This window comes from Phocoena sinus, chromosome 4, assembly GCF_008692025.1.
Source record: "Phocoena sinus isolate mPhoSin1 chromosome 4, mPhoSin1.pri, whole genome shotgun sequence".
In the NCBI taxonomy this organism is placed as follows: domain Eukaryota; kingdom Metazoa; phylum Chordata; class Mammalia; order Artiodactyla; family Phocoenidae; genus Phocoena; species Phocoena sinus.
The window spans coordinates 143,884,202-144,012,034 of NC_045766.1; the positions used below are offsets into that span (position 1 = coordinate 143,884,202).

The window sequence follows — 127,833 nt, forward strand, 5'->3', positions numbered from 1 at the left end:
AATGCATGTTTGCCAGGCCATAAGACGGGCTGCTCTAGTTCACATAAAGTACAGGCCAAGTCCTGTATAAGCCAGGATGGCTTCCCCATACCCCAATCAGTCTGCAGACTTGAGTGCCTATCCGGAGTGCCCTGGTCAAGTAGCACTTCTAAGCAAGGTGTGGGGGGCAAGGTCTCTGTGTCAAGTGGGGTCTCCAGGCAGAACACAGAGCAGGGTTAGGGTGCAAGGGGCTTGGGTGGGGCCACTGTAACATCTGTGAAAGATAAAGGGGGGCAGGACTGGGCGGGGGAAGCCTCAGACCTCCATGCAGCTGACTGAGGTTCAGAGCAAACATTGCCTGGTAGGGGCATCGGGCCACAGGCAGACATGCCCCAGTGCCCCAGCCACTGACTGGTTGGGGCCTGGGGAGCCCCGATCTGCCCCTTGGCCTGCCCTCTGGCCCAGCTGTCCTTCCTCTGGCGCCTTGATTCTCCCATGGGACTCTACAAGGGTATTGATGACCATCCACACAGCTAACAGCTCAGCAGGCCCTGTGCTCAGGTTACAGGGCCTCGGTCCCCAGGACAGGATGACCATACACAGAAGCCTCTGTCATCCCCACTTGGCCGAGCAGCTAGTACAATGTGCAACCAGATTTGAACCCAGGGCTTCACCCCTGCATGCACAGCTTCCCTGTGTGCTGGAGGTTTGCCGGAGATCTCTCCTGGGCCGGGCACTGGCTTCACCGCTCTTGTGACCTTGACTTTGACCTGCAGGCTGGTCAGGCCAGGCATCTCCCCAGAGCCCCCTCTGCATTATATTCTCCACTGACACTCGGATGTCTGATGGGTGTCGACATTCTTGTCTGACTCCGCACCTCTAGGCCCAACTCAGTTTCTCGACAGTCACCTGGAGGGTGGGGCTTGGTGTGTCCTGGGGCTTCTAGTCTCTCTGCTGAGAAAAACCCTCGTGTAATTTTTGCCCTTGAAGAAGCCTATGTTTAAAATTTTAGGGACTTCCCTGGTGGCGCAGTGGTTAAGAATCCACCTGCCGATGCAGGGGACACAGTTTCGATCCCCGGGCTGGGAAGATCCCACATGCCGCGGAGCAACTGAGCCGGCGAGCCACAACTACTGAGTCCACATGCCACAACTACTGAAGCCCGTGCGCCTAGAGCCCGTGCTCCGCAACAAGAGAAGCCACCGCAATGAGAAGCCCCCGAGCCACAAGGAAGAGCAGCCCCCTCTCCCCGCGACTAGAGAAAGCCCGCGCTCAGCAACAAAGACCCAACGCAGCCAAAAATAAATAAATAGAAATAAAAAATTATATATATATACACACACACAATTTATTTATGTAAAATAATTTGTCTCCTGAAAACTTTGCATTTATCAACGTTTTCCTATTATGTATTAAAAACCTGTACCATCTACCCATTTCAGATTAGTATTAACGTGCTGGAGTTAATACATTTCCAGCAAAGTTATTATCTTTGATGTTGGTTAATTTTTGCATCTTGAGTAAATATAAAGTTTTGTCTTAGACTTTTAAAAATGCCTGAATTAGCCCCAGGGCCTGTGGCTCTCCTGGCACACCCTTGGAATCACAGAAGTCCTGGTGGGAATCTCCTCGCTTTACAGAAAAGGAAACTAAGACTCCAAAGGGCAATGTCCTTGTCCAAAATCACAGTCCAAGGCTGGCTCCAAGCCTCAGCTCTCAGTTCCCCGGGAGGATGTCCAGCTGCTCCAGGAGCCCTCCGCCAGCCAGTCTGGCCGCTCCCCAGACCCGCCTGGACCCCTCACTTTTGCTCCAGGCACCTGAGCTGGTCTTGTCAGGAAAGTTCCCAATGAGAGTGTTTCAGAGCTGGAAAGACTCCTTCTGGGCTTGGGGTGGGCAGCAGTCTGCTGTTTGATTTGGGACCACCTCTCAGTCTCTGGTTTACTTATCTGTGAAATGGGATGCCAGCAAGTTCGTTCTGAGAATTAGAACAAACAATGAACAGAGAAGTCCCTCTCCCAGGGCTTAGCTCACACCTATTTTTGGTACTCAGATCCTACTTTTCTTTGGCTCATTCACGGCAGAAATGCCCTCTGTCTACATACCTGTGCCAAATAATATTCCTTTCCCCATTTTAATTCAGCAGGCTAGGGGCCAGAGTTTCTCTCTTAGCAAGACAGCATCCTTACTGGGGTCATGAGAAGCTCCATCCTTGTGGCCGAGTCAGGGCCTGGAGCCAGGCTGCTGGCTCTGCCGCCAGCCGTATACCGGTGGAACAGATGTGGAGCTTTGCTGGGCCTCAGTTTCCACAACTGTAAAATGGGATGCTAGCAGTCTCTACCTCACGGCCTTGCTCTGATGAGTAGGTGAAATAATAGCTTTCAGTAAATCCTAGCGATGGCCACATCTCCTGTCAACATGAACACGCGCACTGCACACGGCCTAGTCAGGAGCTAAGGGCTGCTTGGCTGACTTCCAAGTTCCCTTCATATGTTTACTTTGTTCATATGTTCAGGGGAGATTTTCCAGAGGCAAATTCCTGCTCAGCTGAGGTCTGAGCGATCATAGATTCACAATGACTATAGGTTAGATTGCTCACAATTTATAATGTCGAGACAAACACGGTCTTACTGAGCTGATCTCAAAGCTCAAAGTAACTATTAAGGGGCCATCGAATGCCTAAATGATGAGATGCCTTTTAATTAGTTTTTTTAAAAAAGTAATTATAAAATGTGTGGGTATGATGCATTTAAACTTTACCACTTAGCATACAATAAAGTCTCCTCACCCCAGCCCAGCCAATGACACTCTCATGTTCATCCTTCCAGAAGTTTTCTGGACGTGTATATTGCTTTTTGATACAGAAAAGGGATCATTGGATAGAAGATGCTCTGTATCTTCTCTTTATTTTTTAATTTTAACTTAATCTTAGAGATTATGTACCATCAGCATGTATAGAATTACTACAATCTTTGTTTTAAAATAAAAAAATATTAGGGGCTTCCCTGGTGGCGCAGTGGTTAAGAATCCGCCTGCCGATGCAGGGGACGTGGGTTCGTGCCCCGGTCTGGGAAGATCCCACATGCCGCGGAGCGGCTGGGCCCGTGAGCCACAACTACTGAGCCTGCACGTCTGGAGCCTGTGCTTCGCAACGGGAGAGGCCGCAACAGTGAGAGGCCCGCATACCGCGATGAAGAGTGGCTCTTGCTCGCCTCAACTGGAGAAAGCCTTCGCACTGAAACGAAGACCCAACACAGCCAAAAATAAATATAATAAATAAATAATTATTAAATGAATATTCCAGAGTTTATTTAACAAGGTGTCTTGTTGTTTTTCTGTTTCTGTTTTTGTTTTTTCCCGTAAATATATGCTGTGTCAGAACCTCCTGTATAGATATCTACAGATGCCTGTGGGGATTTATCTACAGGATCCATGACTGAAGTAGCAGTGCCGGGCCCAAGGCTTTACAATATTACATTTACATGAGCATTGCCAACCATGCTTTCTTTTTCAAGGATAAGGGGATTGTGAGTAGAACAGGTGCAGGTATGTTTATTTTAGTCAGGGTGTTTTCTGAAATAAGTCGAGGTGGCTTAAAATAAGGCACAGCAGACGGCAACAGCACCTGGTATTGTAAATAGTTTTCGAAGGAAGCTCCTCCAAGCTCAGGAGGCCCACCTGGGACCTGAGGACCCGAGCAGCGGGCAGGCCACACGGAGGTACGGAGTACAGACTGGAGGTGACCCTCCATCCTTGTGTACAGCCCAGCGCCAGACAGCCCCGCCTGGACGCTCCCTCAGGCCCGGGGCCTGGCAGGGGACACAGGCAGCCCTTACTTCCAGGAGAGGACATTGTCAGGGACCGCGGGCGACGGGTGGGGCTAGCGAGGCCGGTTCAGGGCGACCGCCTCCCACCACCCCAATTCGGGGAGGCTTCCTCCAGGGTCAAATACGGATACAACGTTGCCAGCCGAGGGCCAACTGTAAAGAAGTCAAAGGGCGCTTTACTTGGGTCTGAAACACGACCTCGCGCGGACCAGCGGCTCCCAGGACGTTCCCCACGGCGACCCCCGCGACCCCCCTCCCCGCCCCACGGAGGTAACCGTGGCCTGGGGGGAGTCTCATGCCTGGAAACACCCCTAGTGCGCGCAGTGGGGCCCCTGGGGAGATGGGGGCAGTCCAGGAGGTCCGCACTGTCCGTGGTGCTGCCTGCCGCCCCCCGCCCGCCCCCCCACCCCGCCTCCACCGCCACGTATGCCGGCCCACCATGCAGTTCCCCCAGCCCTGGGTCCAGCCTCCAGGCGGTCTGTGCCCCCGACGGATCCCCTCCCTCCACCCCCAATCCAGCCCTCCACCGACCTCGCTGTCCCGCCCCCAAAGTGTCCCGCCGGCCCCAAGCCCTCCGGGTGCTCCAGCCGCGTGCGTCACTGGATACGGGCCGTCCCTTCGCAGCTGGCGCCCCGCCAGGCCGCCCACCCCGCTGTCCCCCTGTCTCCCCACGTGTCTCATGTTTCCCCCGCTGTCCCCCTGTACCTCCCTGTCCCCTTGGCTTATCCCCCCTTGTGTCCCCCCCTTGTGTCCCCCCCGACCCGTATTCCCTCCCCACTGTTCCCCGGTACTCCCGCGTCCCCGGCATGTCTCCCCGCTGTGTCCCCCCCGCACGTCCCGTGTCCCCTCCCCGCGTGTCCCCGCCGCCCCGCGCGCCGGCGGAACTGTGGGATCGCCGCGCACAGGAAGTGGCGGGGCGGCGCGGCCGAGGGCGGAGGGCGGCGGGCCGGGCGGGGCGGGATGGGGGCCGGGGGCGGCGGGCGCCGCACTCGCTGAGGCCCGACGCAGGGCCGGGCGCGCCCAGGGCCGGAGCGCAGCGGCCGGAACGGCCCGGAGGCGACGCCGGGGCCGAGCGCGCGACGAGCAGGTGGCGGCGGCTGCAGGTGAGCGGCGCTGCCCCCAGGTCGGCCCCCCGCCCGGCCCGCCGCCCGAGGTCGGGGCTGCCTCCACCGCCGTCCCAGGTCGCCCCCGACCCGGGCCCCGCGCCGCAGCGGGCCGGCTGCGCTCCGCCCGGCGCGGGGCCTGCGGGAGGACCGGGACCGGGGCCCGCGGGCCCCGGGTCCCCTCCCGGCCTCCCCGGGGCCTCGTCCGGCCAGGCCCAGGCCCCGTCCCCTCCCCGTCCCCGCAGGCCCGCCTGCGGCGCTGCAGCCGGGCGCGCCGGTCCGGGCTGGCGCGCGGTCAGGGCCGGGGCACCCCAGGAGGGGCGGGCGACCCGGCTGGGCGAGGGCACGACACCCCCGCCCCTCTCCCCGCGGGGTTTCTCTGGCCCCTCTGCTCCCCGCGGACGCGACGTGCCCCCCCCGCCCCGGTTTCTGGGCGCTGGGGACCCGGGCCCCGAGCGCTCCCCCGACCCTGCGCTCTATCTACGGCCAGGGGTTAGTTTCACTTTTTGCTCGGCCGGGAGGGAGGGCTGCAGGTGGGAATGCGCAGCAGTGGTGGGTGCTGAGTGTTCACATTTGACTTTGGCGCTTGGACCAAAGGCCGTCTGTGAATTTCCACGGTTCCAGTCAGGTGAGGGGGTCGGTCAGTAATCCAAGAGCCATTTGGGAAGAAAACCACCGCCAGCCCAGGGCTGCCCAGAGCACCCGGGTTGGTTGACCCTGCCCGAGGGTCTCAGGAAGGGAGGCTGTGACTAGTAGCTGAAGCTACATCGAAAGCATTGTGCTGGCTCCTCTCTTTCTTTCTTCCAACTTTTTTTTTTTTTGGCTGTGTTGGGTCTTCGTCGCGGTGCACGGCCTTCTCACTGCGGTGGCTTCTCGTTGCAGAGCACTGGCTCTAGGTGCGGGCTTCAGTAGTTGTGACATGCGGGCTCAGTAGTTGTGGCTCACGGGCTCTAGAGTGCAGGCTCAGTGGTTGTGGCGCTCAGGCTTGGTTGCTCTGTGGCATGTGGGATCTTCCCGGACCAGGGCTCGAACCCACGTCCCCTGCATTGGCAGGGGGATTCTTAACCACTGTGCCACCAGGGAAACCCCACACCCCAGACTTTTTTTTAAAGCACACTATATACAGTCTCCTCTAAGAGAATACTAGAGCAGTTAGGTTCCTTTTCATAGGAAATATGATCTCATGAGAAGGAAAAATGAGGTGGGCCGTTGGCCGTGAGATAGACTGGAATGAGAACTGCCACCCATATTAAGGGTGGAAACCACCCAGAGATCCCAAACCCCGAGTGGTGTGTGGTGGCCTGGCGATGGCTGTGTTTTGAGGGGCCCAGTGATGCTGGACTAAGCCGGGGGGGATCCCCTATGTGTTCTAAATTACAGTTTTGCCGGCTGACTGTACTCATTTAGGGACTGCTAATCAACGTTTTCTCTGTTTAAAAGCTTCATAAGGGATCTCAGTGAGATTCTGAACATTCTCTAATTTGATCATTTCCTTACTGCTTTCCCTCCCCCTTCTTTGGATCATCTTAACTCCACCCTCGTCTCCTTCAAAGTTGCGGGGTTGGCCTGTTACAACTCACTTCCGTATCCCTTTCTCAGCCGCTCTGCGGGAATCTTCTTGATTACATTGTTTAAAAACAGGTGCTCCATGCGATTGGCATTCAGAACGCCCGCACACGTGGCTGAGGGTCAGCATACACAGGGCCTCCTCTGGGCCTTGGAAGGCGCAGGCCTTGATGTTCCGAACCACGCTTCACGGGCACACAGACTGGCTGTGTTGGCCAGAGCACGCTGTTCACCCCACCTGCGTGGGGCCTGCGGGGGCATGTCTGCCAAGAGGGCTGAGGCCGAGCAGTAGCCTGGAGAAGGTGCGGGAGCAGAGGGTTAAAGTCCCTGTCGTAGGAGGTGAAGGGAGGTGCAGGAAGGACACTTGCATTGCCGGGGTGTGGACTCCAGAAGCCGCCTCCTGGGAGGCAGGGCCGGCAGGCTGATGTTCCATGTGCCTGTCCCACGTCTAGGTGCCAGGGCCAGGGAAGCACACTGAAAGCAGTTGTTTATTTTGGAAGTTAGAAAAAGTGCCTCCACCGAAGTGATCTGGGCTGTCCGTTTTTACTCCAGCGTCCCACGTTAACTAGCGTGGGTCCTGATACACAGGGTTAGCCCTTTACATGTGACAGCTCTGATGGCACTTCCACCTTGGAAAAGAATGGTCAGAGAAAACCCAGAGGTTGGGTTACCCCCCGAAGGTTGGGTCGCAAATCGGCGTGGCCAGAATTTAAACTAAGATCCATGGACTCCCACCTTCGCAGCCCCATCTGTCTGCTAAAAGTCTGGAAACATTTTTATCTCTGGTCAAATCAGAGGTAGGAGGGAAATGTTGAAATCAACATAAACAAGGAAAATGAGAAACAGAAATTGTGTTTGAGAAGAGCCAATTTACTGGGTTTTCCGGGGCAGGGTGGAGGGGAGGGTGTGGTCAACGCTTCCAATCGCATTGGACCCCCAAAACACACATCTTCCCCTGGCTTTCAGCCTGACCTAGCGTGGGAGACACGAGAGGGGGCTTCAGTGGAGATCAGTGGCGGCCCCTTGCTGTTAGCAGTTAGCCCCCCCATCAAAGTCCACCTGGGGCAGAAGCAGTGGCTTCTGCTTCCATCTTTTTCTTCCCTCTCTTGGGCCTCATCAGAAACTCTAATATTTTACTGTTACAAGTTGTGGCGGATTGATATTTATAGAGCAAAGCATTGGATACAATTGGCTACATTTGCCTGTTCCTTTCTTAATGATTTGACCGTATGACATAAGATCTTTAGTTACTCAGTCTTCTCATTGAGAAATGTATGTTACAGTCAGATTGGACTGAATTTCGTAAAACAATTGCTTGGAAATTTCATGGATTTTACTTTTGGTTAACCAAGGAATGCTTGAGGTTTTAAATGAGTTGATTCACATTGTAAAGCGAAATGACTCTGACTTAATCTGTTGTTTCTAAAACCACTTCATAATAATCTTAAACTAATCCTAAATTACTGATTTCAAAATGCTGGATTTTAGGCAAACACATGACTGGTCCAGCCTGGAACAGCCTCTCATTTAGTTATTGAGAAGAATTCACCATGTCCTGTTTATCTTTGTGGAGCAAAGTGCTAGAAACCGAAACACGGATCATCTGGGGGCGGCATCTGTGTTTCTCTTTGGAGGCAGAGGAGCAGATGCCCGGGGAAAGTTGGCCCAAGTTCCCGCTGCAGGGCTGGAGCCTTTGGCCCTGGACGCTGTGCTTTAATTCGCCATGTCTTTCCGCAAGTGCAGCCAGAAGGTCGCAGATAGGATACATTTTAAATATTAGTGTTGAAAGAAACTATCCTTCAGTATGTGACAGGCAGACGTCTTCTTCCAGGCAGGAGTGCTTCGCATCACGCAGGACTAAAAACCGAAGCTGAAGCTGGGCGCTCCTGGTGGGAGCTGCCTGCCAGCAGCCGAGAGGCCTGTCCTCAGGTGGCCCCAGGAGGCCGTGCATCATTGATGTGGCTCTTCTCAGTTCCCTCTGAAAGTGGGTGGGGAATGAAAGCAAGCGATAAGAAGGGTGGTAGTGAGTCCTACCCTGAGCAGCGTTGAGGAGCTGCAGTGAGGAACACCTTTACCCGATCTGCTCTCACGGGGCCTGTGAGCCCCGCTGGCTACATCCCCGGGGGCGGGCGTGGGGTGGGGGGCTGAATTCCAGAGCTCCAGCAACGGGGGTTCTTTTTCTCTTCATCACTCGGTTTGCTGACCTGAAAACTTTATAAGTGTATGCTGACGTTCAGTGTGTCCCTGCTTTGCGTCTAGTCTGATGACAACAGCTCCAGTTATTGCATCTCCATGAGGCATCTTATGGGCTCATTATGTTGTTTCTGTGAGGACAGGGTATTGCCCCATTACACAGCTGGAGGAACTGGGTGGGAGAGCTTGGCCACAGTCCCTTGGCTGGCAAGCGATGCATCTAGATTTCCAACAAGGTCTCATTGAATCCAAACCAACGCGGTGCTCAGAAAACTCAGTCTATGAAAATCTGCATTTTTGAAGCAGAAGCTCAGTGACTGGCTTCACAGAAGTGTTCATTTAAAAAAACGTGTTCGCTTGTAGGAGGCGAGACTTGGCGGACTGGGGCCCGGAAACCCCCATTGAAGAGGATAGAAACAGGTACGCGCTAGAAATGATGTTGCCTGGGGAAGAAAGACATTCCACTTACGCAGATTCATCTGTGCTCAGCTTTTCATTTTCTGCTCAGTAGCGGTGAAGTGAAGAGCTGCCTGTTGACTCTCACCAGAAAGGATGTGCTGGTGATCGGTTATGCTTTTCATACATTGACTTCTAATTAGACCGTTGCCCCAGGCTAGTTGGAGTGACTGATTGAATGAATGAATGAGGATACACGTCATCCTTATGTTCAGAGAGAAATTAATCAATTGGTATACCTTCCAAAATATCGCTTGCTAGGAGTGATTTTTGCCAAAATTAAGACAAGTCAGATTGTTAGATGAAGCCGTCACCTGTTTGGGTTCCGCGTGAGGAGGACGCCAAGGTGGGACGTGCAGGAGGTTCGGGGGGGCGGGGGGACGCTGTGGGGGCTGAAGGGAGGGGCTGGAGGGGGTGATCCGACCCCTGAGTGAGGGGACAGGGAGCGGGGAGGCCTGGGAGGATGTGGCTCTGAGAAAGTCAGCCTGGGGTCCTCGGGCCCCGCCCTTCGGGCAGTCGGGTCCGGCAGGCACCCCCCAACCCCCGGAGGCAGGTTCTCTCCTGAGGGGAGTCTGAGTGTCAAAGCACCCTGACAGCCTCCACGTTTAGTGACTTGGAGTCCACAAAAGTAGAAATAAATAATCGCAACAGTAAAAGTAATCCCAAACCGTGAATAGTCCCTTGGCCCCTGGCAGTGTTTTGGTTTAGTTTTAGGAAAAGCCCTGCAGTCTGGCAGGTCCCCTTGAGCCGTTATTTGGGCTCCTTTGCTGTAACTAGTGGTGAGCTGGTACACAAAAGTGAGTGTCCAGCGATGAAAGGAAGCAGAGTGCTTCCAGACGGGGGACAGAGGTCAGAGCACACGCGTGTTAGCGCACGACAGCTATTTTCAGCTTCCTAAATCGAGGTGCTAACTACCGTAACTTCAGTTCTAGAACATTTGTTAGAAAACGCTTTGGTGGCCTGCGGTCCAGTTCTAGCTCCAAGCCAGCAGGGTGTTTTCCTGGGGTCCCAACTGCTTTGTACCTGGCATTTCTTTAAATTTTAATGAGTTATTGGGTATAAATGTTTCTACTGCTTTGGTAAACAAAGCTATATGTGAAAGCTGTACACACAGGTCTAACAAGTGCCAGGTAGGGGTGGCCGTGCCGATGAGTGATGACGGTACATCTCTTCTCTCGGATGTGCCTTGCCTGACCCCCGGCCTCTGACCCCTCTGACCCCCGGCCTCTGACCCCTAGCAGACATGCCAGGCAGGTACGGGACCAAAGTCACTAGCTCTTCGATCTGCTGAGACAAGACAGAAATCTAGATCTTTCTATGCAATTATTTATTTTTAACAAGCTGCAGGCAAACGAAAAAATGTTCCTGCCTGAATTTATCCTCTGGGCCACTATTTTTACAACCTCTGGTCTACACTATTTGTTTAATTTTCAAAATAAAGTGAGCCAATTAAATGAGGACTAAATGAGCACTTTCAAAATGCATGCAAGAGAAGCAAAACAAGAATAACAGAAACCCAAGACTTTATGTACAGATGAAAACCAAAAGAATTGTCTTTCTTATCTCAACCATGGCTGCTGGAAACAGGATGGGTTAAGTGATGCTTTGTAGAGGCAAAGAGAAGATGGTACCCAGAGAGGTGTCAGTCTGGGAACAGAGGAACTCCGTGTGTCTCCGAGTGCGTGCAGGAGGCCCTCCTGAGGTCCATGTGAAGACGAAGTAATGTTTACAAAATGCATCCAGACTTTTACCAGAAGGCACTCCTCATCCTGCTCTGTTTTGATGGCATGTTCTGTGTCCACGCCTCTTGTTACACGTGTAGAATGGGACCACTGGGCGGGGAAGTCCAGGCAGGTTAAAATTTACACAGTGATAGTTACACTGGGCTGTTTCCCAGAGTGATGGGAAAGATGGGTGTGAGTGGACCCACATACTCCATAGCACGTGGTATTGTCATTAAGTTTTGCGAATAGATTGGATGCAAAATGCTCCTGTCTGATTGTGGCCTGATGTGTGTTTCCTGGTAGATGGAGTTGACACTCTCCTTATATTTACTGGTAGACGTGTTTCCTCCCCTGTGAATTTCTTCACCCATTTTCCTGTTAGGTGATGACCTTCTCGTGCGTATTCCTTACATATAATTCTATATGATGTGTGTCCTTATGTATTCAGGATAGTGGCCCTTCGTTGTCATGTGTTCATTAGGTACCTTTCCTAGCCGTGTCTTGTCTTTTTACTTTATTTTGATGAATAGAAATTCTTAATTCAATGTGGAGTTTATCCATCTTTTCTTTTGTGGCCTTCCGAGTGTCGCTGAGAAGTCTTTCCCAGCCCTGGGGTCACTCGTGTGTTCTCCTGCGTTTTCTCGTAGAAGTTGTAACGTTTGCTTTCCACGCTGAAGCCCTTGGTCCCTCGGGAGTGGACTCTGTGGTGACGAGTAGGGAGCTCTGTCCCCATGTGGAGAACAGTTGTCCTGACACCAGCCTCGGCCGGTCGGTCCTCTTTCCCTGCTGACCTGTTGTGCCACGGCGGCCGTGTGTGCAGTCCCCTCGGTTGGCTTCTCTGTCCTGCCGGTCCGTGTGTCTGCGTGAGTGGCACCTGCCCCTGTAGCTGTCTGGACATCCTCCCCTCTACGCCCCCTGCCCCCTGGGTTCTCCAGAGCGCCTGGTTATTCATGTTCTTTGTTTCTCTGTGTTAAAATCAGCTTGTCAAGTTTCGTGAAAAACTTGGTCAGGATTTAGATAGAAATTGCACCAATTCCATAGATCAGTTGAGGGGAATTTCTGTTTTATGGTATTAAGACTACCTGCTGTAAACGTGGTGTGTCTCAACTAATGTAGATCTTCTTAAACGGCTTTTAATAAGGCCCTGTATATACTATAAGTGTACTGTCTTAGACTCTGTGGTTAAATGTATTCCCAGGTGTCCTTATTATTTTTTGTTACTTTCATAAGTGGTATTTTTAAATTTTTTTTTTATTAAAAAAAAATGTCTAACCCTTGTCGGTGTTGAACAGAAATGCAGTTGATCTTGGATATTGATTTTATATCCAGTCACCTTGCCAATCTCTATTTCTTATAATTTTTTTTTTTTTTTTTTTTAGCGGTATGCGGGCCTCTCACTGTTGTGGCCTCTCCCGTTGCGGAGCACAGGCTCCGGACGCTCAGGCTCAGCGGCCATGGCTCACGGGCCCAGCCGCTCCGCGGCATGTGGGATCTTCCCAGACTGGGGCATGAACCCCCGTCCCCTGCATCGGCAGGCGGACTCTCAACCACTGTGCCACCAGGGAAGCCCTATTTCTTATAATTTACCTGTAGATTTCGGGGATTTTCTGCGTAGACAGGGAACGGTGATGGCTTCGTTTCTTCCTTATGGCTTAATACTTTTCCATCCTGTTTCACTGCCTGGGCCAGCGCCGTCAGGACTGTATCGAACGGAGGTGCGATGGGGCGTTTCTGTCCTATTTCCTGATTTTCAGGAAATGCTGCTCAGTTTTCCCGTTTGGTGTTGGTACAAACACGGAGACTGCTTAGTTCAGAATCTTCCTATGGCTCCTCCTGGGAACAAAGGAGCAAACAGACGGAAGGAAATAAGAGGAGAAGAGATTCAAGACTTACCTTCACGGGTCATCAGGGAGACGCAAAAATAAAAGCACAGTGAGAAGCCGGCCTGCCGCACCCGGGGAGCCAGAACGTAGAGAGTGCCTGGGCCGGTGTGGTCACAGACGTGAGTCAACGGAGCACAGGTGTGGGTGTGGACTGGTGGGCCGTGTCTGCACAGGGGGCGTTCACCTCTAGGCGTACCTGGCACGTGGTCCCCGGCACGTCTGGGCGCCCCCAGTTTGGGCAAGGTGTCCCCAGCGGCACTGCTTACTAACGGCCTCGGGGACACTGCTGGGGGAGAGGCAGGGGTTAGGGCTAAGTGTAAGGCATGGGGGGGCGGTAAGAACGCCTTTTCAAATTTCTTGTATTGAAGTGACGATGTATTGGGAGGAGACTCAAGACTTCATGTAAGGGATGGGAAGGTGCAGCGGGGAGGGGCCATGGTGTGTTACTTGTCTCCTTGGATTATGTTTACCTGTTTACAATAATGAAATTATAAAAAAAGACAGAGAGAGAGAGAATGCTTATCTTTCTTTAGATGCCCCCTTTCCGGTTAAGACAGTTGTCTTGTTTATACAAATATTTGACTGAAAATGCTTCATCACAGACTTTTTCTGCACGTATTAAGCTGCTTGTATAAGATGTTCTCCTTTGAGAGGTTGATTTGGTGAAGTACATGAGTAGATTTTCTGGAAATGTCCCATCTCGGCCATGATACATTATTCTGGATTGCATTACCACGTTTGGTTTGTTAGTATTTTGTTTAGAATTTGTTGCACCTTTGTTTAGAAGTGCGCATGGCTGTAGTTGTCCTTTGTTATACTGTCCCCGTCTTGTCTGGGTTTGGTGCTGGCTTATACTGGTTTCGTCATATGAGTGGACAGTATTGCCTCCTTTTCTGTGGTATAAAAGAGCTTCTGTGAGACTGAGGTTATGCGTTTCTTACATAATTTCTTGGTCTGGGCCTGGCTCTCGCGCAGACAGGTTTTTCCATCCTGGTCGATTACTTTAATAGTACAGATCTGTTCAGCTTTTCCAGCCTTTTAAAAATAAGGTTGGGTATTATTTTCTAGGGAGGGATCTGCATTAGTTATCTGTTGCTATGTAACAAATGACCCCAACACTTACTGGCTGTCAACAGCACTTACCATCTCACCGTTTCTGTGGTCCAGGAATCCAGGCTCAGCTTAGCTGGGTCCTCAGGCCCGGGGTCCCTCACAGGCGGTGAACGAGGTGCCGCCTGGGGCTGCAGTCTTATCTGATGGCGCCACGGGGCAAGGATCCCTCTTCAAGTTCATTCATGTTTCTGTCAGGATCCAGGTCCTTGCCAGTTGTTCTGAGGGCTCCCCAACCTGGCAACTTGTCCGTCAGAGTGAGAGTGAGAGGGGGAGAGGGAGGGGGAGACACCAGCTAGACGCAGTCTCAGTGTTGTAAACCACATCTCGGATGCCACCTTCCCCTACTTTTCTCGTCCACTTTTTGTTGGAAGCCAGTCAGTAGGTCCAGCCCGCCCTCAAGGGTGCGGGTTACACAAGGGTGTGAACCATGGGGGTCATCTTAGACCTGTCTACCCCAGTATCCGTGTCAGTTACGTTGTCAGTTTCTTGGTACAAAAGTAGTAATACTTTCTTAATTTTTAAATCTCTACGTGTCTGACATTAAGCTCCCCCTTTCACTCCTAAAATGTTCTTGCTTTTCTTTGTTCTTCATTCATCTTCGCAGAGGCTTCTCTGTTTCATTGCCATTCGCAAAGAGCTGACTTTCAGTTTCATAGATCTTGTCCAACACATCTTTGGTTCCCGTGTCATTAATTTATCCTTTCGTTGTACACTCCCTGGGTTGTGTTTTTTTTTTTTCTTTCCTGGTGTTCCCTTTACAGGTTATTTAGTTGAAAGCTTAACTTCTTTTTTAAATTTTTTCTAAGCATAGTTTCTTAATTTTCAGACTTTATTTCCATCGTAAGCATTTAAGGCTATAACCGTCCTTCCTGGTTCTGCTGTCCTGTGTCCTGTATATTTTGGTGTGCAGTAATGTCATTGCTCAGTATTTGAGATTTTGAGCATTTAAAAATCCTTTATTCTTCTTCTGTGACCCATGAGCGATACAGAGGTACTTTTATTTTCTAAGTGCACTGGGATTTTAGGTTATATATTTACTGTTGACTTCACCTCAGAAGCCTCGTGGGCAGAGGACATGGTCTGTGTGGCACTGACTGGCATTCTCTGAGACGTGGATTACACCCTGTCACCTCCTCCTGGCTCAGGGACCCGCTGTCAGTTCCGCTGTCCTTCCTGCATCAGTAATGTTTCCTCTCTGCTGTGTTTGTGGTCCCTTTTACATCCAGTATTCTTCAATTTTTTTTTTTTTTTTTTTTTGGCGGTACACGGGCCTCTCACTGTTGTGGCCTCTCCCGTTGCAGAGCACAGGCTCTGGACACGCAGGCTCAGCGGCCATGGCTCACAGGCCCAGCTGCTCCACGGCACGTGGGATCCTCCCAGACCGGGGCACGAACCTGCGTCCCCTGCATCGGCAGGCGGACTCTCAACCACTGCGCCACCAGGGAAGCCCCAGTATTCTTCAATTTCATGGTGGCATCTCTGGAGTGGATTTCTTCTTATTTTCCTGCTTTGGAGTCAATGTGCTTCCTGAGGATAAAGTTTTGTGTCTCTCAGTAATTCTGGAAAACTTTCAGCCATTCTTTTGTTGAGTTTTGTTTCTACATTATGCTTGACTTTCACACACCATCTTCCAAGCCTCTTCAACTCTTGTTCATGTCTGTCTTTTAGTCTTTTTTTTTTTTTTTTTGCCACATTCTGGGTGATTTCCTCAGCTTTCCTTTCCAGTTTTCCAGCTCCATCTTCATCTCTGTCTAACCTGCTGCTTAACCCGCTCATTTCGGTGATTATAGTTTTCATCCTTGAACGTTCTCTGTGGTTCTTTCCAAACCATGCCTCTTCTCTTGCATGGTGTTCTTTTCTTTGCACATATTTCAATTTCCTGTTTTATCTCTAAGCATATTATTCTATATGCTCAAAGAATAATGCCAAAGTAATAATAGCGCCCCAAATAATGCCGAAGTCTAAATGTCTTGGGGGTTGCATTCCGCCGTTTGTTATGCTGCCTCTCACTCCCTGAAGCTAGTTTCTCGTGTGCCTGGTAGCTTGGACTGTGCTCTCGTATTCCGGAGGACTTTGTCTGCAGGTTCCCTGGAGCACATCTCCCTGGACAGGTTCTGCCTTCAGGAGTTCTGCCTGCTTCTGCCAGGAGCCCAGGAGGGGGACTGATCTGGAACCATTATAGGTTAATTTTCTGGACTCATAAAAGGGAACTTCTGAAGACATCATTGACAAAGAAGGAAAATGATCCCAAAACAAAACTCTGAGCTTGAAGAGATTGCTAAGGTGAATTGATACAAATGCTGATGAATAAACAATAATGCAAGTTAAGGAATGCCGTAGGTTCGAGTGTACCTAAGTGACCGAGCTAACTTGGGGTAAATTTTATCCTGGCCTACAACTGCCTGGTGGAAGACAGTTGTGGTGTCCGGGGAGCTTAAAGCCGGGGGGCCCCTCCCTCCCAGTGCACACCTTTATCAAGCGCTTTAACCAGTTTGGGACACAACTGCAAAACCTGTGTCAGATTTTGTCTTCAATGAACTTAACTTCCCGTCAACTTCTCTGTCATCCGTACAACTGAGGTGGTGTCTGCTTTTTTAGAACTGGAGACTAAGCCACCATCCAAACGGTTTTCTTCAAATGACATTTTTGGTAGCTGGAAAACTACCATACATGTGCGGTGTGCAGTATATGCCAGTAACAGTGAAAGCGCGTGTCTTTAAGATGGTTCATACGTTTTAGCACGTCCGATTTCAAAACTGGAAGATAAATGTCGGGACTTCCCTGGTGCTCCAGTGGGTAAAACTGCGCTCCCAGTGCAGGGGGCCTGGGTTCGATCCCTGCTTGGGGAACTGATCCCCGCATGGAGGCCGCAACCAAGGAGTCTGCACGCAGCAACTAAAGATCCCGTGTGCTGCAATGAAGATCCCGCGTGCGACAACTAAGACCCGGTGCAGCCAAAATAAATAAATAAGTAAATAAATATTTTTAAAAAGGAAACTAAATGTGAAGGGAAGGACCATTAAGCATCTGGAATGGTGTTATCTGGGGGGCTCTGCCTGAGATCGTGTCTGCCAGGGGCCTCCCGTCGTTCCTTGTTATTTTAATTACCTGCGAGGCCGTGACCCCAGCTTGCTGTCCTCTCAGCTCCGAGCCCTAAACCCCAGGCCCACAGTTTCCCCCCCGCAGGCTGTGTGTCCTCAGCCCAGGCGCCCAATCTCAGCAGGCCTCCCCTGTCCACCCACAGCTGTGAAACACCCCTACCCTCTCCCCATCTCCTGCGGTGAGGTCACCGCGCTGGCGTCCAAGCCGGGCCCCTGCCCCGCCGTGACCCCTTCCTCCGTGTCTCCCCCCTAAACCCCCACTGTCCCTCGTGGAGCCTCACTGATTCCCCCCGAGACAGGCCACACACGGGCTGCTCCAGTGCCCCCAAAGGTCCCCAGGTCTCCAGTTCCACTCCCACCAGATTCCTTCCCTAGGGCGCATTGAGGTTCTGTTTCGGTAGCCCCAGTACTATCCCTGTCACTCCCGGGCTCCAGCCCCGTGGTGATGCCCCACTGACACTTCCTCCTCTTCCTGGTCCCGGCTTCTCCCCCGAGGCGTGCTGCACCTTGGACCTCTCATTTCACCAGGAGGCCTTCCCCATCCTGAGTCTGCGTCAGAATGCACACGCACGCTCACCTGTGTTCACACGGGCACACACATACGCTCACATGTACCCACACGTGGACCACGTCGTACAGGCTGTCTTTGTGGCCCACTTTCCTTGGTTCACGTCACACCGCTGACCTTTGCCATCTGCCCCTGTCCCTGGGTAAAGACCGCGAGGGCCGTGCTCGACTCCGTTGTGTGGACAGCGACGCCTGCTGCTGGCGGCACCAAAGCTGTTTCTGTTTCCCTGTCGGAAGTCCGGCGGGCACCCTGCACGGCTCTTCCCTGGTCGGCTTCCTGAGGGCAAGTCCTCCGGGGATTGCCGAGCCAGGGTCCTCACGGCCAGACTTCCGACCCCTGTGGCCGACTTACCCCCAAAGAGACCATGCCTGTTTCCGCTCACACCAGTAATACTTGAAAGAATAACACCATTCTAGGTGCCTAATAGTTTTCTCATTTCCACTTTATTTTCCAGTTTTGAAATCCAACCTGCTAAGGCTCTGTCCCTGCGTTTCACCGTGCACTGCAGCAGTAGGCAGTAACATAACCGACGCTGTCCCCTGTTTGTTAAGGCCCGCAGTGCAAATACATGGCAGGTGACTGGCCTTCCCCCGTGGGAGCTGCGGGACGGGCCCCGGGCTCGAGTGGCTCCCAGGAGGTGACTTCATGCCTCTCGGTGGTGGCCCTCTGCTCCTCATGGCGCCCCCAGGGGCTGGTGAGGATTAGAAAACATCACGTGTGAAGGTACTTTATAGAGTGGTGGCACACACGAGGCGCCGCACGTGTGTTGGAGCAGTGACGTGGCGCCTGGGGGTGAGTGGCGAGTCCCGGCAGGGCTGCCCGGGGACAGCAGCACGTGGACAAGCGACCCGAGGCCATGAGCGCCTCAGGGAGGGCAGAGATGGACATGGCTGAGCTCTGCACAGGCTCGTTCCCAAAACGGCCACCGTGTCCTTAGGCAGCTGACAAGGGTCCCGGCTGCCTCTCGTCTGGTGCCCCTCAGGTGCAGAGCAAGAGAATGGTGGGTTTTGTCCGTCCGCGTTGCTCTCCGTTTTTGCAGAAGCATGTGGCAGAGGCCTTAGGCTGCGTCCTGCCGTGTCTGGCGCGTTTCTGGAACACGGGAGAGGCCGCCGTCCACCAGCCCGCGCCCAGACCGAGGGCTTGTCTAACATCACAGAAGTGCTGGCTTTCTGTGCCAACTTGACATGTCCCTCGGTGCTGAATCATCTCATGGCTCAGCACATCTGAGCGGAGCTTCTTTTCCCTCTAAAGCGTCCCTGAGGGTAGCAGGGATGCTGGCCGCCGAGCCTCAGGGGCCACCTGCCCTCTGTGTGGCGGGAGCGGGCAGGGCACCTCGTCCGTCTGTCCCTGTGTGGCTCTGAGGTTGCTCCTCGGGGGTGCGAGGCTGTGTTTGTGAATCACTGGGAGAAAATCAAGCCGGGACTTTGCATGGAGTCTTGATTGTTTAATGCTGCGAGCTCAGTTTCAGGCTTTTGGTGGAGTGGGCCTAAATGAGCCTTCCCCGCTTTGTCATCAGGGACTCTGATGGGCTCAGAGTGGATACGCTCCCTTTCTCAGCAGTTTTCTTGCCATTTGTGTGTGTGTGGGGCTGTGTGTGTCACATACACACCTGTGGCCCTTTGAAAATAAATGTCGAAATGTGCAATCACATGTATGGTAGCACAGTTGTATTTAAAGCAATGACTCTTGCCAGTTATTCTTTTTATTCGCACTCACATACATCCACCAAAACCCGGAATAAGCACATAGGTAGAGGGCGGAACCCGACCCCGGTGCGCTGACATGCAGGGAGCAGGCAGTGGTGGCCTGGACGTTGCAGGTGAGCTGTATCAGGCGTCGTGTCTAACTTGGCACGTGGGACAAGTAGCAGTATGTTAGCTGTGCTCAACGAGAGAGATTTGTTCCAGGCTTGGGGCTGTGTTTACAGGGTTGACCCTTCCAAACTGGGTGATGGGGGGACGGGGAGAGAGACACAGAGACAGGGCAGAGGCAAAGAGAGACAAGGAAGGGGAGAGGGAGAGAGAACATGATGAATAAGAGAGAGGCTTCTTGTAAATAAGACTTTTTTAGGAAGAAAAGAAAAGTGAAGAGGAAGTGAATCGCTAGGTGTTCGTGCTTTGTCAGGTATAGTGTATTTATTTCCAGAGAGGGATTGGTTTCTTCTTCTCCATCCAAATTTTATAGAAGGAAAAGAAAACTGGAAATATTTAATAATTTTCTCATAATTGTTATTTGTAACTTGTTGGTTATATTGTACTTCCAGGAATGGGTTAGCTTCTTTTTTTCAAATTAAGAAATGCTTTAGTATATGAAACACATAGAATACTGAAGCCCCTGTACCTACCGTCCAGTGGAGGAATTAACCATTGCAGACACGTGGGAAGCCAAAGAGTTGGTGGAACTGAAAATTTCTAAAATTCTTAACATGTAAGCAGAAAAGGGAATGAGAGGCAAATAACAGCAAGTATGTTGTGTCTGAACCTGTGAGGCCATGAGGCCATGGGCCACAGAGCCACACAACCAGAGACGTGGCTGGTCTGGATTGAGATGTGCTGTTAGGGACGAATGCACACTAGGTTCACAGACTTAGTGTGACAAAAAAGTAGAATATCTCACTGATTCTTTTAGATTGAATAGACGTCAAAATGATAATATTTTGGATATATTGGGTTAAATAAATGTATTATTAAATTATTCTTGCCTATTTCTCTTTTTTATTGAAGTCTAGTTGATTTACGATATTGTGTTAGTTTCAGGTGTACAGCAAAGTGATTCCATGTTTTATGTGTATGTATACACACACACACACACACACACACACACAAACACACACACACATACTTTTTCTCAGATTCTTTTCCATTATAGGTAATTACAAGATATTGAGTATAGTCCCCTGTGCTGTACAGTAGGTCCTTGTTGCTTATCTATTTTATATATATATATATGTGTACCTGTTAATCCCAAACTCCTAATTTATCTCTCCCCCTCTTTCCCCTTGGTAACCATAAGTTTGTTTTCTATGTCTGTGGGTCTATTTTTTTTTTTTTAAGAGGTACACGGGCCTCTCACTGTTGTGGCCTCTCCCGTTGTGGAGCACAGGCTCCGGACGCGCAGGCTCAGCAGCCATGGCTCACGGGCCCAGCCGCTCCGCGGCATGTGGGATCCTCCCGGACCTGGGCACGAACCCGTGTCCCCTGCATCGGCAGGCGGACTCTCAACCACTGCACCACGAGGGGAGCCCCTGTGGGTCTATTTCTGTTTTGTATATGAGTTCATTTGTATCACATTTTAGAGTCCACATATAAGTGATATCATATGGTATTTGTCTTTCTCTGACTTACTTCACTTAGTATGATAATCTCTAGGTCCATCCATGTTGCTGCAAATGGCATTATTTCATTCTTTTTTATGGCTGAGTAATATTCCATTGTCTGTGTGTGTGTATGCATGTATATTTCAATATATACATATATATATCAATACTATACATATATTCTTAAACCAATGGTCTGTTGGACACTTGGGTTGTTTCCATGTCTCGTTGGCCTCTTTCTTTTTCCTTTTTATTGCGGCCCCTAGGAGATTTAAGATTGCATTTTGGCCCCTGTCGGCTTTCCCCTGGATGTGCTAGTTGTGGTTCTGAGTGGCCTCATGAGGGTGGAGCTGTATGACCTGGGCGGGTCCTTCATCTTTGGGCCCCATGCCCCAGGAGTCACGGGAGGTTTGTCTAGTGTGTAAGTCTCTACCCTGCGGGACCCCGTGCCTCTGGCCAAGTGCCCTTAATACACGTGAAATGCTCAGAACAGAGTCTGGCAAATACTAACCACCAAGTGTGTCTCATATTATTATTAATAGAATATTTGGTAAGATCTTCTTTGCTGTATAGACATGGATTTCATAGATCGTCCACACCCAGAATTTCAAAAGGATGAGTGTTCCAATCCGGAAATGCCTGGGCGGGTCAGAACCCCGGCCCTGGTGGCTGTCGCGTGGTAGGGGGACAGGCAGAGGACGCCCCCAGGCGTGTCTCCCGGGGAGGTGGTTGCTTTCCTGGACTGGTCAGCATGTGCAACAACCAGGTCGTGGTGTTTGCTCCAAGTGGGGTCGGGCCGTGAACTCTGAGGGCGGGAGTTCGGGGAGACCCGCCCCCCAAAACCAGCAACAGGCACCGACCCCGGTAATGCAATCGCTGCGCAGCGAGCGGGAAGGTCCGGGGGACCCGCCGGCCTGAGAGCCCCTCGGCGTGGCCCAGCCCCACCCTCGTCTGTCCTCGGGGCCCTGGGGCTGGAGCCCGGCCTCGCTCTGTCCTTGCTGTGCGGCCCACGAGGGCCCCGCGGAGGCCGTAGAGCCGGAGGGGCAGCGCCTGCCTCTGTCGCGGGAGATTGTGCGGGGACGCTCCGGAGGAGAGGCTGGGACGCACGGGGCTCCTCGTCCGCTCCTGGCGGGGATTCTGGGCAGCGCCGGTGCTCAGGGCCCCCAGGGTCTCTGGGAGGGACGCGCCCGGAGCGCGGTGGCCGTGGCTCTGGGCTCCTCAGGCCGCTGCGGCCCCGCTGGGAAGGCCAAGGCCATCAGCCCCGGAGCAGCTGCCCCTGCCGCTCAGCCGCCGGCCCTTGAGGGTCTGCCGTGGTCCTGCGCGCAGCCTCTGAGGGACCCGGGGCCCTGGGGACCTTCTGCTCTCTGCCGTGGGCGTGGTGTCTGTCTGCTGAGACACCCTTGACCCAGCTGGGCTCCGCTGTCACCAGGCATGTGCTACGCTGTCCCTGACAGCCCAGAATAGTCCCCGGGCTGGGGGCCCCTCCCCCTTCCCTCTTCTCCCACCCCACTCGTCCCCTCCCCCCTCCGCCCGTCTGTGTCATGAAGCCTTTGACGGTGAGCCGGCGATGGGGGTAGTACCTTTCTCAGCACCTAAGCTTTCGTGGCCAGCTCATCGCCGGAAACATGTCGAACGTGAACCTCGTGTTTGTGTACCTGCTACTCATTCTTCCGTATGTTCTGCGGCTTCTCGGTGGAGAGCGACCCGCAGCCCGTCCCGCCCCTCGCTGGCCTGCGTGTGCCGTGCGGGCACCTTGCGCCTGGACGGGGCGCGCGGGCGGGCATGGCCGGGGCTGCGCTCTGGGGCAGCCGAGGGTTGACCCGGAGCGCGGGCCTGGCCTGGGTTGGCATCGGCCGCTCGTTGTACACTTTGACTCTGTCTCTGCGCTCCCTTCTCCCCCGTTACCCTTGATAATCAGCTAACAGTGATGCTCTGTGTTTGCTTCAGAAGCATGACCTTCACCCCCAGAGACCTTGTTGGAATGGAGGCACTCGTCTTACTGAAGAGCAGGGGTTTGCTCCAGCCAGGGAGCGGGCGTGGCAGTGGGACTGGGGTCTGGACAGTGTCCCCTGGCCCCGCAGGTGGCGTGGGGCTCGGGCCCGAAGGGGAGCCCCGGGCGTCCGGACACCCTGTTCGTGTGCACAGCTTGCTCTCAGCCTCCACCGCGGCGAGATTAGATCTCCAAGCTCACACTTGGTTCTTGAATAACCAACTTTCAGTTAAATGTCTTCTCCGCTCGTGATGGCAGGTTTCTTACACAAGCCGATTTGAAGGAGACGTTGTCATCCTGTCCTGTGGGTCTGAGGGCCCAGGCTCCAGCCGGGCAGGCTCAGGGGTGCCAGGCGTCTGCGAGGGTGGTGGTCCCCAGGTGAGGGGCGCAGGCAAGGGCCTTGGTTTCCAGGGTCCTGGGGGCGGCTTGTCACTTCTGCTCCAGGTTTCTAAAGTTGGCCTGTGCTTTGGGTTTTCTGTATCTTTTTGGTCAGTTGCTCTCCTAGGAGTTTGTCCCGTTAGCTCTGTTTTCAAGTTGATTGCTCCAAAGCTGCTCATAATTCCCTCTTAAAAATGTCCGCAGCGTTTGCTTATACCTCCTCCTCCCTGCTCCTGATGCGGTCCATGCCATCTCTCTCTTTATCTTGATTCTCTTGCCAGAGCTCTGCCACTTGTACTGATCCGTTCAAAAAACCACCTTTGTGGTTTTCTGTATGCTTTTTATTCCATTAATTTCTACTTTCTAAGTTATTTCCTTCCTCCCTCCTGATTTACTTTCTGTTTTTCTAACTTACGTTTTAGGTCATCTGTTTTCAGCCTTCTGAAATTTTCTACCACACACTTAAGTATAACCTTTGATCCCTTTAAGAACTTTTAGCGGCAGCCTATAAGTTGTGATGTGACACATTTTTGTTACTCTTCCATCCAATAGATTTTCCAGTATCTAATTGATTTATTTTTTGATTGTTGATAACTGTTTTGAATTTCTAAGCATAATGGAATTTTCCCAAATATCTTTTTGTTGCCTTTTTTTTTGCATCGGTACATTTTGGTCAAAGAATATACTCTGATACTGATGCCTGTCTTCTGAAATTTGTTAAGACTTGTTTTATGGCCCAGCATACGGTCAGATTTTGGAAATGCTCCGTGCGTCTTTGAACAGACTGTATTCTGCAGTCGGTGAGATTAGTTTTGGTAGGTTCGTTATCATGCTGTTTAAACTGTCTATGTTAGGCCTCGGCAAACTGTAGCGCATGGGCCGAATCTGGCTCGCCACTTGCTTCTAGAAACAAATGCTTATGAGATCACATCCACACCCATTGGTTTATGTATTGTCTATGACTGTTTTGCACTGTGACTTGGTTGAGTAGTTTCAGTAGAGACCGTTTGGCCGGAAAAATCTAAAATATTTACTGTTTGGCCCCTTCCAGAAAATGTTTGCCAGCTCTTGTATCCTCGTTGACTTCTTGTATCTATCTGTTTTATCAAATACAGAGAGAGGTCAGTTAGACTCTCTAGTTATCACTGTGTGTTTGCCTATTAATTCTTGCATTTCTATCAATTTTTAAATTAAATTTTTTAAAGTTAATTAATTTTCGGCTGCATTGGGTCTTCACTGCGGTGCACGGGCTTCTCATTGTGGTGGCTTCTCTTTGTTGCGGAGCACGGGCTCCAGGCACACGGACTCAGTAGTTGTGGCTCGTGGGCTCTAGAGCGCAGGCTCAGTAGTTGTGGCGCACGCGCTTAGTTGCTCCACGGCATGTGGAATCCCAGACCAGGGATCGAACCCATGTCTCCTGCGTTGGCAGGCGGATTCTTAACTACTGCACTGCCAAGGAAGTCCATCATTTCTATTAATTTTTGCTTTATATGTTTGGGGCTGTGTTATACTAATGACACCAGTTTTAAAATTGTGGCATCTTTTTTATGAATGAAGTGTCTGTCATATGAAGTGATTGGCCATCTCTTCTAGTGTTTTTTGCCTGTACGTCTGCTTTGTCTGAAATTCATGTAGCTGAACCTTTGGGTAGTACTTGCCTTGTATACTCTTTCTATTCTTTTATTTTTAACCCTTTTGTATTTTTATGTCTTAGATGTACCTCATAAACAGCATATAATTGAAATGGTTTATTTAACTGAAGTTTGATAATCTCTTTAAAATATTCTGACAATTAAAATTTTTTTAAACTGGAGTCTTCATTTGGTTTACTTTAAAGTTAATGACATAGATTTGAGTTTAAATCTACCATCTTATATTTTACTGACTGTTTTATCTGTCCTATGTTTTTTTTTTCTTTCCTTCTCCTTTCTTGCTTTTTATTGAATTGATGATGGATCCTTTCTTTTTTCTTTGTTTCTTCCTTTTTTTTTTTCTTGACCACTACCACTAGGAAGTTATAGACTCTTTCTGTTCCTTTGATGGTTTTCCCAGAAATTACAACATTCTTACTTATCAAACGTCTAAAATTAACTAGTACTTTACCTTTCAGGGGGGATCCAAGGACTGAGATCACCCCTAACTTTCCCTTCCACCTCATGTGTTGCTGTGTATTTGATGTTTTTAACCTCACAAGCCTTTGTTGCTAGATCCTTAGTATTACTTCTGTTTTTGATTTGTAGATATATCTGCCACTTTCTTTGCTCTTTATTCTTTTCTCATCTTTGACTTTCCATCTGAGATCACTTGAAGTGTACGTGCATTAGAAATTCCTTTAGTTAGATTCTGATGGTGGCAAGCCTTCCCCACTTCTGTTTAGTTTTCCCTGCTCCTTCAGAGACGCATTTGCTGGTTGTAGAATCTGGGTTGCCAGTCGGGTCCTTTTGTCACATTGATGACAGCCTGTGCTGGCCATTGACATCCTTCGTATGCGAACAAATCATTGTCAGGCTGTCTCCCCTTTGCAGGTAATCCACCTTTTTTCTCTGGCTTCTGAGATCAAAATTAAAAGCCTTTGTGCTTCAAGAAAGTGAAAAGACAACCCACAGGATGGGAGAAAATGTTTGCAAATCACACATCTGACAAGGGGCTGGTACCAGAATGTAGAAAGAGTTCTGACAAGGCTGAGCGGTCGGTGCCTGGGTGCCAGTATGGAACGTCTCAGGAAGGGGCAACAATGGGGAAGGCCCTGCCACCTGCCGCTGGTTCTGAGCTGCGCCCTCCTGCCTCGTGCTGTCGCCCCCGCCCGGACCCCCCTCCATCCACCCGCGTGCAGGAGAGTCGCTGGTCATCTTTCCAGACGTCGCAGCCATCTCCATTCTGTGCAGCCGCAGCCTCTGCCTCTGACGTGCTGACCAGCGCTTAAAGCTGAGGTGCGGCGGTCACGTCCGCTAGCGCTGCCCACTGTGGATGAGTGAGAAATGGAGTGAAAATGCAAGATCCCGACATCCACATCTAGCCACGATGGGATGAAAGGGACCAGACCGCACATCCCACCTTAAACAAAGGAAAACAAACAGAAGTGTGTGAGGCTACCGACTTCGCACGTGCACAGCAGGGGCACCAGACGGTGACCCCACGAGAGGGTGTGAGTGGGGCACCCCCTCCCAGCTTATCGCCTGCAGCGGCCAGCTAAGCACAGGGAGGGCAGGTGGAGACGGAGGCTGGCGTTCAGGGACTCCGTGAAGGCTGGAATTTGTGGGAATACTGGAGAGGATAGGACTGCGTGACTCAGGAGTTCTAGAGAGCTGAGAACGGTACCCCCCGACTCGTTCTTAGACTGTGGTGATCTGCGCACGTGTGTGGGACGCCACCAAGGTCGGGGGAGCCTGGAAGGGGGTAGATGGAACCGTTCCCTCAGTTCACACGGACTGTGAATGACGTTGTGTTCTCACCAGCCAGGTGGAAAGACCTCACAGCTCAGAGGATGTCGGGTAGGCACCTCAGAGGCCATCGCCTCCCCCGCAGTTGCAAGCCTGCTCAGGACCCACAGAAACAAAGCTTGGGAAGGTCAAACAACTCTGAGAAAGTTAATGACACTCCCAAACAAAGCCTGACTATACTTGAGGGACCACAACAAGCTCATCCCCCGACACGCCATGTTCACAGAGTCCAGGAGCCAAGCAAAAATTACTTGTCATGCAAACAGGTGGGAAAACATAACCCAGAAGTCGAGAAAAATCAACTAGAAACAGATCCAGGTGGATCCACAACTATCCATATGGCAGAATTAGCAGAGAAGGATGCTAAAAATGTCTGTTATAAATGTGTTCCATGTGTCCAATGACACAGAGAAAATATGCACAGAATGAGGAGAAAATAGAAGATATAAAAAAGACCCAAATCTTCTAGAGAGGAAAATGCACTGGGCGGGGTTCATAGTGGGTCAGACACTCAGACCCAATATGTATCTTCAGTGTTCTTGAAGACATATCACTAGAAACTTTGTAAAATGAAACACAGGAAAAGGGCAGGGATAAAAAAACAACAGCATCAGTGGAACCATATAAAGAGGGATAACAAACATGAAATTGAATTCCAGAAAAGAGATGTGTGTGATGGAAAATATTTGAAAAAAATAATGGCTAAAATTTTGCAAATTTGATGAAAACTGACTTTCAAGAAGATCAATAAATCCCAGGCAGAAGAAACATGAAGAGAACTACACCCATGTACATCAGAATCAAATTTCTGGGAATCTTAAAGGCAGAAGATCTTAAAAGCAGCCAGAGGCAAAAACCTACACTGTACAGAGGAAACAGAGGTGAAGTCACAGTGGACTTCCTGTCAGAAGTGGTACAATTCAGAAGAGGATGGAAGGGCATCTTCAAGATACAGAAGGAAAAACAGCTTCAGCCTACAATTCTGTAGCTAACAGAGTCTCTTTCCAAAGTGAAAGCCAAATAAAGACTTTTTTAGACATTTAAAAGCTGAAAAAAGTTTATCACCAGCTGACTTGAACTCCAGAAAATATAGAGGAAGTCCTCTGGGGACAAGGAAGGTGACACTAGACAGGAATTTGGATCTGAAGGAATAAAGAGCAGCAGAAATGCAGGAAAATGTAAAAGACCTTTGTCCTCTCATTTTAAAAAGTCCTTTAGGGCTTCCCTGGTGGCGCAGTGGTTGAGAGTCCGCCTGCCGATGCAGGGGACATGGTTTCGTTCCCCCGGTCCGGGAAGATCCCATGTGCCGCGGAGCAGCTGGGCCCGTGAGCCGTGGCCGCTGAGCCTGCGCGTCCGGAGCCTGTGCTCCGCAACGGGAGAGGCCACAGCAGTGAGAGGCCCGCATACCACACACACACACACACACACACACACACACACACACACACACACACACAAAGTCCTTTAAAAGATAATTTACTGTTTAAAATAAAAGTACTAACAATATTTTATAGAGTTTATAAGTAGAAGTAAGAGGTATGGCAGTAGAAGTGGGGAAATGGAAACTAGTAAAATTTTTAAAATACATAAAATATTGTAATATTATTGGAAAGTAGACAGTGATATACTAAAGATACACATTGTAAATTCTAGGGCAACCATTAAAAAACAACAAAGAGGTATAACTAAGAAACTAATAATGGAAATAAAATGGAATCTTAAAAAAATCCCTAATCCAGAAGAAGACAGAAAAAAGGAGAAAATGAAACAAACAAATCCAGATAGGACAGACAGAACGATAATAGATTTAATCCCAACCATATCAATAATCACATCAAATATGGCCGGCCTGAAAACTCCAAATAAAAGGCATCTTGTCAGAGTGTCCAAGCAGATAGAAAAGATTAGGTAAAAGTGCTTTCCACATTAAATATAAAGACAGAGATAGGGTAAAAGTAAAGGGTTGGAGAGATAGATACCATGCCAACATGAATCACAAGATAGCCCAAGTGGATATATTAAAATCAGACACGTTATATTTCAGGACAAGAAATATTGCCAGGGAAGAGAATGTCTCATAGTGATAAAAGGGGTCGGGTCATCAAGAGAACGTAATATATGGAATATATGTGCGCTTAACGAGAGCTTCAAAATACATACTACAAAAACTGATAGAACTGGAAGGAGAATTAGACAAACCCACAATTACAGTGGGAGACTTCAACACTCCTCTTTCAACAACTGACAGAACAAATGGAAAATCAGTAAAGATAGAGAAGACTCGAACAACACCATCAATCAGCTTGACTTGACTGGTGTTGATAGAACACCCATCCAGCAACAGCAGGGCACATCTTCTTTGCAAGTACACACGGAGCTTTCACCAAGGTAGACCAAATTCTGGCCCATGAAAATAACCTCAGTAATTGAAACCATACAAAGTATTTTCTGTGATCGACAGAGAATTAAACTAGAAGTCAGTAATTGAAAGATATCTGGAAAAATCCTCAAATATTTGAAAACTCAATAAAGACACTTTTAAATAGTCCATGGTCAAAGGAAAAGTCACAAGGGAAGTTTGATAACATTATGAACTGAGTGAAAGTTAAAACATAAGGTATCAGAATTTGTGGAATGCAGGGAAAACAGTGCTTAGGCATCTGTAGCATTAAATGATCGTATTAGAACATAAAGCAGTCCTCAAATCAATGATTTAAGCTTCAACCTTAAGAAAAAGTAAACAAAGGAAAGAAATAACAAAGAGCAAAAATCAATGAGACAGAAAACAAACAGTAGAAAAATATCAATGAAACCGAAAGTCGGTTCTTTGAAAGAATCATTAAAATTGGTAAACCTCTAGTTAGACTGATCAGAAAAAAAAAAGAGAGAAGAAAAACTACCAAAATCAGAGCTGAGAGGGGAAGAGTCACTAGAGGTCCTAAGGGAATATTCTGCAATGCTGCATGCCAGGAGATGTGACAACACAGATGAGAGGGACATATTCCTGGAGCAAAAGGAATCACTAAAACGTATTCAAGTCAAAATAGACCCAAATAACCCTGAATCTATCAAAAAACGCAATTTGTATATCAAAACCTTCTAACAAGGGAAACTCTTGGCCCAGATGACATCGTTGATGAATTCTTTCAAACATTTAAGGAAGAAATAGTACCAGTTCTACACAAAGTCCTCCAGTAATTAGAGGAGGGAACACTTCTTAGCTCATTTTATGAGGCCAGCATTGCCCTGGTACCAAAACCACACAGGTATGGACCGATATCCACCATGAACAAAATCCTGCCTGAATTAGAAATTTTTAGCAAACCAAACCCACCAATATGTAAACAGTCTAGTGCACCATAACCAAGTGAGATTTATCCCAGGAATGCAAAGTTGGTTTGACATTCGAAATCAGTCATTATAATTCACTTTATTAACAGACAAAAAAGAAAACCATATGACTATCTCAGTGGTGCAAAAAAAAAAAAAAGGCATTTAATACTCATTTGTGGTTAAAAAATAAAATCTCTCAGCAAACTAGAAGTAGATGGCCTCAGTCTAATAAAGGGCATCTATGAAAAACCTACAGCTAACATCCTACATAATGGTGAAAGACTGAAGCTTTCCTTCTATATCGGGAGCAAGGCAAGGACATCTGCTCTTATTCACCACTCTTATTCAACATTATACTAGAAGAATAAGGCAAGAAAAAGAAAGAAAAGACATACAGAAGGGGAAGAAAGAAGTAAAAATATCTTTACTCACAGATGGCATGATGGCCTATGTGGAAAATCCTAAGAAATGCACAAAGTTACTAGAACCAGTAGGTGAGTTCGGTGAATTTACAGGACTCAAGGTCATTATAACAAAATGAATTTTATTTCTACATACTAGCACCGAATAGTTAAAAGCTGTAACAAAACACCATTTACAGTAGCATCAAAAATATGCAATTCTTAGGGATAAATGTAACAAAATAGTGCCGAGAGAGATTAAAGCAGACCTAAATAAATGGGGAGCTATACCATGTTAATGGACCACAGGACCCAATGTTACTAAAATGTCAATTGTACAAAAACTGTTAAATAGATTCAGTGCAATGACAATCAAAATCCTGGCGGGGGGCCGCCCTGGTGGCGCAGTGGTCGGGAGTCCGCCTGCCGATGCGGGGGACGCGGGTTCGTGCCCCGGTCCGGGAAGATCCCACATGCCGCGGAGCGGCTGCGCCCGTGAGCCATGGCCGCTGAGCCTGCGTGTCCGGAGCCTGTGCTCCGCAACGGGAGAGGCCACACAACAGTGAGAGGCCCGCGTACCACAAAAAAAAAAAAAAAAAAAATCCTGGCAAGGCTTTTTGTAGAAACTTACAAGCTTATTCTAAAATTTACATTGGAAATCTAAGGACCTAGGAGAGCTCCAGTAATTTTGAAGAGGCAAAGAAAAGAGTGCCTGGCTTTAAGACTTCCTCTACTTCTATGGTAATCTAGACGTCGTGGAACGGCACAAAGGTATACATGCAGATCATTGGAACGGAGTAGATTCCAGAAACTCGCCCACACATTTATAGTAAATTGATTTCCAACAAAAGTTTCAACATAATTCAATGGGGAAGTGATAGTATTTTCAACAGCTGGTGCCAGGACTATTGGACAGCTATGTGCAAAAACAGTGAACCTTCGCCCAACTTCATCCCATATTAAAAAATTAACTCCGAATGGTCTGGTCGCCCAGACCTAAATATGAAAGCTAAAGCTATAAGGTTTATAGAAGAAAACAAATGTTGTATTTGCATGCAGTGTAATATCATTCAGCCTTAAAAGCAAAGTTATGACACATGCTACGACATGAATGAACCTTGAGGACATTATGTTCAGTGAAATAAGCCAGACATAAAAGGACAAATACTGTGTGATCCACTTACATGAGGTCCCTGGAGGAGCCAGATTCGCAGGACAACAGTGGGGGCCCGGGCCCGGGGAGGGGATGGGAGGGAGTGTTTCATGCGGACAGAGTTTCAGTTTGGGAAGATGGAAAGTTCTGTGGATGGACCGTGGTGATGGCTCCCCAACAGTGTGAATGGACTTAACCCCACTGAGCTGGACACTGTAAAATGGTTTAGATGGGGATTTGTATGTGTATTTTACCACAGTTAAAAACAAACAAAAACAAGGACTAAAATTAGCCAGCCGGCCTGGGTTTGACTTTATCAATGGCAGACTGGGCTGGCCTGGCGGGAGCCCCTCCTGCAGGCTTAGTGGGTTTGGGAGGGAGGAAAGTGCAGGCGAGGTCGGCACAGTTGCTGTCCCGGGAACGGGAGCCTCAGCGCCCAGAGGGGCCGGGAGGCCTGGAGGCTGTTCTGCGTCTTGTCCATCCACCCAGGAGGTGGCCTACCTTCCGCTGTTCCTGCGAGCCTGCAGGCGAGGTTGAAATTGCTTCGCGGTCCGTCCTGGGGTGTGGTCTCTGCATCTCTGCGGCTTGTTCATTTATGGGCCATCTGTTGGGCCTCCTTATCAGGCGGGGGGAAGTAACAGCACTTGGAAAGGCCTGATAGGCTGTGTCCCTGGTGTTTGCTTAAGTTAGTGGACCATTCAGGTCATCGGGACCTGAAACGAGTTCATTCATAAGTGTCTGCTTCCCTGATGTGCAGGCTTTTTGATTTTAAAGTAACTGCGTGTAGTTTATTCACTGAGTATTTTTCCAGTCCTGCCTAAGTACCTTTGTGTTTGTCTTTAACTCTCAGGCCTTCAAGTTGGAAACCTCTGAGGACCCACTGACCCTGCTGACCCTGGGCCACGGTGAGTCAGGAGAGGGAGGCACCCGATGCTTGAGCCGCGTGCGTGTGTGCGTGCATGTGTGTGTATGTGCGTGCGTGCTCCCTGGAGCAGCCCTGGAGTGGGTCCTGCCCCAGTGGTCTGGACCTGACTCTGTCGGCAGACACAGAAGTCTATCGCCTTGAGAGCCGGGCTTGCTGATCCAGCTTCAGTGACATTAAAGGGACCGAGCAGGGCACAGCTGGACCATAACACATTGTTGGATTTTCTTAAAGGGGTATACACTTTAAAGTTTTCTTACAGCCAAAGGATATTTATTATAATCAGCATACACATGAAAACGTCCCGGTAAGGCGGTTCCCCTTCTGTTTGTTCCTGGAGGGATGAGTGAAGGGGCCAAGCTAAAACTGCTGCTGGGTGGAGGGCATCTCGGGAAGTGAAGAATGGGCGTCCCCCTAGCAGAGCTGGACCCAGCTTTCGTTAGCAGACCTGGAAGTCCGTGAGTCTTTTGGAGATGGACGTAGCTGTCCAGCCGAGTCGTCCAGGGCTGGACTGTGACCCGGAGGTCAGGGAGCATGTTTGCCATCAGGATGTTCTGCTCCTGTAGGTAGCTCCCCCGGGAAGCCCAGTGGTAATGGGCAGCTGTGGCAGAGAGCCCTGGTCAGGTGGCCTTGGTTCCTCCGGGGCTGAGGACAGAACCTGGCCGCAGGGTGACCGCCAGTGACCCGGCCCTCTCCCGTGCTCCCGTGTCCTGGCTTCGGGCCGTCCAGGACCTGCCTTTCAGGCTCCAAGCTGACCTCACCTTCTGCACGCAGACGCGTTCTCGGGGATCTGCCGCGTTAGGTGACTGAGTGACAGGTTCCTTTTGTATTAATCCAGCCTTGACCAGAAGGCCTCCCCCTGCCATTTCTTCTTTGGACCCAGGAGACATCTGTCACTTCAAGTGCTTTCTGCAGAGAGCGAATCCAGCCATTAGGTTTGGAAGTTTACAAGTTTCACTGCAGGATCCCAGCTCTCGGTGGGCACAGGCAGCTTCCCCTCATGTGTAATAGTTACACGGTGTTCTGATAGCGACTAGCCTAGCCGGTTAAGAACAAGCTCTGGGGATGTGAATAGGATGAATGCAAGCCGGTGTCAGTCGCATACTTTTTATATTTATAGTCATGACTTATCGAAAATAATGTTGCTTACATATATGACTGGAGCACTGCAGTTAAAATTACTTTGTTTAGTGTCTCTTCATAATTATTTTATTATGAGTGCTTATTGGATAACTGGATATATAAATATGACTACATGGCAGCTCTCAGCTACCTGTTCTCTGAGCACCTCATCTCCCAACATTCTGAATCAACAAAAGTTTATTTGCTTTTTTTGCTCATTATTGATTGAGTACACAGCTTGTGGTTTTAGCTGTTAAATTGTTGCAAGCTTCTGTTCTGTGGAAAAGAATATCAAACTACATTGTGTCCTTAAGTTGAGCTCTCCATGTATTCCTTTCCTTTTATCATCTGGCTGTGGGTGAACTATACTTGGGGCTAAAAGGATTCTCTCCCTCATAACTGCCACTGCCCAGGATGTGGCCTGCGATGGCCGCGGGGACTGTGGGTGGCACCAAGAGCCTTTGGATGTGTGAAGCATGTCGCGTCGTACATGGTAGGAATGTGTGGTCAGCACTGGTTTGTTTCTGGCGGAGAGTGACCGGGGGCCCTGGTCATCAACCAGACCTCTCCCAGAAAGACGGGATTGGGGGAGGTTGGAGATGGAAATCAGTTTGCTTTCCCTCTTTTGTGGGGACGGGACCTCAAAGTTCTTTAGCAGTTGAGGGCTGGGAAAAGGGATGGGGAGAAGAGTGGCAAGTTGGAGATGTGCTTTTCAGCTCCGGGGCAGTCAGATTTATAACCAAGCATCCAGCAAGATTAACTCAACATTTACAAAAATAAATGACTTTTCAGTTACGCATGTACGACTTACCATTTTTTAGAGGCAGGAAAGATATAACCCCTCCGCCCAAGCTAGTAATCATCAGTATTGAAATTTAAAGCAAATCATTCGTTTGTGACTTGAACTGGCACCTCTCAAAAGATGTCCAAATGTCTAATAAACATCTGAAAAGATGTGCAGCTTAATTAGTCGTCAGAGAAATGGAAGTTACAGACCACAATGTGGTTTGATGAGTGGAAGGATGAGGTGAGTGGACCAGAGTGGGGGGCAGCGGGGCTCATCCATCACTCTTTTTTTTTTTTTTAACTTTATTTTATTTTTTAAAATTTATTTATTTTACTTTTGGCTGCTTTGGGTCTTCATTGCTGCGCGCGGGCTTTCTTTGGTTGCGGCGAGCAGGGGCTACTCTTCGTTGCGGTGTGTGGGCTTCTCATTGTGGTGGCTTCTCTTGTTGGGAGCGCAGGCTCTAGGTGCACGGGCTTCAGTAGTTGTGGTGCACGGGCTCCGTAGTTGTGGCTCGTGGGCTCTAGAGTGCAGGCTCAGTAGTTATGGCTTGCGGGCTTACTTGTTCCGCAGCATGTGGGATCTTCCTGGACCAGGACTCTAACCCGTGTCTCCTGCACTGGCAGGTGGATTCTTAACCACTGCGCCACCAGGGAAGCCCCTCATCCATCAGTCTTATCATTGCTATTATGCATGTCGGCTCTGAGCTGAGCGCTTAAAAATCCCTCACTGTTCAGTTCTCTTTCTATAGTGCGGAGTGAATGTTACCTGTGTTTTTCTGATGAGGACGCAGGCTCAGGATGAGTCCTTTGCCTGTGCTCACGAGTGGTCCCCTGGGGTTCAGAGCTCTGCTGTGCCCCGAGGGCAGGTGTGTGTGGTCCTGTCCCTGCCGGCCCCTGGCACCCTGGTGGACACTTGTGCTGGTTGTCAGGTCCTGTGCCAGCCCTGCAGGATGTGCGGTTGCTGCCCAGGAGGGAGAGGCTGGGGGAGAAGCCGGGAGAGTGCTAGGGCTTGGGCTGCGCGGACCCTTGGGCTCTGGGACCTGAGAACGCCCGCCTCCAACGTGGCCTTAAGGCAGCATGCTTAGTGGCTGGCTCTGTGGCCCCCTCACTGATGAATGGTAGAACAAGCAAAACATCTCTCCTATATAGCTTATTGCAATTTGAGCTCCCACAAGTTTTCCATTAACTTTTCTTACAAGTTTAAGATGACTGGAAGGTTTTCCTTAGTCTTTCTTAGGTACTGATGCTGAAACAGTGCCTTTCCCTCCCCCGCTGTGGCCCACGTGGACTGCAGACTCAGAACTCAGTCCAGGGAGTGGGGGAAGGGGGACAGGGGGAGGGGCTGCGAGGGCGGTCGAGGTGGGAGGCCCCCGTGTGCAGCCCCCTGCATGGCCGTGTTTGAGGACGGGTTCTCTTTGCTCTAAAGGTGACACGAGGGGCTGAGCGAAGGGCTCAGACTTTGACGGGCCAAGTTGTGTCTGGAGGAGCCTGGTATCCTGCAGGGTAAGCTTTTTCCCTTAAGAAACAGTCTTAACGGTGTTCAGCGTAATTGTTTAGACTTCGTAACCACTGGAGAGACAGAAGGTTGGAGCTTTACAAGCCAGCAGGTAATTTTTTGTTAATATTTAAATTTTAATTTAAGAAGTGATATGTACTTACAAAAATTAAACACAGAACCAAATCTAATAAGTAATCAAAATTCCATTCTTTACTCCATCCCAAATCCCACCCTTTTCCCTGGAGGGAACCACTAAAAATGGTTTGTGGTTTATCCTTTCAGAGCTTGTCAAAATACACTTAAGAACACACGGGCACAGTTTCTAAAAATGTGTTTATGTGTCATGATATCCATCTGTGCAAATTAATTTTAACTTGCTTGAGGGTCTTTTACTACACATAGAGCTACCTCATTTAAAAAGACTTAGCTTCCTCTTTTATGCGTGTTCTAAAGAGCATGGCTGTATATGCGTATATGTACCCACACGCGCACACGCTTTATAAGAAGTCTGGGTGATAGTGTCAGAGCACAGTTACCTGGTTATCAGTTTCTTAGAGCCAGAGTGTGCTTTCAAGACTTGAGATGTGTTTGTGTGTCTCAGAAAGTGTCATAACTGGCACACTCCTTCTTGTATTGAGGGGCTGGGGGGAGGGGTTGGGTGAGTGCAGTGGGGACAGTCCTCTGGGAGGGTGATAGTGGGCCTCCAGGCTCTGAAGTGTCTGAGCGGCCCTGCCCAGCCCAGATGCCTGACCTGCTGGAAGGTGGACTTTGCCCCCTGCCCGTGTGGAGTCTCTGGCTGGTGCTGTTTGTAAGTTGGAGGGGTGGGCATGGGTAGGCTCTACAGGGACAGTGGCCTGGGCCGGATTCCGTTTCCACCGAGGAGTGTCTGTTTTCTGGAACATTCCAGGCCGCGTTCCTGTCGTTGGTAGACATATAAAGGGTTGTGTGCACACGTGGTTACATGCGCTTTATCGCCTGGTCACCAGTGTTCGGTAGCAAAGCCGGGTCCTTCAAGTGTCTAAAGTGCAAGCACAGCAGAAGCAGAAACGGGCCGGGGCCTCCGTCTGGCTCTGCTTGGCCACGAGGCCACCATGTCCCACAGATGCCATCTGCCTGGCTGTTCCTTGTCTCTCGGTGAATAGAACTGAAAGTGGGAGAATACTCCTGAGCCAGGCGCCGTGCCTGAGCCCCAGGACGCTTGCCGCCGGCTGGCCAGCTCTGCTCCACGGGGCCGGAGCAAGACGAGCGGGGACGGGCGTCCGGGGAAGCGCCTTCTGGAACCGCGAGTTCCCGCTGCCGGCTGGCGCACTTGGCTCTGGCCTTGCCTGAGGTTGTTTCACACTGGCTTGTGTGTGAATTGAATTTAGGAAGCGTGTCCATGGAAACATGGAAACCCCAGGACCGAGGCAGGCGAGGGACAGTCCAGCTTGCACAGCCCAGCGCAGGTGCTGGAGAGAGGGCTGGCCCATGAGCGCCTGTCGGGTCGCGCACGTGTGGCCCCTTCTCGGGTCTAGGGCTGCTGTGCTGTCTTCCTGGTTCCCCCAGCGACGTGAGCTTCTCTCAGGGGAGCTGCTGGCTGGGAGCAGACCCGGGAGGAGGGAGGCCCTGCCCGGCTGCCCACCTGCCGGAACCCTCGCTGCCCCCTTGCTATCGCCAATAACCTGCCTCAAGAACTTCCTGGATTTTCTGTGTAGACAGTCATATCACCTACAAGTGACGAAAGCTGGTTTCCTTCTTTTTAACCCTGATTTCTCTTCTTTCTTTTTTTTTTTTTTTTTTTGCGGTACGCGAGCCTCTCACTGTTGCGGCCTCTCCCGTTGCGGAGCACAGGCTCTGGGCGTGCAGGCTCAGCGGCCATGGCTCACGGGCCCAGCTGCTCTGCGCATGTGGGATCCTCCCGGACGGGGGCATAAACCCGAGTACCCTGCATCGGCAGGTGGACTCTCAACCACTGCGCCACCAGGGAGGCCCTCTCTTATTTCTTTCCTTGTCTTATCACCGTGGCTGCAGTGAGCTTTCTGGGGAGTAGGGGCCTTGAGGCCGGACGTCCTTAAACAGTTGTGGGAGGTGCTGAGCACCTTCAGCTGCTTTTCCTGAATCTCATGAAATAATCGTGTTGTCTTTCTTCTTTTGTCTCTGTTGACAATCACTAGACTAATTGATTTTCTATGGTAGACCATTCCTGCGTCCTGGCATAAACCAGATTTGGTCATGATGTTTTGTTTTTAACTATGTGACCGGAATCGGTTTGCTAAGGTATATTTATTGAGAATGTCCGGTCTGTGTTCACGCATCTGACTGGCCTGTTAAGTAACAGGCGTCTTGTCTTTCTTCTGATGTTTGCTGGATGCCTCTCGTGTTTCTCCGTTAAGTAGATGCTGATTTGGAGTCTTAGGTGTTATCACCTCACGGAGAAGTATATGGTGAGCGTGTCATCTTAGGGGGAAGCATATAATGTGTGTATGTAATAATTTTAAATTGCTCCTACATTATTGAGTGTTCTCATCAGGGAGTGAGGTTAGATTTTGTTAACTTACCTGCCCAGAATTCTTTTTAAAGAAACATAATGGATTTTATTAATAGATTTCCTACTGTCAAACCATCCTTGCATTCGTGGAGCAGACCCCACTTGGTCATGATGCATTACCTTTCTAATGTGCTGGTAGATTCTGTTTGCTAATTTTAAAGGAATTTTTGTATTTATATCCATAAGTAGAGCAGTGGGTCTGAAAATTTTGGTTTCTTTACACTCTTAAAAAATTATTGAGGACCCTATGAAGCTTTTGTTTTTGTGAGTTACATCTACTGTGGTTCTCAGCTGGGGTGATCCTTCCCCCACCCAAGGGGACATTTGGCAACACCAGGAGATGCTTTTGGTTGACACAACTGGTGTGCTGGGGTGTCTCTACTGGCATCCAGTGGGTGGAAGTTAGGGATGCTGCCGAATATCCTACAATGCACAGGACAGTCCCCTGACAGAAGAGTGTCTGGTCCCAAATGTCAATAGTGCCTCAGCTGAGGAACCCTGCTCTTGATAGGTGATCGTTTAGAAATCAACACAGAACACTAAAAATTTTTATTTAATAATTCATTTAAAAGAGCAGCAATAGGACTTCCCTGGTGGCACAGGGGTTGGGAGTCCGCCTGCCGATGCGGGGGACACGGGTTCGTGCCCCGGTCCGGGAGGATCCCACATGCCGCGGAGCGGCTGGGCCCGTGAGCCATGGCCGCTGAGCCTGCGCGTCCGGAGCCTGTGCTCCGCAACGGGAGAGGCCACAGCAGTGAGAGGCCCGTGTACTGCAAAAAAAAAAAAAAAAAAAAAAAAAATAGAGCAGCAAGAAACCCATTACATGTTAACATAAATAGCATGTTTAATGGAGAAGAACTATATTTTCCAAAACTGAAAAAAAATGTAATGAGGAGAGGGCCATTATTTTATATTGCTACAATGTAATTAATCTCTCAGGCATCTGACCTAATAGGAGACCCCTGAAATACCTGCTTCTGCGTTCAGCCTGTTTTACTGTGTTGTTTGGTGGAGCTATGTGAGGAAAACTCTGCTTCACCAAGTATGTGCTTGGAAAACAGATGACTCTCAGACTCCCCCCACCCCACCCCAGGGTCCTCATATCACACTTGAGAACTGTTGATTTAGACAAGTCCCCCTCTTTCTGCTTTCACTCTCACATTGTGGATTCAGCATCACGCTTCCTTCATAAAAAGGCATTTGGAAATTTCCTTCCTTCTCTGTGTTCTGGAGAATGTTAAGTTGTGTCAAGATAATCTGTTCTTATAGGACTGGTAGATTTCTCCTCTGAGTCATCTGGGTTTGGTATCTTTTCTTAGAGGTAACTGACAGACAACTCTTTTAATTCTATAAAACTAGGTCTGTTTAGACTTTCTATCTTTTCTGTGGTCACTGTTTCTGTAAATTTTTTTCTGTTAGAAAATTATCCACATCATCCAAGTTTTCAGCTTTATTTGCATAGAGATGTACAGTTATTTCCGTGATTTTTTAAAAACTTTATTTTTTGATGGTTTTTCTCTTTTCTTATTTTATGTATTTTTATTGCCCTAGGGGGTGTATGTTTTATTAATTTTTTTGAAAACGCGTTTTTAACGATTTAACTATTATATGCTTTTTTTTCTAACGCATTTTTTGTTTTTACCTTATTAATTCTTTCAGTTACTTTTGTAATTCTAACTTTCTCAGTTGGAGGCTTAACTCTCTTATTTTCATGCTCTCATTTCTAAATATTTAAAGTATTTAATGTGATAAATTTTCCTCCAAGCACTGCTTTAGTTTTCGTTATGTTTTCTAGAAATTCTGCAGTTTGGGTTTCTACTTCCCCTGGAGAGGAGCGTCTAAGAGGAAAATATTCATGTTTGGGGCAGACGGTGGGGTGGGAAAGGCCTTTTCTGTCTCCTGATTTCTAGGCAATATTGTCTGTTTTTTTTTTTTAACATCTTTATTGGGGTATAATTGCTTTACAATGGTGTGTTAGTTTCTGCTTTATAACAAAGTGAATCAGTTATACATATATATATGTTCCCATATGTCTTCCCTCTTGCGTCTCCCTCCCTCCCACCCTCCCTATCCCACCCCTCCAGGCTGTCACAAAGCACCGAGCTGATCTCCCTGTGCTATGCGGCTGCTTCCCCCTAGCTATCTACCTTACTACGTTTGTTAGTGTGTATATGTCCATGACTCTCTCTCTCGCCCTGTCACAGCTCACCCTTCCCCCTCCCCATAACCTCAAGTCCGTTCTCCAGTAGGTCTGCGTCTTCATTCCTGTCTTACCCCTAGGTTCTTCATGACATTTTTTTTTTCTTAAATTCCATATATATGTGTTATTAGCATACGGTATTTGTCTTTTTCTTTCTGACTTACTTCATTCTGTATGACAGACTCTAGGTCTATCCACCTCATTACAAATAGCATCATTAATCATTAGAGAAATGCAAATCAAAACTACAATGAGATATCATCTCACACCAGTCAGAATGGCCATCATCAAAAAATCTAGAAACAATAAATGTTGGAGAGGGTGTGGAGAGAAGGGAACGCTCTTGCACTGCTGGTGGGAATGTGAATTGGTTCAGCCACTGTGGAGAACAGTATGGAGGTTCCTTAAAAAACTACAAATAGAACTACCATATGACCCAGCAATCCCACTACTGGGCATATACCCTGAGAAAACCAAAATGTACCAAAATGTTCATTGCAGCTCTATTTACAATAGCCCGGAGATGGAAACAACCTAAGTGCCCATCATCGGATGAATGGATAAAGAAGATGTGGCACATATATACAATGTCTGTGTTTTAATTACTGTTTGGGATTTGTTGAAAATTTCTTCATTACTTAATTTATGGGCACTGTTCATGAATGTTTCTATGAGCAATTGAGAGAAAGTGTGCCTTCCCTTATCAAGTGCAGGATTGGCTACCTGTCCTGAAGATCCACTTCATATGTCTTGCTGCTGCATCGTCTGTGGTCTCTCTTAGTTCCTGACCACTGTTCTTTCTTGGATTAAAAGAGATGTGCTAACACCTATTATTAGCATGCTTTGATTTGTTTCTATGGCATCCCTGTAATTTCTGCTTTATGAAAATTAAAGCTGCATTATTTGGTACATAGATATTAAACTTATATCTTCCTTGAGAATTTTCGTTTCTAGAATGATCAGTAGTCCTGCTTTGTCTCATTAATTTCCCGTGCCTGATACTTTATTCTCTGATATCAAGACCTTGAACCCTGTTTTTTGGGCATTTCCCAGTATGTATTTATTCATCCTTTTCGACCCTGATGAACTGTTTTGGTTGAGGTATTCTGTTACACCTAGCAGAGCTGAATTTTTTTTCACAAGCCAGTTTGAAAATAGTTCCCTTTTGGTAGCTGAACTTAGCCCATTTGTATTGACTGATATGATCCATGTGTTTGGATTAGCGCTGTCCCTATTTTGTGTATTTCAAGGGTAAATACAGGTAGAACGGTGCCCGTACATAAACACACTCACTGGTTCTGTACGTGGCGTCTGTTCTCAGCCTTTCTGGTGTTTTGTTTTGTGTTTGGCAGTGCTGACCCGATCGAGGGGAAAGTATGTTTGGCCTTAGTGGTCACCTGATACGAGGAGCTTTATGTCAGATCCTGGGTCCCCTCCTTCTGGATAATGTCTGTTGTTTCTCTACTAGGAGTGACAGTAAGATGCCCTGACACCTCCCCTCCCCGCGGCGTTCCCCTGCCTGGCACCTGCTCCCGACACCCCTGCACGTGGGCTCCCCGTCGGTGTACCTGCTTCTGCCCGCCCCCCTCCCTCCCCCGCCTGCCCTGCTTGGTTGCCATCCTGTCGGGTCCGCCGTCTCCACCTGGTCTTCTCTCTCCCCTGGAACACGCCAGAGCTCCTTCCGGTGGCCAGGGTGTGTCCTCCCGCCGCGTGGTGGGCACCGGTTTAGAACCGCTTGTCCCCACGTGCCAGCCCCCTTCATGGCTTGGGGCCTCTCCGCTTCGAGTCTGCTTCTCCCTCTTGCTGTGCCACACCAGCGTTCTTTCCGTGGGTGTTTGTCTGCACGTCTTTCCTTTGCCTTCGGTTTCTGTCTTTCTGTGACACCGCGTCTTAGCTTTGTGTGTCTCCTGTAAGTCTAGCAGACAGCTGGAGTTTCAGACTGCTCTCTATACGTGTCGTGGTCAAGTGATATACTTGTTCATCACTGGTAATGAAGGGCTTTCTACGTCACTGTCATCACGTCATCATTATTCACCATCCTTTTCCTTTGCTTTCCTGCCTGTTCTTGAATTTAGCCTGTTAAATCTGTTCATCTGTTCCTCTCCATGGAGTGGTACCCTTCTGACACTAGGATGCCTGGAGACCGAGATAAAGGGCATCCGTGTCTCTATTTTCTTCCCAAATAGCGTGAAGACCTGAGAACCAGGATTTGGGCTCACGATGTTTTCACAGCCTCATTTCAGGGCACGTACAGCACCGTGCCGGGCGTTTGCACCTCTGCTCTCTCAGAGTCCCTGCCATGGCCGGACAGGCTCTGGGCATCGTCTGCAGACGAGGGACCGAGGGACCGGGAGCTCGGGGAATTGATGCTGGAGCAGACGGCAGGACACATGGGCCCCGACTGTGTCACTCCCTGCCCACTTCTCCTTTCCACCCCTGCCCTCCCCAGATGCTCGCCCTGCCTTTTTTTTTTTTTTGCAGTATGCGGGCCTCTCACTGTTGTGGCCTCTCCCGTTGCGGAGCACAGGCTCCGGACGCGCAGGCTCAGCGGCCGTGGCTCACGGGCCCAGCCGCTCCGCGGCATGTGGGATCTTCCCGGACCGGGGCACGAACCCGCGTCCCCTGCATCGGCAGGCGGACTCTCAACCACTGCGCCACCAGGGAAGCCCCGGGCCTGCCTTTTTATCCTGTTCGTTCTCTATCCCACATGCCCACACAGTTCTGATTGCAGCAGCCCAGCAGGTGCTGACGTCCACGACCAACCGTGACCACCACGTTCACCCTCGCCTGCACCCCCGAGCGTGGGGACCCTTCCCAGGGCAGCTTCCCCCACCGGCTCATTCTTCTGTGGGCGTGTGTGTGTCCCCCTGTGGGAGGGTGGGGCTCAGGGTTGCCCGTCCCATCCTGGCTCTGTGATGCCAGGAACTTGGCTTTATCAGGGACCTCGGAGCAGCTCCGCTGTTTGGCTGCCAGCCCGCAGCTTGTTTTCAGTTGACGGTTGTTCTTCTGTTAATCAGTAACCAGCCCCCGGCTGTTGGTTCTCTGAGGAGAGTCTCCAGGGGTCGTGCTTGCGACCCCTGACCTCTGGAGTCTGGGGATGGGCCGGTGGGTGTCTGGGGAGGTAGGCGTGTCCACAGCCACTCCGCAGGACGGGTGTGGTAGAGAGCATTCCAGGAGCACAGGGGGACGTCGTCGCGGGAGACCAGCGGTAGGTGCAAATGTCAGGAGAGTCCTTTATGATTTCTCTGTATCTTGATGCTGTTTTTGTGAAGGTTTAACAGACAATTCATAGATTGTTGTGAGGATGCAGGCTTCTTTATTTGGGGTAAATGCTGTCTAGTGAAAACGATTTCCCCTTTAGTAAAAGAAAATCCTCACACCCGGGATCTGGGTGTGGGGAGCGAAAACTTGAGGAAGGAGGGAGTTCTGGTGGCTGGTGCCGGCAGGACGTGGGGGACATGGGACATCCAGTTGGGTGTTTTTTCTCTGCTCTAGGTACCTCGTGTTGGACGTGCTAGAAAAATACCTCAACCAGCAAGCAACACGTGTTGTCTTTCTCAGAAGCCGTGTTGCTCATAAAGGACCTGCGGTTTAATGCTTTGCAGTAAAGACAGACTCTGATCTGGGGTTTCCGGGGCCGCTGGGAGGGTCTGCTGCTCTTTGGGTTTGGAGCCTTGGTGTCCACTGTGGTTTGTCCGTGAGGAGAGGACCCGGTCACCATGACCGTGCACCTGCCCAGGCCCCTAGGCGGGCCGCCCCTGCAGGAGGTCAGGTGCCCAGGTGGGGGAGGGAGGCGCAGCGCCAAGCCTGCGGCGCGTCCATCACAGATCGCGTCCAGCAATCGCTAACTGTAGTGGAGGCCACACGCCACGTGCCGCTTGGGGTCGGGGTGGGCGAACACCTGCAGGCCTCGCTGCTTGTGGAGGCCACGGGCCCCGGGGAGGCAGCACGGATCGACGTGATATGCGCGCGAAGCCCCACCTTCGGGCCATCTGTTCCTTGTCGATTTGTAGGGCCCTTCTCAGTTCCCAGGGCGACGTTCCACTGGGCGGTGGCGCCGACGTGACGGTGCAGACAGACAGACACCAAAATGCCGGGTGACAGGTGCTGCAAGGAGCCTAGCTGGGGGTGTGGCAGAGTGACGGTGGGGTGGACGCTGCGGGGGAACAGACAGCCCCTCCCGGGGGGCTGGGGGGGCAGGAGGTAAAGGGCCCTAGCAGGAGCGCGCTGGAGCGGGGACAGACGGGCTGAGGGACGGCAGGACGGACACAGCATAGCTGGTGGGGGGGGCAGGGAAGTACGGACAGCGGGCCCAGCAGCCAGGCCGGGGGGTTGCTCTCGGTTCAGTGGGGCCCCCGGCAGAGGCCCGGCACCCTCATGGTCTCACCGGACGGCGGGGGGGCGTGCGTGAAGGTCGGGAGAGGGGCAGAGAGCAGCCCGGCTTGCGGGGTGGGGTGCGTGCGTGGTGCACGCGTGGGCGGGAGGGGCACCTTAGCCGAGGGCGGGGCGGGGGGCAGGTGTGTGGAGTGTCGCCCCCCCCCCCCCCACCGTGCGGTGTGGCCACGCCGGGACGGAGCCACGTGCCGCTGGGAGACGCTGCTTCTGCCGGTGCTCCGCGCCAGGCCCGCCTGGCAGGACGTCTGTCCAGTGTCTTCCGCCACTTCGCAGGGTAGCCATTTTCCAGGAGCTGCGCGTACCCTTGACCTTTGGGCTGAATTAGGTGGAAAGCGGGCGGCCTTTCCCCGTTTCTCTGTCCCCCCTCCTCACTGCTCTCCATGCCTTGGCGGCTCTACACTGCTGACCTGTACTTCTTCTTTCAGTGTGGGGGGCTGGTCAGGCCCCAGCTTTCAGTCTCCAAAAGGAAGAAGGAGGAGACGCCAGCCACGGTCTCTTCCCAGATGGCCCCCTGCCTCCTCGGGGGCGGGTCCAGCGGCCGTGGGCAGCAGCTCCCTCTGCCCTGGGCCCTGCAGCGGCTGCCCCAGGCCGCGCTCCTGGCCGCTCCTGCTTTCCTGGCTCGTAGGGCACAGAGTTTGGGTCACTGGTGAAAAGTGCCCCTCCCTGGACCCAGGCAGGAAGCAGGATCCTCCCTCCCGGCCTCCTTGCAGCTCCTTCCTGGCCAACTGGGCGGGGCTGAGGGCAGGATAAAAGCCACCTCCTAGGACTCCGGTGCATACCCTGCTCCCGAGGCACGGTCCTGCAGGCCGGCGCCCGGAGCCCACAGGTGAGGGCGGGGCTGGTGAGCCGCTCCCCAGCAGAGCCTTCCTCCTTCCCGCTTGTGGGGAGAGAGGATGGGAGTTCAGGGCCGCGCATCTCAGGCCCACGGTCTCCAAGTCTGCACCCTCTGCGGGCTCCCCTCTTCCTAGGCTCCGGCTGCAGAAGAGTGAGGTGGGGTTAGTTGTTTATCCAGGGACCCCTCCCCACCTTGGCTGGCCTCGAATTTTGAAAATTTGCTCCTTTTTAACACATGGAAGGTCCCGCAGTTTGTCTGTCCTAAGCCTGAGCTTCAGGAGACGGGCAAGGACCGGGGACATTAGAGTTCTTGTTTTGATACGTCCTGTGCGCGACTGCAGTGCCTCACGGCGACGCTGGAATCCGTCAGGCTGTCACAGCAGATTAATTTCTGGGTCTGTAGTGCCTCCCCGGTCAGGGCGGTCGAGAGCTTTCTTCTGCCACAAGTGTCATGTGAGTAACAGGAACGGCAGAGCCTGACGGTCCAACGTGGCATCCCGCGGCCCACACGCGGATGCTGAGCCCTTGAGAGGCGAGGGGCCGCGAGAATTAAAAACATACGCGGACTTCAGAGACCCAGACAAAGGGGTGATATGCAACATCTCATTATTGCCTTTTTAATGTTGACTGCATGTTAAAACGATGGTATCTTGGCTATACTGGGTTAAATAAAATACATCATTAAAGTGAATTTCACCTTTCACTTTTTAAACGTGGAAGTAGAACATGTAAATTACACGTGGGGCTCACGGTGTCTCCCTGGGCCAGCCCGCTTTGCCTGCGCCGGACTCTGAGTCTGCTGAGAGGGAAGGGGGGCCGATCGGCTGTCACTCCTGCTTCCGCCGGCTGAATGGCCCTTTCTCCGGCCATGAATGCATCCCTACGCTGAAATACTCTGCAGCTGATTTTACAAGAATGAAATCGGTGGTGCTGATGCTAACACTCCTGGGCCCTGGACCTGTCCCTCATCCAAGTACTTTGCACAGTTCGCTCATTTCATCTTGTCTTCCCCACTGTACAGATGAGGAAATGGAGGCTCAGAGAGGTGCGTAACTTTCTCAGGGTCACACAACTCGTTGGTGGCAAGGCCGGGGTTCGAACCCAGGTAGTGCTCTCTGTGGTCTCCACTACCTTTGCAGAAGAGGAGAGGTTTGTACTGACCCGAAAGACTCTCCTGCTATAGCGCTTAGTCCATTCAGGCTGCTATGACAGACTCCCATAGACTGGGGGCTGATGAGAACAGACCTTTATTCTCACAGTTCTAGAGGCTGGAAGTTCAAGATCAAGGTACTGGGACTTCCCTGGCGGCGCAGTGGTTAAGAATCCGCCTGCTAATGCAGGGGGACACGGGTTCGATCCCTGGTCCGGGAAGATCCCACATGCCACAGCTACTGAGCCTGCGCTCTAGAGCCCGCGAGCCACAACTGCTGAGCTCACAAGCCACAACTACTGAAGCCCACGCGCCTACAGCCCGTGCTTCGCAACAAGAGAAACCACCGCAATGAGAAGCCCGCGCACCGCAACGAAGAGTAGCCTCCGCTCGCCGCAACTAGAGAAAGCCCGCGCGCAGCAACGAAGACCCAATGCAGCCATAAATAAATAAATAAAAATTTTAAATAAATAAATAAATATAAAGACATAATTTAAAAAAATAGGAAGATCAGGGTGCTGGCAGATTCGGTGTCTGGTGAGAACCCACTTCCTAGTTCACAGCCGACCATCTTGGCACTGGGTCCTCACATGGTAGAAGGGGCAGGGAGCTCTCTGGGGTCACTTTTATAAGGGGCTCCACCCTCATGACCTAATCACCTCCCAAAGACCCCACCTCAAATGCCACCCCACTGGAAATGACTGGGATTTCAACGATGAATCTGGGGGGAGACGAGACCAATCAGTCCATAGCACAGAGCATGGAGGGAGAAAGACAAGTTACAGAGTCCACAGTATCACAAAGTGTGATTGTTTGAAATCACCACATTTGAAAACTACAAGCGTCAGAAGAAGAGACACCAGACTCCACAGCCATCGGCCTGGGGGTGGGACGGGGCCGCGGCAGACACTTCCCTTCTTACTGTGCACTTCTGCATGGTTTCACATTTTTACAGCCAAAAATTTATTACTCCCTACTCATTTACAGAATCTTGTTAATTTGCAAAATCTTTTAAAAAACAGAGTTCAGAAGTTGGGGTGTTGTCTACTGGGAACATTTTGCTGAAGCTGGAGAACTGGGCGGGCAGTTCTCCCCCAGGCTGAGAGGTGCAGCCTTGCGTGTCCTGCTGAGTGGAGGGTCCAAGGAGTTCCCCCGCCCCTCAGGCCTGGTTTTAGGAGTCAGTGAAACAAAGCTACTTCTCTAATCTTCTACTCCACCATCTTCTCTGCTCCCCGCAGAGACTAGCAGGTTTCTTTGCAGCTGTGAGGCTCAAATGTTCTCAGATCCAGGGGAAATCTGCCTTTCAGTGGATGTGGGAAAAAGAGGCATTTCCCGAACGTTTTGGTTGGTTTTTGCTCCTTGCTGTTTAAGACGCGATTCCTACTTCTGGTTTTGCAGTTAGCTGGCCTGGCTCCGACTCCTGACTCTGCTGCGTGTTCGCTGTGTGACTCTGGGCAAGTTGCCTAACCTCTCTGAACCTCAGTTCCCTCATCTGTAAATGAAGCTCCTAGGAGTGCCCGCGTCCCGAGAGAGCTGTGAAGAGTGAGTGAGCAGACTCGCAGAGGCGCCAGGACGCCCAGGGACAGTGACCTGCGTGCAGGGCGCTAGTTACAGACGGCGGTCACGGTCACCAGGCAGGACCGTGAACTCCAGCTGGTGTTAGGGCTGTGGCCTGAAATTCTACAGCTCAGGTTCCCCCTCCAGTGAGCTGGGAGGGTGGGGGGGGGCCCACGCTGGCCTGCTGCTTGCGGCAGAGGCGGGCGGGTCTGCCAGTGCGTCCAGCTGCCGTCCACTGGCCGGGCCGCTGAGCCACCTGTGGATGCGGCGGGCTTGCGTGATAGCCACCCAGCCAGTGGGGGCAGCTGCCCCCGAGGGAGGAATGAAGCCTGTCTGCAGGTGAGGGGGTGCTTCGTGGTTCCATCCTTTCAACTCAGCAGCCTCGAAGGGCCTTCTCTTTGCCACTTCCTGGAGCTCAGAGCAAGTTGGTGGCTGTGTGTCCCATTTCTGGGAGCAATGCGGGGACGGGGACGGGCACAGGGGAGGGGGAGTTCCTCCCCACTGTTGGGGATGTGGGAGGTTGGGGTCCAGCCCAGCTCCCTCCTCCTCTTCCTGTGAGAGGCTGCCCAGCCCCCCACCCAGGGCAGGCATTCTGCCACCAAGAGCAGTACACTGTGTGCGGTGCTGTCGTGTGCTCGCTCTTATTCTCACTGAATACATCCAGGGTTGGATAAACCCTTCCCAGGCTGCTTCAGGGTTTCTGTCTACACGTCATTTGAATGGATGCAAAGCATTAAGGCACTTGGGCACATCCTCGTTGTAGACACCTGGCTCGTTTGTGTGCTCCGACATCTGTAAGCATTGCGGGAAGAGCCTTGATGCTTGGGGCATTATGACATTTACAGCTTCTCGTGCTTGTTTTCTTGCACTGGGATAACTTTCACCAGGAGGTTGTGAAGACCTGAGTGAGGGTTATGGACACCCCTGCCTGGGAACGGGGACCCACAGGCTGCGGTGTGTGTATGCCGGTCACTTAGCTGCAGGTTCGATAGAAATTTTAATAGTGATTTTTAGTTGAAATGGTTAGGAACAAGGCAAGCTGATTCATATGAATTTTAAGAATCACGATAATTGTTCAAAGAGATTTCATGACTGAAAGGACATTTTGTTTAAAAATTGCTTTCCCTGTAGGAGTTTTCTTTCTGGGATGAGTTTCAAACGGGTGGTACTAGTTCCTGGAAGCTGTGAGATTCACTGAGAAGGGTGTACACGTGTGTGTGAACTCCACGCAGAATGCTGGGCTGTGCGGTGTTACCTCGTAATGAACTGAAATCGTCCACACGCCAGTTCTCTTGCTTACCGTGCTGTCATTTTGCTTCTTGAAGGGCCACCAGGTAGTTCTTGCAGGCGCGTCCATGCTCTGTGCACGTCTTCCTCACCGTCACCTACCACTGAACTGTAAGTGCCTTTGGAAGGCCTACCAACCAGTCCCGACAAAAATAGGTGTGTCCCCGTCACCTGAACGCCCGAGGTGGCCGAGGGCCAGAGAGCCTGGTCCTTAGAAGGCTTTGCAGGCGGACCCCCTGACTCAGAGGGAGTTGCTCATCTAGCCCCACCTCCCCACGGAGCAGAGTTTTCCCAGGACACCTACTGTGGTTGCCCCCTCTGCCCCAGTTCACCCGACCGGCCCGCACAGATGCTGCAGAGTCACTGCCGCTGCGCGGACGGCGCTGGGGGAGTTCTGAGCTGCCCCGCAGCACTGGAGACCTGGCCTGGCTTTCCTGGGCTCACGCCTCAGGCTGTTTACCCGTGTTTGGTTTGCATAGTAACCTGTGTTCTCCGAGGTCCCAGTTTGGTTTGGAAGGGTGTTGTATCAGTGGGTCCCTGAGAGCCCCGGCGGCCTCCTTCCTGGGACCTCTGCCACCACCGGCTTGTTTACCCCAGAGCTTTTCACGCGTGGGGTTTATCTTTGTTATTTACGTGTTTATTCGTGTATTTAAAGCTGTGGGAGGGCAGATCGGGTTGAGTGAAATATAAAACCTCCAGGAGAGAGGGCAGGAGGTCGCCTCCCCCAGGTGCCACTGTGTGTGTGTGTCCCAGACCGGTTCCCAGCAGAACGCGTGGACGGGCCCTCCTCCAGGACGCGTGGATGGGCGTGGGTCGGAGCGTCTTCTCTGGGAAGTGCCTGGGTTGCAGACGCCGCAGCTGCCTGCTTCCTCTGGGACCAGTGGAGAAAAACCGAGAAACTCACGCCCTTTCCAGTTTCTAGCTGCCTGCAGACACCAGAAGCTCAGTGTCCAAGCGTCAGCGGGAGGGATGCCCTGGGCGTGGGAACGAGGGGCGGGGAGGGGGGAGGGTGGTGTCCTTGGTGGGAGGGAGCCCAGCAAGGCCTTCAGGGGCCCGGAAGCCACGAGTGAGTGCTTTTGGCAACGCGTCTCCCCCAGGTCTGGTGCCCAGCTAACTGGATAAGCAAGCCCTGAGCCGGCCCTCGCAGCGGGCTGGCGGCATCTCGGCAGCAGACTCCGGGCAGCGGGCTGGCGGCATCTCGGCGGCAGACTCCGGGAGCGAGAGGCCCGCCACCTGGGACAGAGCAGAGGGGAATCCGAGCCCTCTCCTCCCCAGACCCGGGCCTCGTCGCTGCCCTTCTGCGTGTGCGTCCGTCCCATCGTCCTGAGCCAGGGTGCCGGGATTGACACAGTGTCTTTGGGGAAACTGGGCCAGAGGGTGATTGACTGCCATTTAACAAGCGTCTGAGGCGTGGAGACGTGGGGACCAACTCCGGGTCATCCCGGCCCCTGGGGACTGCAGGAGACAGGATAAGCCCAGCCCGCTCGTTCCTGGGGCGTCTCGGGTTGGACCGGCCAGCAGGGGACAGCGATGTGCTCAGAGCCCACCTTGACCAAACAGGTTTCAAATGCTGGTGACCTTGGGCAGGACGCTTTGGAGTGGGCAGCAGTACGGTGATCGTTCTGTGAGTAATCCTGGTACAGTACCCGTCAGTTAACGTGACCTTGGTGTGGCCCCCGTGGCCTCCCACCCACGTGTCTCGGCATGGTCTACTTTCCACTTAACTCTTGGCTCCTTGTTTCTGGGTCAGGAGCTTGTGGGCCTGCGGATACCAGGGAAGGGGTTTGCCTCTTGTTAGGGCTCTACCTCGCCTGCTGCCTTGCGGGCCCTGCCAGCTGGCCTGTGGTCCTTGGTGTCCGCCACCGTGGGCAGGCAGTGTGGGGTACCCTGCTGGATGAGGGGGGTCAGCGGGGATGACAAAGAGGGCTGTTTGAAGCTACACAATAATAACTGCATATTCTTCACATGTGCCCGTGTGTGAAGGGCGTAATGATTACTAATAGTTAAGCAGGAATAGTTAGTTACACCTTGAGTTCTGCTGAGCTGCGTAAGAAAGGGAACGTGGAAATGTCATGAGAAGAGTCATCTAGTCAGAAGAAAGGTTTCACCAAGTTTGTTTTTTGGGTTTTTTTTTGTTTTTTTGCGGTACGCGGGCCTCTCACTGCTGTGGCCTCTCCCGTTGCGGAGCACAGGCTCCGGACGCACAGGCTCAGCGGCCATGGCTCACGGGCCCAGCTGCTCTGCGGCATGTGGGATCTTCCCAGACCGGGGCACGAACCCGTGTCCCCCGCATCAGCAGGCAGATTCTCAACCACTGCGCCACCAGGGAAGCCCTTCACCAAGTTTTTAAAGCATTCCTTTTATGTTGCTGCTGTACAGAAACCACCAGGAAATTCTAGCAACATTCTCCCTGGTCTTTGAATACTTTGTATAAATCAATAATTTTCAGGTCCAGGGAAATAGAGCCATTATATTTCTGTGCCATTTTCTTGTGTAGTATTTGTTCTCCTTAACTTTAAAGAAGAGACGTGGAGAACCAAACCCGAGTAGTTATAGCAAGTGATGCTGGCCTGTGGGCCGCTCTCAGCAGAGGACGGAGAGGACGCTTCCCTCCATGGGTCCCAGCCACGCACAGCCATGCAAGCGCAGACGGGCCCCCCACGGCGAGTCTCCACTCAGCAGAAACGCTGCTTATAGGAGGAGGGTTTTGGCAAAATTCCTATGCCAACCTTTAATTCAAAATAAATAAAACCGGGCTTCCCTGGTGGCACAGTGGCTGGGAGTCCGCTTGCCGATGCAGGGGACACGGGTTCGTGCCCCAGTCCGGGAAGATCCCACATGCCGTGGAGCGGCTGGGCCCGTGAGCCATGGCCGCTGAGCCTGCGCGTCCGGAGCCTGTGCTCCGCGACGGGAGAAGCCACAACAGTGAGAGGCCCGCATACCGCAAAAAAAAAATAAATAAATATAAATAAATAAATAAAACCAAGTTACTAGGTAACTTGGTACTAGGTAACCAACGTTCTAGGTTTGGTGTGTTTTACACAAATCACGTAAAGGGCATCATAAAAACCTGCTGCAGTCCCCATGTCCCACGTGGTCAGCGCAGCCAAAACCAGGGTTGAGGTTTTGCTTCCCCCCTGCTTCTAGCCTGGAGAGACACCTCGGGTGTTTCTTTAATCTCTGCTGATCTGTTGCCTCCAAAGGAAACGATTTGGGCACAGTGACGATGTCATCATAAGAGCTATAACCGCCTTTGGCATTTGCCGCGTCAGGAATTTCTCCATGGGGACCTTGACATAGTAAAGTGGTCACTCCCACGTTACAGTGGAGGAAACTGAGGCTCAGCCGGGAAGCGGGGGCGGGGTGCAGGGATCGGAGCCCAGTGACAGCATGTGTGTGCTGTGCACCTCTCCCTGGGGGCTCTTTCTAGGATGCGCTGAAGACCCCAAAGGTCCATAGCCCAAAGGAGGGCAAGGGCCCGGGCCGCATCTGCCAGTGAGCCGCCTTCCCCAAGCTGGGACTTGGCAGGCATGGGACCAGTGGGCTCAGCCTGACTGTTCTGTTCTGTCCCCGACACGTGGCTGGGAGTCTGGGCCCAAGGGACCATGTAAGGCCCGGGGCCGAGGGCAGGCCCGTCACTGCTCCCCAGGGTCCAGAGTCCAGCGCAGAACAGAGGAGAAGCAGATACGGCACAGCCCCTGGAGGAGCCCCTGGGGATGTGGTCTGAGGACACGGGCTCAGAGGAGACTGCGTGGGGTGTGCAGGGACCCCACCCCACACCGGTCACCCACCCGCCTGCCCCCCGAGCTTGGCTCCAGCCCTGAGAATGCAGCAGGAGGCTGGGGACAGGACAGGACTTGGGAGCATCCCCAAGGCCTGGAATCGAAGGTGACCGTTGGGATGCTGGCAGTGGCAGCAGGGCGGGCCATGGCCTGATTTCGCTTCAGACGAGCAGTTAGTTCTGGCTGCTCATGGAGAAGGCCTGGAGAAGAAGGCCAGGAGCAGGGCAGAGCCAAGTGGGGCTCAGGAAGTCCTCACAAATAGCCTTTTCTTTTTTAAAATTTATTTATTTATTTTTGGCTGTGTTGGGTCTTCGTTGCTGCACGCGGGCTTTCTCTAGTTGCTGTGAGCAGAGGCCACTCTTCATTGCGGTGCATGGGCCTCTCACTGCGGTGGCTTCTCTTGTTGCAGAGCACGGGCTGTAGGTGCACAGGCTTCAGTAGTTGTGGCTCGCAGGCCCCAGAGCACAGCCTCAGTAGTTGTGGCGCACAGGCTCAGTAGTTGTGGCTCGCGGGCTCTAGAGCACAGGCTCAGTATTTGTGGCACCCGGGCTCAGTAGTTGTGGCTCGCGGGCTCTAGAGTACAGGCTCAGTAGTTGTGGCACCCAGGCTCAGTAGTTGTGGCTCATGGACTCTAGAGCACAGGCTCAGTAGTTGTGGCACACAGGTTCAGTAGTTGTGGCTCACGGGCTCTAGAGCACAGGCTCAGTAGTTGTGGCGCATGGGCTTAGTTGCTCCGGGACATGTGGGATCTTCCCGGACCAGGGCTCGAACCTGTGACCCCTGCATTGGCAGGCGGATTCTTAACCACTGCACCACCAGGGAAGCCCCCCAAATAGCTTTTCAGATGGTAACTGGCCTCAGGGGAAAGGTTGAGTCCAGGTGCTGCCGGTCAAGGATCAGGTCAAGAGTGCCTGCCGCCTTCCCTGGAGACCCGGGAGAGCCCTCCGCTCAGTGACAGGTCACGACCTCACGGGCAGCATCCTTGCCGTCCCACAAGCAGACGCACCCAGGACTCCAGGGTCTCAAGGCTGCGTCTGCCCGACTTTGGGGGCTTGTTCTGCGGACGTAGATCACTGGGCAGCTCTGGGGGAGGAGGGCTGTGTCATGACTCATTGGGAAGGCAGAGGTGCGTCCTCTCCTGGGGCTCCGCGCGTCTTCCGAGGAGCTGGCCTCCCAGCTCAGCAGCTCCTCCACTGCTGTAGGGATTAAGGGCTGAAAAGCCTTAGCCAGTGGGACTGTGCTGGGCAGTGCTTGGAGCCCCGCCCATGGGCTCAGTGGACGATGACTGCCTCCTCCCCTGGTAGCTTCTTAGGCCGGGAGCCAGAGGCTGGAATGGCAGGACTACGCGTCTAGAAGGAGCCTTACAGAGCCTGTCCAGAGGCCCCAGGTCAGCTGCCTCAGGCCACTCGGGGATGTTCACACCCCGCAGACTCACTGTGGAGCTCGGGGCCCGAGCAGGCTTCTCCAGCTGTGGGTGCCCCCACCATGCAGGGCGCAGGGCTGCGAGGGGGCCAGGCAGGCAGCAGCGGGGTAGCTGCCAGTTTGGAAGACGGTGTTTTGTGCCGAGTGCCACAAAGGTGGACGGCATAACGACTGCCGTTCCATCCCAGTACAGCGTGAAGAGCCCTCAGAAAGCCTTTCGCCACTCCTCGCACATCTGTGCCCTGAGAACGGGTTTCGCGGGGGACACCTCTGCCCCTGGGTCACCTCATGTCACCTCGGCCCCTCGTTGCAGGTTCAGACATCGCAGGCTGGGGAGGCATCAGAGGACAGCAGCCCCCAGTTTGCTTGTTCCCTCATCCAGTTCATTCCACACCCTTCCCAAGAGTAAGAGGGGCAACTCCTCCCCACGGTTCTTTGCAGAGATGGTGCCGGAGCGGCTGTGCACCCAGCGCCCGGACTTGGAACTGGGTGGCACGTGTGGCCTGGCGTCCGGGTAGGGGGCTGGGGAGCCCGTGAGCCTGGACCCAGCCCCGCATAGAGGACCTATGCCTGTCACCTTTCCAGCCCGGGGGCCGAGCCAGGCCCGCCCGTCTAGCTCACCACGTGACCTGCCCCAGGCCGGGCGGGGTTGGGGGCGTCGTGCTGTCCGGGTTCCCGCATGTGCCCTCCATCCGCAGTCAGGTCGGGGGCTGGGGGGGCCCCGCTGACCTGTCTCCTGGCCGAACCCCGTGACGCCACCTGCTTACGACGGCTCCAGGCTGCAAGCCGCTTACTGGATTAGTGTGTGCCCGCAGAGACCCCGCCGTGGCCGAGGAGAGGCCCGCATTTTCTGTGTGGCTCCAGAGTTCCGTTTGCATCTGCGCTGGCCGCTGAGACCCGCAGGCCGCTGCTGGGAAGGCGGGACCCAGAAGTGGTGTCCCCTCTTTGCGGGGTAGATGATCTGGGTGGCTGAGGCCCAGGCAGTGTGGACCTGGCCGTAACCCCACTTCTCATCCTCGGCTGGAGGCTGACCCACCCCCGCTGCCAGTCTCCTCTCACCGACTTTCAGAAGGATCCGAAGATGCTGGCCAGCTACTCGGCCTGCCTGTTCTGGGGGGTCTGCGCCGCCCTGCTGGCCGTGGCTCTGGCCTATTATTTCTACTGGTGAGCATGGCCGGCGCCCGGGCCGGGCTGTCCCGGGGGCAGGGGGCGGGCAGGGGAGAACGTGCTTCTGCTTTTGCTGCGGCTCTGCCCCCTCTGCTCTCCACACTGACAAACAGCCCCTTCCGTCGGTGGGGGCCTGGCAGCAAACAAGGCAAGCAGGTCACCAGAGCCGGCTGCGTCTCCGCGAGGCGAGGCTGCCGCGGCTGCTAATATACACGGTGGTCTGTAAATTAAGTGGAAAACGGGTAGTTTCCATTAAAGGGATACCGCTCGTTGTAGCTGTAAATGACGAGCCGGCTTATGGCAAATCACTCGGACCCTGTGCGCAGTCGCGAGGGGAGTGCCCACCAGTTCTTGCCGTGAACGCAGGGAGGTGGCGAGTCGGAGACCACACCCGCCTGGGCTCCCGACGCCCCTTTCCAGCCTGGCCCCTCACGAGGCTGGGATCGTAAACGGGGCCTGTGAGCTCCAGGACCCCAGTTTCCGTCTGGAGAGCGAGACGCCGATGTCCTGTCTCTGCAGGTGACAACCTCGAGCAGGGGGCCGATGGTGATGCCACGGAGTTCAGGGAGCCACCCACACAGGGCGGCGCCCACCTGATAGTGGCAGCTGGCAGGGCGGCCGTGCGGAAACCCAGACCCCAGGTCTGGGGCTGACTTGATTTGCTAGAGCTGGAGAACGGGGTAGCTTCCTGTGAGGAGACATCTGCTCTTTTGAAGGTTCTGTCCCGGGATTATTTTTGTTTCCTCCCTTTTTGTACTTGGCTGATTGGGAATTCAGTTCTCTGATCTGGAAGCTTTCTGTCCCATAGATCTGATTAATGCTGGTTCTGTTTCTGATGACGAGGAGGGGCCAGGCCGGTAGGCAGGGGGTGGGGGGGCCCCCCCAGGCAGGCTTGTCCTTGGCCCCAGGCTCTGCAGCACCGCCCCCATCGTTAATACAATTTACAAGTGAGGATTACACAGAACCAAAAGATAAACACATGAGTGTGGGGAGGAGTTAGCCCTAATTCCTAACTAGACTTGTGTCCCTTGCTAAAGGGGTTTCTGGCCTCTTTTGAGGGTGAGTAGCAGCTGTGTTGGCCAGGAGTGGCCCCCATAGGAGGAGTGACCAGTAACGTTACCACAGACTCTGAGACACTCCTGAGGGTGAAGGACCACGGCACAGGTGTGCAGTACCACTGCCCACAGGTAGCCTCCGCGGGGGGCCGGCTCCGGGCCCCTGGGGTGGGTGGCGGGTGTGTCTGTTGCCCCGTCTTCATGTCATGGTGAGTCCAGGCAGGGAGGGGGCAGTCTGTGCACTTCTGCTGGGCGTGGGGCAGGGGAGGGGCGGCTGGTTTCTAGTCTGGTCCGTCCTCCCGCGTTCCCTCCACCGACACTCGTCCCAGCCACTCAGTGGTCGCTTGATCCACAAACGGGTAGAGACCCAGTTCAAGGAACATTCTTGAAGCAGCCATGATCCGACCAGAGAGTCTGGCAGCCCCTGTCGGGTTCCCGAGGCTGAGAACTGAGAGGGGGTGTCAAGGTTGTCATTCTCTGGGTCTACAGAACTGTCCTCCCCAGCCAGTGCTGGACTCCGGCGCTGCCTTTTCCGTGGCCATTGTCCCCAGTGACCCCGCACCCTGCTCCGGGCGGGCACTGGCTCAGCGCTGGCGGAAGGCCCCCTGCAGAGGGGCGACTGGGGGCTCGCAGCTCACTGCACAGATGCAGCCCAGCTCCTGGTCGGAGGGTGCGGGGAGGAGCGTCCTGCTCCGCGAGAGGCCGGCGCACCTTCGTGGACGCACCTTTGTGGACGTGCGCACACTTCAAGGACAGGGTGGTGGCCTCCGTGCTGCAGATCATGTAAATCTCGGCTCCCCCTACTGGGAGCAGCACGGGAAGTCCAGCGGGAGGGACCTTCCCCTGGCGGGCACCGGGTGGCTATAGTCACAGCTGCCCGGGACGTCCCAGCACCCAGGACAGAGGCCTCACCTCCTCTGGTTCTCTCCGTGGGCAGAGAACCTGGACAGAGGCCTCACCTCCTCTGGTTCTCTCCGTGGCCAGAGCGGGCTCCATCTGCTGCTGGGTGTGAACCCGTCACTCACAGGGGCGCTGGACGCGTCCAGCATGGTCTGGGGGAGAAGTCGCCCTGCCCCATGAAGGGGGCCCCTTTTGAGGCTTTATGTGGGAGAGTCTGGTCTGGCAGCCCTGCGGGGTCACAGAAGGTGCCACGCGGACCCTCTGACCGGGGAGTGAGGTGGGGGAGAGTCGCCTCGTCTGGGCTCCGGGGCCAGGATGGAGCCCTGCTTTTCTCAGGAAGCCTGGTTAAGTTTGATAAGTTTCCCTCCCTGTTGAAGTGTGTTTATCGCTCTGGGGTTTTGGGGTGTTTGTGGGGGGGAGAAAAAAAAACCTAGCGCTGAAAACCTTGTTTGAAATTATAACGGTAGCTGTTTTTCATGTTAGTTATTTATAACCATGTCCAATAATCAGATTTCAACCACGCCCTTCGAAATGAAATGTGTAGAGAATAATTAAAACCTCATTAATGTAGAGCGAGGAGGGAAAGTGAGTCTGAATTAGTGAAACTGGCGAACAAGAGACACTAAGAGCTTCACTGAGCTCACAGTTTGGGAAGTAACTGGTCAGCCCATCTCTTCGCTGCCGACCGTCTCAGAGTGTGTATCTGTTATCTTCAGCATGGAGTGGGGCACCCAGGATTCCCCAAACTAATGTGGCAACAAGACCCTCTTGTGCAAGCCGTTTCTTGGGGTTAGCAGCTGAATTATGCGGTTTTACAGACGCTCAAAATGATTCAGATATCTATAATTTGTAGGGAGAATAGCACCTTTGTTTGCTGACCTGGGAACTTGAATGCCCTTTAAAACTTGGCTTACAAAGGCTGTTTCAGACCTCAGCTGTTTATAAAGAAAGGAGGGAGGGAGGCTTCTTAACCCTTAGAGCCAGCCTGTGCCACTGCGCGTAAAGGCTGCCTCATCGCCATCTTCAAACAGATACAGAAATTCAAAAGGATCATGTCACCTGCTGAGGCCACAGACACGGGACAAGAATGCAGTCCTAAGCCCCAGTGTCAACACACTCCTCCTTTTTGGTGGAGAAAACCGTGGCGGGCGGGCGGGACCCTGGGCACTGAGGGTGGACGCTGACACGTTGACAGAATTCATCTTCAGAGTCGCCACTGAGAATGAGTCCTCGGGCTCGTTCCACAGAGTTTGCATGTGCCTCTCTCTCCTGACTTAAACTTTATCCAGTTCCCCAACAGATCTTTACTGAGTATCCACCATGCCCCAGGCACTGTTCTAGATTTTTGGTGATCAGTGTGTAAGATGGACCAAACCCCCATCGTCATCAGCAGTACCTGTCCACTCCTCACGCTGAGTGACTTAGTCAAATTACGTGCCTCCCACCTTCTCTCCAATGCCGCCACTAAGTTTTGTTACTTATATACTATTGTTTTTAGTTATTTTACCGTTCCCTTAAAACTGTAATGTACTCAAATTTCCACTTTTTGTTGAATCAACTTAGACAACAATCTCTAGACCCCCATTATGTAAAATAATTGGGGTTTATGATGTTCATATTCTGTTGTGTAATTATAATTAAATTCTCCATGCTTCTTTCGTAGGTTGATTGTAGATATTAAAAGTCCAGAAACAGCACATTCACAATAAAATTCTTAAAAATTTGTTGCTGCAGATGCTAAAAAGGAAGAACTAGAAATCTAAGTGCTTAAGTCTTTGCTGCTCGAAGGAGGAAGTTTTAAGCACTTCGTTAAACCCCCCTGTTAATTTGATTTACATTTGGGTCACAATTTCTTTGCATAGCATTTTTATTACTTGAAAAATCTTAATTGGTTTGTTATTTTTTATTTTTATTATTATTATTTATTTATTTATTTGCGGTACGCGGGCCTCTCACTGTTGTGGCCTCTCCCGTTGCGGAGCACAGGCTCCAGATGCGCAGGCTCAGTGGCCGTGGCTCACGGGCCCAGCCGCTCCGCGGCATGTGGGATCTTCCCAGACCGGGGCACGAACCCGTGTCCCCTGCATCGGCAGGCGGACTGTGAACCACTGCGCCACCAGGGAAGCCCGTGTTTTTTTATTTTTGAGAAAAGAAACATATTCCTTCTTCAATACCAAAAACTTCCAGCTCCCTAGTTATATTCTTTGTTGAACAAATTCTATTTTCTTCTTGAAAGATTTCCTGTTTTAATTTGGGCCAGTTTCTTTCCAGGCCATCTATAAAGTTGTTATCCTGGCGTTTCTTTTCATTGCAGAACTGCCTTCTTAAATTCCATGTCTTCCTCTTCGTTAGATTCCTTCTTGTTTTGCTGGGCTACATCCTCAAATAATCTTTTCACAAAGGATGAGTGGAAGTTAAATTTTCTGAAACCTCGCCTATCATGAGGTTGCCATAATTTTTGTCTTCTTCTTTGTGTGGGTCAGCGTCCTGATAGAAAACAAATGTGTGAAGGGAGGATTAGTAAAGGGGCTGTTTACAAAGGTGTAGGCAGAGATTAAGAAAGCAAGAAGAAGGTAAAAAAGAACTTGAGTGAGCAAGTTCTTGCAGATAGTGTGACTTATTTCAGCACACTTTTTGTGGGGAAGGAGAGTCCAGGGGAAAGTAGGAGGAGAATCATGGAATTAAATTTTACTGTTCTTGGTCCCAGGGTCCAAATTCTGTGAAATTTGTAAAGTGACCACATTTCGGATTGTTCACGTGTCAAATCCTCGAGGGAAAACCTGCCGTGTTCCACTGCTATTGACCTAAATAAAGGTTTCAACCTGAAAGCACTTAGGAAGCGGACGCTGCTGATAGTGAGATAACCATTTCGATACATTTAATGTGACAATAAAGCATTTGTACTACGACTGTATTATTATTTCTTGGTTCAGTCAATAGACCCGTCACTGCTCTGTATGTTACAGTTTAGAAAAATCCATAGAATGGGGGTGAGTGAGCTGTGCAGGAGAGAAGAAAGAGCCTCTCAGAGAGGGCGATCGTTCCCGGTGCTTCTTCCAAAGGGAACTGGACAGAGTGCGTGGCCGTTCATGCAGGGGCAGGGGTCGGGGCGGGGCGCGCTCCAGCCGTGTTGGGACCTTCCGTCAGCAGCGCCAAATGTAGAGGACTTGGAGTTTCTATGCTGACTGGAAGGGATTAAAACTTCTTAAGCAATTTAACACTTTAAATGTTGCAAAATCATTGCCACCATAACGGGGTATCATTTAGCAGATTAAATTAATCCTAGTGAGTCTTTGCCGTTTCGTGAATTGAGTTTTCTTTTCTTCCGCTCAGTGCATTATTCTATCTTGATACCCGGTCTTTCTGTCAAGTAGAGCATTGCATCCTGAACTTAGGTGGTGGTCTGTACCATTATCTCTTAGGATGCAGAAACAGTGACTGCCCACAGCAGGTGCTTCGTGAGTATTTACTGATGAAGGAGAAAAGCCCAGCGCTAGAAAGAGCTAGACAGGTCGTCACCTGTCTTCTTGCTCAGGCTTCAGTATTAACTCTCTGTCACAGCTGGACACATCTGTAAAGGTCACCAGATTCCCTGGTAACTCTTTCCATGGCTATATTAACATTAAACTCAGAAAATGTTTTATCTATTGTGCCTTTTAAATATTAACACATTTGGTTATAACTCATATCTTTGGAAGTAGACGTGTTACCTTACATAATGGGGCTATCAGTGGGAGATGTGTGGCTGGTACGTTCACCTACAGGATTCGTCATCAGTTCCTGTGCTGTTTCTATCGAGTGCTGGGTGCTGGGTGAGATCGGGGCAGAACGGCAGCCAGCCTGCTTGCTGCAGGTTGGCCCCGACTTTTAGGGAAGGACACTGTGGGACTAGGTCTGCCCTAGAGGCAGCCGTCGTCCCTCAGCTGCTGGCCTGTCCTCCCCGAGCAGGATCATCTGAAAGTGATCACAGCAAGAGGTTGGTTCCCCCCCCAAAGAGCAGAAAGCAAGGCCTGTTCCTCAGATACAGCCGTGCTCTCTCTAGGGTGCCCTGCAGGCCTCTGATTGTGTCGCGTCCAGTGGTCTCAGGTCTCCTCCCCCACCCCACCCCCGGATGCGCCCACGTTGCCCGCGACCCAGCCGTCCTCAGATGCTGCTGTCGGTCTTGCCTGCTATGGAGAGGCATCCTTAGGGTAAACTTGAGAACAAAGGGCTCTGGTGTAAACTTTTGGGGATTGGGGGAAAAGCAGAAGAAAGACAAAGCCTGGGAAAGGGATGAATTCATGTTCAAGGAAATGAAGTGAGGAAGAATTTAGGATTTACCTGTTCATAGATCACCTCTTACCTTCACAAAAGGGTGTGAGGGAGCCAGTGGAACTGCCCGTAAAATCTCATCAGACTCCACTAGCGTTTCCCATTTGTACTGGAAAAACTGATTTCAGGGTGAGAAGCTCCGTTGTGGGGATGCAGCAAGGAGGGGGCGGCCATCGGTTCCTGGCACCTGCCCCCCAGGAACGGGAGAGGTCTCCCCAGCGTCCAGTGCCCCCTGCCCCGCCCGGGACTTGTAACCTGAGCGTCCAGGTGGGGCAAAGTGGGGATGGAGCAGCTCTGGGGGCAGGAGTGGTCTGCTGCCCTGTGGCCTTGAAGGCTGCTTGTCCAGCCCCACCACAGAGGTTTTCCACTTTCCGGTCCGGCTACTGGTAGGAAAGGGAGGGGGAACTCAGGGCTTGGCTCCCAGGGTCCCGGGGTCCCGGGGTCCCGGGGCGACGCCTCTGCTCTGCGTCAGGCCGTGTGCGGCAAGTGGGTGCGTGGTGTTCGTGACAGTCTTCGTTTGACTTTCTACCTAATACCTGATTAACGTTCTCGGAAACCATCCTCTACTTCACACCGCGCGTGTCTGAGGTGCTCTGAGGTTGGGCTCCGGCCAGAAGCTCAGATGAGAGGCAGGCTGCTGACTGACAGGCGACCCTCGTTCTCCGGCTTGGGGTGAGCCTGACCTCTTCCGAACGCCTCTGGGTCGGGGCTGCTCTGGGACCCGCGAAGCGGGCTTTTCCTCCCCTCTGGACAGAGACCGAGGTGGACATTTGAAACCCGTCGTGTTTACTCCATTTTGAATCCTACGTGTTTTTTTTTTTTTTGAATTTTATTTTTTATATAGCAGGTTCTTACTAGTTATCTATTTTATACATATTAGTGTATATATGTCACTCCCAATGTCCCAGTCCTACCTTTCTAAAACTCTTATCCTTTTAAGTGTGTGAAACGTGATTCCTCTTGAATGGCAAATGTGACAACATTTTTTATCTTTGTAAGTGGCCTTGTTCATCCTTTGAGATTTGTGTTCTGCTTACTTAAAAAGCACTGTCAATTACCTATAGACTCTAGAGTTTGTGTAGGAGAAGCTTTTCCCAGACTCTCTCAGGCATGCTGGTTGGGAGTCATGGAGAAGAAGCCTGCGGGAGGGGAGACTCCCTCCGCACTGGCAGCTCTGGGACCCCTCACGCCCTCCCCAGCTGCGTGGCCTCCTGTGACCAGCTCCTCCTGGGTCTGTCCCCGGGAACCCCGGGGCTCAGTTCCGCCCCCTGCAGGCGCCCACCTTACCCCACATTTTTTGTTAATTGCTTGTCCTGTGACCTCACGTCTCTGATGGGGTCAAGAAAAGTCATGAACTTGCAGTCTGTCTGGCTTTATCTTGTTGCAGGCTGGGAGTGACAAGCCCTCTGCATTCCTAAGGGAACACCGGGACTCGATGTAACTTTTTTTTTTTTTTTTTTTTGCGGTACACGGGCCTCTCACTCTTGTGGCCTCTCCCGTTGCGGAGCACAGGCTCCGGACGCGCAGGCTCAGCGGCCATGGCTCAGGGGCCCAGCCACTCCGCGGCATGTGGGATCTTCCCGGATCGGGGCACGAACCCGTGTCCCCTGCATCGGCAGGCGGACTCTCAACCACTGCGCCACCAGGGAAGCCCTCGATGTAACTTTTTAAATTGTGAAATATATTGTACATGTAGAAAAGTGCATTAACAACCAACTTACTGAATAATTATAAAGCAAACTCCCATCTGTTTCTCTAAGAGTAAAATGTCTGTATTATAAAGGGCAGATCATTGTCACAAAGTTACATCCAAGGCACGTTAGCTGTGCCTGTTTTATGTGTGCACGTGTACATGTGTGCGTACAGGCCAGGCAGCCACCTTGGTGTGAGGGGTGCCCGCTGTGTCCTCAGGCCTAGAGCTTGTCACAGGCCTACTGTGCAGTCATCAGGCCTGGGAGCTCTTCACGTCCCTCCCACCCTGCACCGCAAACCTCACCACTGCTCGGGCCAGTAAAACCATCAGAACAACCTCAGAAAGACGGAGGATTCTGGAGCTCTGGTAGGTGGGGTAGGTGGGGCCCGGAGGTCCCTCTCATGCCTTCTCACCTCACCGTGGCCCGTGGCCGTCTGTCCCTGAGCTTCTGCCCCAGCCCCCCTCCTCGCCCAGCCGCCCCTCTCTTCTTGCCTGGGGCACCGTTTCCACAGTGGAAAGTCCCCCGGGGACATGACAGCACTTCCCCACCCTTGTCCTTAGTCTGTAGTTCCCAGGCCCTTCTCCTAGCCTGGCGGGGAGCTTCGGCCTCCTTTGGAGGGGGCTGGGGGCCTGGGGACCCTTTGATCCATCAGGCTCCTCCAGCAGCCCGCGGTCAGGACAGTGCTGGCTGCGCGTGGCCCCTGCCCTTCAGCCTGGGCAGCCAGTTATCTGTCCGGCCTTCGCTAGCTGCAGCAATGCCCCAGGTGTCTCCGACGGGACCCGGAAATATGGGCGGTTTCCTTTGTCCTGAGTCGGGAGCCCTCCCCCGCCAGCCTGCACAGCCCCTCTGCAGCCAACGGCACTGGCCTGTCCGGAGTTTGACAGGGTTTTCAGAGTCTTAGATGAGACTGTCAGGTAACATGCTACATTGGCTCTCCTGTAACGTTGGTCTTTCAGGAAACTTGTCGTTGAGGCAGCTCGTAATGACACGTGAAAGGCAAGAGCTTCAGGAGTCACACTGCTGGTGTCGCACGTGAACGCGGTAAACACGCGGCATCCCTTTAGCCAGCTTTGCCGGAGCATCGTGTGTTACGTGCGAGACCTGCGTGCGTGACAGTGCCAGCAACGGTGAGGGTGCGCGGGCGGGGGTCTGGGCCGCAGGTAACAGAAGTGGTGGTTGAAATACCCGAGACTCGTGTCCCCTCTGCCCCTTGCTGTGGCAGCTGCCGGCTGCTCGCCAAGGCCGCCGCCCACAGCGTGGGTCCTTTCTCCCCTTGCTTGTCCCTTCGTGCTCCTGACGTGGCTACCATGGATGCCCCTTACTCACTCAAGGAGGGCCAGGAGCAGAGGGGCAGCACGGTGGGCGGGGCCTGTCTCTGGTCCAGGAAAGCAGACGCCTTCCTGGGAGCCCCTGAAGGCCCCACTGCCTGGAACTGGGCCATCCCTGGGGCAGCCGCTCCAACTGGGGACAGGGTTACCTTTATGGCTTAGATCTGGGGCTGGGGGTCCCCTCCCAGGGCCCAAGGATGAGCGCTGCTGCCATGGCCGAGCTCTCTCATGAGGGGCGGTTGTCACGGAGGCCTGGAGGGGCCGTTTGGTACATCCTTTCATGATGCCTTCCTTACCCCTTGGTTGAGAGATGCGGAATGCCAAAAGAGTTTCATGAACCCAGTGATGGTTTTAAGTTAATTGTATCCTATTTGTTTTTAAGATTTTTTTTGATGTGGACCATTTTTAACATCTTTATTGAATTTGTTACAATATTGCTTCTGTTTTATGTTTTGTTTTGTTTTGCTTTTTTTTGGCCGCGCGGCATGTGGGATCTTAGCTCGACCAAACCCGCACCCGCTGCGTTGGAAGGTGCAGTCTTAACCGCTGGGCTGCCAGGGAAGTCCCAACGGTATCCTATGTATCGCGCATACAGTAGAAATACAAGCCTGCCTAAAGGCAAGTGCGAAGGAAAGCCAGGCACGTGGGACGTGTCCTGTGCCGTCTGCTCAGCCTGCAGCAACGCTCAGGCCACACGGCTTCCAAGTCTCCCCCCAGCGGCTGCAGGCTTACCGCTCTAGGTGCCCAGGGACTCCAGGAGGCCAGGTCCACACTCTTAATAGCAGAGGCTTCGTTGTATGTGATCGTATCTTGCAGGCTGTTCCCTGGTTCTTTTTCATGGTTGTCTTGGTTTTCTTTCCTGTTTGTTTCTCCATGTGGACTGCAGAATCAGCATTTCTAGCTCCAGGGCTGAGGGATGGGGGACCTGTTGGTATTTTAATTAGGATTCAGTTACATTTATAAATGAACTTAGAAAGAATGGTTTGTGTATTATTTATGTATTGCTATCTGAAAAACCACCTCAAAAGGTTGTGATTGAAAACAACCACTGTTTTCTTAGCTCACAGCTGTGGGTCGGCACTTTGGGCTGGGCTCAGCAGGGCGGCTTTCTGCTCGTCTCACCTGGGGTCATTTGCAAGGCTGCGGTCAGCCGGCAGCCTGCCTGGGGCCGTGGGTCCATTTCTGCTCCATGTGGGCCCACCTTCCAGCTGGCTGGCCCGAGTTTCCTCCTCTGGCGCCTGGAGGGTGTGCTGGAAGCTGCAAGGGCTCTGGAGGCCCAGGCTCAGGAGTCAGTCGTGTGATGCAAGGCCCGCCCCAGTCTATTTAGGGCTGAGCCCTGTCGCCAGCCTGCGTTGCGGGGCCGGAAGACGACCCCACGTCTCGATGGGCAGAACAGTGCTGCTTTACCAGGGCGTGACCACAGGGGGCAGTGTCGCCCCTGCCGCACAGTGTTTTCCCATTTGTTTAGTTCTGCTTTTGTCTCTTTCTGGATATTCCAAGGTTTACCCATATAAACCTGTTTATTCCTTCTGAAGTTCGTGATTAGGTATTTTATCTTTTTTATTGCAAATGTACACAGGGTCTTCTCCACTGTGTCTTCTGTTTTTGTGTGTTCACGTGGAGGTGTGCCCACTGGGCCACACTCTCTGGTGGCCTGGACATACAGCAGGGCTCTGTGTCCTCATCGTTCTGGTCACCAAGGGCTTGGATTGTGAGTTTGCACCCCTCTTGCTTTAGAGGAAATCCCTAGTCCTGGACTTCCAATTCTACCCCTTTCTACTTGCTAGAGAGGAACAATGGAGCAACGCAGGAAGCCATGCATTGAAGATGGCAGGGCTCCTGGCAGCCTGGGCCCCAGATGACCACGGTGGGCGGAGCTGCCAGGCTGCATCTTCAGTGCATGGCTTCCTAGGTTGCTCCATTGTCCCAAATAACCATCTGGGGCCAGCGACCTGGGTCTGTTAAGTCAGAAAGAAATAAACTTCTCTGTTGTCTTAGTGCCTCCTGATTACTTCAGGTAGAACTAGTTGTTGAACATGACTAGAATGTTGACTTCTGACACTGTATTAATTTCGTCCCTTTCAACGTTACTGTCGGCCTTTACTGTCTGCAGTGGCACTTTGGTCGCGGTGGACTCTCTGGGGTCTACACAGTACAAACCCACCAGCTGCGAGCAGGGGTGATTTTACTCCTCCTTTTCCATTTTTAGGCTCATGAGGTGGGACCAGCAACACATGATTATTAGCCAAGAAATGTCATAATTTTCAGCCTTATTGAAAGACGAGGTGGTCCCTGTAAGTGAATTTACCCAAGAACTGAAGCCAACCCCTTTAAACCTCAAAAACAGGATTGTGTTGGTCTAATCTAAAATTCTTGTTAGACTCATGAAAATCCTTCTCTGCCCCTCGGCCGCCATCCGTAGTGTGGTGAGTGGCGCAGCCCCCCTTGCGCGGGGGCGCGGTCAGGGTGGACAACAATTGCTGCCTTACGTTCTCATTCGTGATGCCATCGTGGGGCCGCTGGGTCTGCGAGCTGCCCCAGCCCCGGATGCCCTCCAGGTGGTGCTGTCTCCAGTCGCAGGCTTGCCTCTGCCCTCGTGCTGCCGTCAGCGGGATGCCTGCCTCCAGCGCCTGCCGCCCCCTCTTTTCTCATCTGGCACTTCGGCTTGGCCGTGGGCCAGGAGACCACCCAGTCCCACATGTCCCAGCTGTGTTGACAACAAGAGTGAGGAGGAGCCCATCTAGGAGCTAAGGAGTCCCTGTGGGTGACGTGTCTGCGTCCCTGATACCCAGACTGACTGCCCAGAAAGCGGTGGGGTTTTATTCCCATTCTTGGCTATGTTCTGAACAGTAGATGTTGCCACCTAAATTATCTTAAGATACTTTAAAAATATTGGAGATAATGTTATCTCTCTACTGTCCCTTGTTTCCAATAGTCAGTCTTGTTCATAGACTTTTTCTCTGGTGTTTCCTGACTCGGAAACAACAGAACTATTCACATGCAAAACAAAAACCTAGGGCTTGCCCCCAGTTTGCCCCCCCCCCCCCCCCCCGTGCAGCCAGCCAGCGTGGCCTTTCTGTTCTGCTGCCTCATAGCAGAACATAGGCACTCAAATATGGGACAGATGGATGGGTGGGCGGATGGATGGATAGGTGGATGGATGGGTGGATGGGTGGGTGGGTGGGTAGATGGGTGGGTGGGTGGGTGGATGGATGGGTAGGTGGGTGGATGGTTGGGTGGGTGGGTGGATGGATGGATGGATGAGTAGATGGGTGGATGGATGGGTGGGTGGGTGGATGGGTGGATGGATGGGTGGGTGGATAGATGGATGGGTGGGTGGATAGATGGATGGGTGGGTGGATAGATGGATGGGTGGGTGGATGGATGGATGGATGGGTGGGTAGATGGGTGGATGGGTGGGTGGATGGATGGATGGATGGGTGGGTAGATGGGTGGATGGATGGGTGGATGGATAGGTGGATGGATGGGTGGATGGATGGGTAGATGGGTGGATGGATGGGTGGGTGGGTAGATGGATGGGTGGGTGGGTGGGTGGATGGATGGATGAGTAGATGGGTGGATGGATGGGTGGGTGGATGGATGGATGGGTGGATAGATGAGTAGATGGGTGGATGGATGGGTGGGTGGATGGATGGATGGGTGGATAGATGGATGGATAGATGAGTGGATGGATGGATGGATGGGTGGGTAGATGGGTGGATGGATGGGTGGATGGATGGGTGGGTGGGTGGAAGGATGGATGGGTGGATGGATGGATAGATAGGTGGATGGATGGGTGGATGGATGGATGGGATGGGTGGACGGGTGGGTGGATAGATAGGTGGATGGATGGGTAGGTGGGTGGGTGGATGGATGGGTGGATGGGTGGATGGAACAAAGGAAGGAAGAAGGGAAGGTAACAGCCTTGGTTCTCCTTCATTATGGACTTTGAATTTGGATCACATATAACTAAACCGTTCTTTTAATCCTATAATCCAGACTTCCTATCTAGAACATCAAAAACAAGGCACTTTTGATATGTTTAATGTCTTCTCCCTTCAGCAGCCACTGTGCTCAAGGTCAGAGCTGCTCAGGAGAGACTGCCTGGACAGGGCAGGGTGAGGCTCCCGGGCTCTGACCTCATCTCCGAGAGGTAGTTGGCCCAGAGTGGTTATCAGTGGTGATGCCTTCTCCCTGGATCTCAGGAGCAGGGCAGCAGGGCAGCTGAAGTCCCCCAGAGCTGGCCAGCTTCTGCCCAGTGGAGAGCCACAGCACTGGATGTTTCAGGCTGGGGTGCAGTTTCAGGCTGGGGGTGCAGTTTCCGATTGGGCGCTGCTCCCCCAGCTGTAAGATTAGACCGCGTTGGCAGAGGCTGGAGGGACTGACGTGGGCCCTGTGTGTAAATGGGAGAGCGGTCTTCCATGTGCAGAGAGAGCCATTCACCTTCCCTGCATGGAGCACGGAAGCACTCTGATGGGCCCTCGACTACAACTTCTGTTTCTGTGGAAAGGCTTTATTGGAAAGATGGGGGTTTGGGCAAAAATGGGGGTGTGCCTGGTAAGGAGATCTGAAGACCACACCATCTGCCAGGCTAATTCCTGAGGAAGAGGGACAGAGGGGCCAGTGCCAGTCCTGTGGGCATCTGGGGCGGGCCCTGAGGCAGGTGCAGGGGACGTGAGCAGGGTGAGGCTGGGCCAGGGTCCGCGGCAGACCCCGGGCCTCCTGGGCAGCAGGACATGGGAAGGGGCCTGTGCACGCCCAGAATTACGGGATCTGGGAACAAGGCCTGCATACTTCTAAGAGCTGTGTTCCTCTGCTCCGGGGCCCTGACACACACCGCAGGCCGCGGGCTTAAACAACAGACATCGATTCTCCCTGTCCTGGAGGCTGGAAGGCCGAGGCCAGGGTATCGGAGGCTGTGAAGGAACAAGCTGCGTGTAGAGACCGCCTCCACCCATGTCCTCACACGGCCATCCCTGTGCACGTCTGTGTCCTAATCTCTTCTTATAAGGCTGCCGGTCCGATTGGATTAGGGCGCACCCAGTGCCCCCGTTTAACTTGATTTCCTTTGTTGAGACCATATTTCCAAATACAGCCACAACATACCCTTGTGAGGGGACACAGTTCACTCATAACAAGAGGTGCCAAGGTCGGGGCTGGCAGTGGCGGCGGCAGAGCCCGGCAGCGGGCCGGGCCCTTGGCGGGATAGTGGGGAGGTGGTCCAGGCGCTCCTGGCTCCCAGGTCTCCCCTTCACCACCCTGAGCCCCGAGCAACGCGGCCACGGGAACTGGTTCCGAACAAGCAGCAAAAGCCCTGGAGGGACAGTGTCAGGTCCACGAGGGTCCTGCTTCTGGGGCAGGGGGAGGAGGCAGTGCTGGAGCTGGGAGGAGGGTCTGGTCTGGCTCCCGGCCCTTCCTGCCCCACCGGAGCTCTGGCAGCTCCCGAGAGGCCCCGGCACTGCCTCTCAGAGGACGCGTGTCGTGTTGCAGCTCCGGGAGCCTTACTCTAACCTGCCCTGGAACTGTGGGCAGCACGGCTCTGCCGAGTGCCCGGCCCCTCCCCCTCCCCCGGCCGGCCTCTGTTCTGTGCCCCTTGTCCCCAAGTGGCAGCGCCACCCTCTGTCTCCCCTTCGGGGAGGGTGAGTGCACCTCGTCCCCTTCCCCGAGAAGGTGGGGTCCCGGCAGCTTGTACGGGGCCACAGTACCCTTAGGACCGGGCTGTGCAGGTGCCAGGCTTCTGGAACTACCTAAACTCTTACCTGAGGACGGGACTTGGGCTCAGGTTTCCTGGCCAGCGACAGCATCTGAGCGTTAATGAAAAGGGGCCGATGTCTTTTACTTTAAAATAAAACTTTATGGAACAATGGCGGTTACCTTGGGGGTGTCGGGGGATGGATGGATACCAATTATGCCTCATAATTTCTACCTTAGATGCGTTCTTTTATTCTAGGACGTATCACGTGTCTTCTAGAAGCTTACAGCAACGTCAGTGGAAGAGCTGCGTGTTGCTGCAGTTTTGAGGCATCTCATTTGTGTCGCGAGGTTAAGTGCATCACACAGGCAGGGGTGATGGGTCCCTACAGCACCCATTACAGGGCGGTGGTTATGGGTCAGAACAAGCTCTGCCCACTTGGCGCTCAGGATGTGAGAGTTAGGCGGGAGGGGGCCTTGATGGAAACTGGGGTCAGAGGCGGTTGGGGGTGGATATCAACTCAAACGTCTCCCATCAGATTGGGGGGTGAGCCCAGCAGGCTGAACTTTTGCCTTCAGACACCTAGGGGCACTGCCTTCACCAAGCTGTGGCAGGAAGGGGACAAGGGGCAGTGCCCCTGCTGGGTGAAGCCAGGAGCCTCCAGCGTCATCCTGAGCGTGAATTAGTCTCAAGGAAGCAGAGTCAGACTGCGGGGTATCTACGGGACAGCTGTCCCGGGCTCTTCCGGTGGGAGTGGGAGCGTGAGTGTGGTATAGGTCAGAGGAGAACAGGGGCGTGCGATCAAACGCCGCACTGGCCCTCGACCGGGGCCTGGATGAAAAGAAGTGACACAGGCCATTTTGGGGAACACAGATGGGATATTTGGTGATATGCTCACGTCAGTGTTAAATTTCTCAGATGTGATCACGGCGTTACGGTCAACCAAATGCCCAGATTCTAAGGTGACGCAGGCTGAACTGCTTAGGAGTGGATTTTCATCAAATATTCCAGAAGAAGTTTTTAAACTTAACTTTAGCCTATGCACAAGAAATGTCAAAATTAAATTTAAATATTCATACATATTTTTGTTACATAATGTTAGGTTAAGATGATTGGTAAAAGACTCTCAATCATAATAAATTGTATTACAATGAGATCCTGTAGAGGACGTACAATGGAAATACACATTTTTTTTTTTTTTTTTTTTTTTTTTTGCGGTACGCAGGCCTCTCACCGTTGTGGCCTCTCCCGTTGTGGAGCCCAGGCTCGGGACGCGCAGGCTCAGCGGCCATGGCTCACGGGCCCAGCCACGCCGCGGCACGTGGGATCTTCCCCGACCGGGGCACGAACCCGTGTCCCCTGCATCGGCAGGCGGACTCTCAACCACTGCGCCACCAGGGAAGCCCTCAAATTGTGAATTTTAACCTTCTCCCAGGCTGGCAACATGCGGTCGGCTGCTCCCTCTGATGCCGGGCAGTGGTGGCTGCAGCCCCGCCAGCCCCACCATCACAAGGGTGAACAACCAGTACACTGACGACCATGCTGGACCCAGAGAGCCACTCTGTTTTTCGCTTTCAGTACAGTATTCCATGAGTTATAGGAGACACTCACTTTACTATAAAATAGGCTTTGTGTCAGGTGATTTTGCCCAACTGTAGGATAATGTGAGTTTACACCGAGCACGTTTAAGGGGGGCGAGGCTCAGCTTTGATGTTTGGGAAGTTAGGTGTATTAAATATATTTCAACTTAAGATATTTTCAACTTACGATGGGTTTATTGGGATGTAATCCCGCTGTAAGTTAAGGAAGATCTGTATGTTTAAAAGTTCACAGTATGACAGAATTTATGCCCCTTGCATATTTAAACTTGGGTTTAAAAATGTAGGAATCACCTTAGAATTGTCTGATGATATATATATATATTTATTATTATTTTTTTAATGTTTTCAGGGGCTGCACACGAGCCAGTGCTCCTGGGGCCTGCCGAGTTGATGCTTTCCTGCTTACCAGTCTGCAGGCCTTGGGGGAGAGCTGGGGAGGGTGTGGGCTGATTGGGGAGCAGGGTGGGTTCTGCAGGGGTGGGGGGGCTGGTCAGCCCTCCCCCACCGTCATTGAGGGTCCTCCAAGTTAGCACGTGTGACTGACGTGTTACCAAGACTGTCAGGCCCAGCTGGGTCAGAGGTGGTAGGCCGAGAGGCAGCGATGTCCAAGCAGATGGTGGGCGCTGGGTGCTCTCGTGGCGGGGGCAGGTGGGAGGGGCCTGGACTGCAGCTGCCGACGTGCCTTAGGACGGGGTCTGGCCCACAGGGAGCAAGGACACCAGACCCACCTCTGGGCATTGGGGACAGACTGACAACCAGGGAGGACAGCCGACTGCAGCCAGGAGCCCCGGCCGGGCTCACCTCCAAGCGGGGCTGAGGGGCCGTTCCAGATGGGGGTGCGGCTCTCTGGGGCCTCTGGGGACGGACTTCCTCGACCAGAGATTCAGGAGATGGACCGGGGACTGGTGCTTGTTAAACAGATTCCCGAGGGAAGGCCTGTGTCCGCACAGAGGCTCGCTGGGGAAAGTGCGGGGCCAGAGGCTGCACACCTGCTGCCGTCGGCAGGTGAACAGGTGAGCGGACAGACTGGAGACCGCCCTGCCATCTGAGGCTGGACTGCAGATCCCATACGGGCCTCTTTATGTGAACCCCTAGCAAAGGAAGACTGATCCCGTGTCAGAAAGCGCAGAGGGGCTGCCAGGGGCTGGGGGTGGGGCGTGGACTGGGGGGTGATGGAGCTCAGAAAGCGCAGAGGGGCTGCCAGGGGCTGGGGGTGGGGCGTGGACTGGGGGGTGATGGAGCTGCTTTGTCTTGATCGGGCAGCGGTCTGACAGGCGCCCTCACACTGTGCACGTGTGAGTGATACCTCTGTGAAGCTGATTCTCCAGCAGGTCTGGCACGGACCTGGGGAACCTGCTTTTAACAGCATCACAGCTGATGGGCCGATCTTTGAGCTGGCTTTTGGGGACCCTGGTTATTGTGGGCCACATGTTTATTGTGCCTGACCCAGGATGGCGGGGTGGGGAACAGCCTGGTCTCCTGGAGCCGGGGGTGCAGGGAGCCTGCCGGGTGGCAGGTGTGGGTCCAGATGCCGGGCGGCAGCGTCAGGTCTGGTCAGAGCCGTTATCTCTGGTCCCAGAAGGCAGCTGGCCCCAGGCCTGGCCTGGCTGATGTGTGAGTCTGTGCGTTACAGAGGGGTCCCCGCCCACGGGGGCACAGACGCGGGGCTCCCTGCTGGGATTGGAGTGCGGCCCTCCTGCTTTGTGCTGCGTGGCCCTGAACAAGTCAAAAAGCCTCTGCGCTTCCTTTGCTCACCCGTCACATGGGGGCAGTGACGGCGTCCCCCGGGGCAGTGACGGCGTCCCCGGGTTCGTGCGGGTTTAGGAGGCGGTGGCAGGAAGCGTGTGCAGCGCCGCACGTGCGTCCTCTCGGGGCCTCTCGGGGTCAGAGCTTTGGACACGAAGGCGGGAGGCTGGGGCCTCTCGGGGGCTGCGGGCATCAGAAGGCCTGCCCGGGCCTGGGGGGCCGGCTCCCCTGGGGACTCCCACACCTGGCGCCAGGCCTCGGCTCCTTCCCTGTCCTCCCGGACATCCTCCCCACGTGGCTGTCGGCTTCTCCGCCACCCCCGCCCCTCACGCAGCCACTCGGGGGCCAAGGGCGGACGGAGGGCATCCTCTGGAGTCACGTGGTCTCGCGTCTGGCACAGCAGCCAGGCCCTTGTGCCCCGGTGTGCCCAGCGTGGCCACCCTGGAGGCCTCTGGAGCCCACTCCACTCGCATCCCAGAGAGCGTGGGGCACGTCTCTGGAGGACCCAGCCGCGGTCGAGGCAAGCAGCCACCAGGCTGTGACGTGGCCGGCTCTGAAAGTGCCAGGGCTCCGTCACAGCCGTCTGCTTGTTTCTGTCCACACGAGATTCCAGGGCAGCTCGCGGAACAAGTACAGCCATGAAACGCGAGCCTCTGGCTTCATCTTTGAAACCAAGAAACCAGTGTTGAAGGGAAGTGGGAGAAGCTGGCTGAGTCCCGAGGGGTCACCGCTTCTGCGTTAGAGACCAAAACAAAAGCCTTTCAGCTAAAAAAGGGTACAGCAGCTTGGGAGTTAAAAGACAGTAGTTGAAATGTTTTTATAGAGATTGAGTGTGCAGTTTTGATCTTTTAAGTAAGATGCTAAAAAAAGAAAAGAAAAATTACCCATCATGCCTTTACCTAGAGATACTCACTATTAATATTTGTGTGCATTTCTTCTAGTCTTTTCTTTCTTCCTTTCTTTTATGCATGTGTGTATACGTTGTGTGGTGTGTATGTAATGTGTGTGTGTGTGCATGTGTGTGTGTGTTGCGGGTGATGCCTGCGTGCACGGTGTGTCAGCTCCCCCGTCCGCCCCGTACGTACGTCGCTCTCGGGAGGGAAGGGCATGAGGACCCCGTGGGGGGTAGCTGCAGATCTGGGCTCTGGCGTGAGCACCGTGGACCCCTCCTCTGCCCGCAGCCCCTCACCCCTGGGGTCCCTGGCGCCCCACCTGACCGCCGGTCCCGTCTTCGCAGGACGGCCGTTCTCAGTGAAGGGCCCTGCACTCGCTACTGAGCTGTGGCCATGGGCCTGCTTGCCTTCCTGAAGACCCAGTTCGTCGTGCACCTCCTCATCGGCTTCGTCTTCGTGGTGAGTGGGCTGATCATCAACTCCATCCAGCTCTGCACACTAGTCCTCTGGCCCGTGAACAAGCAGCTGTACCGCCGGCTGAACTGCCGCCTTGCATACTCGCTCTGGAGCCGTGAGTACCACCCGCGTGTGCACGGCGGGGGTCGGGGGGCCGCGGACAGTCAGGACGGCCGCCTTTCTGCTGGATGGTCCCAGACAAACCAGTGCAGGGCCGCTGGGGTGAACGCCTGTGGTGGTGAGACGAGACGCGGTGGGCTGGCTCTCGCTCCCCGGCAGGAACCGGGGGCTGCTCCTGGCCAGTAGCTGTAGCGGGGGCGGGGTTTGGCCCGAGCTCTTCACCGGGCTGAACCACGTGACGGCCCGATCCCTGAGCCTCTGGACCCACAGAGGTGGCAGTTCCACGTGGTCTCACGCGGTACTCTGGAGAGTTGGAAACGAGCAACGATAAAGTCAGTTCACCATGACCAAGCCCTAACAGCTGCCGCCGGTACGTGGCCAGTCTTGGGTCACCAGACCCCCAGTCACCCCCACACCAGAGCACAGTGAAGCTCCCCTCGGGCGGCCTGTCATCACCGTGTAGTGTAGATGCTGCGGTACCTCTCTGCAAAAGGCACGGACTCCCACCCGTCTCTTAATTAAATATATGTGTTAGGCATGTACAGGTGTTACCGATACGCCCTTGTGATGTGTGTGCATTTGTACGAACGAATCAGTCTTCACCCATCAGCTGCACAGAGACTTAGAAGCTGCTGACGGGGGGCGTGGGGGGCCGCTCGCCCTGCAGGTTGGGGTCACGGGGCACATCTTTGGACGGCAGTTTGCCGGTAGTGATGGACAACTTAAACGGTTCTATTTTTTGACCTAAATATTCCACCAAATAAGAATGTAACCTAGAAAGAGATCTGCAACAGTACATATGTGTGCAGATATTCTCATGTTACCACTTTTATAGTAACATAAGACTAATATAAAACTGAGCAGCCTAAATGCCCATTAATGGAAGCTAACTGTGGTGTGTCCACTGGATGGAATCCCACACGGCCACTAAGAACAACAGGGAGAATCTCTCTGGCCTGATAGAGAGCCAAGTTCAAGATACATTTTTAAGTGAAAACGGAAGCGATAAAGCAAAGCACAGAGGGTGCTCTGCATTTGTTTACTTTTAAGACACGTGTGTGACGTGTCTGCACTTGTGCGTGGCCACCCCTGCTTAGAGAAAGCTGAAGGGTGAACAGAAAACGTAACTACCCCGGGAGTGAAGGAAGGCGGGGACTCATGTTTATTTCATACTGTGTGCTGTGTACACTTCTTAACATAAGAACACGTTTCTTTTACAATGAAGAGAAAATAATACACACGTTACTTCCTGTGGGAAGTGGTGAGTCTGTGTGCCTGTCCCTGTGACCCCTCCCAGTGCAGGAGCAGGAAGACGGCAGCTAAGCGGCCGTACGAGTGTCCACGCCCAGGTGTGTGCACCACCACCCCCCCCGCGCCCCCCCGCCCCCGCAAGGCGCGGCAGCCCCGCCTGTGCTTCCAGCCATAAATAGTCTGAACTGCAATAAATAAATAGCATAAACTGAGATAGTTTCCTAAATAAAAGGCCACCTTTGTGTGTGTGTGAGAAGGAGAATTAGAAATCCTACCATATAGGACATACAGGTGAGGTATTTACGAGTATCACCCTCGTGGGAGGTGAGTACATACCTAAAGGGCAAATGCCAACTCGATGAAAACCATAGACTCCACCTCCGGCAGTATTCTGAAGTTAAAACGCTACAAAACAGCCAAACTCTGGCGAATAAAAATTGTAATTATAATATTTTTTAAAAGTAAAAGCTTAGTGAATGAATGTTACAGGTTAGGTTAGATACAGATTAGATACAGCTAATGAGAGAGTGAGTGAACTGGACATTACTATGAAGAAATCATCCTGATTGCAGTAGAAAGACAAGATGAAAAATATAAAACAGGAGTTAAAAGATGTAAGGGGAGAGTGAAAGTCTATGAAACAGGTCTTGGACTCCTGTACCCAAGGAAAGAATAAGCGTAAGCTCCATTGGAGGAAATGATGGCTGAGAATTTTCCCGAACGGATGAAAAACAAGATTCTGTAGCTTTAGGAAGCAAATGTATACGAAGCAGGGTATATAAGCAGAAATTCACACTTAGACCCAGCACAGAGAAATCACAAACCACCAGAGACAAAAAGAAGATCTTAAAAACGCCCAGAAAAGAAAGCTAGAACACCTACAAAGATTGACAGACTCCCAGCTGACTCGGCAGAACGTATGTTATCAGAGCCAGAGGGAGTGGGCTGTCTCCAGCCTCGGCCTAGAGCTCTACATCCAGCAAAGTGACCTTTCAGGACTGAGATTGAGATAAAACAGCCTGAGGGAAACAAAAAGTGAGTATATCGTCACCTGAAATTTTTTTAAAGAATATTCTTTAGTAAGAACAAAAGCTATCAGAAAAAGTAGGGTCTGAGTTACCAGAAAGACTGGTGGACTGAGAAATTGGTAAGTAGGTAAATCTAAACAGTCATATAAAATAGTAACGATGCCCCAACCCGCGTGGCTGAGAGCAGACAGGACCAGCGGCAGGCAGTCTGTCAGTCAGGAGTGGGGACAAAAGTTAGGACTCCATCATTCTCGTATTTGTCAGGAAGACAGCAGAGATCTTTCCTTAAGACTGTTAACTAAGTATAGGGTAGAAAACAGAAGTCAAACATAACTTCTAAACTATTTGAAAAAGATGGATTAAAAAAGCAAAGACAAATTCATTTTTTAAGGCAAGAAAGTATAAAAAAGCACAAAAATAAGAAAACTTGAGGTAGAAGTTACACTTGAGGTGTAAAATCCTCCAATATTTGGAAGGAACACAGGTGCCCACTGAACCCACATGCTGTGAGAGTTTCCCCCAGGACCTGGTGAATTTGGGGGGCTTCTCCACTTGTCCATTTCTTAAATACACGAGCAGGAGTCCTTCCCGGATTTGAGCTGGTGAAACCTTTCCCCGATTCCGTGGGCATGTGGGGTGAGCGAGGGTCACACAAATGTGGAGACCAGCGGTCCCCAACCTTTTTGGCACCAGAGACCGGTTTCGTGGACGACAGTTTTTCCGCGGACGGAGAGCAGTAATGCAAGCGATGGGGTTCGCTAGCGGGCCAGCCACTCACCTCCTGCTGTGCGGCCTGGTTCCTAACACCAGTTTGCGGCCCGGGGGTTGGGGACCCCTGGTGTAGACGACCCTGAACCACTGCTTTCTTTTCAGCTCTGCGAGCATCCCTATGTTCATTCTGTGTTGCCGGTGTCTTTTGCTGTCCCCCCGAGCCCAGGGTGACGCGTCGTCCTCAGGCCCGAGGAGTCTTCGTGCTGTGTCAGGGGCACAGATGTGGAACCAGACAGCCTGGCTGGGGCCCTGGCTCCCCGCTGACCTCAGCCAAGGCTCTAACCCTTCTCGTCTGTGAAATAGAGACGGCGCCTCTCAGCTGGACCATCAAGGTTAAATGAGCGCATAGAATGTGCACACGACACTGTTCAGTAAGCGATTACCATTAGTAGGCACGTTTGAATTTTCCAAAAACTCATTCGTTGGAATGTGCAGAGCATGGCTTGCTCATGTGTGTTAGGGCAAGCATATGTTCGAATGAAGGAAATCACAAAAAAAGTCCTCACTCAACATATTCTCCAAATTGACCGTGAGCACATTCACAGCGCCAGCCCCGGCCGCGTGTGTAGCGATCTATGATCTATGATCTACGAGAGACCGATGTGACTGGAAATGCGCTGAGCAGCCCACCGGGCCATGCTGGCACCTGGTGGAACAGAGCTGCCTCGACACGCCGCTTTCCTGCAGGCAGCCCTCTGCTGGGCTCACTCTCCGGGCAGGGTGGTGGGGGGGGGGGTGGGTAAAATGCCTGCAGGGGCTGCCTGTGCTGTCTTCAGTTCAGTCCTGCTCACCAGCCCCACCTGGGCCAGACCTCTCGCTGGACCAGAAATGCCCAGGTCCCAAGTGCGGCCAGGGGAAGGCACCCCATGAGCACTTTCTCCCCTGCATCCTGGCTGCTGGCCAGAGCTCCCGCCCATAGAAGCCTGCCGTGTAGCGAGGAGGCCATGTACCCGTGCAGGCCGCCCAGGGATGAGCGCACAGTCCCATGCAGTGGTCCTCGTGTGCCTGGACGGTGCCACGGGGTCGCAGCTCCGGCGTCCTTTCCACCTGTGAGTGGCCAGCGGATGTGGTCCGTCCCCCGCAGGTGGCAGCTCTGAGCCGGCGCTGTGGTGTCCTGCAGCGTGATTTGCAGGTCATCCTGGGAGGCGGTCGTGGAAACAAGGAGCCTTTAGATGCGGCGTCAGTGCCCACGTGCGTGAGGCACGTGTTGTCAGGCCTAAGTGAAGAAATGACTTTGAAAGGTAGCTTTTTTAGAAAATTCCGTGTCTGTGGGGGTTTTAGACTCGCACCCCTATTCGCTTCGTCCAGGGCTTCCTCCATCACACACAGGGACGGCCGGGAGAGCCGGGTTCACTGGGGTCCTGAGCACCCCCTGCGGGCTCTGCATCCTCCCCAGAGGACGGCTGAGGTCCCTGCTCCTTGGACGAGGGGCCCGCAGGTCGGAGCAGCTCATCCAGGCCGCCACCCTCCCTGCCGGGTGATTTTTACGTCAGTGGGTTGAGGCTGTATTGATTCCTCTCAGACTTGTGGTGAGAAAGCATCGCAGGATTTCCCCATCAAAGAGACGGCCACACCGCAGCGTTCACTGCAGCATCGTTCACAATAGCCAAGGTGTGGAAACAACGTCAGTGTCCATCAGCGGACGAACAGATGCGCAAAATGTGGTCTCTGCGTACAAGAGAATTTTATTCAGCCTTTAGAAAGGAAATCCTGCCATATGTGACAACATGGGTGAACTTGGAGGACAAGATGTGGCGGAGCCAGTCACAGAAGGACAGACTGCGCTTGTCCTTCTTATATGAGGGGCCTAACGTAATCGAGCTCAGGGAAGCAGAGGAGAGAATGGGGGCTGCCGGGGCTGGGGGAGGGGAAGGGGCGAGCGCTGTCAGGTGGGTGTGCAGCGCCAGTTACACACAGTGAGTAAGTTCTAGAGGCCCGCAGTTACCAGTACTGTACTGTCCACTCGGAATCTGTGAGGAGGGTAGGCCTCAAGTTAAATGTCCTCACTTCAGGCTTCCCTGGTGGCGCAGTGGTTAGGAATCCGCCTGCCAACGCAGGGGACACGGGTTCGAGCCCTGGTCCGGGAAGATCCCACGTGCCTTGGAGCAACTAAGCCCGTGCGTCACAACTACCGGAGCCTGCGAGCCACAACTACTGAAGCCTGTGAGCCTAGAGCCCGTGCTCCGCAACAAGAGAAGCCACAGCTCGCCTCAACTAGAGAAAGCCCACGCGCAGCAACGAAGACCCAGTGCAGCCAAAAATAAATAAATAAAATATATGTCCTCGCTACAATAATGAATAAACCCTTCCTTGTTCCCAAGCACATTGCTTCAGAAGCAGTGGTTTCAGTCAGCCACAGGCTCTTACTTGACCAGCTGACACACGGAGGTTCGCCCAGGCCTCCGTCATCGAGAAAGGGACAGGAACAGGCCATCGCCGAGCTGCACGCAGGCCTGTCTCAGCCCTGGTCCCCGCCGCCTGGGTGGGGTGTTCACCAAGCCCCCAGCAGCTGCCTGTGCTTCCGGATGGACGGCTCAGCCTAACCTTGGGCCTCTTTATTTCTTTTTCTTTTAATGTTTATTTATCGGGCTGTGCCGGGTCTTAGTTGCGGCATGTGGGATCTAGTTCCCTGACCAGGGATCGAAGCCGGGCCCCCTGCGTGGGGAGTGCGGAGCCTTAACCACTGGAGCACCCGGAAAGTCCCTGTTTCCGTCTGCTTTGTAATTCTTAAACAGCTATCGGGGGCGGGGGGGGGGGTGAAATTCACCCACTTAAAGCATGCGGTCCGGCGGTTTTAGTGTATTCATAGAGTCATGTGCCCATCAGCACAGTCTAATCATAGAACATTTTCACCCCATAAAGAAGTGGTCACGCCTCCATTCTGCCCCCTCCCCAGCCCCGGCAGTCACTATTCTGCCTCCTGTCTCGGTGGCTTTGCCTCTTCTGCACATTTCATGCAAATGGAACCATGCAGCGTGTGGTCGTGTCTGACTCCTTTCACTCGGAGCTCAGTGTTTCCAAGGTTCGTCCACACCGTAGTGCGTGTGAGGCCCACGTTCCCACGTCACTGCAAGACGTCACCCTGTATGGATACGCACTGCCTGTTCGTGTGAGGCCCACGTTCCCGCGTCACTGCAAGACGTCACCCTGTATGGATACGCACTGCCTGTTCGTGTGAGGCCCACGTTCCCGCGTCACTGCAAGACGTCACCCTGTATGGATACGCACTGCCTGTTCGTGTGAGGCCCACGTTCCCGCGTCACTGCAAGACGTCACCCTGTATGGATACGCACTGCCTGTTCGTGTGAGGCCCACGTTCCCGCGTCACTGCAAGACGTCACCCTGTATGGATACGCACTGCCTGTTCGTGTGAGGCCCACGTTCCCGCGTCACTGCAAGACGTCACCCTGTATGGATACGCACTGCCTGTTCGTGTGAGGCCCACGTTCCCGCGTCACTGCAAGACGTCACCCTGTATGGATACGCACTGCCTGTTCGTGTGAGGCCCACGTTCCCGCGTCACTGCAAGACGTCACCCTGTATGGATACGCACTGCCTGTTCGTGTGAGGCCCACGTTCCCGCGTCACTGCAAGACGTCACCCTGTATGGATACGCACTGCCTGTTCGTGTGAGGCCCACGTTCCCGCGTCACTGCAAGACGTCACCCTGTATGGATACGCACTGCCTGTTCGTGTGAGGCCCACGTTCCCGCGTCCTCACTTCTCTTGGGCATCTACCTAGTGGTGCCATTGCTGGGTCCTCTGGTTACCCTGTCTGGAACATAGTTTTCCAATGCGGCTGCACCTTTTACGTCCCCACCAGCAGCGTCAGGGGTCCTAGGCGCCCTCTCCGCACCAGCACCTGCTATTTACTGTCTGTTAGATGACAGCGTCCTGGTGCGTGTGACGTGGTTGCCTCGCCGTGGCTTTGGCCTGCACTCTCCCGACGACTGGTGATGCCGAGCATCTACTCGTGTGCTTGCCGGCCATCTGTAAATCCTCTTCGGAGACCGTCTGTCCAGGGCCTCTTGTCTTTCCATTCCTTGGGTCTTTATTCGTGCCTTGAATGCCGGCTGGAAGTCGCCAGGCTAACAGGTTCATCCCGGGGGGGAGTTTGCCTCTGTTGACCTGGCCTGCGTCCCCTCAGAGCCCTCTCTGGTCCGTTGATGAAGCTTATGGCGAGCATGTCCTGGAGCTGACCTCTTTATGACCCCTCCTCGGACTGCCCCGAGGGTAGGAAGGACCGCGGTTTGTGGTTCGAGAGTGTTCAGGTATTACCTGAGAGTCGGCCTTCCGTCCAGTCCCCGCCTTGTGTAGAAAAGGAAGTGCAGACGCCAGCACATGGGGTGGAGCTGTGTGTCCCCCAACTTCCACCTGGGCTGGTGGGGACACTAAGTGGAAGGAGAAACCAGGCCCCGTGCCGAGTCCCATCCAGTCCCCCACAGCCCTGTGAGGAAGCCACTGTTGTCTCCTGTCAACAGGGAAACCGAGGCTCAGGCAGTCAGGCTCAGAGCCCACTGTCTAAGCACTGGGCTGTCCTGCCCCATCAGGCTTCCCTGGCCTCCCTCCCCAAGGGCCAGTCTCCGGAAAACCGATGGCTTGGTGTCCAGCAAACAAAGGACAGGCTGTCTGGTGGGCGTCCTGAGCCTGGGAGCCATACTTCCTGGTCTGAGGCCACCCTCCTCGGGCGCCTGGCCGCGGTGGGTGTGATGCTGGCTGGCTGTGGGCCTGCAGCCTCCCCTTCCTGCTCTGCTGGGGACTGAACGTGTGCTATCCCGTCAGTGCAGAGCACCTGTGAGAACTGCAGTCGGACATGACGATAAAGGTATCCACCTAAACTCTTGTAAAGAGTAACGTGGGTAAGGGTTACAGTACTTAACGTACATAAACTGAGGACCCCTTTGTAGCCCGAGGAGGACCCTAGTTTATTCGTCTATTTCTGTGTTTTTAAGCTTCCTCCGAAACTTCCCACAGAGCCCCGGGCTCTGGGCTGAGATTGGAACTCCACCGCTTTTTATCTGTGCTTTGGGAATGATGTAGCACTAACCCAAGTCGCCTGAGGAGTAGATGACTTAACTTGTGTAATTTACATAGCAGAGCACGTGGTATCCTGCCGGTATTCAGTAACTCGTGGCTGTTGATGATAACAGTAATATACGCTGATGGTGCATTCTCTCAATAAGCGAATGCTTTGCTCACCACGCCATCCTATGGGGCATTTGATTTTTAAGAAAAGCGAAGATCTGATTTTTAAGAAAAAATGGTTTAAATCAAGTCCTTTAGATATGTTGGTCAGAAAAACTTCCACCTAAAACGGGTTCCCTCCTCCATCTCTTCTGCGTTCGTTTGACTTCTCCCCTGACTTTTGCTTAGAGAAGCGTAATTAGAATTTCAGAAAACTTCATTTTAAACATAAACATAAACCATCAAAACTCATTGCTAGCCGAAAATGCCAGTCTGGCCGATCCCGTACAAGCCCTGCCCACGTCAGGGAGCAGAGGCGGGGGGCCCGGCCCGGAGTGCGGCGGTCCGCACCTCGCCGACGTCTCTCCCTGTGTGTCCTCAGAGCTGGTCATGCTTCTGGAGTGGTGGTCACGCACGGAGTGCACCCTGTTCACCGACCAGGCCACGGTGGGCCACTTCGGGAAGGAGCACGTAGTCATCATCCTGAACCACAACTTCGAGATCGACTTCCTCTGTGGGTGGACCATGTGTGAGCGCTTCGGCGTGCTGGGGGTGAGCGATGTGGGGTTCCCGGGAGGGAGTGGGCTGTGATATGCGGGGGTCGCAGGAGGGTGGGGTAAGTGACATGGGGTCCCAGGGAGGTGCTGGCATGGCTCCCTGGGGTCTGGCCTTCCCTCTGGTTTAGCCCCTGGTCCCTCCAAGCTAGGAGTCCCAGCATGGCTGACCTCAGGGCACCTGGGACTGCTGCAGGCTGCCCCCAGCTGCCCCCAGCTGCCCCAGGGCTTGCTCATGAGACCAGGTGTCACTGCGTTTCCTCTCAACTCCTTCCTCCCCCGCTTGGCTCAGCTGCCTCCGATGAGACAGGATGAGGGGTCCCCTGCGGTGGAAGCGCAGTGCGTGGCGGCCCCGGCATCTTCCTCGGGGAGCCCCGGGCCTGGCGGCCAGCGCAACCTCTAGGTCCTTGGCTCCCCTGCTGCCCGCCTGCCCGCGCTTTCCCCATCTGGTGGCGCCTGCACTCTGGGTCCATGCTTATCTAGAGCGTCACACTCAGAGGCGGGGTCTCCCAAGGACAGCCGGTCCTGGGGGTGGCCTGCGGGGGCGTGCCCTCGGGGACCTTGTGGTCCTGATGCGCCAGCTGCTCTGCCCTCCCCCCAGAGTTCCAAAGTCCTGGCTAAAAGGGAGCTGCTTTACGTGCCCCTCATCGGCTGGACGTGGTACTTCCTGGAGATCGTGTTCTGCAAACGGAAATGGGAGGAAGACCGGGAAGCCGTCATCAAAGGGCTGAGGCGCCTGGCTGACTACCCCGAATACGTGTGGGTGAGTGAGGGGTGAAGCCACACGGACTGTGTTGTCTTGAGTCTCAGGGGCGCAGCCTGAGTTCTTAGTGGTGAGCCGGCAAGAGCCTCTGAGCACCAGGGAAGCTGTCTGAGGAGGGCGGGGCCCCGCCCCTCTGAGCCTGCAGGCTTGGGAACCCCTCTTGGACCACCTGCTTCCACCTGCCCCAGGTGGGACCCGCCGCGCCAGGGGCACCGCCGCCCCTCACACCCGGCCCCACTCAGAGCAGAGCCTGCTCGGCTGAGCCGGGGGCTCCCTGGAGACGTTAGCGGGCCGTCTGCCCAGCGCCCAGGCTGTTCCGCCGAGTCAGGGCTCAGGACAAGCCCTCGTGAGCGATAGTTCTGTGGGTCGACGTGGACTTCAGTTGTTAGAAGGTTTGCGCTGTACTTAAAACAGCCACCCTTCAAGGGCAGGGAAGGGCCCTGGGGGCCGGGGCTCTGGTGGTCCTTTCTGAGCCCCTGGATGGAGTTATTTGATGGACAGCCATCTGAAATGATCGGTATCGATCGGTTTGCATATCATTTCCGGTCTCTGACGGCAGTTCCTTATTTGGTGTCTGTAACTCACCAAGGCAAAGGGATAGAAGACTTTGTTTTCCACTCGCCATCGGAAGGCTGCTGCCTAGGGATACCTTGTCTCACTCTCTCCGGGAAGTGTCTTTTCATTCCCTGAGAACAGGTGCAGGGCTGTTGCTGTCTGTGAAGGAGTCGTGGGCGGAGTGTGATTGCGGCATCTCTGGTCATACCCCGCTCTGGTCGCTGGGGGGCGACATTTCCACAAGACTTTGCCGCCAGGCGGGGGCACGTACACGGGCGATAAGGAGCCTGTCGGGCTCCAGTCCCGGTCGCCAGCACCGCCCTGACCTCCGTCCCCTGTCTGTGTCTTAGTTTCTCCTGTACTGTGAGGGCACGCGCTTCACGGAGAAGAAGCATCGGGTCAGCATGGAGGTGGCCGCCTCCAAAGGGCTGCCCGTCCTCAAGTACCACCTGCTGCCTCGGACCAAGGGCTTCACCACCGCGGTCCAGTGCCTCCGTGGGACAGGTAAGAGCCACCCGCTGGGACTGTCTCCAGCCCAGGCTCCAAGCAAAGCAAGACGCGAAGTCAGTGATTTGCCAAAAACCAGATCGGTGAGTCCCGTGTAAAATACAGGATGCCAGTGGCGTTAAAGGGAGAACTGAGTACTCAGATTTACGTGTTGTAAGATTCTCGTATCATTTTTTGAGGTGATAAAATACTAGTTAGTGGGAAACAACTAAAATGATAATAAAAAAGGTATATAACTGAAAACCTTATAAAGGAAAAAATATATATCCAGTTAATCCAAAAGGAAGGCAAGATGAAAGGGACAAAGGACAGGATGGATAGGAAACGGTCTCTTTAAACACGAACGTGCCCGTAAGTACGGTAGATGTGACTCAACTAAATGCCCTGATAAGAGAGGAGAAGTGGCAAAAGGAGCAATCCAGGTCAACCACGGTGGCCCTGCTGCAGAATGTCAGCTGGCACCTGTCACCCTCTGCCCCTCTCCCTGCAGTCGCAGCTGTCTACGACGTCACACTGAACTTCCGAGGAAACAAGAACCCGTCTTTGCTGGGGATCCTCTACGGGAAGAAGTACGAGGCGGATATGTGTGTGAGGTGAGCAGACAGGTGCCCACAGGGGCGGGGCTGGCAGGTGGGTGGGACTGGAGCCAGCTCCTCCCACCTCCTGGCTGCCTCCCGGCGGCCCCCATGTGGAGGTGGCCGGCATTCCACCCTCCAGGGCAGGCATACGGTGGGGACAGTACAGGGCAAAGGAGTGGGTGCGACTTACAGGAGGAATGTTCCAGAAGCTCCAAGGGAGGCGTGACCCCTCCCACTGGAGAGAGCAGAGGCTTTTTGGAGGAGGCTTCTGAGCTAAAACTTGGACAGCAAGTAGGACTTTAATAGACAGGAGAAGGACAAGCTGTCCCCGTCTGAATGGGATGCACATGTGTCCCCCTTTTCATGGTGTACAGCCACGCAGACCACCTGGGAGAGAAGGTGGGGTCAGGGCCACGTGCTGGGCTTCGGGCTCCTGGCTGCCTGGTCTGAGCTGGGAGGTTCCACCCAGCCAGCCTCCACCCCATTGGCTCAGAGGCAGCCCCGCCCGAACTGAACTGGTGAACGCAGGGCAGCTCTGGATGGCCCCCGTGGGACACTTTAGGATGCCCCAGAAGCGAAACTCAGCCCGAGGAGGGGCCCCATATGGCCCTTAAAATGTCCCCAGGTCATCAGAAACTATTCCCGTTGGTCTGTGCAGTGAGCATTTATTGCGTGTCTGCTGTATGCATAGGAAGGGGGTAGAGGGATCAGAGAGAAGGGAGCTTCTGAAAGGATTCACTGCTGAAGAGGCAGAAACCTGCTCAGCGGGCGGGGCTGCAGGCGCCACTCTGGGAGCAGAGGAAGGGAAATGACAAAGTGACCGTCTTTCTCTGCAGTTTGTTGGGCCATAATGGGAGAGGCCACCTGCACCCTGTCCTCCCACCTCCGGGGAAGCCCTTGTGGCTGACTCCGCCCCCTCCCCGCCCCCCCACGGTGCTGACCTTTCACCCCTGATAGAAACCCTGCATCTCTCTGAGCTGATCAATGTAGGGTGTCCCTCCCGAGGAACATTACGGCCTCACGCTGCACTGCTTATGGAGTGACTTTTGCTGGCACTGGTGGCTTTGGCCCAGAGGGGCAGGGATCTCAGGGTCAGAGGGGAACAGAATCCCTTTGGGGTTCCATCCCCAGTGACTCGTGGTCTTGGTGAAATGTCCAGACGTCCAGGGCCACCGGCAGAGCCTGAGGCTCCACTGGGAGAGCGGGTTCCATGTCTGTAACACAAGATCAAGGTCAGGGACTAGGGCTGCGGCCGGAGGTCGCTGAGTCTCTCCGCCACGCCACTCTCTGACGCTCCGTGTTTTCTGCCTCATGAAGAGAAGATAATCCACCCAGGAGTCCTTTTACCTTAAGGCACAGCCTGGGGGCTGCTCTATTCATTAAGTGGTGCTCTGACCTGATTCCAGCCCCAGGCCTAATTCCAGGCAGGCCTTCCAGGTCCATGTGTTGTCTGGATCGTCCTGTTTGAACTCGCCAGTCTCCTGTTTCACTCACATGTGCCCAGAAAGGCAGGACGTTCCTGTGTGTATAAGCCGCATAGCCCCGTCTCTGTGTCGGCCCCGTGTCGGCCACTGACCGCCACCGACTTGGTGTCCATCCTGCTCAGTCTGACCCAAGGAGGCTCTGACCGGCCCTCTTTCTTGAGAGCTTGAGCCAGGACAAGTTTAAAAAAAAAAATACCACTCAGTTCTCCTGCCCCAGTGTAGGAAGTTTCCAGGAATAAGTCTGTGAAGATAAACAGGAAGCTGGGTGGCTTTTTCCCTCTGACGTTCACAGAGGACTAGCTCAAAGTCACTGTAGGGTCTCCTGTTCCATCCGGGGATCAAGGGAGAGCCCAGGACCCTTGCCCTTAGTTCTCTAGAACCCCTGGCCGGGGGCTGACCACTGGTGGCCAACAGGGAACGGGTGATTTTTCTGGGGCCCTGGATGGTCCCGGTCATCCTCACGGGAGCCCTCAGAGGCAGATCCTGCTCTTGTCCCTGGCTAGGAGGGCTCTGGCAGCCTTAGCCACCCATGATCAGAGCTGGTAGGTGGCACAGCTGGGGGAGCCCGCCTGGTCCAGCTGCAGGCCAATGCTCACACCACCCTCCATCCAGGCTATAGCGCCCCTCCACGTGGGCACCCAGCTCCAGCTGGAGAGGAGTGGTGCTTTAATCTGCTCGTTTTCCCCTTCGTTGCAGAAAATGTGAGGCTGTATTTCACCCAATCATATTTTAATAAATATATTCTTAGAGTTTCTGAAAGTTTCAACTTACTGTTTTGTATCACCAAACGGGTGTCTTGAGTAAAAGCAATATCCCAAAACATACCTGTAATCAAAGAAGACAAGGTTCCCGTGAGCCAGTGGAGTTGGGCCTCATTTCCCCGGGGGCCTGAGACCGGGCCAGGGCCTTGGGGATGGTGACTTGAGGCTCTCCTGTGTCCATGCTGGCAGTTGGGGCCAGCGTCCTCAAAGTGGAGTCAACTCCAGAGTTGTATTTATGTTTTATCTCATCATTTAAAACTCTTATTTTATATATTTTGTCCTGCATATAACAGACATACAACAGAACCTGTACGTGGTAATGTGAAATCAGGGGAGAACAGTCACGTGAGTTTGACACTGTGGGCCGTCGTCCCTCTGTGGACAGACCCCTTCCAACTTCCTTCCCTTCCTGAGACAGCACCTGTGGCAAACCCTTCAAGCGCTGCTTCTCACCGTGTACTCCTGGAGGTCCCCAGCACCTTTCGGGTCCACAGAGTCAAACCGTTTTGTTTACAGGAGGTTCTAAGTCGTCTTCTCTCCTCTGAGCGTACAGCGGGGTCTCCCAGAGGCTGCGTGACATGTGGCCCAGCATCGCTTGGATGTCTGGTTGCGTGTGTGCTTGTAAAACTGGGAAGTTTTACAAGATGGATGGTAAAGATGGATAGGTATAACCCACAAAATCCAAAGCTCTCAACTTTTAGAGACAAGAAGGTAGGGCTTTGGGCTTTTTCGTGGCGCAGTGGTTAAGAATCCGCCCGCCAATGCAGGGGACATGGGTTCGAGCCCTGGTCCGGGAAGATCCCACATGCAGCAGAGGAACTAAGCCCGTGCTGCACAACTACTGAGCCTGCGCTCTAGAGCCCGCGTGCCACAACTACTGAGCCTGTGTGCCACAACTACTGGAGCCTGCACTCTAGAGCCTGCGTGCCACAACTACTGAGCCTGTGTGCCACAACTACTGAAGCCCACGCGCCTAGAGCCCGTGCTCCACAACAAAAGAAGCCACCATAATAAGAAGCCTGTGCACCACAACTACTGAGCCTCGCTCTAGAGCCCACAAGCCACAACTACTGAGCCTGTGCGCCACAACTACTGAGCCTGTGCTCTAGAGCCCACGAGCCACAACTAATGAGCCCGTGCGCCACAACTACTGAGCCTGCGCTCTAGAGCCTGCGTGCCACAACTACTGAGCCTGTGCGCCACAACTACTGAGCCTGCACTCTAGAGCCCGCAGGCCACAACTACTGAAGCCTGCGTGCCTAGAGCCCGTGCTCCGCAACAAGAGAAGCCACCGGAATGAAAAGCACCACACCGAAGAGTAGCCCCCGCTCACCGCAACTAGAGAAAGCCCACACGCAGCAACGAAGACCCAACGCAGCCAAACATAAATAAATAAAAATAAATTTATTTTAAAAACCAAAAACGTTGAGATCCCTAAAAACATGGAGATTTGCCTCTGGCCGTGGACTTTTCTCGTGGCTCTGCTCTCACCCTGGGCCCTCTGAGGTGGGCAGCCAGCCCCCGTGATGACCGCGGTCCCTTGTTAAATTACTGTTGCTCACACGTGCGCTCAGCGGCCCCTCCTGGCGATCCCGAGGTACTACAGTTGCCGTAGAAAGCGGTCCTTGTCCTCCTTGTGTTACCGGGTAGACGCCTCCCCTTGTACGAGGGGCTGGTAATTCAGCTGGCGATAGGGCTTGTACAGAGGTCAGTGTCATCATTGACGCCAGCCGTTTGTTAATTGAGATTAAAGTTTCGAAATCTCGAAAATGCTTTTCATACTTGAAGCAAACGGATTTCATTTGTGAAACACAAACTCTTCTTTGCCTCATAACAGACACTCAGCCGTGGTCACTCCCAAAGAACAAACTATTAAGAAAGACCAAAACTGCTTAATGAACGGTCAGTTTTCCCAACGGAGCTGGGGGCGCAATCTGCTCGGCTCAGTGCTTCTGGGTGTCCCCGGGCGAGGCTTCCGCGCTCCCGGGCACATGAAGCACCTCCCGGCCCCTCCGTGGTTCCCTGGAGTCCCACCGGGCATGGGGGAATGCCCGAGAAGTTACTTTGATGTGTGTGTGTCTTTAGAAATTGAGAGTCAGATTTGAATAGAAAAGGCAGGGCTGACAAGTAACCCTGATGTATAATGATTTATTTTTCCTCTTTTCAGTTTGATGTCATCTGGTAATTCAATTTGCTTTCAATCTTCTTAATAAAACAGGAGATTTCCTCTGGAAGAGATCCCGCTGGATGAAAAGGAAGCGGCTCAGTGGCTTCATAAACTCTACCAGGAGAAGGTAAGGGCGCTCAGCTCTCCCCACACCCCACCCTCTTCTCGGGGTCTCACGAAGAGGTTTCGAAGGGGCAGCTAACAGGGCAGGCAGGTGGCACATTGGCTTCCTCTGGAGACGGGAGTGCTGTGCCACTCTCAAATTCTTCTTTCCAATCCTCTTCTTCGTCTTTCATTTTTCCTAACTTTTGAGGAATTAACAAACTAGAGAAAAGTGTAACGGATATCATAATGCTTGTATAACCATTGGCACTAACATTTTATCACGTTTGTTTCATTTTTTCATGTAAAAGAAATTAGACATATAACACTCATTATGTACGTGTGTATGTGTATATATGTGATTTAATAGGTAAGGCACAATATAGATGATGGGACGGGCTTCTTAGGATGACCCCACCCGGTCCCTCCTCCATCCCCCCCAACATGCCTCACCCCCACCTTTATACTGTGTGTATAAAGTTTATTTTATGCACACAAACAAACAGGACACTAGGTTATCATCTTCAGCAACAGGGGAGGCTTGGATAATCAGAAAGTCCTTCTAGGATAAAACACGTATCCTTTTAGACGCATTGACAAGTGCTGAAGAAAGTAAGGGAAATCTCTAGGGAGCAAAAGAGGAGGTGGGACTGAAATCCAGGTGGGAAGGCTGTGAGCTGAAGCTCCAGGAGTTTGCTGGTCCACCCAACCTGAAGGCTTGAGTTTTAATGCTACACGGAAGCAGAGAACAAAGATTTGACCTCACTTGGGGCTGCAAGTTGGAACTGAAGACCCTGATGAAGCTGGGACCCTCTGGGAGTTTTGCCCTGAAGTGGTTAAACTGGAAAATGTAACTGCCAGCATAGGAAGTGACTCTGAAGGTGCCTTCCCCCCACCCCTCCAACCCCTCCCCCCCGGCCCCGGTCTCTAAACGCCTCCCTGGTAATTCATAATCACAGTCCTCACGCAGCTGTGGGGGTTGAATTCATACTAACAGCAGAGCTCAGAGGATCCGCATAAGAAGTGGTTTTAGGTGAATCTCTCTAGAGCCCCTGAGAAAAGCACGTGGAAAACTAGAAGAACATGACTCCAAACCTAAGCTGCCCGAGATTTCTTCAGAAAAATTCTGCTGGAGAGGCGCTCATAACCAGAATCCACGATGGGCGAGTACAACAGACAAACAGATAAATTAAACCCTCCCGAAACTTCAGCTAATGGAACTGCCAGGGAGACTCAAATCAGTATGTATGAAATGATTAAGCAAAAAAGACGGGACTGAAAACAGAAGAACAAGACCGATTAAAAAATGAGACAGATTTGAGAAAAACCAGGTAAAATGTGTAGGCATGGAAATCTACTAACTGACGGCAAAATCTTAGTTAACAGATGAGACACAGCTGAGAGATAATTAGTGAGCTGGCAGGTTTTGAGGACGTTACTCAGAATGCAGCACAGAGGAAGAGAAAATGTAAAAAGGAAGTTTAAAAGATCCAGGGGATAAGCAGAGGTCCAGAGTATAACAGGGAGTCCAGAGGAGAAGGTGGGAAGAATGGTGAAGAGCAGTTGTCAGAGATCACCATAATACTTCTAAAATTGGGGCTCCCCTGGTGGCGCAGTGGTTGAGAGTCCGCCTGCCGATGCAGGGGACGCGGGTTCGTGCCCCGGTCCGGGAAGATCCCACGTTCCACGGAGCGGCTGGGCCCGTGAGCCATGGCCGCTGAGCCTGCGCGTCCGGAGCCTGTGCTCCACAGCGGTAGAGGCCACAACAGTGGGAGGCCCGTGTACCGCAAAAAAAACAAAACAAAACAAAAAAAACTTCTAGAATTGATGAACATGGGTTTCGTCAGCTTCAAGAAACCCAAGTCTGGAATAGGATAGATAAAAAGAATGTATATAATGTACATATATGTGTGTACACATATGCACACATATACATTATACAAACATACACAAGATAGAGTGAACCCAGAGAGAGAACAAAGAAAATAAAAATAGCATAAATTATTTAAGCACAAAGCAAAGCTACAAAAGAGTGAATCTACTGCACCAAAAGCTTTTCTTTAAAAATATTAATAAAATAGAAAGCCTTGGGCAAGACCAACTAAACAAGAGTGCCGGCATTAATGGGAACAAAAACGGTGACACAACCAAAGAGCAAGGAGTGAAAGTAGTATGAGAGCAGTATGACAACTTTATGCTCCTACATTTGAAAACTTGGATGAAATGTGTGATTTCCAAGAACAATAGAACTCTCCAGAAGAAAAGGAGACCTAAATAAAAAGGACTGGAGTGTGTGTGCGTCACCTGGCGGAAGACGTTGTATGCACGAGGCAGCAGAAGACCATGCATCTCTGGATCAGGGTCAAGTTTTAAAAGTTTGAAGGGACTTCCCTGGTGGTCCAGTGGTTAAGAATCCACCTTCCAATGCAGGGGACGTGGGTTCGATCCCTGGTCGGGGAACTAAGATCCCACATACTGCGGGGCAACTAAGCCCGTGTGCTGCAACTACTGAGCCCACGGCGCTCTGGAGCACATGCGCCACAAGTAGAGAGAAGCCTGTGCGCCGCAACGAAAGATCCCACGTGTCACAGCTAAGGCCCGACGCAGCCAAATAAAGAAATATTTTTTTTAAAAAAGTTTGAAACTCTTACAAAGAGTGACATTTGCAATCAACAGTATTTGTTTAGCAGGAAATGAGAAATAACCCAGAAGTGCATTATTAGGAAATGGATACATTATGTGTGTGTATTCATTTACCTGTGGTTCAATGAAAATGAACCAACTGCACGTTATCAATCTAAATGAATCTTGAGAAAGTAGGCGTAAAGAAAAGCAGATTGCAATAGGCGTACAGTGTGACGCTATTCACAGAAAATGACCAAGCGCGGGCGCCGTACTGTGCATTATCGTAGAGGTACCCGAGCACGGGGCTGCAGGTGTCAGCCCTTCCTGGGGATGGAGACCACCCGCTGAAGTGTGATGGCTCCTGGCGGGGATGGGACCACAGGCCTTGTCTTCATCTCTAAGGGTTACTTTCTAAAACAACCTGCTGCAAATACAGCAAGAGACACAACTGATTTATTTGGGTATTTTCTATTATTTGCTATGTTTTTCCATACTATTGAAACATATACATTTTTTATCGCTTTTCATGTCACTTATATTGTAATTTGCATCAGGGACCACACTGTGTGTCACGTTCTCCCATTTATTCTGTTTTTAGTGACCATTGTTCGTTACATCTTTCAGCGTTGACATAGCTTTAATTCACCTTAGATGCTGTGCTCCACCGCGTGTGTTTCCCATGTGATGACGCCCCGTTTTGGCTAGTCGTCTTCCTACCTGTGAACATTTATGAACTATTTATGAACTTTCTGCTGTTCCCCACGCAGCAGGGCACATGTGGGAGCGTTTCTGCCAGATGTTAACGCTGTGACTGGTGGTAGGAGGCTCTGGTCCCTTGTGAAATGTCTCTAAGTTGTGCTTCAAAGAGCCTGCCCGTTATGTCCCCAGCCGAGCACGAGAAGCCCTTTCTCCCCGTCTTGTGAGTAGGGGGTCTGCACTGCCTTCGGCCCCACTGCCCCCTGCCAGGGAATATGCAGACCCTGAAGCAGCCGAACTGGGTGCTTTGGTCCTGCCGTAACACACGTGTTTCCGGAGACACTGACGCCTCTGGTCACTTACCAGTGAGCTCCGGCCGTAACGTGGAAACAGACCTCGGTGTCACCAAAGGGCCTTGAAGGTCATTCCAGACAGTTTCGCCATTTTGCAGATGTGGGAACTAAGGCCCTGAGGAGGAGGTGACTATCCTCTGGGTGGAACTGTCCCCAGGTCTCCCGGCCTCTGCCCCCCCCATGCTCCCCCATGCTTGCTGTGCTCACCAGGCGGGGTCGGTGAAGGAAAGGGGCCTGTAATGACAGAGGGCCTGGAGCGCCCGGGGGCTGGGGCGAGGGAGGGACTGGAAAACGGTGAGGGAGGCTGGAGGTGTTGATGGTTTAGGTGGGGTCAGTTTCTCTAAAGTTCCACAATAAGCATGTTCACCAGAGGTTAGAAAGAGGAAGGAGGAGCTTGGTGGAGCGAGGCGCCAGGGTGAGGAGAAGGGATGTGATGTCTGAGTGACACAAGCAGCAGTGTGTGTGGCAGGTCCCTCCCCAGGAGAGCAGGGGTGTGTGTGTGTTTTATTCAGGTGATCAAAAGGCCTGTCACAAACTTGGTGCAAATCTGTAAGCACAGTGGACTCTCCTGCGGGGCTAGGTCCTGCCTTCTTGTCTCTGGGGGGCCTCCGGGCCCGGTTCACCTGACCCGTGAGCTCGCCGAGAGCCCCAGGGCGCCCCTGCTTCCCCCCCCCACCCCCCACCCACCGACAGGTGCTCCAGGAGCAGAAGGAGGGCGTGGCCCGTCTGCGTGGGGCAGGTGGTCAGAGCGGAGCCGGCCGGGCGAGCGGGCTTGAAGACGTTCTGGGGCTGCACAGGGGAGGGCCTTCTGGTGGGCGCTCATGTGGTCGCCCGGAGGGTACACACGGGCATAAGGGTCGCAGTGGCTCCTGACCGCACAGGACCTGTGGTGCCCGCCCCGTGCCCCGTCGACCAGCAGGGACAGTTGGTGCCTGACCACAAGCCGGAAGAGGCTGCGAGGCTGGGTGTTTGTTAATGCCCCTGCCCTGTTTTTATGTAATACACAACACAGCTGTAGAAAGCTAAATGCAGAAAATAAAACAGAAAAAAAACGAGGACAGGTGAGATTTACTCCCCCGGGTAACACAGATGGTGTGGGTGTGCATCTTTCCAGACTCCGTCCTAGACAAATATATAGGCGTACGTATTTTTACTTAAGAGGAATTGTGTGGCACTTAACTTCTTTCAGAAAACAAACTATCGTGAGTGTATCTCCTGGTTAGCATGTGACGTGTCGTGGCCACAGAGAAATCTATGTCAGCATCGCAGTTTCTCCGGCAGCTGGTGCTCGGTGTTGAGCGTGTGTCCCGTTTCCCTGTTGAGGGTGCTCTCATGTCCTCACCCGGTCCTCTGTCCTCCCATCATTAGCCACCAGGACACGGAGGAAGGAGAGGTTAAATAGCTTTCTGTGGGTGACAAAACCAGCGGGGGGTGACGCCAGGCCGCTGGACTCCCAGCAGGTGGTGGCCGCCACCCTCGCCCTGGAGATGTCACAGGAGACAGAGAGGGGCCGGCCGACACCGCAGTCCTGGGTGTTGAAGGTGCGTGTCGCGCACCAGGCACCGGCTGATAATTTTCCTAGGAAAGTGGCCCTGTCGAAGGGTTTGTATTTTTCAAGCTTTCGGTACAGGCCACCGAGGTTCTCCACGAAGGTCATGCGAACTGCATTTCCCACCCGCAGCCTGCACGGCCCGTCCACTTTATTTATAGGTCGAGTCACTTTTCACTGTGGGGTTGTAACAACAGCACACTGGTCGACTGTTTCAGGATGCGCTGCAGGAGATGTATAACCAGAAGGGCGTGTTTCCGGGGGAGCAGTTCAAACCCGCCCGGCGGCCGTGGACACTCCTGAACTTCCTCTTCTGGGCCACACTTCTCCTGTCTCCTCTCTTCAGTTTTGTCTTAGGCGTCTTTGCCAGTGGGTCTCCTCTTCTGATCCTGACGTTCCTGGGGTTTGTCGGGGCAGGTAATGAACGGGCGTGATGGCGCGGCTTGAGGTTGGGAGTCTTCCATGTGCCGGCTGCGGCGCCCAGGCCTGGAGATGGTCACCTGGGAGCCAGGATGCAACCTGAGCCTTGCCGGCCTCAGAGAGCTGCTCTGGCCACTGAACCACAGGGCCGTGAAGGCCACAGCCAGATTCCAGGGCCATCTGTCCAGAAAGCTGGCCGGCCATCCGCCCGCCTGGCATCTCCTTCTAAGAGCTGTGTGCGGAGGGCCTGGGCCACCGGTTTGAGCTCGGGCAGTTAGGGGCGTGGGCTGGTGTGATGGGCTGAGGTTCCCGGGACACTTTCGAGGCCCTGCGGCCCTGAGTGCACTGCTGGGCACCTGGTCTGTCGGGCACCTGGCTGGGCACTACGGCCCTCAGCCCTGGCTGAGAACTGCACCCCGCAGCGGGCGCACACACCCCCCACCCCGGGCTGGTGGGGGAGCAGAGCTGGCCGCCTCCCGGGACAGGCTGAGTGGGCAGGGCAGGGAGGGGCAGAGGAGGGGAGAAGGCCGGCCTGCCCCCCCCAAGGGAAGTCTGAGGCCGAAGGTCCGCCCGCCCCCATGACGATTTTTCCAGCTTGCCATCAATCAGTCTAACCTCACCTGTTTCCTATTTTAAAGCTTCCTTTGGAGTCCGCCGACTGATAGGAGTGACTGAAATAGAGAAAGGCTCCAGCTATGGAAACCAAGAATTTAAGAAAAAGGAATAATTAACGGCTGTGATTGAACACACATACACCTGACCGTGGGATCCAATTAACTCAATTAAAAACAGAACAACACACACAGAGCGGGGGCTGGGAAGAAAAGACACTTAGAAACTATTTTTCTTATTAACTGGTGACTAATATTGACCAATAAAACTTGAGCCAAGAGCAAAGCAGTCGGAAGACCTGCGGATGGAGACAGATGCCAGCCTCGCACCTGCGCGTCCGCTGCCGGCAGAGCGGCCCGGGGGACCCGCTCCCGGGACAACGGGTGTCACCGCTGCCGTCTCTCTAGAGCTCTGCCTGACAGGGAGCTTTTGGATGCTTTCTCTTCTCACACTTAGATCCAGTTTTTGGTTTTTATCCGTTATCTCGGGAATTTCCCCCTGCCCCTCGCCTCCTCCCCTGTTCTCCCTGCAAACTCTCTTCCCCCGTCGCCCTGGGGACGGTGTGCGCGGGTCCCGGCGTCCCCAGAGCACCCGCCGGTCCCGACCTGCTGGCACCTCGATTCCAGGCGATGGGGGCGGGGCTTGGGGACGTCCCCTCGGCGACAAGCACACTGGGCGGGGCTGGCGGCGGGACACGCCCCCCGGTCGTTTCCGGAGCGTCCTCGCGCTTCCCACCTAAGCCTGCCTGACACACCTTAAATCGGTTTTAAAGCGAGTGGAGCCCGAGAACGCGGTGAGATGTCGAGTCCTTCCCGTGCCTGGAGCTCAGCTCCTCTGTCCCACCCGGTCACCCCGCCGGGTGCAGGGCGGCCCCCTCCCCAGCCGGCCGGAGCCGGAGGCGCTGTGTGCCGGGGAGACCTCCGCCCGCAGCCCGCAGGACCGTTGGATTTTTGAAAAGGCAGTGTCACCATCACCCTGTCTTCTAAAGGAGACTGTTAACACGGAGCTTTTAGAGATTTTATTTTCACAGTTGATCTGTTGATGGCTCTCAACTTCCTGATGGAAGCTGGAGGTGGTGAGCCTTCCCCTCCGCTGCCACCCCCCTTCCGAGCAGATGCACTTGTCCTGGGGGAGGGTGACCGGAGTGCCCTGACCTCGTCCCCTTCAGCCTGCTGCCCTGGTGGGAGCCGTTTCTTCCTCAGAGGGAGGTATTTCGTGCGCGTTTGGCCGATGGCCTGGCCGGGCTGCTGGGCAGAGTGGGGGGACTGGGACGCCCTCCCCGCTCCCGCTGCAGCCCCGCACTCCGCCAGGCCATTCCACCGTCACCCTGCCTGCATCGGACTTTCGTCTTAAACGTTCAACTTGGTTTTTTTAAGTCACATTCCCCTCATCTTTTTTAGCAAGGGAAAGAAAAATAATGGGTGTTATCTCTGATAATACTGTAACCAGCGTTCAGGATAGAGGCAGGTTGAATTTTCTAGGGGAAAAGATGGAAGAAAGAGGCATGGAAAACATTATAAACTAAACTGGAAAAATGCATTGGCCCTAAGTATGCATTCAGGGGAGACTTATGGAAACAGCATATACCCTTCATAATGACACTACTGAATTGTGCATGGTAACCTTGGTGAAGGGACCAAGGTCACAGGGAAGCGAATCGCAGTTCTGGGCTCGCTCATGAGTGGTAGTGAATGCACACAAGTCCTCATGAGGTTGAAAGACAGCTTTGAAGTGCTTTCTCAGAAGAGAGCTTCCCTCTGCCACAAAGCACGTCTGCCCCTTCCCTTGGAGCCGCACCGAGCAGGGGGGCTGCGGTGAGCGGCTACCTTAGAGCTTACTTTTCTTCACACAGTGTACTGCTCGTCTGTCTGTGTGTTTATGTCATTTGCTAATTCACTAATCCCTAAAAATCTTAAAGGAAAAAGTTGAAGGGTACTACTGTGAAGGCATATTACCTGGAAAATGCAAATTTAGATCTTTTACCATTGAGTTAATGGTTCTTGCTTCCCAGCTAAGTTCCCTCCCCTTGAAATTAATACACAATGTGTAAATTCTATATTGAGTCAGCGATGAGCTGTGAAGACTCCTAGATGAATGGAGATTGAGACCACGTGTAGGTTTTAAATCTCAGTGACTTCCTTCTGATTTAACAAAGATTAGCTTGTGCATTTGAATACCAAGCCCTCTGAGAGCAATAAAAACTACACCATGAATGTTTGGGTTTTTTTTTTTTTTTTGGAGGGGTGGATTTTGCTTTTCACGCACTTCAGAAGGGAAGGGGGAGGCTCCTTTCATTTTTTAAATTAATAAATCTCAGAACAGTGTTTTTCTTATTTCTTTTCCCTTACCCCCTTTTGTTTCTGATGTTACCGTTGTCCAGATTCAGGCTGAATGTTGGGACAGTCGTGCTCGTCTTGGTCGGGGAGGACGTGCTCTAGATTGAAGTCGTTGGCAGCCCACACTCTCGGCCCTGGGCTGGGCGGGGCAAGGAATTTCTGTGGTGTTTGCTGACCTCTCTGCAGGGAAGGGGTCTGCTGACCTCTCTGTAGGGGCAGCCTCCAGGGCCAGCCCCCCTCCCACTGGAGATATACAAAGGGCGGGGCCCCAGGCCTTGGGCCCCTCCCACAAGTGCCCGACAGGCTGAGTTCTGAGCCCGGGTGCTGCTGGCCGGCGTGTTTCTCAGCTCAGGTCCCGGTGCCATGTCTTTTGTCACCTGCACACGTATCCTGGTGCAGCCTGGCGAGTAGAGTTTGGCTTCTGGGCCCTCCCCGTGTGTCCAGCAGTCCCCTCTGGGAAGTTCCAGGGGGCTTCTAGGGTGCCTGTGGCATTTCATGGTGACCTTGTGACAGCTACCAGCACCTGGGGGCTTTCTGGTCCCTCTCGGGGTCTTTGTGACAGCACTGAGCAGAGATGGCCTCACTCCTGCAGGTGAGCAGACGCTGGGGAAAGGCTTACCTGGTCGGGGAGACCACTGACAAGAGTTTTAACCCCAAAGAAAGAAGTGATGCCGGTCATCCGGTCTTTGGTGACGGCGTACGGGATGCATGGCCCTGTCTGTCCACAGCCCCTGCCTGAGAAGCACAGAGTCAGGCTGAAGAGTGGTCTCTACACAAACCACTCAGCAATGACACAAATCAGCAGCGTGAACAGAACTTTCTTGCAAAGGCAATGCAGGCATGATCGCCAGTCAGTTTGGAGTCTGCACCACGTTTGCCCCGCCCCCTCCCGTGCGCGCACACGCTCTTTGTCACACTAGTTACTGAGCACCAAAATCGCTCTGGGGAGAAAGCGGTGCATGCAGTCACGTGTAGGCCCAGAGCCGTCTCCAAGCTGTCCGCACCCATGGGACCCCCATTTGTGTCAGATTGGGGGTGAAGAATAAGTATCTCTCTGCATGTTGCTTTGTCTCTGCCCAAGACACCTGTAGACAAGCCAGATAGAATCTTCTCAGCCTAACTGATTGTCAGCTGAATTGTCCGACCCTGTGTGTGAACTCGTGCTGCAAATTTCTCACCCACAGCTGCATGCAGCCCCGGCATGCGACACACCGGGCAGTGGTGCCACGTGGCTTTCAACCCTCTGCAGTGTAACCGGGCTTAGGGTTAAAAGTTAAAACCATGGGCCTGACGTGCCTACCTGCCTTCCGTCTGGAGACAGCATGTCCCCGGCCCACGTGCCTGCCCCTCTCTCTAGCAAGTTAGCTCCCAAAGCAAAGGCAAGCCTCCCCAGCACCTGGGCGTGGCCCATGGCGCCGGCCACACCCCGGCCACGGCCCTGACTCGGTCCCACGAGGTGAGTGGTGCTGCCGGGTGTGCACAGATGTTCACGCGGGTTCTGCATCCTTGCGTATCAGGGCCAGGACACAAAAATGCAGGGACGTGTTTTGGGTAGGAGATGTCACACTGCACTCCGCTTGATGGAAGGGGTGGACACACGTGAATTAAGTTCGCTGCAAGCCTCAGCCACTAGCTCACTCGGTGGCAATGGTGGCGTTTCCCACAAAACGCTCTGGAAATAAGAGCGCTTCAGGGAGCCCAGGAAATCACAGGGTGGCTGACACCTGGCAGCAGCCGCGTGTTCTTTTCAAAGACAATTGAATCGCTTTAAAGTTTTAAGCTTTGTGATGACAAGTTCACTTGGAGTTTTCTTTTCCCATAAACTTTTCCGTTTCTTAACTTTTTGTTGCAAAAGTATTTTGGACAGAAGTTGAACTGTGAACGAGATGCTGACATGCACTAAATTGTATTAAACTGGAGTTACTTGATACCATGAAGAAATGCATCTGATCTACTCGTATTTATTGTCTCAGAATTGTACGTGGTGACAATCAAATAGTACTTGCCTAAACGCCAGGAAACTCACCGGCTTCTTAATCGTAAGGGTCGTCAGCAAGTGCTGTAGCTGTAAATGAAAATGTCTCTCTTTGGAAAATCACACCAACCATCGACTCAAATGTGTGGGACAGATGTTGGGGTTCTTTTTCTATTATCGACCCTCTGCCGCACCTGACCGTTGGCCGGCTTCAAAGGGTGATACATTGTATACAGGGTGCAAATGTATTATATGGATGCTTCCTTTTGTACACTTCATTTTTACAAATTTGCTACAGCTTTGTGTAGTTGAGGAGAGCGGTATTTTTGGTCTGTGGGAGCTTGTGGGGGGAGGGAGTGGGGGGAGCTATAACTTCGACTCTAAAAGCCTGTATCCCGAAAAACTGGCTGCATTTGCCGTGCGCTTGCGAAGGTCACTTTGTACGCAGGCGTGCTTGAGCCTGCCTGAGTGGCAGTATTTTCTAGATAAAATGCTGTGGGCGTCATACTTGTTGATTAAAATTGCTGCTGTGAAAGAGGGGGATAAAATAACCCCGCTACAAGAAAAAGTGACTGACTGCCTCCTTCTGTCCCTTTGCTTCTGGTCTGCGGAGGGTTTTCCCAGGGAAGGAAAGGCCCTCCAGGCACATCCTGGCCCGCGGGGTCCTCGCCTGAACAGACCCTCCCGAGGCTGGAACTGTTTCTCCGAGGCTGTCGTGAGGACACTTTCTGAGCCTTTCCATTTCATGTCAGTTGCTTTCGGAAGGGAAATCGAGAAGGAGAGCAATCGTCAGGCGGAAACAAGGGAGAAAATTCAGTTGGTGCATAAAGCATGCTAAGTGACCCTCTGCCTAAAAACGGGTCTTAAAAGCCATCCAGGACTAAAGGTTTCCAAAGTAGGCATGTATATATCAAAAACTATTTTTTTGTAAAAACAAATGCATTCTGTGGAGAAAACCCAGGAACGCTTTTTCTTTATAAAGAAAGGAACTCTTGTCAGAACCAAGAGCTAGTCCAGGGTCTCATTTGTCTGTCTTGTGAAAATAAATCGAGCTAAAAGAACCATGGTGTCACTTCTGCTCTGGGAACGGCCCCTGAGTATGTGCTTTTCTGCTCTGGGGCCGGTGCCGGCAGTGGGGATGGGCCCACGTCCGCCCTGAGACCTGGGAAAGCCGGGCTGGGACCGGCGCTCCTGGCGCGCACACGTCTACCCACGATGTAGCTTTAAAAATGTATCCTGAGTTCAGAGCATGCGAGGACCAGCACGTGCGTACAGGCGCCCCCCCCCATACACGCGTGTATTGGCACACACACACGCGCACACACAGGGACACACACAGCCCAGACAGCGAGGGGAGAGCTTGGGGTGGTCATACAGGAACAGCCCCACTAGGAAATGGGATGACACCCCAGGCCTGTGCTGGGGGCTCCCCCTCCCGTGTCTTCTCCCAGCGTGGAGCCTGAGAGCACAGCCCGGTCCAAGTGGCCGCCCAGCAGCAGGTCTGAAAGTGCTCCGCAAAGGCTGAACCCACAGTGGGGAGATGGAATTGTCCTGTGACAGCTCAGAGGAAGGGGGCGATGTTGCGTGCTCTGGGCTCCAGATCCACCAGGTAGTGGCGATGGTCCACCTACAGGAGCCCCGACATCCTGCCAGGGGTCGGAGACGCGGAGGGACCCCAAGTACTGAGAGGCCGGAGCCGCGGGGCAGGGGTGCACTGTCTGAGAAGGTGCTGCTGGCCTGCCCCAGGGGTCCTCTGGCTCCCCCCACCCCAAGCTCCTCAGTCATGGCTCAGGACCAGAAGACCTCTGGGACATGGTTGCCCCGCAGACCGTGCTAAAGCATCACCACTTACCGGTAAAGGATTCCGCTGATGTCTGATGAAACGGTCGGTCCCACCTGCCCAGGACTTTGTAAGAAAGCTGACCCACTGGGCCAGCCCAAGGCCTTGGAAGGCAGGGCGGTGGCCACCCCCCTGGGACTGTGCCCTCCGGACACAACACGGAGCTGTGCTCCTGGGCTCGGGATGGACCTGCAGTGCCCAAAGTCTGCCGGGCAGGTAAGCACTGTCGGCCACCCCTCCCGCTCAACCCTGTTTTCTGTGGCTCCAAACAGAAAATAGGGTTTGGGGCCAGCCTGCATCAGCTCCTTCTCCAGGGAAAGATTTGGTGCAGAAGGAGGGGGGCGCTATGGGCCCTGGGGAGGCTCAGGGTTTGGGGGGGTGCGTCCGGCATGGGGCTGCCCCTGGGGTCACGCAGGACTCCGGGTTTGGAGAGGCGCCCGCCCTTGGGCGTGGGAGACACGTAGTCCAGACGCCCCTCCTCAGCCCCGCTGTTCCCCTGGGACACCCCGCACATCGCCAGTGTCCTTGGCGCCCCAACGGCGCTGAGTCAGGACAAGCGTAAGGAGAAGCGTTTCTTCATGGTGGCTCGGTTTGCTGCACACTCTCCGGGACCCGATGACCCGCAGAGCTGCTGGGGGTGGAGGTGAAAGCACAGACGTGCCGTCCCTGCCAGCCCGCACGGCAGGCGCGCCGCAGAGTCCAGCCCTGCGCAGGGCCATCCGGAGTGCGGCTGACCCTTCTGTTGTTCCCACGCTCTGTCCCCAAGGAGGGAAACTCATTTTACTGTCCTGAACGCTGTTCCCACTTAGATTTTTTTTTTTTGGCTGCACCGCGTGGGATCTTAGTTCCCCGATGGGACTGAACCCACGCCCTCGGCAGCGAGAGCACAGAGTCCTAACCACTGGACCGCCAGGGAAGCCCCCCCCACTTAGACCTTTTGCAGTTCCTTTTCCAGTGTCCTTAGCACGAGTGAATTCCGCCCTCTGTCACAACCCCTGTTAACAGATGAGCACGTGGAATCTCCCGGGGAGACCTCCGCTTGTAGGATGTAAGTGACCCGCGCGTCATCATTGGGCATTCTTCCTGCTCGTCCCAGAAAGGGCTGCTACCCCACCCCAGGCGGGCGCTGGACTATAGTCTGGAGGTCGAAGGCCGCCCTCCCCCAGGACACGGCAGCAGCCAGCAGAGCGGACGCCTCTCGGCCAGGACATCCAGGTCTCCAGGGTTGGGGGAAGCAGGGGGCCGGGAGACGGACCTTGGGTCTCAGCCAACAAATGGCTCCCGGATCCCTCAGGCCTGCAGCACCCAGAGAAGCAGGAGAGCTGGCCTCGTGCCGGGCATGCCTGGAGAGGCCTGTGCTATCGGCTCCGTCCCAGCAGGAGACAGACAGAGACCCGCCCACCCAGTCAGGAGGGGTTAATGGGGGGCCACTCCCAGACACGGTGGTAGCCGGTCATCACTCAAAGGCGGCCAAGGCAGGTCTTCTTCCGCGACAGCTGCTGCAGGAGGGGGAGAGCCAGGGAGACCCGAGCCCTGCTCCCCACGCCAAGGCAGGAGGCTCCGGAAGGCTGGGCGCCCCAAAGGAAGGGCACAGGGCAGGGCTGGGGCCGTGAGGCCGGGCCACCCGGGCGAGCTAACTGGACGTGCCGGAGGCACCCTGCGGACAGGAGGCCGTGTTGCGCCTGGAGCGAGGGGCCCGGAGGGTAGGCCCTGACCTCCCCCGGGACAGGACGGGACGGGACGAGAAGGGGAGAGCGTGGGGCGCCCTGAGTGTTTGCTCCCTGGTCCTCAGGGCAGCGGCGCAGGGCGGGGAGGTTTACGTCTGAAGGTGAAGGGCGGAGGATTTGTAATCACAAGCCGGCTAGAGAAACCGCTCTGAGAGGGGCTCTGGGGGGGCCCCGCCTATCGCCAGGCGGGGCTGGAACAGGCAGGGGCCAGCAGAGCCGGGTCAGTCTCAGAGTGGGGTTTGGACAGAGCCGTTGGTCCCAGAGTCTTTGCAGTTCTCACCACCCTGCGGAAGGAGCTGGGGGACAAGGGCCGTCCTGCTAGCTGCCCCCTGGCGTGGCCCATAGGGGCACGGAGCCCCTGAAGCGGGGTCACCGGGGCTGGAGAGCAAAGGGAAGCCAACCTGCACAGAAGCTGCCGGAGGGAACTTGGGAAGGTCACGGCAGAGTGGGAAGGCGGGGAATTTCCAAGGGGCATCGCTGCACTACAGGGGAGGTCCCCCGCAGCACGCGTGGCCTGTGCTCTCACTCTCCCAGGGCTGTGATGAGTCGCCCGAAAGGCCTGGAGCTGGGGGGGGAAGCCCCAAGATGAACTTTGGGAAGGACAAAGAGCTGAAGTGAAAACGAAGCACCCCCAGCAAAGCAACCAGGCAATCAATTTCCAAGCGTTTGAAACAGACAGAAAGATGGAGAGAATAGTGAAAAGAATGCCCGTGTGTCCGTCCCCAAACCATGCAGCCTCGGGCGTCCTGGCATCCTAGCCGGAGGCCCATCCGTGGTGATATCCGTGGGCCAGGCCGTGTTCTGGGTGCTTCACACGTGGTAACTCAAATGTCCCATCAAACCAGGAGGAAACACTGCCGCAGTAGGTGGCAGAGCTAGAGGGGCTGGGCCGTGGTATCCCGGTCCTGCAGCCCCTGCCTTCCACGGGATGGCTCTCAGGACGTCACCCAGGTGAGCGGGATGGGGTCGCACTGAGGGCTCACCCTGCATTTTGCTGTCCTCATGGTCCAGCGTTGCTGCCGTATCATGCTTCTTTGTGTGGATACGTCAGAGTCTATTTTCCTGTTGGACTCGCAGGTGCACCATTTTTGGCTGCAGTGAATCTTCCGTCCACGTTTCTCTGCGCTCTGGTTCTGGTGCGAGAGCCTCGGGCGCATGTTTGGGGCTGGAACGGCTACATCGAGGAGGAAGGAGGCCCTGCTTTCCCAGATCTTCCCTTTGTTCCCAACCCCCACCCATGGGTGTGCGGTCACAGGTCCACGGCGAGTGTAAGTGCTGCCCCTACAGGGGTGCGAGGGGTCCCGTGTGGTTCAGCCTACGCCTCCCTGACCACTGGGTTGGGGGGGGGGGGCGGCAGTCCAGCCCCAGCACATGCGTGTTAGCTGTGGGAGCTTCTTCTGCAGAAGTGTTGTAACTTCCCTCCCTTTTCGAATTTGTTGCTGGCCTTCTGTTTATTGATTCCTGGACTTTCTTTATATAAGTCGGATGCACTCGTTTTTTTGGCGGTGTTATTCATTACCAAAGTCTTCTCATTTCTGCTTTGTTTTTTCCCTTTATTTTCGTGTCTTTTGATGCACAGAATTTTTTTCATTGAGTGGAACTGAATGTGTTCATCGTTTCCTTTGTGGTTTGGGACACTGTGTGCCTTGCTAAGAAATCCGTTCCCTTCCTGAAGTCATAACTGATTTTCTCACACTCTATTTTGAAAATTGTAATGTTTAGCTTTGAACCGAAATCCACCTGGAACTGAATTTGGGGGATGGCAAATAGAAGTAGGTATCCTAGGACTTCCCTTGTGGCGCAGTGGTTGAGAGTACCGCAAAAAAAAAAAAAAAAAAAAAAGAAAGAAGTAGGTACCCTATTTTATTTTACGTTTTCTGCCTGGGGAACAGATCACCCCAGGACCATTTGAAGATCCTGCCCTTTCCCACTGGTCAGCAGGGCCCCCAGGGTCACCGCAGGCCTCCTGACGTGACATGCGGGGTCTGCTCCTGGGCCCTTATCTCATGCAGTTGGCCCACCGGCCCCGTGTTTCTGATGGCTGTGGCTTCACAAGTAGTCCAGGCATCTGGTAAGGCAAGCCCTTGTTTTTTATTCTTCAAATTTTTCTTGGTTATTCAACAACCTTTATTCTTCCACACAGATTTTAGAATCAGCTCCTAAGTTCTATTTAAAAACCAACAAAACCTGTTGGAACTTTCCCTGACATGAGGCTGGATTAACTGGGGAGGACGGCCGTTTCCAACATCGATTCTTCCTGTGTGTGAACATTCTGTTCCTCCTCTCATATAATCCTCTTTCACGTCTTACAATAAAGTTTTATGATTTTTCCGTACAGATTATGCACTCCTCTTGTACCCATTCTGGGCTGTAGAGTCTTATGTGTGTCCCTCAAGTCAAGCTCGCTACTTTTATTTTTGCAATTTTCTATATCCTTGCTCATTTCTACCTGATAATCTATCATGAAGAGAAGGATATTAAAATTCCACACAAAGTTGGCATTGTCCATTTCTCCTTGAAGTTCTATCAATTTTTGTTTTCTATTGCTTGGTGCCTATGAATTTACAATTATTTTCTTGGTGAGCTGCTTTTTGCTCTAAATCGAATCTAATGTTAATATAGCTACATATTACTTTTCTTGCCTAGTGTATAATTTTTCCTTCCTTTTAACTTATCTGTGTCTTTATATATATATATATATATATATATATATTTTTTTTTTTTTTTTTTTTTTTTTCCGGTACACGGGCCTCTCACTGTTGTGGCCTCTCCCGTTGCGGAGCACAGGCTCCAGACGCGCAGGCCCAGCGGACACGGCTCACGGGCCCAGCCGCTCCGTGGCATGTGGGATCCTCCCGGACCAGGGCACGAACCCGCGTCCCCTGCATCGGCAGGCGGACTCCCAACCCCTGCGCCAGCAGGGAAGCCGTCTTTCTCGTTTTTACCCCCAAAGTCACTGTTGCTATTTTCAGAGAGTTCCCATTTGCCTGGATTTCCCCGCATCTGCAGCTTCTGGGGTCCTCGGCCCTATTTCATCTTAGGACCCCACCCTGGGCTCATTCTCCTCGAAACAAACCTTTGGGAACTTCCTTGAGTGGGCCCGGTTGTAGTAAACGTCTCAATTTTAGCTTTTCTGCAAATGTCTTTATCTCATCCTGGTTTTGAAATGGGAGTTTTAGCTGTGTGGTAATTACAAGGCATCATTGCTTTCTCTCAGTATTTTAAGACATTTTCCACTTTTCTTGCTGGGAGGTCAGCGGACAGGATCTTATCGTTCCCCCACCACCACCAGTTGCTAAGCCGTCCTTTCTCTCTGTCTGATCTAAAATTCTCCCCGCTCTTTGTCTTCGCTGTCTGTAGCGGCACTAGAATATGTCAGAGCGTGAATTTATTTTTATCTGGCTTGAAATTTGACTTGCCCCTTGCATCTGAGAATATAGTCTTTTATCAGTTCTAGAAATTTCTCAGCCATCATCGTGTTTCACATATTGCCTCTGTTGCATTCCCTCCCGCCTTCTCTCTGCAGCTCCAGCCAGGTGTGCTATACCTGCTTTTCCATTGCCAGGTCTCAGACCCTCTTTCCCGTGCTCCACCTCTGGGTCTCTGCACCACCTCTGGGTCTCAGGGGCATTTCTGTCCATCTGTTGGTTTGCACATTCTCTCAGCAGCCGCATCTAATCTGCTCTCTAAACTGTCCACCGAGTCTTAAAATTTACATTTTCATCACTATGTTTTTTAAAAGGGAAAAAACACTTCTCTTTTTCATATAGTATCACGTTTCCGCCTCGTGCTTTTGCTGTTCTTTCAACACTTGAAACATTTTGTACCCACGAAACCGCGAATGGCTAAAAGACCCAGAGTCCCTGAGTTCTGGAAATACCCGTCCTCACCCAGCACACGCAGGGACAGGCCGCTCTCTGGGGAGGTACCGCCTTTCTTTGATTATGCCTGAGGAACGCTAAGTGACCGGAGGTGGCCGTAGCTTTGTTTCTGTGCAGTACTTAGTGTATCCTCCATGGAGCACCCTCCACGTTTCCCCCAAACCAGAACCTCTAGTCCAACAGGATCTAAGGTCGCAGGGATGAGAAGCACACATTTTGCAAGTGGGTTTCTGGGATCGATGGTGAGAGGACCCAACCCTACCCCCCACCGTGGGTCCCCAGTGGCGTATTACTGGGGAGTCTGGCTATGGGGAGACATGACTGTACATTCCGCTCTTGGCTAAATACATAGACCGTGTCCTGGAGCTTAACGCCCTACCCCCACAGTCGCTGAGCCTTGGCTCTGCAGGCCGTTTTCTGGGGCTGGCTGCCCTGGGGGATGGGGAACCAGTGACACAGCAGTGGTCTCTGTGGCCACAGCTCTCCTGCTGTGAAGTGAGTCCCCGATCTGAGGCTGTGATGCGTGAGGTCTCCTGACTGTGAGCTCGGCACTTCAAGAACCCTTGGATAGCGGTGCGGGCCCAGGCCCTGGGGGCAGGGGAGCAAGCCCCTGGCTGGAGCTGATGTCACCTCTGGTGGTGATGACTCACTGCCCTCTCCAGTGTGGATGGAGGTCTCCTGTCACCAATCTACCCCCAACTGGCTGGTTGGGCGCCTTGGGAAAAAGGCCACTGTCATGGGCTCAGCATCAGAGTCTTCTGCTGGCGGGCTGGACATTCGGCCACATCATCCTCGGAGAGCGGGGGCACGAGCTGTCCCGTGCAGTGGCCCGTGAGTGAGATGCTGACACCTGCCCGATGGCCCGATGAGCCATCTGTCCACCTGGTTTTTCTCTGCGATGGATGTTCTCTGTGGACGTTGGCGGGACACAAAGATCCACGTGTGTTGTGCCGCCCCCTTAGACCAATCCACTTTCCCTAAGGCATCCCATGGATGCCTTTCCCCCGAACCTTCTGGATCTGGTTTTCTGATTTTGCTGCTTCCAGGCAGCTGAGTAGTGAGTGAGCCGAGCCATTCATCGCTGCCCAGAAGTCCTCCCGTGGCATCACCTCAAGCCACCCCTCCCTCTGTCCAAAGGCACGGCGCAGCGATCTCTCTGATCTCTGCCCACTGGTCTTCAGGGCCACCTGCGTGGGCTGGGGTGCAGTCGCTGTGCATGTTCCTTTGGCGCCATCATACGAGGCTGAGCCACTCATGAATCAGACCCAGGATGCTCCCTCTAGTAGCGTCTTGGGACTTAGGGGACACCCCCAAGGGGCAAGGTGTGGCTGAGAGGGAGGTGTCAGGGTGACAGAGGTGACACGAGGGGCGGGACCACGGTCTGTGTCACTTCTTCGTGCTCAGACTTGATACCAAACGTCCCATTTCCATCTTGGGACAGACGCTGCTGCCCCTGCCCATCCTATGACCCAGTGGTTTGAGAGCACCTAGCTTGGGAAGGACGGTTCCAATCACACCTGACATCCCGTGCTGAGGCCATCAGGATGTACCAGGACCCAAGACCCGCTTGGCAAACAGCGTTTAGTTCTCTGATGCAGAAGGCATGGCATCACTGCAGAATCTTAGGGTCCTGGGCTGCGACCTTCCTGTGGGGCTGTTCCCGCCGCCACCAGGGAGCTGAGTTTGGTGGAAGCATCCTCGACCACCATACTGGCCGTGGAGGGCGGCCACCTGAGCTTCTCCACGACGGCAGTGCCCCACGCTACTGCGTCCCCTCTGCCTTAGTGGAGTGGGGGGGACCTCTGACCTTCCTCAGAACACTAGTCGGATGGCGGGTTCTCCAACCGCACGTGTGAATCTGCTAGAACTCTTCGCCTCCTGAGCCTCCAGGCCCCTCCCCCACACCCTGCCCAGGTAGTGCTGGCATCTCCATGTGCTACAGGGCGTCACCACGGCCATGCCCCAGGGCAGCCCATCCGCAGCACGTCAGGAGCACCCCAGACACCCCACCCAGCACGCTGGTGATCCCGAGCTCTGGGGCAGAGTGCCCAGCTCCACAGCCTCTTCCCTCCCCGGCCTTACGCTCTGCACCCCTGCCCCTACCGTCCAGTCCCCTAAGGACCGCTCCCACGCGGGAGCCAGACGCTGCACCGAAGCAGGCAGAGCCCGCGTTCCCCTGCTCAGGTTAGGCTCAGGCCTGGCCCTCGTGGCTGTTCTGGAATCAAGGACTGGTGGCAGCTGGGGGCCGCCTGACTCAGGGAAGGCCTCTGCGGGTCTCCAGGGAAGGGGGGGGTGCCCTCCCTCATACGGGAGAGGGAGGCTGCTTTGCCGGCCCAGAGCTCGGGGCAGCTTGGGGTTCACGACTTGCAGGCAGGTCTGGTACACTTTTCGCTCCTGAGTCTCGGGGTCCCGTTCCCACCCCGTGCCTTGTCGTCAGCACAGGAGGCCCACAGAGTCACGTGGCTAGATCGCCTTGAGGCTGTGCCTCTCTCGTGATTCAGGTGACCAACCGTCCCAGCGTTCCTGGGACTGTCCTGGTTCTAGCCCTGAAAGTCCCACATCCTCGGAAACAAACGCCTCGGTCGTGGGCAGTCAGTCACCTGGGCCTGATTTTCAGGACAGGCCAATTACAAGTGGGGTGACTGACTGTCCAGGGACAGAACCCGAGAACCCCGCTGAGGGCCCGGGCCAGTGCGCTGCCTGAAACCAGAACTGGCCGGAACCATCGTCATTTAAATCAGGGAAGCATCTCATCACTAACACTATGTTCAAACAAGGGGATGCCGAGTTAAGAATTAACAGATGTACAGGGAGTGAGACTGGTTAGTTCAGGAGCCGAGGTTAGATTCACCTGGGGGACTCGACTGTGTCCCCGGGGCAGCGTTCCTCTCACTCGTAACCTGACTTGCCAGCAAAGATTGAGAAGTCATGTGGGGGCACGGACAGAGCGAGGATGAACACAGTGGCCTGTTTCTGGAGGCCTGCAGCCACCCAGGGCCTTCCTGGCACGCAGCTGGTGCGTCCGCGGCCACACAACCCGCTTAGGGGGTGGCCCAGACTAATGGCCACTTAAAAATGCATGACCTCGGCTCCAGCCAGGTGCTGGGTGGTGTTGGGAGGCTCGATCCCTGAGGTCTCTCCAGAGGGCCCTGGAATCAGCATCTACTCCGCCTCCTGCCGCCCTCCCTTTGCCGGCCCCCCCACCCCCCTCGGGGCAAATGCTGCCGCCCTGAGCTCTGTCACCGGCTTCTCTCATCGCAGGGGTGTCTGCCGAGCGAGCGGGCTTGACGGTCTGCACGGGCACACGGCACCAGGACGGACCCCGGGCTGCCAGGGCTGAGGCTGCTGTTCGGCGCATTTCCCACCCAAGTGCACCAAGCGCGTCAAACATACCGTTTCCCATCCCGCCCCCAGCGGCTCCCAGCGGGTCCCAGCCTCAGGTTAGGCTGCAGGACCTGGCTCTGGCAATCCTGCAAGGCGCCAGGGTGTGGGCCACCGTGTGGACTGGGGTTGCAGCTCCCAGGCCGGGGACGGAGGCTCCTCTCAGGTGGGAGCTGTCTCTGTGCATCTCTGCTTTCAGAGCGGCCCCTCTGGTCTGAGTCCGGCCTTCTCTTGCAGGACTTTGCCGCGATCAGCGCAGCCCAGAGCGCCCTGCCGTCACCTCGGGGCTCCAGCCAGCCATGCTCTGCACCCAAGCCCAGCAGGTGGCGCCTTGTCTGAGTACTTAGTCATCACAGAGCAGAGCCCACTCTCATGGCGTTAGCTGCAAGTGATAGGAACCCTAACAGCGGCCTAAACAAGGAGTGAGTCATTGCCCACAATGAGAACAGAGCCAGGTCCGTGCTGACCTGCGCTGCAGCTTGGCAAGGTCAGGGCCAGCGCGTCGTCTGTGCAGCCAGCGCAGGCTGGAGCGTAGCTGGACACGTGCACACTTGGCCCGGCAGCGTCCACGGCAGAGGCCGTGACAGGCTGTGGGGTGTCAGCCGACCATCTCCCCAACGTGCACGGCCTCCCAGCACCTGTGTTCTCAGGAGGACTGCCTGGAGGGAGTCTGAAGAGCCCAAAGCCCCCTAGGCTGAACCTCCACTGGTGGAAGTGAGTCCTGAGCAAACTGGCTGGCGAGGAATTTGGGAAGTGAGGGGCCCGTGGGCCCAGGACCCTCCAGTGACTGACAGCGGGAAGTGACAGCTGCCTGAGAAAGGCCGGGTGCAGCAGTTGCCGTGGTTACCATACACCCTCTGCCAGGGACACAGGGGCCGCGCCGCTGAGGAAGGGGCCTGCCTGCTTTTCTCCCGCCGCGGAGCGCAGGCTCCGGACGCGCAGGCTCAGTGGCCATGGCTCACGGGCCCAGCCTCTCCGCGGCACGCGGGATCCTCCCGGACCGGGGCACGAACCCGCGTCCCCCGCATCGGCAGGCGGACTCTCAACCACTGCGTCACCGGGGAAGCCCCGGGCCTGCCTGCTTTTAAAGACAGTCCTTAAGACGTCACTTTATTATAAAGAACCCCAAACCCACCCAGTTTTATTGAGTGGGATGTCTGTCAGCGTGTAAAGTTCAGATGAGAAAAATCCCTCCATTTCCAGGAGGGTTCTTGAATGAGAGGAAAGGTTAAAAGTACTTAATGCACTCGCCCTATAACCCAGCACGCATGGAGAGGTCCCAGTCTCCCAGGGCCTGTCTACTCGTGTCTCCTTCCCCTACTCCCCGTGGACAGGCAGGCCCGGCGGCCACACCCCTCCTCTGAGCAGCTGGCGGTCTGACCCGACGGTGCTGAAGGCCCTGTCATTTTGACGGACACTGCGAGTCCACACCCACGGAAGTGGCTGCCTTGCACGGGAGGCCCGTTTCCCACCCTGTCACCCATTCGGTGTGTTGTCAGACTGGATTTTTGCCAGTTTGATGGGTGTGAGATGACAGAAAATTTATATTGGGCTCTGTCCTGGGTTCATGCAACAGAGCTCCTGAAACCTTTGTAAATTCCCAAGTGACAGGAGCATCTTTTGTCCCAATGAGGTGACTCTGGGTGGCTCCTGGGTCGGGGCGGGTCATCAGAAAGACCAATCCAGGATGAGAACCTTGGAGCTTTCAGCCCTGCCTCCCATCCTCTTAAGGAAGGAGGGGGCTGGAAATGGAGTTAATAATCGGTCACGCCGATGGGAGGAAGGCTCCTGGAATCCCACTAGTGTGGGTTTGGAGAGCGTCCAGTTTGTTGGACACATCCACATAATTGGAGGAGTAATGCACCCCAACTCCCCGGGGACAGAAGCCCCTGTACTCAGGACCCTCCCAGACCTCGCCCTGTGTATCTCTTCATCTGGGTTTTCATCTGTGCCCTTCATCATATCCTTTAACAAACTGGTAAATGAAAAGAAGTGTTTCCCTGAGTTCTGTGAGCCACTCTAGCAAATTATTTGGACCCAGGAGGGGGTCATGGAAACTTTCACTTGGTGGCCAAGTCGGGCAAAAACTATGGGGAACCTGAGGACCTACTTCTTACAAACTGGCCTGGGGGTGGTTCACATCTTCACCTCTTTTTATTGGGTTTTTCTTTTTCTTCTTGGTTTGCAGGAGCTCTTTATATATTGTATATTGGGAAGATTAGCCCTTTATGATATGTTACCATTTTTTTTCCAGCTTGTCTTTTATCTTTTGACTTTGCTTATGATATTTTTTCCCAGGCGTGTGTTTTTATTTTTACCCAAATTCATCAACCTTTTACTTTTTGGTCTCTGGATTTTGACACATACTAGAAAGGCCTTCTTCACTCCAGGGTCATAAAGAAATTTGTTGTGTTTTCTTCTAATGATTTCGTGGTTTCACTTTCTACGTGTACATTTTAAAAAACTCATTCATTCACTTTTGGCTGCACTGGGTCCTCGTTGCTGCGCGCGGGCTTTCTCTAGTTGCGGCGAGCAGGGGCTACTCTTTGTTGCGGTGCGCGGGCTTCTCATTGCAGTGGCTTCTCTTGCTGCGGAGCACGGGCTCTAGGCAGGCAGGCTTCAGTAGTTGTGGCACACGGGCTCAGTAGTTGTGGCTCACGGGCTCTACAGCACAGGCTCAGTAGTTGTGGCACTCAGGCTTAGTTGCTCCACGGCATGTGGGATCTTCCCGGACGAGGGATCAAACGGAATCCCTGGCGGATTCTTAACCATTGCACCACCAGGGAAGTCCCTTCTACATGTAAATTTTTGATCTCCCTGAGGCGAGGATTTAATCTGATCTTTTTCTACTTGGGTACTTAGTTGTCCCAACATAATTTATTAAATGTCTGTCTATTTGATGACTCTTTTTCAAATATCTTCTAAGCCTCACAGAAGCTCTATAAGATTGGTATTGATTCTATTTGATAAATAGATCCAAAATGGTACAATGGAGATAAGAGCTATTCAGTGGCTGGGATTCAATTAGATACATGTATGTAAATCCCTTAGCACACAGTAACTGCTAATAGATGGTATTTTTAAAAATCACTGCACTCAATGAGAATCCCTCTGAGACACAGAATCACAGAATCAGCCCGGGTGGTGTGGTGGCCACAGGGCAGCAGGCAGATAAATGAACAGGAAAGTCTTCTTGCTTGTGTTGTTGCACTAATTCGGCCCCATTGCTGAAAATAGTTATAAAAAGAACAGAAGTGCAATCTGTGCTTCTTTATTCAGTGCCTCTCAGTCTCTCCTTACACTTCCAAACGATTTTCATTTAAGTCCACTTTTTTACCTTTTGATTTGAAATTCCGACTTTATCACATACTAAATCCCCATACGTAGTTGGGTCTATTTCTGATTTTCTAATTTTGTTCCACTGTTCTGTGGGTAGCACGTAGTCCCTTGCACTCGTTTTAGTTCTTAAGGCTTCGTGGAACGCTTTGCAAGGGTGCTCTAGGGTTTGCTCGTTACTCTTCTTTACAGGGCTTTCCTGGCTGTCCTCTTTTGTTTAGTTTTCATATCATTTTTTTGAAATCAGCTTTTCTAGAAGCAGAGAAACAAGCTTGTTGGTACTTTTAATTGTAAGGCTTGCATTAAATTTAGAAGTCGATTTAGGGAGAATTGGCGTATCCACGATGTTGAGTTGTCCCAGCCGAGAGCATGCAAATCAACTTTGGGGTCTTTGAAGGTTTTTCTCATACGAGTTTCGCACATTCCTTGTTACAGGTATTCACAGATACTTTATCTTTTTTGTTGTTGCTATCGTGAGGTTCTCTCTCCCATATCTTCTACACAGTACACACACACACACACACACACACAATCTGCCGATCACTATAGACATATATGAAGTCTACTGTATATTAACACAATATTGATTAATTTTAATATACTATTAATTTTAATATATTTTAATTTATTTAGGGGGGCTTTTTTTTTTAACTTGCTCCAGTTTATTTTATTTTACTCTTTTGTCTGCATTGAGTCTTCGTTGCTGTGTGTGGGCTGTAGGTGCGCGGGCTTCAGTAGTTGTGGCACGTGGACTCAGTAGTTGTGGCTTACAGGCTGTAGAGTGCAGGCTCAGTAGTTGTGGAGCACAGGCTTAACCATTCTGCGGCATGTGGGATCTTCCCAGACTCGGGCTCGAACTCATGTCCCCTGCATTGGCAGGTGGACTTTTAACCACTGCACCACCAGGGAAGCTCTTATTTTAATTTTAAAAGAAATCGGCTAAACTCTCTTATTATTTGTGCTCATTTAAAATGGATTCTTTATTGAATCTGATTTCCAAAATAGTGATCGTTTTCATGCCTCTAATTTCTTTCTCTTGCCTGATGGCGCTGATGATGGGTATCTAGTTCAGTGTTACACAGGGGTAATGGGATTGGGGACTCCTGTCTTGTTTCTGACTTTAATGGGAGTAAGTCCAGAGTCTCCTCATTATGTATAGTGCTGAGTGTGGGGCTGGTATTTATACGAGTATAATGTTATACTGTTGCTAAGTTAAGGAAGAATCCATCAATTCCTATCTTATGAAGCATTTCTTTTTAACTTCAAGAATGACTCATGAATTTGGGAAATGCTTTTTCTGACTGAATAGAGATAATCATAAGGGTTTTATCCTTAAATCTATTAATATTATGGGTTATATGAATAGATTTTCTAATATTAACTTGCTTTTTCACTTTTGCTTCGAACTCTACTTGGTAATAGATTATTCTTTAAGAGTTGATGGATCGGACTTCCCTGGTGGCAGAGTGGTTACGAGTCTGCCTGCCAGTGCAGGGGACATGGGTTCGAACCCTGGTCGGGGAGGATCCCACGTGCCGCGGAGCCACTAAGCCTGTGCACCACAACTACTGAGCCTGCGCTCTAGAGCCCGCGAACCACAACTACTGAGCCCGTGCGCCACAACTACTGAAGCCTGCGCACCTAAAGCCTGTGCTCCGCAACAAGAGAAGCCACCACAATGAGAAGCCCGTGGACCGCAACGAAGAGTAGCCTCCGCTCGCCGCAACTAGAGAAAGCCCGTGAACAGCAACGAAGACCCGACGCAGCCAAAAATAAATGAATTTAAAAAAAGAGAGTTGATGGATCCTATTTGCTAATATTTTATTTAAGGGTTTAGCATTGATATTTGTAAGTTACACTGATTTCTCTTTGTGTGCAGCCTTCATCAGGTTTTGGCATCAATAGTACACTTCTTCAGTTAAAAAAAGTTGTAAGTTTTCCTTCTTAGTCTATGCTATGGAGTAGTTTTAAAGATGGGTAGACTTTCCCTGGGAAACTGTCTGATTGGGTGGGATTTGGGGGGTCTTAAACTACTTTTTCTATTTCTTATTTGGAAATTATCTGTTTGGTCTTCCTATGTTTATGAGTCAATTTTTTCCTAGAAAATTAAATTTCATCATGGTTTAAATTTTATTTTAAACTAATAGTTGCTTAAATTAATTAGTACAAATTAGTCATTTAAATTAAAGACTTTTTTTTGTCTCTGTGGTTATTTCTCACCTTGTCATTTTTATTTTGTGTATTTGTACTTTCTCTCCCCTTTTCCTTCACCCAATTAGCTAGTCACTTACTTGCTTTTTCCAAAGTGCCAGATTCTTTCTTTCTACAGCTTTCTATTTTCTCACTTCTTTTGTCTTTATTAACTCCTTCCCTTTTTTTTTAAACATCTTTATTGGAGTGTAATTGCTTTACAATGGTGTTGGTTTCTGCTGTATAACAAAGTGGATCAGCTATATGTATACATATATCCCCGTATTCCCTCCCTCTTGCGTCTCCCTCCCACCCTCCCTATCCCACCCCTCTAGGTGGTCCCAAAGCACCGAGCTGATCTCCCCGTGCGATGCAGCTGCTTCCCACTAGCTATCTATTTTACGTTTGGTAGTGTATATATGTCAATGCTGCTCTGTCACTTCGTCCCAGCTTACCCTTCCCCCTCCCCGTGTCCTCAAGTCCATTCTCTACGTCTGTGTCTTTATTCCTGTCCTTCCCCTGGGTTCATCAGGACCATTTTTTTTAGATTCCATATATATGTGTTAGCATACGGTATTTGTTTTTCTCTTTCTGACTTACTTCACTCTGTATGACAGACTCTAGGTCCATCCACCTCACTACAAATAACTCAATTTCATTTCTTTTTATGGCTGAGTAATATTCCATTGTATATATGTGCCACGTCTTCTTTACCCCATTCATCTGTTGATGGACACTTAGGTTGCTTCCATCTCCGGGCTATTGTAAATAGAGCTGCAATGAACATTGTGGTACATGACTCTTTTTGAATTATGGTTTTCTCAGGGTATATGCCCAGTGGTGGGGTTGCTGGGTCGTATGGTAGTTCTAGTTTTAGTTTTTTAAGGAACCTCCATACTGTTCTCCATAGTGGCTGTATGAATTTACATTCCCACCAACAGTGCAAGAGGGTTCCCTTTTCTCCACACCCTCTCCAGCATTTACTGTTTGTAGATTTTTTTGATGATGGCCATTCTGACTGGTGTGAGGTGATACCTCATTGTAGTTTTGATTTGCATTTCTCTAATGATTAGTGATGCTGAGCATCCTTTCATCTCTTTGTTGGCATTCTGTATGTCTTCTTTGGTAACTCCTTCCTTCTCTCCTATCAGTTATTTTTGTTTTTCATTTACTAATCTTTTAATTCAGTGATGAATTCATTTGTTTTCATTCTTCCTCTTTTAAAAATTGATATATTTGAATTTAAGGTGATGTGTTTTCCATGAAGCACTGCTCACAGGTCCTAACACGTAGTGCTTTCATTATCTTTGAATTTTAGGAATTGTGCAGTTGGCTTTATATTTGCCCTTTGACCCAAGTTGTTTAGGAAAAAATTTGTAGATTTCCAAGTAGGATGCCTTTTCTGTTTCCTTATTTTGTTATCAATTTCTGGTGTTATTGCATTGTGATCAGAAAATCTTGTATTTTCCTACAGTTTGGAAAGTTACTGAGGTTTTCTCTGTGGCTAAGTGTACGGTCGGCATTTGTGAATGTTCCAGGGCCACATGGAGAGGTGGTGCCTATCCCTGTAGCTATGCTGGAAATGCCTCCCTCACGTCCGCCTTACTGATCATCTTGTTGGGCTGTGAATATGGTTGCTTTTGCACTGGTTCTGCCATGGACTAAGAGGCAGAATCAACGCCCCTCTTACCAACAGAGCCAGCCTTTCTCTGTGTCTCCTGACATGAGGATGTATCTTTTGGGGGGTATTTTTTGGCCATGCCGCGGCATGTGGGATCTTAGTTCCCTGACCAGGGATGGAACCCGTGGCCCCTGGAGTGGAAGCGTGGAGTCTTAACCACTGGACCGCCAGGGAAGTCCCTGAGGCTCTATCTTAAACAACCGTCTACTCCTTTCCTCCATGCGGTGGCCTTGAAGAAAGAACATGCCTGTCTGAGGTTTCTGGGAGGACAGCGTATCTTCCTTCGCCCTCGCCATCTTATCTGGATGCCTGGGTCTGTAGAAATCTCTGCAAAGGAAGGGCAGGGGCAAGGAGCAGCCGGGGGTCAGAGGTGGCCGCTGGGCCTGGGGAAGCAGCCCTGGGGCCCAGATGGCAGCAAGGACCCCAGAGACAACAGCGAGCCCCTCGTTCAGAAAACCTACCTGGGGCCTCTGTGCCAGCTGCGGCAAGAGCAGGGCAGACAGACACTGGCAAGCTCACCACCGACACTGTGTGGGCCCAGCTCTGTCGCCTTCTGTCACCTTTGTTCTGGAGCTCCTGGCCTGTCCGGTCAGGGACAGCTGGCAGAGACATGAGGGCGGCCAGGCCATGCCAACTGCCAGGCCTCCTTCAGGGCCATGGTCCTCAAATATTGCTTCCACATTCATTAAAGGATTCAAGGGAAAAAAGCATCTTCTATTTATTAAGTACTCTTGATGTTCAAAACAAAGCATTTGGGGACTTCCCTGGTGGTCCAGTGGTTAGGACTCCGTGCTTCCACTGCTGTGGGCATGGGTTCGATCCCTGGTCGGGGAACTGAGATTCCACAAGCTGCAAGGCCAAAAAAAATTTTTTTTTAAATAAAAAAACAAAGCATTCATTACGCGTGATTTTTCTGAGCCAGCCAAGTTCCTGGTCAGCACACTAAACATGTAACATTTGAGTAATCAACGAATCACTGCTTTTCAGTGACCAGGCCATGGATGCGTCTATCTCAGACTTTAGGACAGCATGCCTCCTTCATGACACGGATCAGGCTGCGTCTTAGGTCAGGTCGGGCGTGAGCCAGACTTGGTGCAGGTGGGTTTTCTTTGTCGGTGGCCCCAGAAAGAGGAGGAAGAGCGTGGGGGAGGAGGGCAAGGACCAGGCGCGCGACGGTGACTGTCGTTGGGCTCACTGTCTCCGTGGGCTCGACCCGCCACCGTGCCCGCTGGGGAGCCGTGTACCCCACACTGTGAGGTTTGCACATTGATCCCCCAACTCATGGAGGGAGGGCCTGATGGTGTCGGTTTCCCACCACTTCCTGCTCAGGCTGCACTGGAGGCCCCAGCGGGTCCTGGAGGCGGGACCCTACCCGTGCCAGGGCCGCCCAGCTGCAGTTGAATCAGAGCGAGCTGCGGGCATGGGGCCTGGGGCACTCTACGCGGCTGCTGGAGTCTGAGTCACCACGCAGGCCACTGTGAGCGGAGGATTATGGGGGAAGAGACACACCCGGAGATCTGGGTTAGCTGACCCCGCCCTTCCTGCTTATGCCCATGGAGCTTGGTGTCTTTGGAGGCTGGCATTCTGGGCGGCTCAGCCTTCCTGCCCACCACTCTCTTCTGCCCCCGGCCCCCGGTATTACGTGTGCCAGTAGCTGGCACGAGAGCCACGAGCCCTGCTCCCACAGCTGACTTCTGCCACCGGGGAAGAGGGCGGCCCCCTGGTGGAGCAGGTGGAGGGAGGCCGTGTGGGGCCCTGCTGCACGGCGGTCATTCCTGCCCCTGCCTTCTGTCCGCATCCGGCAGGGACCCAGGTGAGGGACAGGAGGTTCGGGCACGGAAAGGCCTCTTGGGGGATAACCTCAGCTTGAAAGGAGAGGGCGAGAATCCAGGCTGTCAGAAAGCCAAGAAAGAAGCAACTGAGCTAAAAATAGGAGCATTGAACAGAATGCCCGGAAATGCCATCCACAGTGCCAGGTTTGATTTCATTGTTGCTAATTATTTAAGTCACATTATGCAGAATAAAACCTGGGAAGAGGATACTGTGTCTAGACAAACAAATGTGGAAAGTGAGGCACAAAGCCAGTGACCTGAGCCCATTATTGAGACTACGAGGAGGGCAGGTGGGCTGGGGCTCCCGCCCGGTTTGTCCCCCAGCTCTGCCCTTTAACCCGCTGTGCCTCGGGGTCCTCCCGGATAAAATGGGATGAGGTGAGGCGCCACCTCCCGGAGCTATGGCTTCCGGGAGCTCCCGAGTGCCACTCACCGTGTTCCCGGAGAGGCCCAGCACCAGGGGCTGTTCTCTGAGCTGCCACCGGGTGAGCACTTCCTCTGTCTGTTCCTCTACTTCCCCATCTGTGAAATGGAGATAGGAATACCTGTCTCAAGGATTCTGAGGGAATTGCATGGCACACATGTTTTGGAGGGGAAAATTCTATCACGATCCCTGCTTTCAGCTGAGAAAATTGAGGCTCAGGAAAAGGGAAGAAAACCAAGTATCCTGCTCAGAATCAGCTACCTAGCCAAGGTGCGGTGCGGCTCTGTTCCTTTTTGTATACAGTCGGGCTCCTTACAGACAAGTGGAAATGCAGATAAGGTGGAAAAAGGGCGAAGTCACCGCCAGGGCAAGACAGTTGGATGCATTTCTGTCCAATCTTTTTGAAATAGTTTTTCTTTTCTTTTTGTTTTTTTACTTTTATGTAGTGGTGATCATATCACACCTTCATGTTTGTTAAAGACTTTTTTTTTTTAGTTTTTTAAAAGCCAATACTTATTCCTTTCAAAAGGCTCCAGAGACTTTAAAAAGGTCCAAAGGCCTTAAAGATATCCAGGTTTCAGATGATAACAGGCAGGCACTGACTTGTTGGTTTCTCTGTTGCTAAAGCCTCAGTTTCAACCTGTTTAATTCTATCCCTCCAAGATTCTTCCAGCTGGGGAGTGGCGGATTCCTCCGACTTTCAGCATACTTCATCAAAAGTACCACGCCAATAAGGAGGGGAAAAACAGTGCTAGTAGCAATCGTCGTCATGGCAAGGAAGAAAGTTTTATGATCCAGGAATCCACTTTAACAATCAACATTAGGGCTTCCCTGGTGGCGCAGTGGTTGAGGGTCCGCCTGCCGATGCAGGGGACACGGGTTCGTGCCCCGGTCCGCGAAGATCCCACATGCTGCGGAGCGGCTGGGCCCGTGAGCCATGGCCGCTGAGCCTGAGGGAGAGGCCACAACAGTGAGAGGCCCACGTACCGCAAAAAACAAAAACAATCAACATTATACGATTTTCCAGACTATCATAAACACCTTCTAAACACTATTTTGATGGTGACATAATTGTTCATCAAATAAACACAGCATAATTTATATAACATAGTCATTATTATTTATTTTCACTGTTTTCAATTTTTGGCTACTGCCAGCAACGCTGCCACGTGTGTTTTTATCCATAAAGGTTTGGGAGAGACTGTTTCCTTAAAGAGATCTAGAAATGGAATTGTTGGGTCAGAGGATGAAAGGGTGCTACTGCTGTTTAAAAAGGTGGCATCTCAGAGAATCCACCGAGGCAGAGAAACCACTGTCCAGGTGTGCTGGGCTGCTTGCTTTCCCACACCCTCACCTTCCTCAGCCTCCCCCCACCCCCAACCAAGTTTTTATTAATTTAGTAGAAAAAAATTTATATGGCATTTCCTCTATGACTCATGAGGGAGATTATTTCTCCACATAATCATTACTACTCCTATTTCCCTTTGGTGGACTATTTGCTCTCCTGAGGCTACCAATTAGGGAAGGCTTGGTTAAATGTAAGGAAACACCTGCCCCAGAGGCTCAGGACCACTCTGCCTTGCCCTGCCGAGCGCTGCCCGTGGCGATGTTCCTGAACATCTGGTGAGCGAAGGAGGTGCAGTAAGAGGAGCTGGCATGCTGTGGAATGGTAAAAGCAATACACAGTTTACCTGGTGGATTCTTTGGAAACTCGTGTGTTACATCTTGAAAGTCAGTTGAGTTTATCAAACTTCTATTTTGAGACCGTGTAGATTCATACGCAGTTGTATGTAGAGCTCCCATGCACCCTTTATGTAATAGGGAAAAACAAATCTGACTTCACACTGGATCTTTCTTTTACTTTAATCTTTATGTTCTATTGCTTTTGCCGCAAGTTAATCAGTAAAAGGATGTTGCCTATAACTTAAGGTAAACATAATGGCCCATCTCTGGGAACCCTGCCTCCCATGCGTGAGCTTAAGCTAAAATACCTTTTCTTCAGTTCACCGGAAACACCCTGACCAGGCCCACCTGTAAATGGCTGCAGGAAAGCAGAAATTGACACATCCCCTCCAGGAGTCTGGCTGGAACCAGGAAATATTTGCAACGACTTAGGGCCTTTATAACTTTACCTCCTCACCTCTCCCTCTTTGCTCTATAAAAGAAACTAGCATCCAAACCTGGGCAAGATGGTTCTTTGGGACACTAGTCCACCCTCTCCTGTGTCTGCTGGCTTTCCCAATAAAGTCGTTATTCCTGCCCCAACACGTCATCCCTCGATTTATTGGCCTGTGTGTGGCAAGCAGTACAAGCTTGGACCTGGTAACATTTACCCAGGTTCCCCCAGTGGCAGCGTCTGGTAAAACTCTAGCACAATATCACATCCAGATGCCAACACTGGTGCCGTCCAGACTCACAACATTCCATGCACACAGGTCCCTCCTGCTGCCCTTTTACAGACACATCCACTCCCTCGTTACCCCCACACGCCCCTTACCCCTTGGCAACCAATAAACTGTTCTCCACATCTATAATTTTGTCATTTCAAGACTGTTCCATAAATGGAATCATATAATATATAAGCTTTGGGGGTTAGAGTTTTTTCTTTTTTCTTCTTTTAAAAAAAATATTGGCTGCGTTGGGTCTTCACTGCTGTGCGCGGGCTTTCTCTAGTTGCGGTGAGCGGCGGCTACTCTTCGTTGCGGTGCATGGGTTTCTCATTGAAGTGGCTTCTCTTGTTGCAGAGCACGGGCTCTAGGTGTGCGGGCTTTGTAGCTGCAGCACGCAGGCTCAGTAGTTGCGGCATGTGGGTAAGTAGTTGTGGCTCGCGGGCTTAGTTGCTCCGCAGCATGTGAGATCTTCCCAGACAGGGATCGAACCCATGTCCCCTGCATTGGCAGGAGGATTCTTAACCACTGCGCCACCAGGGAAGTCCTAGAGTCTTTTCATTCAGCATAATTTTGTCAAGATCCATCCAGGTGGTTGTGTGTATCAATAGTTCAGGCTTTTTTGTTGCCGCGTGGTCTTTCACAGTACCGATGGACCACACATTGTTTAACCAGTCACCCGTCAAAGGACACCTGGGTTTCCAGTTTCAGCTACCAGTGATAAACCTGCTGTGAACATGTGCTGGCTCACCTTCGGTTTTAGCACGGCCCTCTGTGGAGAGGGCCTGAGCAGTGGGGCAGAGCAAGCCCAGGGCAGTGTTCCCTTAGACAAAGCATTTGCAATACCCCAATACATAATTGAACAGGCTCTCTGCAGCCTGAAGACAATGTGACGGGCTACCAGGAAAGACCATTTGGGCTCAAGTTCCAGCAACCTTTAAAAAAACAAATGCTGTCTCAGCAGAAAAGGATCTGAAAGAAAGAAGAATGGACATCGATTAATAGAAATAGCATCATTTTCACCAATATTGAAAGGAATTGCTAAGCCAGTATGTATGCTGAATTCAAGCATTTTCTAAATTGCCATGTGAAAAAAATAAATCTCTGATAGGTCTGCTTGGGGGAAAAATAGCCCAGGAGCCCCCTTACTGCCCTTGAGCCAGAGTGTTGCCTGGGATAGAGCGCAAGAGCTTCGATCTCCCCTTCCCTCCATCCAGAAAGAAGATTCTTCCAAACAAGAGTTGGCCAGTGGGGCCAGGCCACAGCATTGCTGTGAAGGAAGAATTGTTAGTGTCTGTCTTTTCAGAGTCTCTCTGGACTTGGTTCTCTGTTAGAATAGACTAAAGACGTGGAGACCTGGCCTTGGAGTCTACATTTGGTATCTTCTGTTTCGTATTTTATTTTTGTTATTTGAGTAGATGTAAAGTGATATGTCGTTGTCACTTTAATTTGCGTTTCCCGGATACCTCATGGATGCTGAGCATCTTTTCATGTGATAACTGGCCATTCGTGGTGGTCCTCTCTCTCTTTTACCTTTTATTATTTTTGTATTTTGGCCTCACCGCGTGGCACGCGGGATCTAGTTCCCTCACCAGGGATTGAACCTCTGCCCCCTGCATTGGGAGCGTGAAGTCTTAACCACTGGACCGCCAGGGAAGTCCCTCTTTGTAGGTATTCTACTGAGGTTTTCCTGAGTCTCTCGATCTGTAAGTCAAGAATTCAATGCTTTCCATCAAACTTGTGGATTTCTGCCCTCTTCTCACTGTCTTCCTGGTAAGCCCTGTGGAACCTCATCCAGTGTGTGCTGAGCACAGCTGAGGCTGAGCCTTACACCGAGCCCCACGCAGACTTCTGGCTCTCATCCTTACCTCCTGCTCTGCTGCCCTGCCTCACAGGCTCCAGCTGTCCTAGGCCCTGACCTCTGCCTGCTCACCCAGCCTCAAAGCACAGCGCTGCACTGCACACACGCATGTAGCAGCTGTGTTCACACTCAAACTGTTTCACATACATTTACCTTATTTCATTTGCAAAACTTACCCCAAACCTACTTTCCTTGCGTAAGAAATGTACATGCAGTTAAAGTAAGGTTTTATTTTGTGGCATTCCCAGAAGGTGCCTACTCCGTGGAAGGCCCTGTGTGGCTGGGTATTGGGGGTGGGGACACAAGTAAAAGGCAGCCCCTAGTTCAAGAATTCTACAGCGTCACGGAGACAGGAAACTAGTGTTGTGGCAATGCAGAGAAAGGTGGTTGCTTCCAACCGCGGGGCAGAATTTGTGGGAGTCGGCCTCCCAGGTGCGCCTTGAGGAGGACAGTGGTGCTGGAGAGTCTAGGTTGTATTGAGAAGGTATATAATCTTGTTCTACTTCATGGCAGCAATATTACTTCGTAAAACCAATGTAACGACAAACACAAGACCAAGAGTGTTGCAAGGGGTAACTGCCATTCGCTCAGTGGTGGGAATTAACCCGGTGTCCTAATGATTCCCCGGAGGCATCAGGCCTCTGGTAGAAATAACAATGCTAGGCTATGGGCGGCAACCCACACAGGTGAGAAATGGACACGCTCGTGTCCACTTGTTGATGTCGGTGTCTCCCGGGGTCCATGTGTCAGTGTCAGCGACCCCCAGGTGGTCCCCCTGTCCGGATGTCTGAGACCCCCGGGCGGTCCCCGTGTCCGCACGCGGCTGTCAGCGACCCCCGGGTGGTCCCCCTGTCCGGATGTCTGAGACCCCCGGGCGGTCCCCGTGTCCGCACGCGGCTGTCAGCGACCCCCGGGTGGTTCCACGGACTCCGGGTCAGCGACCCCCGGGGCCGTCCTCGACGTCGGGCACGCCTGCGGGCGACGCTTGTGGGCGCCCCGCGGCGAGTCCCGGCTGCCCTCCCCACGCCAGCCCTGTCCGCCCGAGGGCGCCGGCCT

At 52.7% G+C, this 127,833-nt stretch overlaps 1 protein-coding gene across 4 annotated transcripts; it reads left to right on the top strand.

Annotated features, from left to right (window-relative positions):
• Positions 1 to 4,783: 4,783 nt before the first annotated feature.
• On the top strand, positions 4,784 to 103,298 carry AGPAT3 (1-acylglycerol-3-phosphate O-acyltransferase 3). 4 transcript variants are annotated; one of them, XM_032629977.1, is made up of 11 exons: positions 4,784 to 4,906; positions 32,372 to 32,426; positions 35,778 to 35,854; positions 75,735 to 75,961; positions 84,583 to 84,752; positions 85,356 to 85,517; positions 86,423 to 86,576; positions 87,070 to 87,172; positions 91,621 to 91,696; positions 97,113 to 97,311; positions 97,953 to 103,298. In XM_032629977.1, the coding sequence occupies exons 4-11, from the start codon at positions 75,784 to 75,786 to the stop codon at positions 98,039 to 98,041; spliced, it is 1,131 nt and encodes a 376-aa protein (XP_032485868.1). In that variant the 5' UTR covers positions 4,784 to 4,906; positions 32,372 to 32,426; positions 35,778 to 35,854; positions 75,735 to 75,783; the 3' UTR covers positions 98,042 to 103,298. The 4 variants fall into 4 exon arrangements, with proteins under 4 accessions (XP_032485868.1, XP_032485867.1, XP_032485870.1 ...); XM_032629976.1 differs by lacking the exon at positions 35,778 to 35,854; XM_032629979.1 differs by lacking the exons at positions 4,784 to 4,906; positions 32,372 to 32,426; positions 35,778 to 35,854 and adding an exon at positions 43,767 to 43,784.
• The last annotated feature ends 24,535 nt before the right edge of the window (positions 103,299 to 127,833 follow it).

Excerpts from the sequence above, each read along its gene's own strand:
- AGPAT3 (XM_032629977.1), top strand. The coding sequence starts at position 75,784 with ATGGGCCTGCTTGCCTTCCTGAAGACCCAGTTCGTCGTGCACCTCCTC. Across the intron at positions 85,518-86,422 it reads ACTACCCCGAATACGTGTGG|TTTCTCCTGTACTGTGAGGG; the intron begins GTGAGTGAGGGG and ends TCTGTGTCTTAG. Across the intron at positions 91,697-97,112 it reads ATAAACTCTACCAGGAGAAG|GATGCGCTGCAGGAGATGTA; the intron begins GTAAGGGCGCTC and ends CGACTGTTTCAG.